Here is a 140,667-nt window from a genome sequence, read left to right on the forward strand (position 1 = left end):
CACTGATTTTGGACGCATTTGAACAGGGATGGATGACTGGACTGAGAGACCTATTAATTGGACGCAAGCAGAAAAAACTATGCATCCACTTTGAGAAGAAGACAAAAAATTAGGGGAGTGTGTTGTTATTTGCCATTTGAGTTGATTCTGTGTCACAAGCGGGTCCCACGACGGCAGTGGACGGTGCGGATGCAAACAAAATTGAGACGCAAGGATAAAGGGAGCACAGGGGAACATTTACCGAACAAAGGAAAATAAACACTGCAGCAAGAAAAAATACAGTTATTGGAGACACAGAACAGAAGAGAGAAAAGTCAGTGGTGACACACGCACCAGACCAGCACCACCAACAGGACCAACACCAACTGATCAATTGATTCTTGTCTTCCTCGCTACTATACTAATCTCAGTCCCTTCCTCTTTTATTTTATTTTATTTTATTTTATTTATATTATAAATCCAACACCACCGACGATTTGAGAGCAAACAAAAATTGAGCGACCGAGAGAGATCTAGAGAGCAAGTGTGAGCGGATAAATTAGAAAAGAGAAAAAAAAAAGAATAGAAATGAGGGAACCGACGGTGGTTGGGACGGAGAGCAACGGTGGGTCGGTGGGGTCAATAGCACAGTCCCCGCCACCTCAGGCCTTGCTAGAGAGGCTCAAGGATTACGGCCAAGAAGACGCCTTTGCCCTCTGGGATGAGCTCTCCCCCGACGAACGCGACCACCTCGTCAAGGACATCGAGGTTGCTCTCTTTTTTTATTGAAAGCTTCCGTTTTACGATCTATTTTCTGAAATGTTATTTTATTTTATCTTTGGTTTCTGACAGAGCTTAGATCTTCCGAGAGTCGATCGGATCATTCGATGTTCACTTCGATCTCAAGGTTACTTATTCATCTCTTTCTTAATTGCTTTGTTATAATGTACGCAAGTGGAAAAAATTATGAGCTTGATGTGAAATGATGCAAAATTTGTTGATATTGCAGGGCTTCCGGTGGCCGCAATTGAGCCGGTGCCGGAGAGAAGTGTGTCAACGGTAGAGGAGAGAACCATGGACGAAAGGGAAAGATGGTGGAAGATGGGTTTGAAGGCCATCTCTGATGGCAAATTGGCTGTTTTGCTTTTATCTGGTGGCCAGGTTATTTCCTTTTTCATTTTATTTATTTATTCTCGTACAATTGATTATCATCATTTTCTCTAAAAGTGTATGTCGAAGCATGTGGGTTATTTTGGTTTTGATTGCTTTTTGCTTTTGCTTTTTTTTGGAGGGAGTAAGAGTTGTATACATTTAATGTGCTTTCAAAAGAATTAATTATTTATTCTTGTTGTGTGAATGGGGTGTTTCTTGAAGAATCTGTATCTCTCTTCCTCTCTAACCATAATGGTGCCTTTTGAGATGGGATGAATATTTGATGCTCACTTAAGACAATTTGGAAAATGGGTATGTTTACTTAATAATGCAAAAGGCAGAGATGTAAAGTGTTATCATGTGTTCTCACTATTTGCTTTACTAAACTGCTTCGACTTCGGGCTTCGGGTGGGTAGTTACATCACACATCTCTCTCTCTCTTTCTCTCTCTGGTTGGTGTGCTCCTGCTTCTTTTGGATCTCCACTAATGACAATTTGCTACTGGATTGTTCACCTAAATGTGAAAAGTAGGGTAAGGGGCCCTAAGATATATATATATATAATTTTTTTTTTATTAGCAATTATTGTATTGAAAGGAAGCTTTATAGGATTCCATGCTCCTTTTTTTCAGAATCAATTGTAAATCGTTATTAGTAATCAAACTTATCTTCTGATGGACCTCATATTCTGTAATACTGGCAATATATATTATTGCATATATGAGTATCCTCATTATTTGTGTTTGTCTGCTCATGCATGTGGAAAGTGTTATCAGTTCAAGCAAGGAATATCCTCATTTTTCTCAGCAGTAAACCGAATTTGGGAATGTATGTTTAGACCAGTATCAATACTCATCCAATAACCATTTATTTGCATTTTCCTAGTGATGATTACTGATCTTTGGATGCAATACACTTTGGCCTCCAACAACATCAGCTGTCAAGTTAGCTATTACAGTCTGTTGATTTGATTTCTTTAAATGATAAGATACATTTGTTACTTAATGTGTGGCTCGACATTCTCATGTTTTGGTAATTTTTTTTAATTTTTTATTTTTAATCAAAACACCCAATAACCATTTATTTGCATTTTCCTAGTGATGATTACTGATCTTTGGATGAAATGCACTTTGGCCTCCAACAACATCAGCTGTCAAGTTAGCTAATTACAGTCAGTTGATTTGATTTCTTTAAATGATAAGATACATTTGTTACATAATGTGAGGCCTGACATTCTCATGTTTTGGGATTTTTTCTTTATTTTTTATTTTTTAATCAAAACACCCCTGCTCATCCCTCCCGATATACAAACACAAATTAAATTAAATATCTTCCCCCTCAAGGTTGGTGGGAGAGGAATTTGATCTTTAGACCTCTTGTTTCTTTGCAAGTGATTAAACAGTTATGCTACTAACCCCTTGGAGAGTTGGATGAGGCAAACATCGGAAGTTTCTCCTGTTACTCTTTATTTTCAAACCATCCATAGATGATAACACCACTAGGTTGAGGTTTATTTCTGGTACATATATGTATGTATTTAGAATATCAGTATCATGAGAAGTGATGTGTTTAATTTTCATATTAGGGTGCATATGGGTAAATCGTTATTCTGCTCCACATATTTTGGTTGCTTGAGACTTTTGTCTATTATTCTGTATTCTACGTTCCATGAAGTTGTTTTAGTCACTGTGTTTGTAAGTGCAACTTTATCTGACTCTTGCATATGTTTTCTTGTCATGGGACTTTGATACAGGGAACTCGACTCGGAAGTTCAGATCCAAAGGGATGTGTTAGTGAGTAATTGTTCCATCACTTGATTTAAAGCCATTCATTAAATTGTGTACTTTTGAGGTTGTTGAATTGAAAATGCACGAGGAGTGGAATTTCTGATTCTTTTACTGATTTTCTTTTACTGTTTTTAGTAAAACTATTAGGAAGTGTGGTATAATTCATCACTACAAATTGAATGGTTGACACTAGTTCTTTATACAAGCTGTTATTTCACCTATTGTTTTGTCTAATTATCGGCCCTAGTGTTGTTTCTTTCTTTTGCTTACATATTTCCTTGAAGTATGGACACTTTCACTTTGCTTATGTTGTGTTGACGAGAAAATTATGATGGTTACTTCTTTTGTTTATTTTTTAATCTTAATAACTTATCTGAATCTAAAATAAGGAAAAAAAATGCTTAAATTCCTCTTTTCATCTAATAATTTATTTTCATTGAGAAACTTACAATGGTTACTTCTTTTATTTGTTTCAAATCTGAATAACTTATCTGAATCTAAAATAAAGAAAAAAAAAGCTTAAATCCCTCTATTCGTGGAATTATTTATTTTCTTATATTCAAAAGAAAAAATAAAATAAAAGAAAAGTTGAATCCTAGTCTGCTCTAAATGATTTCTTGCATTTTGACTGTAGCATTAGAAGTCATGTTTCATTGAAGTAATTTTTTCTTTTCTATATATTTGAATCTCAGTAAATCAGTGATTTGAAAATAAATTTTGTTTTGTACTTTTGTTACCTTTGATGGGATTTTATTTCAGATATTGGACTTCCTTCTGGGAAGTCTCTTTTTCAACTACAAGCTGAGAGAATCTTGTGTGTCCAACGACTTGCTGCTCAAGTTACGAGTGAGGGTAAGGTTTATTTTGCTCGATTGTGTGTGTTTATAATTCATTTGAATTTACTATGTTAATTCTTCTTTATCTGCAGGTGGAGGTTCTGGTTCAGCAGCGATACATTGGTATATAATGACCAGCCCATTTACTGATGATGCCACACGCAAATATTTTGAGGGCCACAAGTACTTTGGTCTTGAATCGGATCAAGTGAGATCCCGTCAATATTTTTCATTTTTGGATATTTGGTAAAATCATTTTTTTTTGTTCTTACTTTGAATGACACTTCTTTGATGTAGGTCACCTTCTTCCAGCAGGGCACCATACCTTGTGTTTCTAAGGATGGTAGATTTATTATGGAGACTCCATACAAAGTATGGCCTTCCCCTCCTTTTTTTTCCCTAAAACATTTAAATAATCTATTTGGAGTCCTGAAAATGTCCAAAGCTACTTAGACTTTCATTTAGTTGAGGCTTTGATATTTCATATACAAATTTGAATAAAGACGTGAAAATTTTTATTTGAGAAAGGTTTTTTCTTTTTTCCCCCCTTCATTTTTCTGTTTGAACCTTTGCAAAATTTTAAAGTTTCATATCCCTTACATAATATGATAGTTATATGAGTTTAATTGTTTAAAGCCAGGTTGCTAAGGCTCCAGATGGAAATGGAGGAGTCTATTCAGGTATCATTTTGATTCAGCGATGTTTCAAGTATCACAATATCATATGGATACTTACTTTTTTAGATGGACTCATGTTGATCAGCTCTGAAATCATCAAAATTATTAGAAGACATGGCTACGAGAGGGATTAAATACATAGATTGCTATGGAGTTGACAATGCGCTGGTAAGTTTTTGTTCTTTCGATTATTTCTTTATTAAAAATTCTAGGTATTTTCCTATTTAAGAATTAGTGATTAGGGTCTTGCAAGCAGGTTCGCGTGGCTGATCCTACTTTCTTGGGATATTTTATTGATAAAGGTGTCTCTGCTGGTGCAAAAGTTGTCCGCAAGGTAACTAAATATTCTGCATCTGGAGTTGTCTGGGACTTCAATTTTATGAATTGATTAATGTCTAAATGGAAACTTGAATTTGAGAAGGCATTCCAGATAATTGCAGTTTGCTTCCATTGCTATCATTATTCTGGTTAACTCACCGTATAAAATTCTCTATGATGGATATAGACACCACGACCCCTCATGTCAAAGGGTGTTTTCTCCCTGTATCTAGGTTATCTTGGAATTTGGTTTTGCTTAGCATCTGCTTCTCAATTTAAATGGAAAAATCATGCTTGGATACTGAATAAATCTGGACATGAATCAGGTTTATTCTAGTTTAGCTCTGTCACTATCAGCAGTAGTAATTGATGGTTAATAAGCATAAGTGCATTGTTCACTGTATAAACTTAGGCAATTTGATATTGTTTACAATGAAAAGAACTTTGTTGTTTAAAAAATATATTCTAAACAATTTATTCCTTTTCCTCTGAGTTTGGTTACAGGCATACCCCCAAGAAAAAGTTGGTGTTTTTGTAAGACGAGGTAAAGGTGGACCTCTTACTGTTGTTGAGTACAGTGAATTAGATCCATCACTGGCTTCTGCAATCAATCAGGAGACTGGACGTCTTCGTTTTTGTTGGAGTAATGTATGTACTTTTGCCTCAACTTCTTAATGATTTTTTACTAAGCTGTAGTGCTCCTGTAGATTTTGATTTTGCTTGTTGGAGTATGCGGCCCAAGTGCTTGTAGGTAATAAATTGCCGGCTGAAAGGAGTTTGGCTGAAAAATTATGCATGAGGTTACTATTGTGATTAAAGAAGTTTTCTTTTCATTTCTTTAAACATTTTCTTATTCTTTTATACTCTAAAAATTGCATTTTAGAATGTTATAATGAATTTTGGTCCCATAAAACCTGATTTCCCTGTTCATTAAAGTCTTGTACGATTTAAAGTTTGCTTGTTTTCAGGGGCAGTGAATGTTTTTGATTGGTGGTTTAATGCCTTCGTGAAACCTTTATGAGAGAACTTCAATTACTATCCTAATGAATGTGTCATGAACTATGTAAACCGATGATTTGAAGGTGCAAATAATAATTTTCATTCCATTCAGGATTCTTTCGAGTTCTCTGTTGTCGTTGTTAATGTATGCACTGTGACTTCTTGCATTCACTAAAAGTTTAAAATAATAAAAAATGTCTTGCATTCTAATAGAATTTGTTTTCCTGACTGTTCTACACCTTCTTCGGTTTCAGGTTTGCTTACACATGTTTACTTTGGATTTCCTAAACCAAGTGGCTAATGGCCTCGAAAAAGACAGTGTGTTAGTAATGCTATCTTTCTCATACATGCAATGTTGAAACTAATTTTTATCATTCCCATAATCAACATGTCCTTTATTGCTATATATGTCCTGATTGATCTTTAATGTCATTTTGCCTGGACACTGCTTTATCAGTCTGGATTATATTGAACCATGGTAGTGGACTCCAAGTAGCTCATTCTAAAAATCAGTTCTAGCAGAATGGAGTCATATCAGTCTCTAGTCTCCACCATATCTTTCTAACCTGTCAATGTTATCAAGAGTGTGAACTAGTAATAACATTCATGTTCTCTGTGGGATCCTTGAGGAAAAATTATCAACATTAATCTTTTATAGGGTTCCAACTTCCAAAAGAATAGAGGGATCAAACACCATCAAGAAATGTAAGAATTAACCAACCTAGTCATTTCAGTCTTCAATGTTTTGCAACATCCATTGTATATCTATTTGGTATTCCTAGAAATGAGATGGGTCAAAGTAAACGTCAAGACGACTCCAGAAATTAGTACATGATGAATAACAGTGCTCTTCAGACACTTCATTGTATTTTTTGTATGCACTTTTTACTGGCTTGGTATGTTAATACACATGCATTATGAGTGCAGTTACCATCTTGCTGAGAAAAAGATACCTTCTATCCACGGCCAAACTGTGGGATTCAAGCTAGAGCAGTTCATATTTGATGCATTTCCTTATGCTCCTTCAACTGCACTTTTTGAGGTGACATTCCTTCCATTTTCCTTAATCCAAGTCCTGCAGTTTCCTTTCTTGTCTTTGTGCTGAGTGTTACTTTTGTCTCGGAAAATATGTTGTACAAAATTTCAGGTGTTGCGTGAGGAAGAGTTTGCACCAGTAAAAAATGCCAATGGTTCAAACTTTGACACCCCAGACAGTGCCCGACTGCTTGTTCTCCGACTCCATACACGATGGGTGATTGCTGCTGGTGGCTTTTTGACTCATTCAGTGCCGCTATATGCAACTGGTAATTTCATTATTTCTTTTATGTGCATTCACATGTGAAGTTTCATTATACAAGAGTACTTTAGTAAGATTTGAAATGGAAAAGGAGGAAGAGAGGATGCTTAAACTCAGATAGGCAGCAGGACGGAATAGAAAGTCTGAAATTTCTGTTACTTTATGTGATACTATATTGGTAACTGAGATGAGGAGGGCTTAGGTTAAGTTGAATTGCCTTTGGATGATATGAGTTAGTCCAGGTCATCTAGGATATTAAACTTTGCAACTTAGACGTAGGTTTGGCTCGCCATCATCTTTCTCACAATTTGCTTTTAATATGTAAAATTAAAAAGGAAAACAAAATAATGACTCTTATTCAACTCCCTCCTACCCCTCTCTCTCTCTATTCAATTGAAGTAGCTACTCAAGGATTTTAGATTGTTCTCAATACTCGGTATGCTTGCTCTTGAACCCAGGTGTGGAGGTATCACCACTCTGTTCTTATGCTGGAGAAAACCTAGAAGCTATATGCCGTGGAAGGACATTTCATGCCCCTTGTGAGATTGGATTCTAGTTGAGCTTTCTCTATCTATTCTTGATTTCTGCGGCTTCATTTTAGTTAAAGTGGGATCAGTGAGGTTCATCTTTCCCATGCTTTTATTGAGATAGATAGCAGGCGGTATGCTTATGTATGAATTATAATTTTGTGATATGTTGTGCAATATGAGATTGGTTCATTTTTATTCATTGGCAGTGATGCCCTTTGATAGTCTTGTTGAGGTAATGCTTGTGTTTTTTCTTTTTTTCTTAAAATTCTTTTGGGTCTAAATCAATTGACTACCAAGTCTTCTAAGATGGCATGACAAATATCACTTATACAAAAAGTAGTCAATCAGCCTAATAATTAATGTAGTTTTCCTTGAGAACAACAATTACACGCCGTTTTAACGTACACCAATAGTGTACATTGTTTCATGAGATGGTGAACTGTGATATTTGGGGTTGGAGATCAAAATTCCCCGGCAGCTTATATTGAATAATGAATATTAAACTGGTTCAATAACATTCATTAAATAGTTAAATTCACCCGTACAATTCTTGTGTGAATAATGAATCTTTAGCTAAGATTCCTAGTCTTTGGACATTGCTAATGAAGCTCTGACAACTTGATCTAATCATTTCTATGCATCATATAAAGGGGAATACAAGAGATTAAGCCAAAACTGAGCACGCAACTATTTCAAGTTAACACAGTAATGAAAATTTGATCAGAGGCAACATAAGTAATAACGTCATAGTAGATCAACAAGGGGGGGAATTAATACAGAAATTTTGTATTGTAGTTTAAAAAGTGTTACATTGATCAATTTCATTGCTATATACATATTGAAAATCACACCGCAAGTGTGAAGAAATTTTGGTTTTGCTGATTAATTACTTCACCAGAGAGCTGAATTGCAACTTTATAATAGGCTTCTGAGTGGCCACAAATGCAGTCTTGAAGCATGGTGCAGTAAGTTCAGGAGGCTCAAGCTCTTCTAAACTCTCATTCTGGCAAAAACTAGATATAGTGCCGGTTGCTAAAGCTGCTGCAACTGTCGCACCGACTTGATTAAAATTTTGGGCTTGACTCACGGATGTGGCATTGTCATCTTCAGTTTCGATTGATACTGCCGGCCTCTGTGGACGAGAAGAGGCAGACGTGCTGCTACTGACAGAAGAAGTTGAAGGCTCCACTGATGGACTACTTTTGAGACCGTGAGAACCATCAAGTGCCACACCACTCTCTGTCTGTGAGGATTTCTGACCAGAAGAATGTCCTGCAGTTGAAGATTCAGATTTCTTCAATTTTGTGCTTTCAATGACTTCAATTCTTTTCCTCTTCTTTTCGTTGAGTGACTTAGGAGGTCGAACTCCTCCAGGAAAGACAAAATCAGGGATGTCTTGGCATCTTAAGTGGGATACATGTATTTGCATTCCTTGTTTCCATGAGCTGTACATCCATACTACATGGCTCTTAAATTCCTCCACAGTTAATCTCATATCAAACTTTTCACCATCCTGAGGACTAACGCCTTGCTTGCGGCCCAATCCCATGAAGTAGTGACATTGGCTGCTTGATTTTACTGAATTCTCTGAAAAATCGCCTGGGTATAAACGACACTGAAGCACACCGCCCATATCCCTCTCAATCATATGAATAAGCTGACGTAGCCTTGATTCAACCCAGCCTTTCCACTGTCTAAAATCTCCAGCATTTTTAGCAGCTATGTGTATTTGCAAGTAGTTCTTGAATGATCCAAAGAAATGGTAAGGCTCGAAAAGAGTGATCCAGGTCCTTTTGCCAGCCTCAATTTCCTCACACAGTTCTTTTGCCCTCTGAAATTCTTCTTGCATAATGCGGAGTGTAGTGGATGACACATTGTAGCTAGAATTCGTACAAGGATAGGAAGGGGTTATTATAGGCATCAGATGTTTCCTGTCCCTCTGATTACTTCTGGGATCCCAAACATGATGGGGCATAGCCTGATACTGAATTGGACATAACATGACTGGATTAGGCCACTTCCAATGTGCAAAAATCTTGAAGAATCGAGAAACCAGCACATTAGGCAGGGCATTCGGGTACAGCTGACACACACGAGCAACGAGCAATGCCCAGTTAATACCGCCAAGAAACCCCATCGCATTGGAATAAATCCCACGCCGCTTTGCCCAAAACCGAAGGCATCTCAAAGTGGACCGAAAATTCCGAATATTAGGAACCAAACTGAGAATCCTGTCAGTGACCCTGCATCCATTGAGACTCAAGACCGTCTGCTCATCAAGATTGTGCAACAAGGAATCTTGTAAGCTATCCAAGTCCTCAGGAATCACCGAAAATTGCAATTGTGCGTAAAGAAGATCAACAGACACCCCATTAAACTTAAACTTGATAACCGGCACACGGGCATCCGGCACAGGGGTTAAATCCTCAACTAGAGGAGTTTCTTGGAGCATACGGAAAAGCTTACCAAAGAAGTCGTCATGTCTAGTAGCATAGCAAGGTCCAACACATAAAGCATCAATATCAGTAGAAGGGCCGGCAACACCCAAACGATAAGACCCGAATGTAAATAATTTGGCATTAGCTTCTTGAATCTGTTCCTCATCGGATATACCCTTATCCATTGTGACCCTTTTAATCCAATCTTTAACAATCCCGTCTAACCTTCCCAATACCTCCACCCTTCCTAAAGATTCTTCCTCACTCGCAAATAATTTTTCATCAACTAAAATTTTCTCTAACTCTTTAGTACTGATCACATCCAACACTGTCGGAGCCGACGTTGAAATAATCTCCATTATTTAGAAACTCAGACGAACAAGAAATTTACAACTGCCTCAACCGAAAGGGAAGCATTAGCGATGATAAAATCCCATATAAATACATTTATTTGCCAATTCCCGTATTAGCTAGGATAACTCATTCCTTATTGTACCATGTTTTCCTAATTGTACCTGGAAAACTCCTTTTTGTATTTTTTTTAAATACATATATAATTTCTTAAAGGCTAAGTTTTAGTTGGTGGTTTAATGAAATTCGGTAATTTTTTGTTCCACATTTTAAATATTATATATTATTACCTTGTTTTAGTTAGATGTTTACCTCCACAGCTCCACTCAATTAATAAAAAGAGTAAAAAGACTCTCTATAATTTGACAAAGTGTTTATGTGGTCTTTATGTTTTAAAAATATGGAAAATTATCTCAACACTACCTCTTTTTTGTCGTATATATATTTAATTACCACAAAATTTTGACATGTACTTTGCACCATATTTGTTTTAAAATTTGTATCAATCAATCAATTACTTTGACATTCAAAATAATAGTTTTACCCCTAAATGAATTAAAAGACTATTTTATTATACAAAATTTTAAAAAATATAAAAATCAAAATTCTAATACCCCTAAATTCAATCAATGAAATAAATAAACCTCAAAATGTAAGATGATAATTTTTAAATGAAATTATAATTATAGAAAATAAAATTTGTAATGATAATTTTTTTGTAATTATAATTTCATTTAATTTTTGTAATTAAATTAAGTATATGGAAGTTTACAAAAATTAACATGAAGAGAAAAACTCCCTGTGATTATTGTAGACTTCCCTATACAAATTAAATGAAACTATATTTATAAAAAAATTTAACATATTAGATTCAAGATTCATTTATTTTACTAAATTCAGTGGTATTCTTATAATTATAATTTTTTTATTTTTTAAAATTTTGGAGAATAAAATGGTATTTCAATTCATTTAGGAATAAAATAATTATTTTTTAATGTCAAAGTGGTTGATCAATATAAACTTAAAAATAAAAGTAGTGCAAAGTATATGTCAAAATTTTGTGGTGGTTAGATGTACATATGACAAAAGAAATATGGTGCAGAGATAATTCCCTTAAAAATACCATAATTCTCTTAAAAATATTTTAGAATACCCTAGCCATTATCTTTGTTTATCGTTACTTCCATTAAAGTTAAAAGTTACTTTTCGAGATTTAAAAAAAAAAAAATTCTCTTGAACTAAAATAATTTAAAATTAAAAAATTACTACAATAGAAAAAATGGCATTAACAATTAAAAATAAATAAATTCAAGCTGAACTAAAAAACAAAAAGAAAGTGCAACAAAAAGTCTACCCATTCTCTTCTCCAACTGCCCATCAAATCATAAATCAAACACAATAACTTATCACGAATCTAGTTCATAATTTTCAAATTTACAAATCACTATTGAAATATCCAAAGTTGTTATTGAGACATAGAAAGGAAAATTTTTACAATACATTTGATGTTCCATGTCATTGGATGATGTGAAATTACTAGCTAATAATTTTTTGACATGTGTCAATAAATTTTAAACCTAAAAATTAGTTTATTAAAAGTCAAACAATTCCTTCCTTTTTCTTTCTCTTTTTTCTGATTTTAAAAATTCCTCCCCTTCTTCTAAATTTTGAGAACAAAAAAACCAAGAAAATTGATTTATTAGAAATTATAAAAATAATAAATTGAATAAAGGAGTATCTGGATTGCATGGGTGTGAGGATGGAAGAAATTTCTAAGAATGATGAGGTTTATATATATAAAGTAAATGAACAAGCACAACAAAGAGCATTTATTATTGATTATAATTCGGCGCCACTGTGGATATTCATGCTCATATAAGTTATTTGAGTTGGTGGGGATATTGTGTAATCATGCTCTAAAAGTTTTTTATTTACATAATTTCACGAACTTACCGGAGCATTATTTATTAAAGAGGTGGACTAAGAATCAACAAAGTGTTGACTCCACTGGCAATGGAGTCTCCTTAAGTGGCTTGACTGGGTTTGCTCCCTAGTTCGAGTCGCAGGGAAGTCGCCTTTGTTGGGAGAACCTGTGCCTCCCGGTTCGAGCGGAGACTTATAGTCTGGGTTGTGGTACGGGCTTAAAGGTACCTCCCACAGTTGGGACTCTCCCCAGAATACCTCGTGATTAATATAAAAAAAAAGAAGAGGTGGACTAAGAAGCAAAGAAGGGACTTGTGCTAGGAAATGGTACTTCTGACTTATCAAGTAACAACACCAAGTTTGGGCAATTATTATAGCCTCAGTGAACTGAAGATTGGAAGAAGGAAGAGAGACCTTTGAAACTAGAGGTAAGAGAGAGAGAAAGCGAGGGCATTGTTTGACTTTTAATAAATTAATTTTTAGGTTTAAAAATTATTGACTAATGTCAATAATTTATTAGTTAGTGATTTCACATCATCTATTTAATGCTATGAAACATCTAATATATTATAGAATTTCTCAGAAGGTATCATTTTGTTTAGTTTAAATTAAAAAAAAAAATAACGTAATTTTTTTTATTGAGAAAAGTCCGAACAAATGCTTCTTCTACCCCTCAAGGAAATTAAACATTCACAGCCTCCATTCCATGCCGCTCCTCTTCATGCCATCACTATCTCAAAGCTTTCATTATGTTGCCACTAATCGCGCTCCCACGCAACACCATGGTAGACTAAGATGAAGTTGAAGCAGAGAAAAGAGTGGTGATGAAAGGAATTATGTGTGCGTGATTGAAGGCATGTCGGTAATTGAATGAAACTTTTTCTTTCATTGAATTTTATTGGTGGAGTTGAAATTACTTACTTGAAAATTATATTTTAAAATTTATTTTTGTTTGATTCCGCCAAATATCAATGAAATTGATTTTTTTTTTATTTTTTGTGCACATATAATAAAAATTATTTCATTGCTAAGATGATTTTGTTTTATTTTTAATTTATTTATTTACATTAGATATTTATTTTTTTAATAATTAATCATTTTAAAGTATTTAAGTCACCATCAGTGGATTCTTTTGTTACATTAGTCAATATTTAAAGGTTAAAAAATTAACAATAATATAAAAATAGCTTTTAAATCCAATGAAGATAATAGAAAGAAATATTTTTTTAAAAAAATACAATATTTAAACGAACTCTTTGAATTAAACTATGAGGACACTTTCACCTTTAAGAAAAAAGTTTAAATTAAAAAAACAAAAAAAATTGTATTTTAAAATTTAAAACAGAAACTTAATAATCGGTCCACGTGGGATGGTGTGGTGTCCGCGGTGGAGCGCGAGAAACAAAACGCGAGTATCGTAAATCGAGTAACGCGAGTACGGTATCCGTTTTTCTTGCCCTAACTATCAAATTCACAAAGTCGGAAACATCTCTACTCGCCCTCTCGTTCAATCTTGCTGCTGATCAAAGTGTGACTCAAGTTCATGTAAAGTCTCTCTCTTTCTCATAAATTTTTTCTTAATTTATTTTTTGTAATTTTTAATTACTTTGTTGTTCGGTCATTGCTGTATGTATTTTATTATAGCTACAAGATATCTGAATTTTTAACTGTTTCTTAGCTACTTTCCAGTTCGTTTTGCTTCTTGTGTGTTAAATTTTAAGCCTTTACTCTCTTTATTTTTGCTATTATTAATCGATTTTGTGAAGTGGGTTGTTTGACATTTTAACTTTCTGCCTGTTCTAACTTCATTAGTTGGTGCTCTGCAACTCTTTTGACAAGTTAGTGATAATCTCTCATGGTTAATGAAGAAATTTAGTGAAGTGGATACATGCCATTTCAAATTTTAATGATGATTTTTGTGTTTTATTCTCTGTGGTGATACTCGTATGAATGATGTATTCACCTGTATGTTGGTTTTTGTTCTGAAATATTCTTTATTGTCTTTGTTAGGTTAGGTATTCAATTTTGTAAACTATATCTTGGCATTTTCATTCCCTTCGCCTATTTCGCTTTGTGATTTCTGGTTTGAATTAGTAGTAGTTTTATTTTTGCTTGGTCTAGTCACTGGTAAGTGGCATTTTGTATGAGTTTTTGTTTAATTTGATTCCTGTGGTTTCAAAACGAGGAGAACGGCAGAAAAACTAACAAACTGCAAAAAGAAAATGCTGCAAAATTTTTAATCTGTGTTGCTTAAAGATTGCTTACCATGATGAGTAATTTTAATGCAATATACAGAATGCTCTTGAAAGATGAAATTGAAACCAATTATTATCCTATCTTTGCTGAAATTATGCCCTCACAGAGAGCTGAACCATACCTGACTGTAGTACTGTAATCTGTTAATTCTCTGCTTGAATTGGTGAAGGTTGTTACTAACAGAAGTATTTCCACCTTGTATTCTGAGTCAGATATTTTATCCACATCACTGCATTGGTCAGCTGCACAGTCATTCTGCTTACATCAGGTTTAGATCTTCTTCTTTTGCTAACACACATGTAATTAGACTTCATCCCATTCTAAAACTTCTGATTTTTTTGGTTACTCTGTTGTTGGCATCAAATGTGTGCATGTTCTCTTGTTTAATTTTTCAGGTACAGTTGTAGGATGCTTGCTTTAGCAGTTCCTCATGGGGATAGATCTTGAACAACCTTCAAGAGAATATTATATGGAAGACAGTAGGTCCAATGTGAATGTTGATGTGGTTAATGCCAATGATGAAGGGAGTAATAGAGGTGGAGTCACTGTGAATTGTTTAAATGTCTCTGATAATAATAAGGAAAATACTAGACCTAAGATTAGTAGAACAGTGGTAGATGGTAGACAGAAAGCTTATGCTGGAGATGAAATTAACCTGAATTCCATTAAAACTATAGAGCCTCTAGAGGGAATGGAATTTGAATCGAAGGAAGAAGCATTTTCTTTTTATAAAGAGTATGCTAAGTCAGTGGGTTTTGCCACCATTATAAAAGCTAGCCGTCGATCAAGAATATCTGGAAAATTTATTGATGCCAAATTTGTATGTACTAGGTACGGAAATAAGCGAGAATCAAGTACGATAGAATCTACAGAAGTCATCAATATGGATAGTATGACAGGCATTCCCATTAAGAAGAAACGGGGTAGAATTAATCGGTCTTGGTCAAAAACTGATTGCAAGGCTTGCATGCATGTGAAGAGAAGGCAAGAAGATGGAAGATGGATTATTTGCAGTTTCATAAAGGAGCATAACCATGAAATATTCCCAGACCAGGCATATTACTTTCGGGGTCATAGGAATTTAGATCTAGGTAATAGTAATCCTGATGGCTTGCATGCAATCCGGGAGAGAACAAAAAGAATGTTTGTCACAATGTCTAGAAAATCCGGCGGGTATAAGAAACTAGAACATCAGAAAGGAAGTGTTGTAAATCAATTAGTAAGTGCTCAACATTTAGCTTTAGAGGAAGGAGATGCTCAAGTTATGCTTGATCATTTTATGCATATGCAAGATGAGAATCCTAACTTCTTTTATGCTATAGATCTGAATGAAGAGCAGCGTTTGAGAAATGTCTTATGGGTTGATGCCAAAAGTAGACTTGATTGTAGCAATTTTGGTGATGTTGTCTTTTTTGATACCACATATATCAAAAATGAATATAAACTGCCATTTGCTCCCTTTATTGGTGTGAACCATCACTTCCAATTTCTTTTACTTGGGTGTGTGTTAGTTGCAGATGAGACTAAATCAACGTATATATGGCTTATGCGGGCCTGGCTGAGGGCAATGGGCGGACATGCTCCAAGTGTGATACTCACTGACCAAGACAATGCCTTGAAAGAAGCTATTGCAGAAGTTTTCCCTGATTCTCGTCATTGTTTTTGTTTGTGGCATATATTTAGCAAGATTCCTGAGAAGCTCAGTTATGTGATCAAGCAACATGGAAACTTTATGACCAAATTTAACAAGTGCATTTTTAAATCATTTACAAATGAACAATTTGAAAAGAGGTGGTGGAAAATTGTTGATAGGTTCAATTTAAGAAATGATATGTGGATTCAATTGTTATATGAAGATCGTGAACGATGGATGCCAACATTCATGAAAGATATATGTTTGGCTGGGATGTCTACAATCCAACGAGCAGAAAGCATAAACTCTTTCTTTGACAAATACATGCAGAGGAAAACTACGTTGAAAGAATTTCTTGATCAATACAAAGCTATTCTGCAAGAGAAGTGCGAAGAGGAAGCAAAAGCTGATTTTGAAACTCGGCATAAACAACCTGGATTGAAATCTCCCTCACCTTTTGGGAAACAGATGGTGAAAATGTATACACATGCAATATTTAAGAAATTTCAGGTTGAGGTTTTGGGAGTAGTTGCTTGCCATCCAAGAAAAGAAAGTGAAGATGGACCAACCAAAACGTTTAAGGTTCAAGATTTTGAAGAAAATCAAGATTTCATTGTTGTGTGGAATGAAACAACATCAGACATTTCTTGTTTGTGTCGTTCATTTGAGTTCAACGGTTTTCTTTGTAGACATGTGTTGATTGTTCTGCAAATGTTTGGTTTACACAGCATACCCTCGCAATATATATTAACACGTTGGACAAAGGATGCAAAAAGTGGGCAAACGAGGAGAGAAAAGTCTGATGTGATCAAGTCTAGGGTTCAACGCTACAATGACCTATGTTGGCAGGCATTTAAACTGGGTGATGAAGGGTCTCTATCTCAAGAGAGTTACAATATTGTATTCAGTGCACTAGAAGAAGCTTTGAGAAAGTGTGAGACTGTGAATAACTCAATCCAGACTGTAACAGGGTCGGCGTTGCCGAGTCATGGACCTCATGACTATGAAGAAGTTAACCAAGGTAATGCCACATCCAAGACAAACAAAAAGAATAATATACCCAATAGACGACAGGTTAGTTGAGTTCTAGCTGATAATTATGCTTTTATATTCTACTCTGTGGTTGAATTCTTTTAGATGCTTATCTAATTTAGTTGAACTTTTGCACATTCTTCAGTTACATCCAGAAACAGATAACATAACCATTGGGATTCATGACTGTTGGCAACAAATGGTTAGTTATATTGCGTTCTTGTTACAACATTTTTTTAATCTCTGTACTGAAATCTGAGATATGATATTTCTATATAGCAACTTTTTAGTGTTGGTTTGATACTTGTTGTAGGGACACTCAAATTTTCATGCACCAGCCCTTGAATGTTCGTATGGCACAGTGGAGAGAATGCAAGGGATGGTAGGATTTTTGAGTAGTAACTCTAATGTGTTGAATAGGAAATTTTGGTCATTTTAAACTTTTCTAGTTGTCATTTTTTTGATGAATGCTGCTGAAATTTTAGAGTTATGGGTAAATGTTCATTGTAGGAACAATTAAACTCTCGAGCTCCAACCGTTGACGGCTATTTTGGCACTCCACAAATTTTCCAGGGAATGGTATGCCATTTTTTTTCCCTCATTATGCTGGTAAAATTATGGATTCATTAATCATTGATTCATGGCTGTGTATATGATACTGTGACATTAGTCTTATTTCAAAGCATATGTTAATCTAACTTTGCCTTTCTATTTTATCTTTTAGCGACAGTTAAACTCAATGGCTCCAAGCCGTGATGATTATTACAGCAATCAACAGAATATGCAAGGGCTGGTAATACATATTATAAAGTTAGGCAGTTTGTGTGAATATCATTTTTTTTTCCCCTCCTTTTTGGGTCTTTATGAGACATCTAAATTCTGTTATTATTTGTGTTTTAGGGACAACTGAACTCTATTGCACCAGTCAACGATGCTCATTACATCACTCAACAAAGGATGCATGGGATGGTATGGATATTCTGTGGAGAAATTTTTATTTTTAATAGGATGATGATAAATTGATAACTTTCCAGGAAGGTTTCTAGAATCTATTATGTACAATGAAAAGTGAAATTCATGCTTTTTTTGGGGCCATCACTGTCTTACATACACACCCAAAATGACCAAAGAGGTCTGAAAATATTTTCCTGTTTTCTTGAGGTTTTAGTTAATATTTCCTTTTTCTATCAACAACTAACCACAAAAATAATAATAATATTTCCTTTTACACTCTAGCAGGGGCAGTTGCATTTCAGACCACAGAGTACTCCAACTTGCTTTGATATTCAAGATGGTTTACAAGATATGGTATTTAAATAATGTCATGAGATTATCTGGCCTTTGTTTCACCTATTCCTTATATTGAGTTTTGACTCTTATTCCAGAACCAGTCTAATGTTGTAGTTGGACCCTCTCAGTTGCATGGCACAACATCAAAGCATTTGCAAAGGAAACACCTCTCTCGTTAGCCACTGTAGAACTTGTCTAGAAAAGGTTTTGATATTTACAGTCCATTACATCCTTGTTATGTTGAGTAGTCCCTATACGATGGCTAGTCATAAGTGAGATATCGTTTTGCCTGGAGTCTGTCTGATAATAATTTTATTTATTTTTGCATCGGCATATGAAATCAAATCAATAAGTTGCTGCTGATTCTCAGAAGATATGGTTCTCTTGCAGGTGCCAACTAGCTAAATTCAATAGAACAATTGAGAAGAATGAGATCTGAGATATTGTTGGTCTTACAACAAGATCTATTTGCTTTTTGGATATTGAAATTGACAATCACATGGTATCCATCCGCAGCCTGATTTGAAAAGTGAAAGAAGTTTGAAAGATGCCGATGCATTTGTTCCAAGAAGATTTTGTTCGTTGCTCTTTTTCCCAGTTTAGGAAGAGCCGTTTGTAAATGTTGTTGTGCAGTTCTTATGCCATCATTTTTTTTTTTTTTTGTATAAAATTTTCAGATTCAAAATTTCCTCTATTTATTAAAGTTCAAGACTCTAGAATTCCTCCACTATATATATATATTAATTTAAAAAAAAATATTGTTGGTTGCATCATGAAATATAATTGACATATAATATTGAGATTTAACTGATAGGATTTGTAATATTATTGTTTTTATTATCATTTCATACTATAACAGTAATCGAGTATCGTTGATGGTAATAATAATGAAAATGCTATTTGAAAATTATCACCAAATAACAACAATAATTTGATGGCGTTTGTTACCTTATTAAGTAACAAACATAACAAAATAAGACGCATTAGATTTGAAATTCAAATCTAAGGGCTGGAAATGAAAGGTAATATAATAAGGTAATATAGTTGTGGAGAAGCGGGACAAGTTAAGGTTTGAAGTTTTTTTTTTTTTTTTAAATTTAATTTATTTACCCAAATAATCTAATGCTTGCATGGCCATGAAATTAGTCATGGTCCTAATGTAAATCTCAACAAATTTACGTAAAGATGACATGTTAATTAAATATGTATAATAATAATAATAATAATAATAATAATAATAATACCAACAACAACAATAATAATAATAATAATAGTAATAAAATACTACTAAAAATGAAAATAATAACAATAAAGACAATAATAAATAATAATAATTAAAATAATAAAATAAATAAATTTTATAATAACAATAATACGACAACAACAACAATAATAATAAAGTAATAATTTATTAATTTTACTATTATTCATTAATATTTAAAATATTATTCTAATGATAATGATAATGATAATTTATTAAAATATTGTTATAATTATAATTTATTAATTTTATTATTATTGCTATTTTATTCTTTATTTTTTTAATTATTTTTTAAATTAAGGATAAACTGAAAATTAAAAAATTTAGTTGGGGGTAAAAAAGTCATTACTGTGAATGAAGTTCTAATTTCCCACCCTCTAAGAATAAGAACTATGGTAATGATTCCCGAATTTGTGGGTCTCACACTATTCCCATTATGATTCCAAGCTTTCATTCTACAAATAAACAACTTATTAATTCTAATTCCTCCATTCCAATTCCCATTGTTGTTTAGTGAACACAACATTAGGCTTATTGGTGGTAAGAATATAATGGGCAAAGGAAGGCACCAAGACTTTTCTCATTCTTCTTATTAACCCAAACCATTATGGATGTGTTTTACTTTGATGGTTTGTGATTGTCTAGTAATTGAGAATGAATGTGAGTGAGATACACAAAAGGGATTAAGATTTCACTTTTAAAATTTATAAAACTAAAGGTGTGTGTTACCTAATGATTTGACCATTTTTTCAATCTTCTTCAAGCGTTAAACTTATATTTGTAGCACTTACACGTGCGACATCTTGATGGTACGCTTGTCAAATGTCTTATGTTTGTTACCTCATTATATAGGGCATGTTAAATTCGGGAATCATTATCAGAGTTATAATTCCCCATGGGATTGGGAATCAAAACTTCATTCTCAAAAATAACTTTTTTTTTACCCCCAACTAAATTTCTTAATGTCCATTTTATCCTTAATTTAAATAATAATTAAAAATAATAAAAATAATAAATTATAATAAAATTTTAAATAAAAATAATAATAAATTAATAATAACAATAATTGTTGTTGTTATTATTTATTAATGTCATTATTATTATTATTATTATTATTATTATTATTATTATTATTATTATTATTATTATTATTATTATTATTATTATTATTATTATTATTATTATTATTATTATTATTATTAACCTGACATCTTTTATGTAAATTTGCTAAGATTTACATTAGGATCGTGACTAATTTCATGGTGATGCAAGCATTGGATTATTTGGGTAAATAAATTAAATTAAAAAAAGAGAAAAAAAAACTGCAAATCTTAACTTGTGCTGCTTCCCCACAACTCCCCTATTATATTAGCTTTCATTTCTAGCTCTTAAATTTGAAGTTTCAAATTTAACACTTTTTATTTTGTTATGTTTGTTACCTTATCATATAAGGTAACAAACACTTAATTTGATTAGGAAATCAATTACCATATAAAAGATACCTTAGGGGATGATGCGGCCCGGCTGCAAGGTGTAATGATTACACCTCTAGTTGAGCTTTGGCAACTCAGTAACTTTTTTTTCTATAAGTTGTATATTAATTATTAGTAATATTAATCAACTTTGACAAACACCATCAATTTTTACTCTACAATTTTTACTTCACAGCAATTGTAGTTTAAAGTGACATCATCTCACTATCAAATACACTCCTAAGTATGCATAAATTAAATAAGCGACAGAATTTTAAGGAATCTAGGAAAGGAACTTGAATGGAATCAAGGGTAATTTTTGGCTATTAAAATTCGTTCATTTTTAAAATCTGAGGAATTAAAAAGCTAATGAAATTGCATATAAACTTTATTAAAAATAAATATTAAAAAATTGAAATGGTGGTACTACGAAGTATTAGACATACATATTATATTGTAACGCACGTCATGGTGCGTGACAAATTGACAATACGGGTGATGGATTCTCGCGGGAAGAGTTTTACTGTGGAACTAATGCCCGCGATAAAAGCTGATCGCATCCCTAAATGTAACTGTCCATGTCGGAAAAGTAACATCAATAAGTAGTCCGAGTTCCACATAAGATAAAAGACCGAACTAGACAAGTACCGCCGCTGGAGTCAAGTGAACTTATTATATACTTGAGCATTATATTTTTGCAATCGGCAAATAGAGAGACTGAGAGATGATTAGGCTGTCCGCCGCCGCCCCCGCCAGCATAGCTGCTCAACCGCCGTACTCTAACATCCTCTACACTCTTCTCAACAACAAGCGAATTCCAATCTTCTGCGTTCGCGTCCACACTACCTCTCTGCGCTCCAGTTACTCTCCTATCAGAGCCATGGCCCACTCTCACACCGTTTCTGTTCCAACCAATCAACCCCAGTCCTCCTCCTCCTCTCAAGGTACCGTCGTTCTTATTTTCTTTTTGAATAAATTTTTGTTCACAATTAATTTCTTTAGTAAAATTTATAAATATTTTGTAATTATTTTGTAACAGCGAATAAGCAGGCATTGATTTCTTTGTCGGATAAAAAGGATTTGGCATCTCTTGGAATTGGGTTACAAGAACTGGGGTAAATTCTTTAAACCATGCTTCCACGTTTCATTAATTTTTTTTTTTTAATAATAATTTTAGAAATATTACTCTCATCTTAAAAGCTATTGTATCAAGTATAAAGCCGTTGAAAATATATCCTTTAAATTATGCAGCTAATTTGTTTTTGTTGTTTATGGTGATACTTTTCTGTGGCCTCTTTTGAAATCTGTAGGTACACAATTGTTTCCACTGGAGGAACAGCTACTTCTCTAGAAAATGCTGGGGTGTCTGTGACTAAAGTGGAGCAGCTCACCTGTTTCCCGGAAATGGTAAAATTGTTTGCTTTATATAAGTTTGCACTAATATTGGATTTTTTATTATATTTATAAGTATTTGATATCTATATGTTAAATGATGGAGGGTCTGATTCAAGGAGTGAATACTCTTTTCTTCTCCTTAAATCCTTTCATTCTATTTTGTTATACTCATGTTGTGGTTCTGTGGAATGTGATAGGTCTGAGGAATATAACTTGAACTGAAAGAAGTTCTCACTGCATAAAAAAAAATTCTTAAAAAATGGGGAATCATCTAACAACTATAAAATTGGGTTCTCCAGTTCAAGAGTGCTGGTTTGTCTTCTTGGATCTGTGATATTTTGTCAAAATTTAAAATTTTGAAGTTTAGTACTGTGCCCATGTCACTTCTCTTAGACCCCACTAAAAGGGACTTGTATCAAGAGAGTTATTTAGTACAAAAACTTTTTTTTTAAAGGGTTTTCACGAGGTTTTCTAACCTCCGAAACCTAACAATAGATTTCCCCTTTTAGTTATAGTATTAATGTTGGCTCTCTATTTCAGCTGGATGGCCGTGTAAAAACTTTGCACCCCAACATTCACGGAGGTATTCTTGCCAGAAGAGACCAAAAGCATCATATGGATGCTCTCAGTGAGCATGGAATTGGTGGGTGACATTTGACCTCTTTTATAATGTCTGCATAATTGTCAGTGTTGCCTTAAATACGCTTTTGTCTGCATAATTGTCAGTGTTGCCTTAAATATGTTTTTCTCTTCCTTTTCCACATTTTGAACATTTGGTACATGCTTGCTTATTGCTGATACAGTATCTGTACAGGTACATTTGATTTAGTAGTAGTGAACTTGTACCCCTTCTATGATAAAGTTACTTCTGCTGGAGGGATTGATTTTGAGGATGGAATCGAGAACATTGATATTGGGGGCCCTGCCATGATTAGAGCTGCTGCAAAGGTAATTTAGTAAATGACATTGTTGACTTGTTAACTTCTATTGGAAAGACATTTATGTTGGGTTTCTCTCTAATCTGCAACTCAAATTATGAATAATTCCATCCCTTTAAACATCTGCTAACTTCAGTACTCCATTCATTCATTGTTAGGGACACTGAAATTATTCAACAGTTTTATCCTGATGTACAAAATTATTGTTAGACAAAATCAGAGTCAACTAAATTGTAGGGCACAAATCTGAAATGAAGGGCTGTGTCAATTGGATGTTACAAACCCAACATATTTTACAACTGCATTTAACTTAGCGTATGAAAATCTTTTTTTTTTTTTTTTTTTTTTTTTTGAGTTGAAAAAACATGGAAGAAATTCAACATGATTTCAAAAGCAGATGAGCAAAGCTAATCTTGTGTGGGGGCTATGCAAATCTTCTCTGTATCGTTCCATTTTTATCGAATGTCTCTGAACAGATAAATCTCTGAACATTTTATTCATGGGTCTTTTAGCGCTGTTCCCAAGTGGGTTGGTTAAAAATTGGTCCTTTCAAATTAATTTGTACATTTGCAATCTTCATGGGTTACAAATTTACAAGAGCTTCTCCCTTCATTTCACCTCAAGTATTTTTTCAATCTTAGAGCTCCTTGAATAATAAAATAGCAGCATAGCTAACTCAAAGCCATTTAACTAGATGTTCATTGCAATATTCATGTAATAATTTAACACATGATGCTGAATACTGATTTTCTTTTGTTTTTTGATATTCAATCATTTCTGTAACATACCTTTCATACAGAACCACAAGGATGTACTGGTTGTAGTTGGCTCGGAAGATTATCCTGCCCTCCTAGAATTTCTTAAAGGAAACCAGGATGATCAACAGTTTCGTAGAAAACTTGCTTGGAAAGCGTTTCAACATGTTGCTTCATATGATTCTGCAGTGTCAGAGTGGCTATGGAAACAGATTGCTGAAGGTACTATTTTGTTCTTAAGAGTGCCATTCTGAAACCATTACCAGTTTAGCAATGGAAAACAATGTATGAGCCACATCTTATTCTTAAGACACAAAATTGTTAAATGGAATAGGTCAATCACTATAATTCATGAGATGATTTTGAAGGTGGTTTGGAAATGACATTTCAATGTTTCCTTTGAAAATAGATTTTAAGGATTTGTTTAATTGTCTTTTTTGGGTGCCAAGTGCATTTTTTGATTTTTTTTTTGTTTAATCTTTTTTAGAAGATAAATTCCCTCCTAGCTTCACAGTGCCTCTTGAACTCAAAAGTTCTCTTCGTTATGGTGAAAATCCTCACCAGAAGGCTGCATTTTATGTTGATAAGAGTCTTGCCGAGGTTAATGCTGGTGGTATTGCTACAGCTATTCAGCACCATGGGAAGGTAAGATGCATAAAAGCTACCTGCTACACTTTTGATATGAGAATTTGTCACCATCACAAGTGATTTAAATGCCATATATATTTTTTGATCTAGTTGGTAGATCGTATTCTAAATTTCGTTTGTAGTAAGGCATCATCATATATTTATGTAGTGACCAAAGGATTTATCAGAAGAAATGGTTAGCACAAAGCTCTGTTGGGTTGAAATATCTTTTTAATTTTTGGTTGGTCCACTTCTTACATATTATTGAACTGGCATTTAAGGGAAAAGGTATATCAAGGTTTGTCTTTTAGGAATATTATGAACTTGGAAGCAACATAAACTGGATACCTTGAGGTGTTATTAAATGTAGATGTGTGAATTAATGGTAGCATAAAGTTAAAAAATGGAACTGGATTCTATAGTGATATAAACACTTGGTGTGAACTAAATAAATTTTGTTTCTTTTTTCCCTCATTTTCTCTGTATGTTCATTGTACTGTGTTCTTAGGATTCTGTTGGACATATTGATTGGAGAAATATGTAAATGCATCATGGTTGAATTTCTTGGCAATTCTACTTTTTCCTTCCTGATGCAGGAGATGTCATATAACAACTATTTAGATGCTGATGCAGCTTGGAATTGCGTATCAGAGTTTAAAAACCCTACTTGTGTAATTGTAAAGCATACAAATCCCTGTGGGGTAGCTTCACGTGATGATATCCTTGAAGCATATAAGCTGGCCGTGAAAGCAGATCCAGTTAGTGCATTTGGTGGTATTGTGGCCTTCAATGTGGAAGTTGACGAGGTAATTGTTATTTATAGCTTCAAGCTCTAGCATTGAATTCATTTGTGGGATAAACTCCAGTAGATGTGTGCTCCTTGTGAGTGTCTAGTAAGCTCTTATATTGAATTTCATCAACTATGGAGCATTCCGCTATAACTTAAATCAGAATTATTAAAATCATATTAATATTAACTGAAAATTTTGAATAACTCTGCCATGCATTACAGTGTGACAAAGTGGATTGCTGATCTAATTAACTTGAGAAGCTAGCATTAGACTTTTACCGCTTTTTGTTTCTGATTAAATGCATTTCTTATCATCTAGGCTCTTGCTAAAGAACTCCGAGAGTATAGGAGTCCAACAGATGGTGAAACTCGGATGTTTTACGAGATCGTAGTTGCTCCCAGCTATACAGAGCAGGGGCTTGAGATTCTTCGAGGTAAATCAAAGAATCTTAGGATCCTTGAGACAAAAAAGAACAAAAAGGGAAAGCTCTCCCTCAGACAAGTTGGCGGTGGCTGGTTAGCTCAGGATTCAGATGATTTAACTCCTGAAGATATCCAATTCAAAGTGGTTTCTGAGAAAAAGCCGCAAGAAAGTGAGCTTCATGATGCTGAATTTGCATGGCTGTGTGTGAAACATGTCAAGAGCAATGCCATTGTAATAGCCAAGGTTGGGCTTCTATTCTGATGAAACTTTTGTAATGTGCTGCTAAAAAGTGATATGTTTGGTTGAGATTTAAGAATCTGATTGTTGTTTGGACAGAATAACTGCATGCTGGGTATGGGAAGTGGGCAGCCAAATCGTCGGGAGAGTTTGAGAATAGCTATGAAAAAGGCAGGAGATGAAGTTAAAGGAGCTGCTTTGGCCAGTGATGCATTCTTTCCATTTGGTAATCACTACTCTTACCTGGATTGCCAAGATGTAACTTAAGCTGTAAGTTATTTTCCTTTATGTCTATGTAATAATCTTGACGCTATTGGTTTCATAACAGCCTGGAAAGATGCCGTGGAAGAGGCATGTGAAAGTGGGATTGGAGTAATTGCAGAGCCTGGTGGGAGCATTAGAGATGGAGATGCCATAGACTGCTGTAACAAGTACGGGGTTGCTCTGCTCCTTACTAGTGTCAGGCATTTCAGGCATTGACGAAGATGACTTGCGGGAGTTTTTCTTATTGTGTTTTCCAGTTTAGTCCTGTGCTGCAATCATAGCACCATTGCCATTGAGTTATGGTATTTCATACTTTCATAGGATGTTTAGATCTCTTGCATGCATAGAAGCCTTTTGGGTTGCGTGGAAGATTGCATAAACATATCATCATGCTGTGCCATACACATTTATATATTTTGGAGAACCAGATATTTTTTCTTATTTTTCAAATTTTGTTCGCCTGATCGTCTCAAATTTTGGGTTTGATGATTTTCTCGATAATTTTTTTTAAATAAAAAATTGGAGAACTAATTATATTTGTCCAGATTAAAATTTTCAGAACTTTAAAATCAGGCAAGATGGTACACTAACAACTACAAATGATAATTTAGGGCGTTAAATATTTACTGACGAGAAATCTGATTCAAGCATTTTGTCAAACAAAATTTGTCGCTTCATTGGATGGGCAATAAATACCCGTTAACACAGACTTCGTTGGATGAATCATGCTCAAATTTCAGGCAAACATAATTACATCAGTAATTAAACAATACATCATTGTAAGGCAAAAGAAAACCTTTGATAAAATTTTGATGCGCCAATCTCAGCCAAAAAAAATGAGAATGTATATAGACGATGATCCTAAGATAGAATTTCTAACAGTACCACCTGTAATTTTTCTAGCAAAACATAACTTAATATCATAACAAATGACAAATACCCTTCCATTGGCGAATGCTTGACATGCAATATATTTTCAGGAATGTGCTACAGTTGCTTGACATGCAATCTATTTTCAGGGATGTGCTGAAGTACATGAAAGAATTCCTAAAAGAATCTAAAATAGGAGCTATCCTCCTTATCATTAACTACAAAATGCAGTTTACTTGAGCTAAGCTAAACTGCTGGTGTCTGCCATCAAAATATACTATTGGTTTCCAATGGATTATCACAGCAAAGGAAATGTAGCGAATGGCTAATAACAGAAGTGAAATTTGTCACATGTATATAGGCATAACTGAGAAACAGAGAAAGAAGAAAGAAAAAGAAAGTCAATCACATAAACAAATGCACGTTACTTAACTCTACGACAACGGTTTGTCCTATCACCGGAGGTGAAAGCTGTTATCCTACACAGTAATGACGGTAAAAATGGCCCTCTTTTAGTTTTATCTAAGATCTGTACCTCTATGCAATGAACTCGATTTTCCATCATGCTTTCACCGAAACATCCATATTAATTTGTCCTTGTGTTACATTAAATAATGTACCATTTTATTCAGAAACTAAATCTGGCAGTAGCAAGGCTGAACTTAAGGCCTCAACTATCTTTTCCCTGCTTTCCAACTTTACACTCTATGTTTAATTGCTAGACATTGTGATTGGATCAGAGTGTTTATTTTTTGACTCAACATAAATTCCAAGCAACAATTGAGATGGTTAATCGAAATTAATTGTAGGGATAGATTCATGACCATGCAACAAAAGCAATTCCATTGGTAAGCCACAGCAGGTATCAGTCAGGCAATAGAGGCGAGCGCAGCACAACATCATTTTCATGGTTATATATTTTTAATTCAATTAATTTAATTAACAAAATAATGTATATAAAGCAAAAGATCATCATAAAAAATAAACTTGCTTCCGGAGAGGTAGGCATGGCAGAGAAAAAATTATCAAAATTAATAAACATAGTGAAATGGCAGCCTCACCTTGAATGTGGTGAAGATTTAAGAAGTTACTAAGAAAATAATAACTAGATTCATTCCATAATGACTTTCCCCCCAACAGCTTTCATCTTCTCAATTATTTTCTCAGCTTCTTCCTTCAGAACTCCTTTCTTCAACACTGCAGGTGTCTTCTCTACTAAATCCTTTGCTTCCTTGAGACCCAAATCAGTAAAAGTTCTCAGCTCCTTAATTATTTTAACCTTTGCATTTGCGTCGTAAGATTCCAATTTCAAGTCAAAAGCAGTCTTCTCGGGTTTCAACTCTTCCTTGGCAGCTGCACCCCCTGTCTTCATAGCCATTCCAGTGAAACCAGCAGCACCAGGCTTCAAAACTCCCACAACTGGAGGTTCTGTCATTCCTTGTTTTTTCATCATAATCAAACCCAGTTCTGCACTTTCAGACAGTGTGAGTCCAGATACTTCATCTACAAGCCTGAATACTCGTGCAGTCGGAGGACTCGGATGCTCTGTGTAATCAAAAGTAGCCGGATTATAATTTGCCGGGAGTCTCCTTTGATCTATCTCTACCTCCTCCTCCTCCTCTTCCTCCTTCTTTACAGTTTGACCAAAGCTCCGAGATGCTACCCCATTGAAGCTCAAAGATCTCAATGCTAATATGGGATAAACAGAGGGATTTCTGGAAAGCCTATTTGGTAAATGATGTCTTAGCTTTGATATTAAGCTCATTTCCAGCAAAATATTTTTCAATTATCTATCACAAATAAACCTTTGAATACTTGATATAAGATATTGCATGAGAAAACCAATGTCCTGCAATGAAAAAAAAATATTAGATAAAGAAATTTACTTCTCCTTTTGAATTCACTCCCAAGAGATAACAAAGTTAAAAGAGGATACTTTTTCAACCCAATTTTTTTTTTTAAATTTTATTTTCAGGGCAAGCAATAAAGAAGACATCTCCATTAATAAACTTCAAAAATGAAAAGAATATTTGACCAAGCAAGCAAACAAAACCAGGTAATATTATCACGTACAGACAGCAACGTAACCAAGCACACATAAACCTTTCAGACTCGCAATGAAAGATCATATTGCTTAGAGAGAGAGAGAGAGAGAGAGAGAGCGAGCTTACCTTGACTGATTAGATTGACAGGGAAGAGTAAAACCCTAAAGCTGGAGCGGCTGAAGGTTTTCGGTTTCACGTGAACCTCACGCCCCTTCCATTTTACTCAAATGGGATAATAACATTTGGATCCTCCATTTTCTAATTACTCAAATAAGGTCATGGTATGTTTGCTTTTTGCATCAGATAAGTCTAACCGTTACGGAAATGACTTGATGAGTTCCCTTTAAAGCTCCCGTTCCCGCACTTTGGTAAAGCCGTAAAACGGTAAAAGGATTATTGAAGGACCTATTTGATTCACATAAGCGAGAAAAATGCCTTATTTGAGAAATTGTAAATCATTTGGAGGTTTTATGTTATTATGTTTTATTTGGGCCCAACTTGCTGATCAGGCCCAATCTACGATTAACTGTCGAAATAAGTAGAGCATTGACCGGCAATGGCTGCACACAGACACAGAGAGAGAGAGAGAGAGATGGAATCAAAAATAGAAGCAGCAACAGGAAAGTTGGTGGTGAAGAAAGTAGGGGGGAAATCAACAGTGACCAGATGTTTTTCTAAATATCCTCTCAAATTCATCATTCCCAATAAGGTTCCTCTTATTCTTGTTTCTCTATATTAACCTACGTACAATGTTAATTATACGACATACATTTTGAGCGATGAATCCTCAGGTGGGTTCCTCAGAAACTGATGCTGTTTGGGTTTACACTCTTACTTATGGTGGTGGGATTGTATCTGTATGTCCCTTGTAACAACCCTTTGCTTTCTGAATTCCACTGCTTCATTTTTAATATATATTTTTTTAAAAATGTGTTATTGTAGGGAGATTCAATTTCATGTGAAATTACCGTAGCAGATGCTTGCACTGCAGTTCTAACCACCCAAGCTTCCACTAAGGTCTTCTCTCATCTTTATTTGATTATTTATTTAATTTTGTTTCATTTCATAAACATGCTTTTATCAGTTTATTATTCCACTATAGGTCTACAAGTCCCTGGGGTCCAAGTCTTCTGAGCAAATCTTGGAGGTAACAGTCTTCTGTGTACCAAAAGATTTTATCATTATTTTAAATTCTGTTATGACACTGCTTAGTGCTCAAATTTGGTTATATCTTGTTTTTAAGTTTGTGTTAGGAAATTGAGTTTCCTCCCAAGATCACTTCAAACAATTTGTCAAATAATAAATCAATAAAAAAATTAAATAAAGAATACATCAACCTCACAACACAAGATTTACGTAGAAAATTTCATATCTGGAGAAAAGCTACGGCCGTTGTCAAGAGGACAACTAGAGAAAAATATTCATTATGTGAAAAATTATTACAACCACACTTTCAAAAATAATTTTCTCTCACTCAAACCCTAAATACACCCAAAACTCTCAATTTAAGAGTAATTATTTTTAACTCTTAAATTTTCTCTAAATGCAAGAAGAAATGAATATTTGGGATGATTGAAATGAGAGAATGAACCTCTCTATTTATAGCCATCGAGTGGCTATTATTTATCTTACGGCTTTCTTTTTTTTTTTCTTTTCCTTTCGTTGATCCAAAAAGAAGGTAATGCCTCCTTCTTCAACAATGGCGGGCGCCGCCGTCTAGAAGAACTAGAAGCCACTGGAGTTAAAATTGAAAATGAGGATAAGGCATTTAGATTTTTGTGGTCACTTCCAACTTCTTACAACTACCTGTTACCTACTTTGATTTATGGGAAAGCGACAGTAGATCTCGAAGAAGTTATTAGTATTTTACTCTCAGAAGAAAAAAGTCTGAGTGGTGAAATTATTGAAACTACAGATGTCTCGGCTTTGGTAGTTGTGGGGAATTGGAAGAAAAATAATTTTAAGAAAAAGGTAGTCTATTGGGGGTGTGGACAATCAAGGCACCTAAAAAGAGATTGTTATAGGAGAAATAGAGCAGGATCGACAAATGGCTCTGGATTGGATACTGATAGCATTGCTAGTGGTAAGTCTCTCATCATTGTGGGAGACGATGGTCCCTTGTAAAATGGGTGATGATGACATCCTCATGGTATCCCGCTAGTACCATGAAAGAGGATGTGATACTACTAGGGGTCCACAAGATTTGCATACAAGGCATGGTTGGCATTGATGCAAGGTGTGTGGTGGAATTTATGTCGATGATTGACGAACTTCCAGGAAGCCAACATGGAAGTTGCACCATAAATTTCAGTAGGATATTTCGACATGTGCCGATGTAAAATTCTTAGAATTGACAATTAATTCCAAGATCACTCCATGCAAGGTGTGTGGTGGAATTTTCTATGTTGATGATTATGACTAAAGTGAAAAATAGTAAAGATAATGTGGAGATTGATTGGTTCTCAATCAAATCTCCAAGTGGGCAAATGTGAAAAGTGGCAAGCTGACACTGTTCTTCTAGATGGCAGTGCCCGCCATTGTTGAAGAAGGAGGTGTTGCCTCTTTCTTGAACCAACAAAAGGAAAAGAAAAAAAAAAGGAAGAAAGCCGCAAGATGAATAGTAGTCACTCGGTGGCTATAAATAGAGGGGTTCATTCCCTCATTTCAATCATCCCAAATATTCATTTCTTCTTGCGTTTAAAGGGAATTTAAGAGTTAAAAATAATTACTCTTAAAGTGAGAGTTTTGGGTGTATTTGGGGTTTGAGTGAGAGAAAATTATTTCTGAGAGTGTGGTTGTGATATTTTTCTCTGGTTGTCCTTTTGACAATAGCCGTGATTTTTCTCCAGATTTAGAGTTTTCCACGTAAATCTTGTGTTGTGAGATTGGTGTATTCTTCATTAAATTTTTCTATTGATTTGTTGCTTGGAGTGATCTTGGGAGGAAACTCAATTTCCTAACAGTTTGATGACTTGATCTCTAAGAAAGATGTAAAACTTGTGACAAGGCAGAGTCTTCAAACTTTCACAGATGTAATCATCAGTTTCACATTTGAATTGTTTGTGAATGGTTTCAAATGACATTTGGGAAATTATTGCATGCAGTAGGCTAAAATTGGGAGTGATGCCCTTTTAGCTGTGATTCCAGATCCAGTGACCTGTTTTTCCACTGCAAGGTATTCTCAGAAACAAATCTTCAGAGTGGTTTTGGACTCAAGTTTGGTAATAGTTGATTGGATTACCAGTGGGCGCCATGAAAGTGGAGAGAAATGGGATTTTGAACTTTATAGGAGCACCAACCACATCTTCTTAGAAGGCGATCAGCCCTTGTTTCTTGATTCGGTAATGTTTTTGTCAATTTTGGAGTTTCTAAACTGACTTTCAGTTTTTGGGAATGCTATCTCACTGTAGGAGGGAGTTAAATTAGAAGAATTTCTTAATTTCCTGATCATATATGTCATTTTCACTCTAATCAACGATCGAGCATGTCTTTGGTTGATGTGAACAACTTGCTTGTATATTTAACTGGGAAATTGGTTCCTTTTCTTAATCAATGAAAATAACTTATCATTCTTAACTTTTGTAACAAAATCTCTGTTCCACAATTGTTATTTGAAGAAGCAGTCTTTATTTAATGTGACAGGCATCATGTGGTCAGAACCTGAATTTTTCTGAAAGATAACCTTACTTGTCATATTGAATAAGGCTTTCTGCTTTAAATTTCATCAACATTCTAACCTCATGTATTGAAGGTCATAACTTCCTCGTCATAAAAGGCTTTAGTGTTGTGTCATAGGTGTTGCTGGAACAAGGGAGCATTACCAACATTGCAGAACGTATGCAGGACTACCAAGTTATTGCGATGGTCATACTCTTGGGGTAGATTCTTTATCATGTATCAAAACTTCATGCTACCTTGACAATTATGTATTTTCCAGTCATTTCTTAGCTTAATTATGCTGAAAAGTGGAGAAAGGAATTTGGAGAAACCAATCAATTTAATACTTTTTTAGTGATTGCTTTTGTTTAGGCCAAAGCTAAAGCAAATTCAAATACAAGTGCAAGAAAATGTGAGGAGGATGATGTCTGAGCAGTTATACCTTCCTTCCACAGGCTTGCGTCCCCATGGGAAAACGCAGTCTGATCATTTTTTGGCCAAACCATCCTTTGTTGTTTCTTGTAGTGCCTTTGGTCCTAAGGTATGTTTGTCATGGATCAGATATCATTGTCACAAGGATGCTGCAGTCGTTTTACCTTTATCCATCATTTCTATGATCTTTGTGTTACTGAATTTAAGGAGTTTCCTTATTTGACCTAACTCTTATGGATTACAATATTTGAAAATCTAGTCCTGATTTTGAATCTAGTCAAACCTACTGGTATTGTATAGAATACTACTTTTTTTGTCTTAAAGCAACTCAAGTGCTTGCTGATGAGTTGGCATGATGATGGCTTTTAAAATGAGAATAATAAGAAAAATAAACAAAATGCTAATCTGTAGGGTAACTATTTTATTTTTGGTAAATCACTATGCGGATTTTCCTTTTAACTCACTCTCTGTCTGCATATCTTACGAATTTACCATGTCAAGCATAAATGTAACTTTCTTTTCTTTATTTTTTTTATTTTTTTATTGTTTGAAAGTGAAAACAATATACTCCTCTGCATCTTTTTTATTTTGAAGTAAAATATTATTCTGAACATTATTGTTTGGACATCATGACAAGCTGCAAAATTCCATGGTTACGTTTCGAGGTAGTCTGACGAATGGTTCTTTGTCTGCAGGGGATAGGTATTGTTGTTCGAATAGCTGCCATGACAACCGAATCAGTATACAGATTCCTCCAGCATCAATTGACTGGCATGGAGACACTGCTTGGAGTATCACCTTATTCTTGAATGCGGAATAGCAACTGTTTTTCCCTTTGAAACTGTGGTATGTACGAGATGATGTATTCGTTTACTTATTATCTCGACTTATTATTGTTATACTTTAGATGTTATATCAAGTAGTTTTATTTAATCAACCCATTTATGGTGCTCTACTGCCTTTGACGTTTCAAATTATAAGAGCATAGTAATCCTCCAAATTATGGATTTGGAGAAAATTTAGAGGGACGGAAATTTCTTTCTTGCTTGTTCAACCGAGTATGGTACCTATTTCAAATTTTGTTCCCATATTATTTCTCTTTTTAAATATGAATCAATCTCAAATTGATACAAGGGAATGTGGCACATCGTGCTCAACATTTGGAACAAAAAGAATTTTAAGCTTTATTTAATTTCCTCCAACAGTTTAACATTATTCATAAATAATTTTTTTGTTAAACTTTGAACTAAAGTAAATTTCAAGATAATATAAAGCAAAGGAAAAAAGAAAGAATGTTACAAAGGTAATTAAAAACAAAAATGCTTGAAATAAAAAGGATTTTATTAAATACATTATAAATGTTAAAGGCATTGTAAGTGACTTATTTCTAAGAAATTTTATGCTTCAATATTTTAAATCGCCAGAATCAATTTATGAACTTTTGATGCGATCCCTTCATATCAGTTGAAATACAATACCAATGAATTATAATGAACTAGTTGCAAAATTTTTATTACATTTCCCAAGTAGATAGGGAATGGGTAACATCTAAATTAATTTTTATTTGAATATAATTCTATTTTACTCTCTTTAATCTACTGATTTATTGAAACATCAACACAATCCCTTATTTTTTGTTAGATTTACTTGTTGACCTTCAAAAGTACTCTAATGCTCCTAATCAATAATAAAAAAACAAAATAGTAAAAAAAATAAAATTCAAGAGAATAAAAACAATAACCAAACTTCATTAAACCTCCAACTAGAGCCAGCCTTTAAAAATTTATATATATAGAGACACAGAAAGAAAGAGGGGGGGGGGGGGGGGGGGGGAGAGGGAAGAATCAACAAATAGAAGTATTTATATGGGATTTATCTTTCAGTTAATGCATTATTTTGTAAATTTAACTTATTTTTTAAATATGGAGATTATTTCAATATCAGCTCCAACAATGTTGGATGTGAGCAGTACTAAAGATTAATAGAAAAATGAAGGTCATGAAAAATCATTTTATGAGCGAGGAAGAAGCTTTAGTAAGGGTGGTGTTTGGGTGGGATTTTCCTGATACCATGGATAAGAATAGTTGAGCCGGAGCTCACATATGTCACATCCATTAAGGCAACTAAAATCAACATGAGCCTGAGTTTTAACCTAAATTGAGATGAGCAGATTACATTAGGCTGACAGTGAATTGAGATGAGAAAACTATATTATCATTACCTAAATTGAGATTAGACAACATTAGTCGAGTTATGACAACTTGAATTAAGATGAGCAGACTACAATATAACGACCTAAATTGAGATTAATAGACTTCATTATGCCGACCTAAAAATTATTAGATCAGGTCTTTGAATCAAACTTGCCCCTTTTTTAAGGGTGGAAGCCACCAAGATTCTTAAAACCACCCACCAGTAGAAACAGCTCATAGCTTGGTGGAGAAATGGGCTAGAGTTAAGGGAATAACTGTCCAAAAACAAAAGCCCATTTAAGCCAAGTTAAGAATCATAAAATGAATGGACAAAATCAACCAAAAACCAACTACATATAAATCAACCGTTCTACTTTAGTAAAAGATCATAATCACACAATAGATTCTTATTTGAAAACTTGGGTGGAAACTCTCAATTTACTTCCCATTTTCTCATAAATCCAATAACTAACCATTGGAGGATTCTCACCGAAAACCCTACCGGCAATTTCTGACTATTTTTGGTGACTGGCAAGAGAAGGAAAGGGAAAGGATTGAAGTCAATGAAGTAGAAAGTTAAAGAAATGTGCATTTTCAGTTGCAAGATATTTTTCTGATCAAAATTCTTTGCGGACAGAAGCTTCAAGAGTAGGATCTGTTTAGTTTTGAGGTGCGTAACTTTTAATAATATGTAAAGTTGTTACTATAAAATATAAATTAATTATATAAAAAATATGGGATCAACTCAATTTAGTTGATCCAAAATTTATGATATAAACAAATTAAATTATGATATTTGTGAGAATTTTTTAACAACAACCAACAATAATGTACTTTATTTGCCATGTACTTTTTTGAGTTGGAAGATACAGTCTCGTATTTGTATTAAGGGCAATGTTAAGGACAACAATTTAAGTGGGACGGTCCTAATCAACCAACGGATCCCATTTGTGTAGCTTTTTCTTCTATCTAGACTCGTCATGTGACTATTAAATTTCAAAATTCTAAGTGTATTTACCAAAATTCATGTGATCATTTAAATACTCTATATATGGCTAGGATGGACCGTCGCCGCACAGTACAAAATACCAGAAAATAAGGCTCGGCCAACATAGAACATGTTCTCTCATTTTTGCCTTTCCATATGGGAACTCAAAAACAAATAATTTTTTTTGTTTGGTTTGAACAGTTGTGTGGCACATGAAATGCGAGTCAAAATGTTGACTTGATCTCCCTATGATTGATTATAATTAGAAATATAAACCCGTGATTTCAGTTGCATTAAACAATGTCAGATGAATAAAATAACACAAATTAATGAAGTCGCTGATTAAATAAAATGTTGATCACCCAAGCTTTCAAACGTTCATGTTACCCGAAATCGAGATCCATCTCACTCCTTTATATGCAGCCAAAATCAAAATTAATAGCCTTAATTAATTCGTGTGTATTATAAAATTAATACTTGGTCAGTTGTTCAATCTTCTCTCATGCTTTTTTTTTTTTTTTTTACTTTTCCTCCTTTTCTCTATAAAAGGAATTGTTTAATTGTGAGACATAAGGTTGAACATGTGATATCAATTTTGAAAAGAATTCAATTTAGGACCATTTTAGTAATGTTGTAATTTTTAAAATAATTATTGTCAGTTGTTCTGTAAAAATAATTAGCTATGTATAGAATCAGTTAAACATTTAGTAAATTTTATTTATATATTTATAAATAAGTATCTAAAATATTTTTTTATTGCGTATATATAATAATTGATAACTAAAATAAATATTTTATATTATTAATTTTATTTTTTATTTTATTATCTCAGTATAATTATAAATAAAAAAAATATCTTTAAAGTTATTGATTTTATATCCGAATTAATAAGGGAAATTTTGAATTTTTATAATATATATGAGGATATCTATGAAATTGTACCAAATATAAAACTGATTTTCAAAATTAAATTTTAAAAAGCTACTATTTCCATACTTTTTCAATATTCACTGTAGGATGAGGTGACTTTACAAAAGTAATATTCCAGAAAAAGAATTACCAAATATCAAAATTAACTTTTAACTTATCACATATTTAATCTAATACAATTGCATAATACTAGCATATAACAGGATAAGCTAGTTACAAAACCAATTATATATATATATATATATATATATATATATATATATAAAAGTGTCAATTCTCGCAAAATGAGCCACATCACGATTGGCACGCACCTACTCTAATCTAATGCCTAAAGCAAATTAAACAGAAGACGAGTGTCTTTGCTCTTGCACTGCATGTTCTTCATACCTTGGTAGCCAAAAGCCAAAAGCGCCGCCCATTGAAATAAACAAACACAAGCACAAGCTTTCCCGTTTGAAACCGCGTGGACACCGACAAACAATACTACTAGCTGCTTAATTAATTAATTAATTAATAGAATAAAACTAAACTAGTCAAGAATCATGGTTATCTTAAGATAAAATATAAATTATAACCACACACATAAAATAATAAAAAGTAAAAGAATTATAATTTTAATCATATAATTATAAAAAAATACTTTACCTTCCTTTTATAAGTGTCTTTATAGATATATATGGTTAACGGGATGTTCGTGGAATGGTAAAGGTAAATCTAACTCAGGATCTAATGAATCTAGTTCAACTTTTTCTTCTTCTATGACTATAGAGCCCACGCCCATCACTTTTGAGTTTTGACTACTTTTTAGAATATCCTCCTTGGAAGCAAGCACTTGATTCTTTTTCCCGTCTTCTTTTATCCATTTATAATTCTTGGCACTTTTTAATTTTATACTATAATGCATCTAGACCCCTATTCAATTATTAATTGATATTCTAGGAAACTGTGTTTTTGAATACTGATTAATCATCATAGTACTGCATTACACAGATATTTACAACTGTTATTATAACAGATATATTACACTGATATTTACAATCAGAAATACATGATTGAGACTTATATTATTACATTGAATTCTGTGAAGTACATGCCCAGACAAATAATCCCTTACAGAAGAGGGATGTCCATACTCCACTCGTATTGCACGAGGGAGAGGAAATTTTTGAAATATTAAACAAATAAGCACGTTAGCCCCCACAAATGCTTTTGTGGGGGCTTGAACCGCCTAGGAAACTGTGTTTGTTGTGCATAAAAGCGAATCGTTATCCTAACTAAAATGCGAGACTCCAATTTAGTCAAATCCAATGTGTGTGTGTGTATATATATATATATTTAACTAATTAAGTATTAGATTATATTTATAAATGATAATATATTATTACACTGATATTTATAACCACTTATTTTTATTTTTATAAAGTATATACTCAGTCAAATACCCCTCATAAGGAATGATGTTTCTATTCCACTCACATTTTACAATAGAGAAAGACGTTATAAATAATCTCCACACAATTATAAGTAATTGAGGGAGTTTGAGTCCGTGGGAACTTGAACCATTACCCTCATAATCATACTTAACTTTAAGGATAATGATTTACCACTGGATTATAAGTCCAAGTGACTGTGTGTGTATATATATATGCACTTTAAAGTCTATACATAATAAGGTTAATCATATGTAGATTCTTTTTTAAATCCAATGGCTCTAATTGAAATCTATACTTTAACTGAAGTGTGAGATCTCTTAGTAAATTATAGGCTGCCAATTATACCTATATTATATAAATTTGTCATTTGGGCTGTGCGTTCAAAGCATTTTTGTCTTCTACACTTAACATTATTATATTTCAATTATGTTTAAATATGTAACCTATGTAGATTATAGTTAACTCTTGAGATTCTCTTCTCACTTACTATTTTTTTAAATAATTCTGAAATAAAATACTTTTAGAGAGAGAGAGAGAGAGAGAGAGAGAGAGAAATGATAATACAACAACACCCCGATCTGAAAAAGATAAAGATGGATAGGACACTGATTTATTAGATGGCAGAATAGATCACAGAGAAAGCAGTAGCCTTTATTTAGGCTTAATATTATTTATGAATGTCAGAGACTTTTTTTTTTCCAGAGATTTGCAGAATGGAAAGAACAATTGTTTGAAGATTTGATTTTTTTCTGTCTATAAACGAATGTCTTCTTCCCGCCGGACCACTGACTAGTCCATTGGGCCATTTTAATTCAACCATAACCCCCCCATTCCCATGTGCTTTCTCTCTCACCACCATGTGAATGAATGCTTCAGTCTCACTCCCCTCAAAGTGCACCGCTCACTCCATTGACTTGTTTCAGTGTTCTCTTCTCTCCAGACATTGCACTTCCAAAATAATAATAATAATAATAATAATAAAATAAGAATCCAGTCCGAGCAGTTGTGGAATCAAAATTTTGGTTAAAAAAAACTATAATGTAAAAATTCTGGTTCCATTTTATACACATGATCGATACACGTGGCATGTTTAGTAGCCCCATGATTGATTTCTTATTTATAAATTTTTTTTGACAATTTTGTGAAAAGATCAAGTGCATGATCTTATTGGAACCCACGTGATATATATATGAACCAATCAGTCCAGTTCGAATTGAAGTCAGCTTTAGTCAGATTATTAACAAACAAGTGGTCTGACGCTAGCCGCCGTACGGCTGAAAATGTAATCTCACCAGTGGCTTGAATATTTTTTTTCTACATAATGACGATCATGTCCTTGCGTTCACTCTAAAACAATCAAAACTCATTAGTCCCTAATCACATGAGCCCCATTATAATATATATATATATTTTTTTGGGTACAAGAGACCATTGGTATTCGAATATCACATTAAGTTCTAATTAATTCAGATTCGAATTGAGTAGGACTGCTACAACGGTAAAACTCTCTCAATAAATATTTAACGCAGCTGCATTTTTAAATCTCAAATCAAAAATTTTAGTTAAATTAGAACAATCCCATATCAACTTATATGTGCGCTTATTGGTAACACCATTGTAAATTAATTATGCACTGCTATTAATTTTAGTTAAACTAAAAGGTGTCATATGGATATTGTTACTGTCTTGGTCACGTGGTGGATGATGAGATAAAGTGGAAAGACCCAAATTAACATTTGGCCTTGCATGTATTAATCATTTTAAAACACAAATCACAATAAACCCTATAACTAAATATCCAAAAATATAATAAACCCTTAGCTTATTTGCTTCCTCTATAAATATTCACAATTCCCTTCGTCATTTTCACTCTCAACATTCGCATTCACTCAAAATTTTGAGAGAGAAGAAGAAGAAGAAGAACATCAAGATGGTGCAAATGTGGCTTCTATGGTTGCCAAAGAACCCCAAGGTCGCCGCCGCCTCAAGAAGTAGTGGTGGCGGTTCTGTGCCACGAAATGAGGCTTCTTCAGCTTGTTTCAGCTGCAAACGTTTTTCAAAACTGCTGATGAGAAAGCTGAAGAAACGAGGGGTTCCAAGCCGGCAAAGCTCACTGCAATGCCGGTATGATCCGATGAGTTACTCTCTCAACTTTGATACGAGTGGCTGTGGGAGTACGGTTGATGATCACGAAGATTATTACTACAAATTTTATGCTTTCTCTTCAAGATTTGTTGCTAATCCAACAACAACAACAACAACGACAACTTCTTCTTCTTCTCCAAGCAGACTTGTTGCCACTGCTTCTCATCAGATTTAGCTAATTATTATACACTATAATAAAATCAGCTTTAGCTTACGCCTTTTTCTTTTTCTTTTTTTGTATGTAAGGTGGTTGTAAACTAGGTTAAGTTATTATTTTTAATGGTTGTTGTTTTAAAGATTTATTTATGTATACATTTTTGAGCAAGCTGACATGGGTCGTCGTCTTTCAGGTTATAATTTGACTGAGAACAAAGTGAGAATTGTTTTTGTGATGGGGGCGATGAGCTTTATTGTACTTTTGAATTCATGTTTTGGCTATTATAGCTAGAACTATGTATGATACTTTTGACATAGACAAGGGGGCTTCTTGCCTTCTTTCACTTCCTTATTTCCCGGGAAATGTTGAATTAATTTATTTAAAGAAGATGAATTTCATTAGTATTTGGGAATAAATAAATAAAAATAAAAAGAAAAAGAGGGTTGTCAAATTGCCATCATACAAGTGGGAGATTGGTAGAAGCAAATTTCTTTTGGAACATGCAATTATCTAAAATCTGTAACCATAAACGCTATATTATTTATAACCTTTACTGCTATTACAGATTTTCAGAATTAGATTTCAAATATTATGTTCTAAATTACAAGTTTTCGGATCCATGCGATAAAAGTGTAACTCTTCATATGATATGAGTAGTGTTATACGTCCCAAAATTGTATTCTAAATAACGTAGCGTTTATTAATTGGGTTGTGAGATAATGTAATTAATTAACTTAAAAATTATAAAAATTATCATTCATTATGTATATCACTTGCGACATCATTTAAAATATAATTAAGAAAAAATTTGAGATGTTGATCTATCTTTATTCTTTACTATTTTTAGAGTATCGGTTTTTTTTTTTTTTTATTCTTATCTTGTGTGCCTGTTATAATCGTAAAAAAAATAAATGCATGAACTCATAGCTAATTCTTAGGATTGGAAACATATAATCAGCAAATGATCAAAATTTTTCCAAATCAAGCAACGGTTTGTCAATTCTAGCAATGGCTAATACACACTTCATGCAGAGAATCACACTTCAATCATGCTTTATTAACAACACATTTTTTTTTTTTTTACCAACAAAGTGTTGGCTCCACTGGCAATGGAGTCCCCTTAAATGGCTTGACTGGGTTTGCTCCCCAGTTCGAGTCGCAGGGAAGTCGCCTTTGTTGGGAGAACATGTGCCTCTCGGTTCGAGCGGAAACTTCTAGTCTGGATTGTGGTACGGGCTTAAAGGTGCCTCCCATAGTTGGGGCCCTCCCTAAAATACCTCGTGGTCAAAACCAAAAAAAAAAAAAAACAACACTTTTTTTTTTTTAATCTAAAGTCTAGTATATAATAAAGTCTTGTAACCTCTTTGTAAATATACAGAGTGTGAATACAACACTTTGCAAATATCAGACCTTTGGTTTCTATTTTCTACATTGGAGAAACTTAAGGGGGATTATTCCACTTACAAATAAAAAAACACTAAAGCTAGAACACTGGTATTTGACTCTCAATTGTTGTAGCAGCATGCACCACATAATTAGATTAATTATTAATATTTAACATGATGTAATAGTTAGAGATGAACTGCTGTGTTGGTGTGAAATTAAATGTTAGAATCTTAATAAATATTATACTAAGGCCATCTATAATAAGTGTGTCTTACATTTAATAAATGTGATTAAAGTGTATCAAGCCGAATAACTGTGTTTAATCATCACATATTTTTAATTATTTGAGAACTGACTTATATTTCTGTTGAGTGAAATGAATGTACTCTGTCTGTTCATTGAACATGGGCATGCAAGGATCCAAACGTATGTTTTTTCGGAAATGGTGGCATCCATGTGCTGTGATTGTGATGAGCTACCTTTTCCCAGCAACTATATTTCTATAATTAATATTTGTCGCAGACAAGTTTCCGGAGCAAATGGTGGGCATATATTTCGAGAATATGAAAACTATATCATTGGTTTTTAAATTCCGTGTGTGTAATAAATATAATTTATTATAAACGGTTTAAGGTTTTGTGATCACATAATTGCCATAGTTCACTTAGAATTTGGCCTCATTCCTCAGCTTTCTTATTCAGTCAAATGTCAATGAGACCATTATTTTACGAAGTGTGGATCAATCTTCATCTTTAGCTATTTCTAATCATATTAATTACTTAAATCCCATCTCATGTAATCTCTAATCACCTCGCACCACCAATACAAATGGTCGATTTTTTGTCAAGCTTTCTCGAGTCTTTCGGAATTTCTATTACTCGACAGTCAGTAATAGTCCATATCTAGGCTTATTTATTTTAGAAAAATATATATATTTTTTTTTTATAACAACCAATCACAATTTTTTTTTATAAAAAAAATACAGACTTATTATTTCAATGACGAATGACTGACATCATCTCTCATCCACTCAAGATAACACACACATTTATCATTTTCTTTTTCTTTTTTCTTTTCAAGATGTTTATTTCTTAATTTAAGCTCTCTTGAATTCGTAAAATCTTTACCAACCGAACGTTAGTAAGATATTAAATTATGCTCAATCTATTTCTTTTACATTCTCTCTCTCTCTCTCTCTTTTTTTTTTTAATTTCCATTACTAGTAACCAGCTTAAATTATGCTCAGATAAAACTTATATGTATCAGATGCAAAACTTGCCTCTCAATAAAGACGGACACCATATTAATAACAAAAAATCCGAATATAGCACTGATTTACACTCCCATAAACACATCTACATGTCACAATGTAATTGCTTTTGGCACCAAGAATTGGCTTCTCTATCAAGCCACATGGGATAAGTGAAATATCATGTAATAAGTTGGCCTGCAAATATCATCATCTCACAATCCTGTACTCACATTTAATGATATGAACCTGTGCGGTCAATCTAATTTTTGCATTTGAAGCAGGATAAAAGTCTCAAGTTGGAGGCGACGAGTTGACAGAAGCAATTATCAGCCAGGCAGACACTATATTTCATTTTCTGTTACAGAAACTTTACACAAGATGTCCTAAATAATCCTATTTATGCTAATTCATCACTCACTGCATCATGCCTACAAAAATTTGAGCACATCATCGGAAGGCCTGCCAACTCCAGTAACAAAAGAATTGCTTAAGTTAAAATTTTCACTCTGTACCATGGCTAAGGTTCATTGTCACTCACAGGATGATCCGACAGAGTTCCCTCAGAGGACATTTCCTCTACATCAGGCTGTTCAGTTGGAGATGGATCGGATTGAGTTTTGCTGGAATCGCCACTATCTGGCTGTGCCTGTTGCTCTTTCAGAAGCTGTTCATCATTACGATGTGAGCTACGTTCAGCTTCCAATTTACATGTAGAACCTTGGGTGTCAGTAACTTCAACTTGGTCCAAAGATTTTGGCAATGGGAGCTTGCTCTCAAGGAAGCTTGAACCCTTCATGCCTGAAGTTGATGACAAATGTGGGCCTGGAGCAACACAAGATGCTACCAATTGAAGCACTTCAGGAGAGGGGGACAATCCTCCACTTGTTATATTTGGAGGAACTAGGTATGCTGATGAAGATGAAGATGGAGGGTTCATCATATTTAAATTCAGAGGACGCAAGTTCAGGTCGGATTCAATGGACGGCAGCCCTGAAGTTCCACTACCTGCTTGCGGAAGCATTTGAAATGGTGGGGCCAAAGGAATAGGACTTGAAGCAGCAATGTTACCAGGGAGGTCACTTTGAAAATTCTGGCTGCTTCCAGCAATGTTGGATGGCATCCACTGAGGCATATGTGACTTCCGTTTCTTCTTCTTCTTTAGACTGCGTCTTGGATCCTTAGGTTGGGGAGGAGGAGGTGCTGGTATCTCAAATGGAGGAATACTTGGCTTGTCCTCACCATATAGTAAGCGAACTGATTGAGCAATTGCTGAAACTGTAGGTGGCAATTCAGGATCGGGCGGCTTAGCAGGAGCATCTACAGCTTCACGAAGCCAATGGGGTAGTTTGTTCTTTGAAGAACCACTCCCAACAACTTCTTTCCCCTTTGAATGCGAAAGATTATACCCTTTAAATGGTTCGGGCAGGACCCCTGAACTGGTGGATTCACCACTTCTGACATTATTGTAGGACTCGCGCAACATATGCAGTGATCTATCCAGAAGACTAGGCAACTTTCCATATTTAATAGCATTTTCTTCATCCTCCCTTCTTTGTAAATCAAAACTATTAGAACTGAGACCCAGTGAACCCAAATTACTTGCTCCTAAAGAATTGAGCAGAAATGGCTTCTCCGTGGGTACAGTTGAAGAAGTCCCAGACCTACCCGAGGGTCCAGCACCTGAATCTCCAGCAAAACTTGCCCGAAACTTTTCGGGATTCCAAGTTGGAATAGGTGGAAATTGTTCTTTCTGCAAACCAAATTGATCTGGTGGTTCAAAATTTGGCAGGCCAGAAGTGAGATCCGGAAAACCTAATTTAATGTCGGTTAAGTGGCTTTGAAATTTTGGGGGCGCAACAAATTTACTTCCTTGCAGTGCCCGTGTCATCATTCCATCAGGAATACTTGGAAACAAGGGAGATTTATTAGATTTTGTTGGCTTGGATGATTTGGGCATTGGATAAACTGAACCTTCCAAGATCTTAAGCTGTTCCTCCTCCCACCTAACTGCCAAATCTTCTGAGGTTTTGTACTTAGAGAATTTCAACCTGGGGTCTCTAAGCATGGCACCCCAATTCCCCCTTCCATGTCTGCGAACACCAATCCACAGAGAATCCAGTTCATCTTCAGACCAGCCATCTGCTTTAAATTTCTTTTTATACAAGTTGTTAGATCCAGGCCCAGTTCTCATCATTATATTTTCAAGCACCCTCCGATGATTTTCAGGAAATGAAGAAAATGGGGATGGCATCTGACCCAAACCCAATGTGGGAGGAATTTCCCTCTCTAGCTGATTATATCTGGGTGCATCTTGTTGGGGGAATTTTAAATTTGGCAGCAGAGGCATTGCTGGAAGGTCTTTCATAGAGTCATTATTTACAGCTTCAAGCCTGCTCCCCAGAGAAAAGCTATGCAATAAATCACGATGTGGAATAGCCGTGCTCATAGCAGGAAGGGGGAATCTGGGCAGTAACTTATCATCAAAAGGTAAATTGGGCAGCATCAACTTTTCCTGAAAATCGTTGAAAGCAGCAGCAGAAGTTTCTAAATGGTCAGAAACTTTTCCTTGTGAGGCAGATAGAGGATACTGCAAAAGATAAACAATGCAACCATTGAGACAAAAGCACGGTAAGAATTGAGGATATTTACGTGAATATCATGGGAGTAGGGGTCAAGAGAGAGTACTGGATTAAATGGGAGCCGATTATCTGGCATGTCACTTCTAAGGCAATGTTGAGAAAATTCAGCTGACGCATCTTGCAACTTTTGTTTGTCTCGGTCACTCTCCTGACCTTTTAAATCTGCCTCAACTGAAGTTCCAGCACAAGGAGCCAGACTGAATGGAAACTCTGGTCTAGCTGCTGACCTGCTTTGTCTGCTATTTGATTTTGAAAGGTTTTTCTGTGAAGACTCTAATTGCTTGGCATTGGGAGCGCATAGTCCCAGAACTGGTAACAAATTGTTGGCAGGCAGGGAACTTGTATGGCTTGTGCCCTGGTAATGGTGACTTGGAAAGAGAACATCAGAAGAGGAGTGGCCAAGAGGATTGATGGCAAGATCTGAATGACTGCTCATTTTATGCTTTGAGGGCCTGCCCAACCTTAAAGCTGAGTCACCCTTGCTCTTTGGTGGATCTGATGGCTGAGTAACCTTGTTATCCTCCAAGTCAATCACTGGAGACTTGTCTCTGACATCTTGAACTACTTCAGTAACTTGATCCCCACCTTTGTCATTACCAGGACACTGAGGGTGAGACTCGGGCTCAGGTATTACCTCACCAGGACGAGATTCTTCAACTGCATTCCTCCTAGCAAGCCGTTCTTTTTGTCTAGCACGGAGCTTGGCACTGTTGAATAACAATTTCAAATTAAATAACAGTGCTTTTGGTGTTGAATCATTAGTCTCCAAACTATTTTCTCTCTAGTCCAGTAGTGCCCCAATTTCTTCTTGTATATAACTAAAATATAAGGAGAGTGGATGGATATCCAAAAATTTTAACATCGGCAATTTCTCACTACTGTTAGACTTCCCAAACTACTCTTAACAGTCAGATATGAGACCACGAGTTTCAATTCTTTTGCTAACAAGCAATAGTGTAGTCTCAAAGGACATTCAAGAATCTTATCATTCTATGTATTTAATTTCTGTAATTTAATATCACATCAGAAGTAATGTGAGAAGTAAGCAATCAAAGAATCTTGGAATCACTTGGCATTCTAATCTCAGTAAAATACTTGAACTTACAACTTTGCCTTTAAAGCCCTTCCAGCTGCTGTATACTCCCGTTCTGGCTCTGGTTCCCGCTCTCGTTCCTCTTCACCACCACTCTGCTTAAACATATTAATAATATGAATAAGCAGTAGAAGTTTGTATTAATTAACATAACAGGCGGTATAGCTAATACGAGCATATATTTCAGAAAATTAGAAAGGAAAATATAAAACAGAAAACCATTCAAAAGTTCCAGGTTACATGGTAAAGTAAAAGGTAGTCATGCTTATGTGAGGCAGACATAATTTTTTACCAATTCATAAGAGAGGTTTCAGTTTTGCTGAAGGCATCAACAGAGAACAGAAACCAAAAATAAGAGAATAGAAATCAAATGTGAAGTGGGGAAGAAATGGGAGAAAGTGTGAATAATCTGGCACATCAGAATTTTAACTGAACTAAGCATGTTTATGGGTTTAAAAAAAAAAAAAGGCAGAGCGCCATCTATGTAAACTGCCCAAACAAGAGACTCTCAGGACTCAGGAGGATTTCTGCTTGAAAATATATATAAATTGTGTCATTAGCCGATTCTTTAGACGCCTATTGATAGCTTTAATTACACAAGCTCACTCAAATTGGAGGAACAAATCATTGAAGGTTGACCTTTTCCAATTGATCTATCATTTGCATTATGTGTTCATGTAGTGTGAATAGAGAAAAGAATTAGCCAACCTGAAACAACTAACAGAGGAGAAAAAACAGAAAAAATACGTCTGGTTTCTTATATTTATCCCAGTAATGGTAGTTCATCCCACCAGAAAGTAACAAGATAAGATAAATCAGCTGAAAATCAAGTTAGCATTAATATTCTTTAAAGTTGAAAACAATAAGAAAAAGACCAATCTGCAGAACTTTGAAAACAACCATTCTATTCACATAGTGATCGGCTATATAAAATACATTTATTAACTTTGGAAACAACAAAACAATTATCCTGTGTAATAACAATACCTCACTCAATGTCTCACTAGGGTGCGGAGTATATGCTTCCCTGTAAGAAACAGCTTTTCTCAAGCGCTTCCCACGGCCAAGTGCTGCTTCCTCCTCGCTCTGATATTTCTCCCACCTAGGATACCCAGAGAAGCATATAAGACTTTTTAGGAAAAAGCACCCCAAAACTCAATTCACGTCTGGCTAGTTTCAGTTTTCCAAGGCTAGTGAAGAAATGTTTGAATTAATATTTGAACCATAAAAAGAAAATCTTTTATGAATTGAAATTTTTATTCTCATGCCAAAAATGGCACCCATCTTTCATCCTATTTACTTTTATAAAATTTTCATTCATAATGTGAATTATAATCATTTACCACCTTCCTAATGCTACATGACATTGACATCGAACATCTTTGTTGCCAACAACTACTATTCAATTTTTGAGTAATTACTTTTAACACCCTGTCAATTTAACGATATGTTAAGAGCGCGTATACTAATCTAGTGGCATAGCAAGATTTAATCCATTCCGCTCAATATAGACTTACACGTAAAATTCTATCCTTTTTCTTTGTTTTATTCTAATTTATATCATTAGTGCAATTCAATTCTTTCTATTTACCTCCTTCCGCGAAAGAGGAATTCAAAGTCGAATTCGTACACAAAACTCAGTATAGACAACACAACATCACAAAGTCCAAGTATATTATGTTTGGCTGTTTTACGGGATTGGCAGGGTGTGTTTGGTTGTTTTACGGGATTGATAGGTTGCAATAAAAACGTCAAGTGTCTTTACGCAACTGAATCTTAGGCAAAGGTAAGAAAATATTAATTTGAAGTTCCCTTGGATGTGGCAAGGGTACCTTCTCTATCAAATGTATTTTTCATTAGTCTATTAAACAACTTAGAAAAATTGAAAGGCAATATCATCACATCTCAGCCAACAGTAACAGTACACATAAAATGCAGAGATATTATGATAGGAGCAAGCACAAGAAGAGCTCCTAACCTCACACGTAAAAGTCTGTCCCACTCATTTTCTTCAATACCAGTTACAGCATTTTCCTCCTTCCTTTCGGAATTTTCTGCACTAGCATCATCAACAGCAGCCACAGGTGATTCAGCTTGATCCTCCGTTGTTTCTTCATTCCATTCTGTTGCCTGCTTATGGAAAAATAGTGAAACTTCAATTATAAATGTCTATTCTAAAACATTTTGTACAAATTTTTCAACCAATAACATATCCAAACAGCCTGGCCAGTGGCCACAATCAACAAATTAAAACAAAGAGGGTCAAGAAAATTGACTAAATCCAAGGACCATTAACAAGTACCATGACCATGGAGACCAATAAACTACGCAGTCTTGGAGCCAACTAAAGACATTAAACATGAGATAGAATCAATTGAAGCAAGCTTGCAGCGATCGGTTATAAATTAGGTGAAGGAAGTTTGAGTGACTAGCGCTGATTCGATATACAGAACTATAATAACTTAAAGAGCTATCATTTTCAATATAGGAGTCCTCATATGCGATGGTGTAAGGAGTGGCCAATGGTTTAGCAGATGTTTTTGCCACTTTTTGTGGTCAGGAAAAAGGATTACTGACTTGCATCAGAAATTTGATAAGAAAGTAGTGAGGTGGACATAAAAGGGTGAGACTGAACCTCATTCCAGAAGAGCTCCAGAAGAAGTTCTGGTAGAGCCTAACTCCAAAGGTAAAATAAGACACATCTATGAACACTAGAAATTATCGTTCCCACTCGAACAACAATCTCTCCAAGTCGAATTAGAGTGATGAAAAAAGCATGTGCTCAAGTAGCTTGGTCAAAGCCCATTCTATAAATGTACCATGCTCATGTTCCGTGATCACTGGATTCTCCCATTGTGCCCCTTAAATTTCTAGGCTTATTTGCTTTCCAATTTTTCTGGTAGTGGATAGAGAGAAAGATTCAGATTGAGTAACTCTGTTCACAAATGTATGAAAAACAAGTCATTGAGTAGTCCCGTGATCCGCAGTTCAGAGTTTTACACTAAAGAGTTCCTGGCAGAAGCAATCTTTTATTTCCATATTTGATATATCCAATACACAAGCGGCATTGCTACCTTCTATCATGGTGTAATAACTGCGCAACATATTGGGGGCTGATTAATTTCTCTTTCTTTCTAATGGAAAAGGAAAAACCAAAACATTTAACCAATCTTAAATAGTTGAGCTGCATAGTTTTAGATTTCCTATTCTACAATATAGCATCCACGATTTCACATAGTAGTCGGATCGCATTAGTATTAATGATGGTATTTAAAGTATTGAAAAATATAAGGAAAAATTACAAATATTATTACTATGGCTGCAGAAATGACTAAAAGTACATTAATGTTTTATTATCCTCTTTTCTGTTAAGCTTATCTTGTTGTTAATCACACCAACATTTTCTCGTTTTAGGACAAGAATGGATCTTGATCTTGGATTTCTCCCAAGAGTTACTACGTCCCTTTTTTTTTTCAAGTTTTGGATGCATAATGATTTGACTAAGTATTTGAGGGCTAAAGTGAGGAGATTGAAACATAATCTTTTGGTCTGGGGCAGTACTGAAGGAAAAATGATGGTTTAGAGGTAGACAAGAAAAAATGCATAGATAGCGAAGATATGAGAGGAACAGTGGTGAAGCCAATAGGCATACTCTTAACAAATATTTCATTTCTCCCCTCACCGCCCACATGATTAGAAGCTTGTGCACCTGACTAATATGGTTGTTAAAATAGACTCCCAAATAAAAGTTTCAGCTACCCTAGAAAAAGGATAATAAAAGAGAAAAGATATACCACACTAATTCTATTTTCAATTGAACATCCCCTGTTATCTGCAAAATGATTTCCATATGAGTATCCATCATATGGTAATCCTAACACATGTCCACAAGATGCATTATTCCATGTAAAGATGTCGTTGTTAAGTACACATATCATTTTATCCACTATGATATAGAAACCGACAAGCAGTTGACATAAAAGCAGTCTTCTAACATCTACCGGTGGGCTTACTTCTCAAATCATGATAAGCACAACCTTTACTTATGTAGCTTAAGCTTTAAAGGTTCCTCTAATGTAGATGCTTCTAGTGCAGGTTGTGATGCAATGATCTAACAGCTATAATAAAGTCTCCTAATGCATCACATCACAGGTTTTGCAATCTCTGCATACTTGCAACAGTAAGATACATTTACAATTCAAATGCAGCAGTGATGAAGATTTACTATATAAAGAGACTATTTTTCTAATAGAAAATAAGAAAATTGTATTATAAATGAAAAATAAAAGTAAATACAACTGTGGACCACGTGTCCACAAAGAAACAGAAAACTAGGAAGGAACACACAAAGTGTACCATCAAGTGACTGAATGTTAATCGAAGCATAATACCTCACCTTAACTGAGCCAAGCATATCATTCTCCAAATCCCCTTCAGCAAGATCAGTTGAACCAGACTGAAGGTTTGAGCGGTCAAGCAATCTTGCAATTGCATTTTCATCCCACACAATCTTGGTGCTGCCTTCTGTACATTTATCCTGGTACACGTCCCCCAGACCACCACCCCGCTTCCTGTGTTTTTGTTCCAGATCTCTTACAGCCTCCTCTATGCTGGTATTGTTTTCACCCATATCCTTACCATTAATACCAGGAGAATCATTGAAAAGCTCTTCTGTTCCCCATCGTAGAATATCTTCCACTTCCTTTTGAGATCCAGATTTATTGACAAAAAGCTGATCGAGCATTAATTTCTTTTTTGCAAGCTGCAAGATGCGCTCCTCAACACTGGCACGGACAACAAGCCTATATACTAAAAGTCTTTTTGATTGTCCAATTCGATGTGCCCGATTCATGGCTTGAATATCAGCATGCGGATTAAAATCAGAATCATAAATAATGACTGTGTCAGCTGTTGCCAAGTTGATCCCCAGGCCACAAGATCGTGTTGATAACAAGAAGACAAACCGACTTTTATCTTGGTTAAAACGAGTTATTGCCGCCTGACGATCACCCACTGAAACAGAGCCGTCCACTCTTTCATAGGTTTTAGGTCCAAATTCAATATTCAAATAATCCTCAAGAATATCAAGAAGCTTGGTCATCTGTGAAAAAATAAGAACTCTATGACCTTCCTTATATAACACCTTGAGCATAGAATGCAACAAAGTCAACTTGGCTGAAGCTTTTATCCGCATTTCATGAAGAAATTCTACCGACCCAGAATCAGGCTCAGTACCTGGAATGAGATAAGGATGATTGCAAACCTTTCTTAACTGCATCACAATGTTAAGCATTGACTGCTGTGCCACCCCTTTTCCAATATTACGTAATATCTGATAGTTCTTAGTCAGCATTGCCCGGTAGTATTCAGCTTGGATGGATGACAACTCAACAGGAACCATCCGTTCAGTCTTAGGGGGAATATTTTGCATGGCATCCTTTTTAAGCCTTCGAAGCATGTGCGGGGCAACAAGTTTCTTCAATTCTTCCACTTTCTGCGTAGTTGTGAGATCATTAAATTTCTCCTCAAATGAAGATAACGAAGGAAATGAAGCTGGCTGCAAGAAATTAAGCAAGTTATACATCTCGCCAATATTGTTCTGAAGAGGGGTTCCGGTCAGGAGAACACGGTGTTGGAAAGAGAATGAATTGAGCAAGCTGAACAGCTTACTTCCTGAATTCTTCAAACGATGACCCTCATCAACCACAAGAACTTCCCAGGGAACTCCACGCAGATGGGAGGAATCAGCAAGAATCATTTCATAAGTAGTTAACAGAACATTAAATTTATAGGAAGAAGTTTTTTTATTCAGATTATCAGGATCACTAGCATGCCATTCATATTGGCGAATTATGGCTCTTGCTTTTGCACATCCATGATATTCTACAACATTTAAGTTGGGAGCCCATAATGCAAACTCAGCAAGCCAGTTAGGCATCGTAGAAAGTGGAACCAAGACTAAACAAGGGAGTTTAGCTTTGAATTCACAATATAATGAAGAAATAAAAGCACAAGCAGACACAGTCTTTCCAAGACCCATCTCATCAGCAAGGATCACGTTTTTGGATTTGTGCCAGCATTTACGCAACCAATTCAGAGCTTCAAGCTGATGGGGAAACAATGCACCTCCTTTCAGTTCCTCAGGCTGCTCTGTGAGAGCAACAATCTCACTTTGCTGACAATCACCCTTCCCCCTTGGTAACTCATCTTCAGAAGCATCTTTTTTCAATGTTTGGCGTTCAAACTGAACAAACAAATCAGTCAGATGGGAGTATTTTTCAAGAGCAGGTTCATCTAATTTTTCCCAAGTGCATTCATCATAAGGAAGACCAGTCCATTTTACAAAAGCTTCACGTGTTCCATCTTTGGATGAGCGGAGAGAAATTACCCGCTGTGGCTGCTTCCATCTTTCATCACAGATATTAATCACAGTTGTTCCATACTTTGCCTTGTAATTTTCAAGTTTCCTCTTAGCCAAAACTTTAAGTTGGGATTCTGGAATCCAACTATTGTGAATATTAGACTTCCCCACCCACTTAACTAAAAATTCATAAGACACTGCTTTCCCTTTTACCTGTGCAGATTCAGTCACTGCAGGCTCCTGGACTCTCTTCGCAACACTGCCACTTGTTTTCTTTCCTACATCCACATCTTTGTCTGTGGATTCACAAGTGATGTGTATTTCAGACACTGTAAGACCTTCATTATCTCTCAAACTAACATCAGCATCTTCAACCACCATCTTATCATTTCTTTCCCCTAAATCTTCTGTACTTACTGCAGATTCATCTTGAACTTTACCATTTACAGCTGCAGGATCTGAATCTTTGTCGTCTTCTCTCAGTAAATCGATTGCATTTTCTCCTTTGCATTCTTTAGTCACTTTGCATTCTTTAGTCACAGATCTTCTGTACACTTGTATTCTGTCCACTCCGATGTCATTCTTCATGCATTCCTCATCAGAACTTCTGATGACATTAGGCGAAAGCTCAGCAAGATTTTCGGTTACTTCAGCATCTAAATCAGTATCACAGGCCAAATTTTCCTCCAAAATTTTGTTATGATTCTCTGACACTAAGAAATCATCAGAATGCCGGTCATCTGTAGCCGTCGCAGATATGTGGCAAGAAGAGCTTGTATCATCACCTTTAACTCGACAGCCTAGAACCCGATCTACCTGTTATTTAAATTTATATGTAAAACAAAATTCTCAAACTATGATTGATAGTTCTAGTTAAAATGAAAATGGAAAGGGTATGTCTTGACTATTGAAAAGCCAAAGGAAAATAAAGGGACAAGGCAGCCAACTTTTCATGATGAATACGTAGAAGGAATCAGTATTAGGCTAGCCAATGTGAAAGACAGTAAAATAAACAGGTTCTTAATATTCCAGTATTAATATACTTGCTTTTGTGTTTACCAAAAAAATATATATTTGGCTAGCCAATGTGGAAGAAAGTAAAATAAACAGGTTCCTAATTTTCCAGCATTAATATATTTGCTTTTGTAGTTATCACAAAATATTCCACCATTATACCATATCGATGTCAGATAAAACTAAAGGAAATTTTCAACACTTTATATTTATATTAATGACCAAAAATTACTTTTTAAGCAATTGTCCTTTCCATTTATATTCCACCACCTTTAACCAGAAAGCTAATGAGATTTTAAGAGATTACTTTCTCCTTTTCCTTTCTTTCCATTAGTGTAAATCATAAAAACATAGGGATTGTACTAAAAGCCTCTTATATTTTTAAATTCCTAAAAATAACAATGTCATTCCAATAACTCAAGAAATTAGTGAATTGTCAACTTCCATAAGAGTGGCATAAGCAGTTTTAAATTACCTGCTGAAGTTCAAAGGGAACTATATCTTTGCACAATGGTATTTCATTCACATGAACTCCTGCTTTATCTGACTTGTCTAACGGATCAGTCGTTTCTTCAGCGAGCTTATGATTAAAAAAAAAATTGTGATAATAATAAAATCATCATGCAAAAACAACAAAAACTTGCACTATAATAGCATTCATAACAACTACAAGGATTATACCAAAACAGCAGAAAATTAATGCTAATGTGAAGATTATAATGGCAATGTATAAAAATTCAGGCACAGATATATACATCCATTGAGCTAAACTGACTAATCATCATAAGTTTTCCCTATAGGCCATGATCAAATGACCAAGATAAAAACAACACTTGATATGTAAGCAAAATAAAAAATCGGAACAAAGAACAGAACAAGCAAATTAAACTAATCCATAAAACATTTACTGATACAAAAGTTCAATAAAGTTGACTCTGTTAGTGTCAAATTTCACATGAAACAAGACTTCTCTCGCATTATAAACAAGAAACTTCCAGGGACATCATCCAATGTAAGACATCATTCTAATTAAATTTGATCATTTTGCATTAATAACTTTTAAAAAATTTCTAATTTTGCACGATCATATGAAATAATCTAAAGGAAACTAGATTAAAGGGGTAAAGGCTGCAGAAAGCATGAAAAATATGAAGTGCAACATAATTTAATGACCCAAAGATAAAAGCTTGATTTTCTCCAATGTCGCATTCAAATATTCAATCCCATACAATAACGAAAAAAGTTAATGCGATGTAATAACAGAACTGTCAAAAAGTGATAACATGGTGAAGCATAACAGCATTACCAGGCACCACACTAACCACAATTTTTTTATCTAAACTGTTTCAGTCTTTTAAGAGAAATGTTCTAGATAACCAAACTGAAAATCATAACAATCCAAATTTAGATAGATACCTCGTCTTTTCTTTGGGCATCTAAACCCTTTGTCCCAACATCCACCTCACACAAAGATGCAGAAACTTCATCATTATTGGTTCTCTGTTTCTCGTGCAGCTTGCTAGTTCCTGGACTTAGAGTACCAATTTTAGACCTACGTTTTTTAGAAGCACTAGCAGATCGTTTTCTCTTATCAACCCTAAGTTTCTTTTGGCTATCCTCATCCTTGACCTCAGGTTTTCTTTTTCTATCTCTCTCAGAGGCTCCAATTGCAAGAACAAATTTAATTCCTGAAGATCCATTTGTAGAAGACTTTTCATGCTTCTCCACAGGAACTTCATCATTTTGCTCTGACTTTGTGACCTGAGAATGAGGGAGAACTTCCTCAGCAGGATGGAACTTTGTGTCTGCAAGTGAGTCTGTTGGAGAAGCATTGAGTTGCTTCTCGTCATCATCATTCGGACAAGATGAACTACCCTCTACAGGAACACCAGCGGACGTATTCTCAGGCTTGGTGCTACAAGATACATCTACTTGAGAGGAATCCAAACTCTTCTCAAGGGATTTCACTCCGAGAGCCAAAACAGATTTTCCCTTATTGGACCTTTTTCTGGCAAGAATGGAGTTTCCGAAGATCTGGGATACTTTATCAGCACCAGATGACTTCACCCCACTTTGAGATTTTATGGTGATTATTTTTGATCTTGCTCGCTTTGAGATGGAATCCAGATTGCTGATGGGCTTGAGCTGGTCATTTTTCTGTGTGCACTTCGGGCATTGCCATTTTCCATTCGGAATTCGCTTCAAAAAATATATAACACCAAAAAGAAATTAAAGCGAGAACGACAAGCTTTATTGCTAGTTGACATATCTAAAAAAAGTATTTATGATTGCTGCCAAGCATATGGTAGATAACTAAGCATACCTTAAGAGGTGGATCAAGGCACTGAAGATGATAGGTTCTGGGACAGCTATCGCAACATAACAGGTTACCGCCAAGATCACAGATCACACATTCATAGTAATACTGGAAGATAGAAAATTTTCATAGACTAAATGTCAGAGTAGTTAATCAATATCAACTGTCAATATTTGAGTAGACTCATAAATGGGAAATAGCATATGCAGAGAGAGAACTATATTTATATTTTTCCTAACTGCTAGACCAACCTTTTCCTCAATGTTACAGGTAAGTTTATACAAAGAAGATAGCAAAACACCCAGTTCATGTAAATATGGATTCTGGAATCTGCAAATTAAGCTTTACAACAAAATTTATTGCTTGAAATGCATTATTCACAGGAAACTAAAGAGGTTTTAACCCAACTTATCCATTTATATTGAGTCAATACTAAGAGCTTGCTACTAAACATGATCTTAATAACATGTTTTCATATACTTTAGCATATCTTCAATATTTCAAAAATAAGTTACTAAGACCATATGTTATTATGGTCAAGTAGCTAAGCTTAACATGGTTCTCTGTTTACAGAAGCCGATACAACCACTCAAATACTTGTCATACTTTAAATCCTTAAACTAATCCAAACACCTATTACCATTGTCTACTGACTATCGAGCACAACAAAAGATTAGCAATACATTTTGCCATCCCACACTACAACTTAATTGTCTTAGGTAGATATATGTTTATTAATCAATCTACTTCATTCTTCAAAGTTGGTAAAAGTAATTTATGACTTGGTAGACTAGTTGTCATTTCTTAGATGACTGCAAAAGAGAGCTAACAAGAATGATTTTGTAACGAAAATCTGCAATGAGGTGTTGTAAATGTATGTACGAAATCTGAAGAACCACAAATTCACAAGTCAAACTTTATTACTAGTGCAAAGCGCAATATATGAGCGACTAAATTAAAACTAACTCCAGGATCAAATAATTCAGTATCTTGTGCACAATTGCTTAGACACTGTCCTGTTGGGAAATTTTATTAAAATAGAAAAAATTTGCGTGATAACAGGGGAAAAAAAGGGATAACAGCAAAAATAAAATCAATTGCAAAAGATAACGAAAGATTACTGACCCCATCATTTCCTTTCTTCTTGGTTGAAGATCGATCAGCATTTATTTCATTCTTTAGCCTGCGTTTAGCTGAAGGTGTATTCCTTGGAGATTCTGAGGTCACTAAGTTCTCTTCTTTACCATTGGATAGACCAGGTCCACAAGGCAACTTTCTTCTTTTTCGCTTCAAGACCCAGTTTCTATTAATCATTGTACTAGTTGATGAACTGTTATCCTTCATCTTTCAGTGCTGAGTCTTACATTGTCACTACCAGTGGCAGTAAGCCCATGTCACGAGTCAATGAAGAAGCAGAGATATCAGAGCTTGATAGCAATCTCAACTCTGAAATTTCTGAAGAAGCAATTCCTACAATTCGATAGTAAAGACATTAGATAGGAAAGCAAACATCCAGACTGGAAATGAAACAGGAGTTATCACTGTGGTGAGCCTGCTGTCATACCACCTATAATTGAACCGTTGAGGGCAAAAAGCAACTGATTGGCAACATACAGATATAGTATCAAATTCAAAATTGTCAACCAAAGAGAATGCAGAAGTCATTACACACATTTGGCAAATGAGAACAATTGACAGATTAGAAGACATCTGAATTCAAATTTATATGCAAGTACAACAAACAGTCTTATTCAAATTGATGCCACAAAAGATCATATTAAAAAAAAATAAAATAAAATAATAAAGATCATCAAGGTGAACAACAGAAAGATAGTCAATAAACGGAAATCAATTACTCGTTCATGCAAAAACCATGAGAAGGATTAAAACTTCAATATTAGATTACACTTAAAACTTCAAGAAGCATCTTGCCCATTAATTAGAATCTCCATCAATACTCTTCTTCACGTTCCAAATAGAATGACTATAAATGTGAAATTGAAAAAAAAAATCAACAAATAGAAAATCCACCACATTATTCCATTTTAGTGACGCATCACAGTAGCAAAGACTATGGTATAAAATCCCAAAAATTGAAAATGCTACAAATTTGTATTATTATGAATGAAACATACAAAAGAAAAACAGATTCTAAGCCAGATAAAAAATTTGGAACTACCCGGCAAACATTACTTAAAACATCTCTATGTACCCAACTCAAATCATCATCATAGAATAACAATACAAATACATTTTACACACAGACCAAAAGCCAATGAGTGGACTAACAGATACACTGCTCAGATTAAGTGTCCTCAAACTATGTTGTTAAATCAAGTTGCTGATTATCAAATGTCCAAGGGTATACCACAAAACCTCCAAATTGCACAATCAAGCACCAAATACTGAACCAAACATACACATTTGAAACTCAAACTGAACCTAGAGCTCCATTAGACTACCCACTTAAACATGCAAAACCCCAATCAAACAAATTCTCTAAACACACCAAGACTTAACAGTAATCAGGACCTAGACCACAACAATTTCAATAATCAAACAGCAAACAACATTTCAATACCACCAAAGCACAACAAAATCAGCTCAAAATTGAACATACCCATATAAGAACCCACCACAACAATGAGCATTAAACAAAATAAATAAACACTACCCAGAAAAATTAAGAAGCTCACCAATCTTCCCTTCTGCCTGTGGATCAAAACACCCAAGGGCAACAATAAAATCTAGGATTGACAAAGCGGAGTGAAGAGAGAGAGATAGGGGATTAGGGCATGGAAGGCAGCTAAGGAGAAATGACAGATACGAGAAAGCGAGAGACGGACAGAGAGAGAGAAAATAAACAAATAATAAAAAATAACACAAAAAATAATGAATATAAGAGACAGAAATTGACAACATATATAAGTGCGTTATTTATAGAGAGAGAAAGTGTTGATTTGTAGAGCGAGATAGAGAGAGAGCATACGATACGGATTCGCCGGGGTCATAGGACGCTCTGACATGGCAGTTCCCCTCTTCAACATCTACCTAACCATTGAGATCTTGCCACGTGGCTCTTCCACCCCTCCGGGTTTCCTCTATAATTATTTTTAAGCTCTTGTTGTTCTTGAACTGCTCCAACATTGAGAGCAATGCATGAACGGAAGATACTTCCTTTTCTTATTGCTTTGCTTTCTTTGCTCTTCAACATCATTTTGCTTTCTGCGTTTTTTGCAGCCTTTGATTTTCACTTTTCCTTTTTCCTCCTGTCGGTTTAGTTCAAAGCGTTGGATTATAATATATAATTAGTATTTTAATTATCAAAGTCACTGCTGCTAAAAACTAGTTACTGTGGCGAAAATGAACTCCTTCATTCAGCTTTTGGATTTGTCACCATCAAGAACACGAATTGATTTCTTCTTTTCACACGAACTGATAAAAAATTGCTAGATTTCTTTAATAATTGAAAACGTGGACGGTAGATTTAGCTTTCTATAATTAGCGGTGAGAATCTACCTTGAAGACTAGTGTGTTCTTTATTATAACAAATTCCATTCCTGCACATGCACTGTGTTTGTTTTTAAAAGAGGATACGCTTAAAAAATTTGAATCACGGCACTAATTAATGAATGTCATCTTATGTGTTAAGAAATTGTTAACATTTTTATCTATACGCTTGTATTAGTGAACTAACGTGTCGTAATTATCACAATGACTGTCACAATTGACTCTATGTTATGTTTTTCTTAAAATTTGATCGACGAAGATGAACCCTATAATGCGAGAGTTTAAAATTTTAGATTAACTATGCATTTGGATTCTTTTAATGTTCAATTGACGAAGATAACTCCAACAGCGTGTAGATAAAAAAAATTATAGTTTGATTCATAAAAAATGAATTGCATATCACAATTGCCACTATAGTCTCCTTTTTTTTTTTCTTTCTGCTTTGGTTTGATTTAGACATTATCGTATTGATATATAATTTATATTATCGTTTCTATTCTAGAAGTTTATGGAAAATATAGGAGGTTAAAAATAATAGTTAAATCATAAAATTAGCTCACTTATCATTTCCTCTTGTTTCATTAGCCAAAGATGAGAATTTCAAACATTAATGACCCTAAGTTATTTCCCTTACTACACAAAGTGATCAACGAGTGAATTGACCAAGTAATGAGAAATCAACAAGTGTTTGACGTTCAATCCATTGAGTAATCGAGAAGTAATTAGCATGTTGACCGCAATCACCCAAGGGTATTTGTTTTGCATTGTATAATAAGAAAAACAGGTAAAGATATATGTTACTTTTCCCTAATCTTGGCTTTTTTTTTGCAAAATTTCATATTCATTAGCTTATTAGGGTTTGATAGATAGAAGCCACATCTTAAATTCTCATCGCCAATGAATGCCGATTCTATAAATGGATTGATATTTGACTTGTACAATTCAAAACCTATGTGCATACAATTTTGCCTGAAGTTGACATCACTTGTTTTAAATATGGGTAGAACAGACCTGTGTACGTGAAAGAAAGTAACATGATTTGTCACTTTATGTGGGAATGGGATGAAGAAAAATACAAAAAGAATACATTGAAACTTCCTTTGTTTCCAACCAACCAATTAAAGTGGCTGCTATCCATTCATAAACAGAAAACGTAAAAACAAGATGGTTAAAATATCAATTTAATTCGTAAGTGGTTAAAATCTGTTAAACTACTCGTAAGTGGTTTCCATCGTGCAACTATTTTCGAAAGGGACAATTTTCATACAAGGGTGTTAATATTATTTATCCTCGATTTGCTCTTATTATAAAAAAAAATAAAAAATAAATTGTTCTTATATTTTAATCTCTTTCAATTAGATTCACCTCTCATATCCCTCGTTCTGTTTTTTAATTGATTCAAAATTTGAATAAATATTAATTGTTTATCAAATCCCGATTGAAATGAACAAATGAAAATATTAGATTATCACACACAAAGTAAAATCAATACCATCAATAATAATAAATCCATCACTTGTTTGTAAAATTTAATATTAAAGCTCATCATATGCTAGAGGGGTGATGGATTGATGGTGGTGGTGGTGGTGGTGAACTTATTATTGATGAGTATAAGTGGTGTGAGTAATGGTTCTACTAGAAAAAGAGGGGATGGGGGGAGAGAGATTAAAATAAAATAAAAATAATTTTTATTTTTAATTTAGATAATTTTAGAAAATAATAAGACAAATAAAAAAATAGGGATTGATGAGGTAATTTGAGGAGGCCAAATATATACACACGCATACGTACAAGTATATTTATAAGGTCAATATAAATAAATTATAATTAAAATGTAAAGTTTTAACATACAAAACGAAAGCCAAAAATATGATGATAAGCTTCATAGAATTAAGGTTGTTTTAATAACAGTAAAGTAATAAAATTTCATAACGTGGGGAGCTTCAGTATTTTATTCACCAACCATTGCAAAATCATGATTTTTTTTCCCTTTTTAATAGTCGTATTATTATAAAATTTAAACTAAATTCTAAGAAAATTACATAAATACAGCTCAATTTTTATTGTAATAATTAATGAGTGTAACGGCGTTAGGCTTGTGTGTTAAAGTGACAAATAATTCTGACCTAACCGCATTTAAGTAAACCATGAATGACTTGGGTGCGCTTACCAAACGACCAAAGCGAATGCACTTCACGTGCGCGAAAAGCGCGTCTTGATGATAATTACCAACATACCCACTTTCACAGATAAACCCAACAAAAGATCATGATTAGCGCGTACAACAAAGTCGTAAATTTTAGCTGACCGATAGATCTGGAGAGAGAGAAAAAGACTTCAAGAAGAAGATTAAAGATTAAAAAAACATCTAAAGTAGAAACTTATACGTGGGTTTGGTTCTGATTCTGAACAAAGCAGACAGTTTCTGTTTTAAATAAGCGGCTTAGTCACTGGTGCTTTCCTTCAGGTATCCTTAAGTTGCTCGATCTTTCAACTTTTGAGCTAATCTCTCGGTTGCTGATCGTTATTTTATATGTGGGTTTCGTTCTGATTTTGATCTGGACTTTGTATTTGGAGTTTTTAATGAGAATTTAAAGTGTTTTGGACCCTTAATTAGTTTTTTTTTTTCTTTTAGGAGTTGATATTGAGCTTTTGAGTCATGTAAAATTTTGCAGTCTCTTACCTATTGATATTTAATTCTTGTGGCTTTTAGAAAGTTTTTTTTTTTGACCGAGTTTAATTTAACTTATCTTAAAGATTTGCATGAGTGTGAAGTACATAACTCGAAGTTAATCGATTGATATGATGGCGTTGTTTTGAATTAATTGATCATGCAGCTTCATCCTGATTTTGACTAAGGTCTTGTGATTTTTTTTTTTTAATTTCTTTGAAAGATGACTGTGTGAGATTTATCTACTTTTTGCATGAGTTGCTTGATGCTATCGTTTTTGTTGGCGAAATTTGTTAACTAAGTGGTGCGGATTATTTCTCTTCAGGTTCTTGATTGAGGACTGAAATCTTCCTTGCCAAAAGAAGTTCTCCTTCGTTTTTATTCTGTTCTGAGCAAGGGAACTTCTAAGTTGGATATGGGAGAATGCCAGTGGTGAGATGATGTTGGTGTGATTTTCATGGCATCTTGCGTGGGTTTGTTTGACCCGGGTAAATTTCATCAAAAATGGAAAGAAACCTGGGAAAGGGTATGATGGATCAGCAGAAAAACTATGAACAGGTCCGGTACAGTAATGTGGAAACTAGGAATGAGGGACCTGGTTCGGCAAATCAAAGGTTTTTCCATGATCCCTCAAGTAATATCAACACCAATATCCGACCTCCAGATTACTCTATGTCTGGAGGAGTGAGACCTGTGCTGAATTACTCCATTCAGACCGGCGAGGAGTTTGCTCTCGAATTTATGCGGGAAAGAGTGATTCCCAGACAGCACTTTGTTCCAAATGCTTATGGTGATCCTAACAATTCACCTGTATATATGGATCTGAAGGGTGTGCTGGGAATTTCTCACACTGGTTCAGAGAGTGGGTCTGATATTACCATGCTTAATGCGGCAGAGACTGGCCGGGCACAGGAGCTTGAGAGAAAGGGCCCTTCTGGACATGAAGACAGAAGTTATTATGACTCCATGCGATCAGTACCACGAACATCATCAAGAAATGACATGGGTCGAGGGACTCAAGGTTATGCCTCTTCAGGAGCTTCTGATTCATCAAGGAAGGTGAAGTTCCTTTGCAGCTTTGGTGGCAAAATTTTGCCCCGTCCCAGTGATGGGAAGCTTAGGTATGTGGGAGGTGAAACACGTATTATCCGGATAAGCAGGGATATTTCTTGGCAGGAGCTTACACAGAAAGCTTTGGCGATTTACAATCAAACACATACGATAAAGTATCAGCTTCCTGGAGAGGATCTCGATGCATTGGTTTCCGTATCCTGTGATGAGGATCTGCAGAACATGATGGAGGAATGTAATGTATTAGAAGACAGGGGAACACAGAAACCTCGGATGTTCCTGTTTTCTAGTGCTGATCTAGAGGATACTCAATTGAGCCTGGAAAGCATGGAAGGTGATTCTGAAATTCAATATGTAGTTGCTGTGAATTGTATGGACCTTGGATCAAGAAAAAACTCTATTGCGTTGGCAAGTGCTTCGGAAAACAACTTGGATGAGTTACTTGGTCTACGTGTTGAAAGGGAGGCTGGTCATATTGCAGCTGAATTAGCTGGTTCTGGTGCTACAAACTTGGCATATAATGCATCATCGTCGACTATCCAATCTTCTCAGCCAGTACTGGTAAGTTCTGGTAGTGGTTATGAATCTAATTTGCAGCCTTATCAGGGACAGAGAATGCAACATATATCATCCACTTTGTACCCTGCTGATGGCTTACCCCCATTAGATGTGAAGAGCACCACTCCCTTGTCTACTCCATTGCAACATGATTATGGTTCTCATCCATCTAACTTTGCAACATGTGGAGAAAATGTAATTCCCATTCCCATTCCCATCCATGGGCAGCTGAATCAACAGGGAGGTTTGGCTGAGGAGAAGATGTACAGCGGCTTTCATGCTGATGATTCCGAAGCATGTGCTCAGGAGGTTAAACAGAAAATTGACAGTTTAGCTGATAAAATAAAAGAATCTGAGAAAATACGGTCTCTGGATAAAGAAGCATCGACGAAGGAACAGAAAATTAAAAGAGATCACTCTTTGCCAAAGATTAATGAGATTGACAATATTCGAAGGTCAGAAAATGACCATGTCGTTTCCTCACATTCATATGTTAGTTCAGTTTCAAATTACATTCCCAGGGAAGAAGTATCAGTGGTTAGTTCATCACCAGGCATAGTTCCGTCTTTGTTGCCCTCAAAAAGTAATAAAATGGCTCAGGAACCTATACAAAATTCAATGCCTCTTGAGGCTGTAAATGAAGGGCGAAAAAACAATGATGATGATGTCCGTTTCCAAGCATCTGGTGGAGCTTTTACATCAGGACACGGTGACTCTGAAGCTGAGCCTACAAACTTTAGCTATAATGGACCATCTGCAATTCCTCAAAGGTATCACTCTGAGCAAATTCCCAGGGAGCAGACAGAAAAGAACCGTTTGTCAAAATCTGATGATTCCTTTGGCTCTCAGTTTCTGATTTCTCAAGCACTTTCTGATGGTTCTAAACCAATCAGAGAATCAGTTGATAAATTGCACTCTGGAAATATGGCTTCTGAGACTGAGCAATCCGTAGCACCTGCAAAACAGCAATATACAAATCCGCAGAAGGTTGAAGATGGACATGCTCAATTGAGGAAGCATAAAGAGTTTGCTGATAAAATCAACAAAATAAATTCCAATGGTTCTGAGGATGGGCTTCAGTCAAGTTTAGGGAAATCTGAATTAACACAGGTGGTTCCAAAATCTGCTGATGATTGCGAAGTGACCAAGATCAGAGAGACCGTTAAAGATCTCTCTATCAATGATGAAGAAGCAGCTGGTTTGTATCATCCTACAGCAAATCATGGAACTTCCGGCAAGAACCCGGAAGATTCCTCCCTGAAGCAATCAGAATACGAATGGAATGAAATTGCTGCCATCAAGAACAATGGGAATGACAACAAGGGGCAGGCACAATCTTTGGCACAGAAAGAGAACTCAGTTAGAGCTGTTTCTCCAGGGGATTCCAGTATTGCTGTTGTCAGTCCTGAAGGGGACATACTTATTGATATCAATGACAGATTTCCTCGTGATTTTCTGTCTGATATATTTACAAAAGCAAGGATTTCTGAAAACATTGCTGGTGTAAGTCCAATGCATGGAGATGGGGCAGTTTTGAGTTGGAATGTGGAGAATCATGATCCTCGGCGGTGGTCTTACTTCCGGAATCTGGCTCAAGATGAGTTTTCTAGAAAAGATGTGTCACTTATGGACCAGGATCATTTGGGTTTCTCATCTCCTCTAACAAATATTGAGGAGGGGGCTACTGTAGATTATAGCTATCCACCACTAAAGCCTGATGGATCTGTGATGCCTCAGAGTGGGTCACGTATTAATTTTGATGAGGGCAGTCAGAGAGAGTCATCTAGCATTGTTGGACCCAGCACCATGGAAACACATCCAGATTATAGCCGTTCTGAGCTCAAGGGTAATGAGAGCTTGCAGTCAGAGGTTGTGAACCATAGAATACAGGAATCAGATTATGAGGTACTTCTAGCTGTTGCTTATGCTTCAGTAACCCTTTTGCTGGTCTGCGGTTAACTTACTCTAATTTTTTTCTCTCTTTAGGAAGGGAGATTGGATCTTCCAACTGCTGGTATACCTCTCGTTGATCTTGCACTGGGAAATTTTGATATCAGTACGCTGCAGGTATGCTGGTGCTTATTGTCCCTTGCTTTTTCTTTGCATATTTTTACTGTTGTAATGAATGATTCTATTGCTTAGAGTTTAAAGTGCATGTGCATTTCATAAAATGGACTTCAAAATTTGTTGCTAGTGCAGATTATATTGTTTGAGTAACCTGTCCTTGTATGGTAGAGGCGGTTTCACGATTCAAACCGTGAAAGGTCTGGTGGCAGTCAAGGATTAGGCTCCTCAGATAGATTATTGCCCTAGTGAACAGGAGTGAATTTCCATTTTCACCCAACAGAAGATACAATTGAGCTTTTAATGGTGACTCCATAGCACCATTGACCCTATGAGTCTACTGTGGATCTCCCCCCCGGGGGGGGGGGGGGGGGGGGGGAGTGTGGTCGTTCTTGGTGATGTTTTACTTAAGAATGCTGATCTTTGAAGGCCAGTTTAGCATTCTAATCAACATGATATGAAAATTTTCCTTCCAATGACAATTTGTAAAGTCCAGTAAACAGTGTTTCAGATGCTTATGGTATAGACTGCATCCCTGTTCCTGCGATTGTGTGTTCAGAAACACCCCCAGCCCCAACCTCCTGGTCAAAATGAATACTCTCGCTTAATCTTAAACTATGATCAACTGAAGCAGTCTGGCTGAAGTATTGCTGATGATGAATAGTACTGATGATGCTCAGATCATGCAGTTTTATGGACTGTTTTTGTGCATCTATGAAATTTGTATGGAGATTTTTGATGGCCAAAGGAGTTTTTCTGTCAACTTTTTAATTCTGTTTTTTTATCTGGTGACAGATTATAAAAAATGAAGATTTGGAAGAGCTGAAAGAACTGGGTTCTGGCACATTTGGGACTGTTTACCATGGAAAATGGAGGGGAACAGATGTTGCTATAAAGCGAATAAAAAAGAGTTGTTTCACTGGTCGTTCATCAGAGCAAGAAAGATTGGTAAGCTTTCTTCCATCTAGATGATTATATTTTACCATTTAAGATTTGCTTCTTCTTCAAGATTTAACCTGTGCCGTTAATAAGCAATATTCTGAAAGGTTTGAGCACCTTTTGGTTAACCCAGTAGTTTATTTTGCTGTTCTTCCAGCTGCTATTTGCTTCAATCCAAAAAATGAGAAGTTACCTTTTAGTACTTTCTAGTGGAGAGCATTTCTCATCAGTAGGCATTTGAGATAAAAATGCACTTACTTTTGCTGTTTAAATATTTTATGCCAGATTGGTATTTGTTATTTGTTATGTTTCTCTTAGTGGATAGCAATTATCAGTGTTCATGTTTGTATTTATATTATTCAGCTTTCAATTTTTTGTTTTCCCGTCTAGACTCTGGAGTTCTGGCGTGAAGCTGAAATTCTTTCTAAGCTCCACCATCCGAATGTGGTGGCCTTTTATGGTGTAGTACAAGATGGACCGGGAGGAACGCTGGCTACCGTCACAGAATTCATGGTGAATGGCTCTCTTAGACATGTTTTACTTAGCAAAGAGAGGTAATATTTTTATGTATAATCACCTGTTGACCTTGTTTTTAAAGGAGCTGTTTCTAGATGCACAAAAGCCAAGTTGCATTAAATGTTTTGCTTATTGATCTTGGCTCCAACCCAAAAACAAAAATAAATTAAAAAAAAAAAAGTCCTCGTGCTCAGATGCTCAATCAAGCTTCAACACTTGGTCTCTGAACTTGAGCTTGTATGTGAACTCAAAGTCAAGCCTAAACAAATAGATTAATGAATGTTACGTAAAATGTATTTTTTTTCCTCTTTTTGTTTTTTGGGGATAAGGAGTATGGATTTTTAATGTACAGTGCAATGTATAATAGATATTTAGAAATATAAAAGCATGTTATGTCAATCCATATTTTTTAATAAAGCTAGGTAAATAAATGAGCCTCAAATCTAGCTCGTATTCTATTCAGTAATGAACGAATGAATATATTTAATCTTGTGTAATTAGATAAAGATGAGTTCATTTGCATCTGTAACAAGAGCTCTGCTATTTGATGTCCTTCCTCTGTTTCTCATTTTTTTTTAAAGTCAATGTCCAGGCATCTTGATCGTCGTAAGAGGCTTATTATTGCAATGGATGCGGCCTTTGGAATGGAATATTTGCATTCAAAGAATATTGTGCATTTTGATTTGAAGTGTGACAATTTGCTTGTCAACTTGAAGGATCCTATACGACCCATTTGCAAGGTAATATTTTTGCTATTCCATGAATAATAAGCTACTTATTATGCATGTTGCTTATGTAAGGCATAATATCTTGGTTCATGGAGAGCAGCTGTTTTGTTCCAGGTATGAAGTAACCTGTTTTAATATTCTATGCTATTCATTGTATAGGTAGGTGATTTTGGTTTGTCAAAAATTAAAAGAAATACCTTGGTCACTGGTGGTGTGAGGGGAACACTTCCATGGATGGCTCCAGAGCTTTTGAATGGTAGCAGCAGTAAGGTGTCAGAAAAGGTATGCTTTTGACATTTGATTTTGACTTGCATAGGAAAAACAAAAGTTGGACCTTGGCTTAAAGTGTGAAGATTGTGGTGTCATTTGGGCAGGCCTTAGTCCGAATATTGATAAGCCATATTAAATAAACAATGAGAAAATGGAAAGGAAAGAAGAGATAGAAACCATCCAATTAGAGAGAGGGCTGATATCTTTGAGCCACAATGCCTTCTGTAAAAGCAGGGGGCTATCTCTCCTCTATCTACTACATTGTATATTGGTGTCAGATGATGCTTTTATTCCAATACAGTGAGATTGGTTCTGAACAATAGAATATCCATATATCTGACTTCCCTTTTATGGTTTTTAACATCATTTTCTCTCAAATTTGCATAGTTCTACTTACCCGCTTTCTGGGTATTGGCAGGTTGATGTGTTCTCTTTTGGTATTGTCCTATGGGAGATTCTCACTGGTGAGGAGCCTTATGCCAATATGCATTATGGAGCAATCATAGGTGCCGCTCTTTCTCCCTCCCTCCCTCTCTCTCCTCGTACCCCAAAAGGCCCCATGAAAACTCAGTGAATTTGCTTGTCTGTAATTGCTTTTAGGATGTTAATTGCATGTTTGCTTTGAAGTTATCATGCAAGTTATTCTCTGCTTGTATTGGTGTCATAGGGCTGTGCTGCTCTTCCTTCTTATGGGAACTTATACTTTATTTCACTTGGAAAAATATCGAAAATGCATTTGATGGTATCCTGGAAGTGATTGTAGGATCCTTGGTTGGAGTAGATGGTTTTCAAGTTTTCTGCTCTAAGTTGTTGGAGTCAGACTTTGTGAGATTGGGACTTTTTGTGGAAGTGTGCGTGATTGAAAATATAATTTTGAAGATAAAGTAGCAAGTTTAACTGGATATTGATCGAAAGAAACACTTGTTTGAAAATAAATTTTGCTCTTATGTATTCCACCACCCACCAATTTCAGGATTTTTGCCTTTGCTTATGAAAACTGGGAGAATCTAGTACTTTCAAGCAGAACCAATTAAAATATTCAATAGTTTTGTTTTGGTTAAATAGCTATATATTTAGTATTTCCTGGATTACAATCATATTGTTGTGTACAGGAGGTATTGTCAACAACACATTGAGGCCACCTGTGCCGGGCTTCTGTGACTCAGAATGGAGATTGCTAATGGAACAGTGTTGGGCCCCTGATCCAGTGGTCCGCCCATCATTTACAGAGATTGCCAGACGCTTGCGTGTGATGTCTGCAGCATGCCAAACTAAATCACACGGTCATCAGGTGCAAAACCAGGTGCCCAAGTGATGGCCAACTCCATGACTCCCTAATGATGCTTCTTTTGACCTTTATGAGATGCGATGATTAGAGTTGTTTGCTTCTATATATTTCATGAAAGTGTGTATGTTATAGAGAGTGGTGAGAAGTTGCCCACCGTTGAGAGGGTAATATATGATTGTGTTTTGTGCAAATACTGAAAGTAATTGGTTCATGTGTAAAGCTATTATTTGTGTCAATAGTAAATACAAGCATTGCTCGAGTTTTGTGTTCATGGCTAATGAATTGAAAAGGTGATGAAGAAGACCATGGCAGAAATGGACTCTTCAGGTATTGAAAAAGTACAAAAACAAGCGATGAGATGAAAGGTTGTCTTTAATAACTGAAACTCATCATTGTGTTTAATAACTGAAAATCTTAAAAAGAGGGAAAATGAGATCAAATGTCTTCTTGGAGATGTTTCCCTTATAATCCATTAGTGGTGGTTTTCAAATTAAATTTGACATTTTAGCTTAAATTTCTGTTGGAGCTTTAATTATGTGCCAAAATAGATCTAAAAATAAACAGTTTAAGAGAAATGTTAGAACCTAAGAGGAGTTCAACAAGAAGAGAAAAAAAAAATTGGCAGTTGATTTCCAAATAAATAAAAATTGGCAGTTTGCTTCTAAGGCCCTAGCTAAACACTCTATAGAAGCCTACCCCCAAAAATCTAATGCCAATTCTATCGTTCCAATCACAGACTCTTTCCTAATAAATCATATTCGATCCTCTGATTCCCTCTCTTGCAAATAAAATGTGCCAAATGCTGCATAGCTTGGTTGATCACAGCCCCACAAAACATAAAAGCTTATACAATAATAACTTGTCCAACATTCAACAGACATTCACGAGGACAATAAAAGATTGCATTATTCTCCCTGCATATCTTCCTTAGAAAAGTATATATGTAATCAATCAGTATTTTCTTGTAAAACTCTGAATCCCGTCTTGCCATCATTACTGTCTTTCCAAGTATGTGCACAACTCCAGTATCTCTACTGTTAGTCAAAAACTCTAACTCATCAATCTCATCTTGGCTTATCATTTGACTGGATGACATGGTTCTGACCGTATACTCAGGGGAAACCACTGACACAATTGAGTTTGGGGAAAAAGTAGTCGTGACCTTATGGGGGTCGGGTAGATTGGCATCATCTTTTGAATCTCCCTGGTCACATGGACTATACACTTCTGAAGCCATACAGCTGTCCATCAAGGATTCAAGCCGCATAAACCTGAAGAGGTTTTCAAAGAGATTTTTCTCAAATTCATCATCTCTCTTATGGAGGTCTTTATAGCCATATCTAGCAGCACAATGGAACATATGGAAGCTCTTGGGTCCAACTCGTGTTACAAGGAATCTCTCTCCTTCAGGGACGGTGTATACAGGAATGTACTTCACACAGACAAAAATTACAACAGAATGGATGGCAGGGAGGTTGGTAATGAAATGAGCAAAGATGTGAGGCACGCCGTTAGCTAGCTCACTGTAAACTAGACCAACTCCAGGGACGCGAACCAGTCCTAAACTAGGGCCAAGACCTAGAATCCATTCAATTGGAACCTTGCTCTGCAGCTCAAACTGATGCCGTTTCATGGTACCATAATGCCAAACAGACATGGAGATGAAGAAGGCAGCTGCGATCACAAGAGGAACCCACCCACCTCGATGAATCTTGAAGATCATGGCAGAAAAGTAGGTTCCTTCTACAAGTAGTGATAAGACAGTGAAGATGAGGACAAGAATCCAATGGCAACGCCATACTAACAGCATAATTAGGATCATAATCAATGTTGTTACCAACATTACTATCACGACGGCAAAACCTGTAGTGACATAAAAAGAAAGAAAAAAACTGTATTGATGCAAACTTATTTTTGAAAAAAACACTCGTCAAATGAACTTCATACCTAAAATGTAAGGATTCGAATATCTGCGCAAGTCTGGTGAGAAAGAATATCAATTTATTTACGAAAAGGTGAACAAATTGTTGTCCCACAGTTATTTGACATTATTAACCATATACTCCCCACGAAAAGTTTTTCCATCAAAGCTTAGGTGAGACTTATATATGTATGTATATTGCATCAAAAAGTGATTTGTATGAATGCTTCCCTTTTCAAGTTTGTACAATGAATAGTGCATGCTTGATGCCAGAGCAGCGGAAGTTAAGGGGATAAAGGACGATATAGTATTTGTAGATTATCAATCAATTGGAAGAGCATAAGAAAACAGATGCTGTAGTATTTGCCAAATATTTGATAATTATATCAGATTCAAAAAGAAATTAAAGTAAACAAGTACAAACTTCAATTAACATGCTTATCACTGGTATTTTTTTTACCTTGACAAAATTAATGAAGAAAACAACAAAGATGGAGCAAAACTTATTTCTTACCAGATCCATAATTTAGCATCTGAAAGAATATTGATCAAATAAACTTCAGTCACAGAACATAGGATAAACATACCACAAGCATTTCCAATTTGGTGTTGATTTTTGAACCCAGCTGTTACAGCAACACAGAGAATCATAAGAATCCAATTGATTTCTGGAATATATATGTGGCTAGAGTACTTCTTCGATGTATGCATAACTTTCACTCTAGGAAAGCAGCCAAGTGCAACAGCTTGCTTGATTAATGAAAATGTTGCAGATATTGTGGCCTGACTCGCAACAACGGCAGCTGCAGTAGCAACAACAAATACTGGCCAATATATGATATCTGCAAAATAATGAAAAATTAGCAGTTGTGCTACTTCAAAAATAGAACGAGGCATTCACTTGCCATATTTGAAAAACTTGGCAGGTAGCTGGACTAAATGTGATTTTCTGCTTTTATGGGAACTGCACCTATTTAGACTAAAGATCCGAACAAACCTGGAATGGAACGATAAAACACATCATGTACGTGATCTGGGTTCTTCATAAGATATGCAGCTTGCCCAGTGTATGCCAACAGAAGGCAGGGATACACAACTGTTGCGAAAGCAATCTGTATAGATAGAACTGGAAACTGGCATACATCAGCAAAAAGGGCCTCTGTTCCTGTAATAATTGATAACAAGTAAACAGAATTTGAATTCCTTTAGAAATTATATAATTTTGATAAACCTTTAGAAATTATATAATTTTGATAAACCTCAAATAGGTTAGTAGAGAACAGAAAAAAAAAGAAATGATAAAAAAAAAATGTGAAAAATTTACCTGTTATACATAGTATTATACTTCCAAGGGAGGGCCAAGTGTGTCCCTTTCTAAAGAACCAATACACATGCACAGGTGAAAAAGCTTTCAGCACACTGCTGTCATATTTCCAGATGTTGATTATGCCAATACCTCCGATTAAGAGAAACCAAACGAAGACAATTGGGGCAAAAAGCCAACCAACTTTATCTACACCAAAATGTTGCACACTAAACAAAACGACTAATATTGCAACAGCTACGAGCACAACTGCCTCTGTAGTGCATAAAACAATACGTTCAGTGGCTTAAGTAGAATGCTTAAAGAAGACACGGAGAAGAAAATATTCAGTTTCAGAGTAGGGATATACTCTCATTCAAAATGCTCTTGTTATCCACCTTGGGATAGTCTAACTTGACGCCACCACCAGCAGATAGAACTGCCAAAATAAAATGATTAAGCATCTTTGCAATGAGATTGATAAACTATATGTATATACATCAATTTAACAGCATTGATGTGGACATTGCCGGTTCAATGGAAAAGTTGAAGTTACATTCTGCAGTAGAAATTATCCCATTATGTCTCTTGTCCTTGTTTCAACATACATTAACACATTACTTTATAAGCAGACGTGTAGGCAGGGAGGCAACAAAGGAAGATAGACTAAGCTCTAAGGATTTGTGTATGAGAGACGAAAATGCCTGATATTGCAGGGGTGAGAATCCCATCTCCGATCACCATGGAAGAGCCAACAAGAACAAGAACAAGAAGTACAATCTTGCTAGATGAATGCTTCTCCAACCATCTCTTGGTTTTTGCAGCATGTGAACGTTCATGAAATGTGGAGCGACTGTAAGTTGTTAACTCTTCATCAGACCGGTCTTGGTTAGGAATAGTTCTTAGTTTTGCATGTCGACAGAGTAAAGAATAAAGAGAAAATGTTCCACCTGCACTTCAACGAAAATAAGTTGGAAACTGGTAATGCCTCATCGAGGGATGATTAAAAAAAAAAAAAAAAAGAACAGTTCCAAGCTATGCTGGTATTGGCGTGCAAGTAAGAATTGTTGTTGGACACATTTTGAAGGATACCCTAATTTTGCCAGGCTAGTGTGGTTTCTACAATTAGATTTCTCAGCACTCTGTTGGTGAGGAAAGGCGAAAATATTACACAAAATAATAACAGTGAAATCAATTTAGTTTTTATGGAATTTAAAAGAGGAATAAATAATACATGGCATACAGCAGTATAACTGTTAAAACACTTAATATTGAATTGGATGAAATGTATTTCTTTTTCCAACCTCAGTACTAAAGACACTAATTTTTTATTTATACTCTTCAATAAATTCAATTCACTATTGCTTTCATTCCTTTAGCTACGAACATAACTGAAACACAATAAACAACTAGAGAATTCTGTTGCTTTTGAGGTTGCTGTTCGATGAAAGCTACTATTTACATTTTACAATTTCATCAGTGTCGAATGTGTAAGTTGATGCATGTTGTACAGGTTGATGTTTATTTATGTAATTAATCTCTTTATGAGATGGAGGTACTTGGAAGAAATCAGCTACAGGCATTCTCAAATAAAAGAAGATTAATAATTCAAAGAATCAAGCTTTTCCAACCACAACCCTAATAAAAGAGGGAAAAAATTCTAGTTATTTTTTTTCCTTATTCCTTTTGTTTGTGAATGGTACAAGTAGTAAGAATAAAACCTCAATATTATGTATGTTTTGAAACATTTTGTGCGGTACAGCATATGTTTCTAGAAGGCAGAAATGAAGAGGAAGAACTAGCTCAAAACCATGATAAGCTGCACTCATTGCTTCCACTATTCCCCATCCTCGGTTGACATATATTTACTATACCCCTCCTAACTCTGAAGCCCCAAAAACTTGAATTCTAGCTCTACACTTTATCCAAAAGTATCATGAGAGATGTTTGCATGATATAGAATATACATTAAGTCTCTAGCTTGAGCTCAATTTACCTTGGCCATTGTCATTTGCACGACAAACGATGAGAACATATTTGATGAGTGGAATAATAGTAAGTGTGTATATAATCAATGATAGAGCATCTATGACATCTTCTGTATCTTTAATTCCGTCTGGAAATGTATTGTAGAGCACATACATCGGAGATGTGCCCAAATCTCCATAAACCACTCCAAGGCTCTTGAATGCAAACCGCATAAGCAATAATGCTGACAATCTCTGAAGGAAACAAAACTGAATAAGCAAAGAGAACAAATTGGATCATCAGATAATTGCACTGCCCTCAGAATCCTGTTGTTAAAATTACCACGAACATCTCATATGGGCTAAAAGTACTTCGATATTCCACAAATTTGCATGATTGAAATTACAGTAAAGAAGATTTGCTTCCAACTAAATCCATTGCTTTCTACAATTTTGTTTAAGTTATAGATTAGCAAACCATAAACAACAGAATCAATCAGATTTAACATGCTAAAAAATTTTCATAGTATTTTTGTTCTAAAATACCATGTAAACTCATGAAATGGTTTTGAAAGCAGATATTCTAGCAAAGGCACAATCATTGACAATGACACATGACTGCAGTCTACTTCCATAAATTTTAACTGAATCACATTTTGTTTGAGAAGAAAGAGAGAGGGAGGCGGAGAGAAAGAGAGAGAATCTCACACAGGGAAATCAACACACATTTTTAACGTTTGCATCACTGTGCCTCTCAGCCTCTTCATCAACTAGATGATCAAACTTGTGATTTACAAACCATACTTGGCCTTTATTATCGGTGTCTTCATCACTCTTCACTTCCGAACCCATTTGACCCCTACCGCAAATGATTCTGCCACTTTGACCAATTAATCTCCCCAATTTCCCTCCTCTGGACTGTGACTTACCCTCTTATCTTTATGTGTGTAGCAGAACCCAAAGCCTCATAAAAGTTTCCTAAACACATACAATGTCTAAATTCTCAGATTAATGAACTCCAGAAGTAATGGAAAATTAGAAAAAGCCTCCTGACTCTTTCGTCTAATCTTCACTGGTAACCAGTGGAGAAAGCAATACCAGAGACTGATTAAAGGTCTTATCTATTGTGATAAGTGAAAAAAAAAAAAAGGTGCCCTAATACCTTGAGAATGGTTGCCAAAATTTATGCCCATGCTAATAGTTTCGAAGCACAAATGTTGAAAGTCCATGATTCCGAAACATGATGCTGAATTGTTGACTACTGATGCTCATGCTAATACGTTTGATACACAAATGCTGCGAGTCCATGATTTCGAAATACGATGCCGAATTCTTGATATTCATAAACTTCACTGCTGACGTAGAATTTTTAATCCTTAAATTCTGAAAATTCTTCCCAAATTCCATTCAGATTATCCAGAAATCATGATGCTTCTCTTGATTCAGATAAAGCCTATAGAATTCAGAGAAAGGAAATATTTTCTTCAAACCCCACAAACAGAAAATTCAATTGTCATGAGCTAGAGAAAAATGAATATAGTTCATAAATCAACAAACTATAAGAATGGAAAAACAAATCCTAACCAAAAGGTGTAACAGATTATATGGGTTATAGAGACAAACAATCGAGGCTGCTACAAAATCAAGAAATCAATCATTGTGAAGAAGGGAGATCACAGAAATTACTTAACCCCAAATCAAAAACAAAAAAAATTCAATTACATTAATGTCCCATAATGTTGCAAATTTCCACAAAAATAAAATAAAAGCAAACGAAAAAAAATAGGAGCGACGATAAAAAGAGGGAAAAATGCGACATACCCTGAAGGATTCAAGAGAGAGAAATGGGAGATGCAATAGGAACAGCAAATGTGAGCTCGCTGTATGACTGCCAACATGCCGCAACAACGGCAATGTCCTAATCCCGTGTTCCTTATATGGTTTCAATTGTTTTATTAATTATTCCTCATACAGCAACCAAATGAATATACCATCTGCCGTAGCCGCTCATTTTCAGTTATTACAACAATAATTATTTTTTCAACAAAGTACAACTATTATGGCCGGTGTAACCTAATTATGATAACTTGTTTACCGTTAAGTTTCAAATGTTGCTATATAAATTTACATGTGGATCCCCAATTTTTATAATTTCTTAGGTAAGGCACAATTTTACCAACTATAGCAAATAGGCCCCTAATGACTTCGTAACCTGTAATCCCGAGAAAGGCCAGTTTTTGCTCTCTGAATACCCTTCTCTTCAGAAGATTGAAATACTCTTCATGTTGGTATCAACCAGAGCTGCTTTTCCAACCAACACAATTTACTATTATTGATCTTAGTAACAAATATAAAAAAGAAAAAAAAAATTTACACATAAAATATCTGTCCAACATTCAGGAGACTCTCATGAGGAACATTGAAGATTACACTATTCTCTCTGCAAATCTTCCTAAGAAATGCATATATATAATCAATAGCTATCTTTTTGTAGAACTTTGAACCCCTACTTGCTCTAACCACAGTATTCCCCAATATGTGCACCACACCAGCATCTCTACAACTATTCAAAAATTCTAACTCATCAGTCTCAGTATGGCTGCTCATTTGACTGGATGACATGACTGTACTATTTACATGCAACGGCGATTTCACAGGCACAATCGAGTCGACGGATGACATTGTTAGGTCTTGATTTGAGGAAGTTGAGTTTCCATTATTATTTAGCAGGCCATCTGTTGACTGTAGAGTTTGCTGGCCATACAAACTATATTCATCTGAATCAGAACAACCCTCCATCATGGCTTCAAGCCGGACAAACAAGAAGAGACTATCAAACAGCTTTTTCTCAAAATTCTCATCTTTCTTATGGAGGTCCTTATAGCCATACCTTGCTACGCAACGGAACATATGGAAATTCTTGGGTCCTATCCGCTTTACAAGGAACCTTTCTTCTTCGGGGACTGTGTAAACAGGTAGGTACTTAACACAAACAAATACGACGACAGAATGGATGGCAGGTAGATTTGTGATGAAGTGAGAAAAGATGTGGGGCACTCCACTTGCTAGCTCTGTGTACACAAGTCCTATCCCGGGGACCCGGACCAGTCCAAGGCTGGGGCCAAGTCCAAGAATCCATGCCATTGAAACTTTGCTGTGCATCTCAAACTCGTAACGTTTTACAGTACCATAATGCCAAACATACATGATCAAAAGAAAAGCTGCTGCAATTACAAGGGGAACCCAGCCACCTTGATCAACCTTGAAGAGTACAGCAGAAAAATATGTGCACTCCACAACCAACGATAATGCAGTGAAGATTAGCACAAGAATCCAATGACAACGCCACACCAGTATCATGATTAGAGTCATTAGCAATGTGGTTGCTAACATGACTATGACGACTGCCGTCCCTGTTATAACACAATAATTTGTGCAATCAAACAAAAAAATGAAATACTATTCTGAGGTAAAATGCATAAGCCCAAAAGAAGTTGAAAACTGATTAAAATGTAAATCAACTAGTTTTTCCATGTGAATTAACACTTCAAACCTTTTCATAGTAATCGTTATTTACCATTCTAGCTTTGAGTGTGTATGGATGTGGTTGTATAAAAAATTAATTATTATTGTGTATGTCGAATCCATTATCAGCCTTTAGTACTCGAAGGCCATAGAAGTTAACTTTCATATGGAAAATACCATCAGTTATAATGAAGCTTTCCTCAAATTGTTTCAACTCATTGAACAGATTAGAACCACTCCTTTAAAACCAAAGACTTAAGCCAAGCCCACCCCATTTCAGTAGCCACTGTCTTTGGCACCAAATGCAAGGGAAATCTTTAAGTCGTTATATTATATGATGTTGTAACACATTGATCTCTCACTCAATATATACAGCTGGAGAAATAAAAGGGTTATAATCTGAAGGAAGATGATCTAGTGAGTATCAGTGCCCACCATATGGTTAGCACCTGGAACGTGGCGGAATCATGTGATTCCCTGTAAATAGTGTTCAAGCTAGAATTAACCAGCAAAAGCCACGTGGCACAATCACTCATCATTAAATGAGCACCGTCGCGCACTAGATCGTTACTCATAGTCCAGATATCTAGCTATTTAGTCTTAAATTTGTAAAAACTATGTAAATCACGACATCAGTAGCAAGCAGACAGGAATATGCAAACATGCTTCACCACCAAAATGGGACGCTGGATGGAAACTCTCCAGAAATTTATTCACACAAGATTGAAAGAAGCACCTTAACAAGTAGATATTAAGAGGTTGAATAAAGCAATTGACTTACTACATGGTAATTTGTAGACATGCTTTTTCGTCTACATTTGCATGTAAACGTGAGGAGAAATTCTTTGAAATCTAAACATGCACAACCAAACGTTTCACCAGATTGAAAGATAAAAAGAAAAGACTAAATGGAGGACAAACTTACCATAAGCATTTCCAATTTGGCTCTGATTTTTGAAACCAGCTGTTACAGCAATACAGAGAATCATAAGGATCCAATTGATATCAGGAATATATATCTGACCAAGGAATTTCTTCGATGTATGTACAACTTTAACTCTTGGGAAACAGCCAAGAGCAAGAGCCTGCTTGATTATTGAAAATGTTGCAGATATGGTAGCCTGACTCGCAACGATAGCAGCTGCAGTTGCAACAATAAAAACTGGCCAATATATGCTGTCTGCATGGTAAGAAATCAAAATTACTAGCCTCTCAAACCAATAGTTACCATCCTACTCAAGTAAGATTTGCGTTAGTATGGTGAAATCTTCTGCCATTAATTCCATATCCTGAGAATTATGTATTGTCAAACACATTTGATATTCTCTTTAAAATCCAAGAGCTAAAAACTGATATCTCATAATACTGAATGAATTTTGAAGCTAAATCATCAAAAAATTTGGTAAGATTTGGGTTTAAACCAACCTAGGATTCATCCTCATCCTTTTTCCTTTCTCTCAAACATAGAAAAGTCGGTTTGCAATATATCAGCCAACAATTAAAAACTTGATATCATTCATTTTGACATCCTCCTTAATAACTTGACAAAAATTGAAAGTACAGTGTAAAAAAATAATATCATATGCATTAATTTCCTTTTCACATTAGTTTTACATCAACATTGCAGTCATAACTGAGATTTTACAATCCCAGTAATAACAAAATACTCACTATACAGGGAACCTATTGGCCCCTTTTAAATAAAGCAAGATCACCAGTGTGTGTGTTATGCTGTGGGGGTGGGTGGGGGGGGGGGGGGGGGGGGAGGGGGGAATTACCCAGACTCCTGCACCAACTAGGACCATGGGTCCGGCCCGGCCAGTCTCTAAACGAGGGGTCAGTCACGGCCCAACCCCATGACCCATGAGACAACAAAGGGTGGAAGTTTAAGCTCACCAGAAGGATCAGACCTGAGACCTCGATACGGCCAAGCACCAGATCCCAAGCCCTCAACCAACTGGGCTGCTCCTTTGGGGGCAAGATCACCAGTATTCACAGGATGAATTTTTAATAATGAGGATGCTTTTTTCATCATTTTCCTAAAAAATATCTCAAGCATCAGTAAGGAATGATGGTTACTAAATAAGATTAGAACAAACCTGGAATAGAACGATAGAAGGCATCAACCACATGATCCTGGTGATTCATAAGGTAGGCAGCTTGTCCAGAATAGGCTAAAAGAAGGCAAGGAAACACAACCACTGTGAATGCAATCTGTATCGCTGAAACTGGAAAATGAGCTAGATCGGCAAAAAGTGCTTCAGTCCCTGTAATAATTGTAAACAAGTCATCAACTCCACGAAAGAATTTCACATAATTAAAGAGTAAAAATTTTAAAATAAACTAAATTATAAAAACAATAATTTTACCTGTTATACTTAGCATGATACCTCCAAGGGAGGTCCAACCATCTCTCCCTCCCCTTCTAAAATAACGGTATATATACACAGGAGAAAAAGCTTTCAAAACACTGCTATCATATTTCCAGATGTTAAGCATGCCAATACCTCCAATTAAGAGAAACCAAAGAAGCACAATTGGGGCAAAGAGCCAGCCAACCCTATCTGTACCATAGTGTTGCAAGCTAAACAAACCTACTAAAATTACAACAGCGACAAGCACAACCACACCTGATTCAAATAAATGATGTTAAGAGTTAAATACTTGAATATTTCAAGACAGAAAAAATTTGAAGTTCAGAAAGCAGAAAGTGTTGCAGACTCATGGAGAGAACGAATAAAAAGTTTTATACTGAAAAGAGTAGGGAGATACCATTACTCATATGAGGGTGGTCCACCTTGATTCCACCAGAAGCTGAAAGAACTGCCAGAGATAGTTCAATTACACATTGTCATTAGAAATCAGACTGACAAGTTTAATATGCAATATTAAAACTTAAAATTACAATCACAGATGATCACTGGATGGATAAAGCAAGTAGATGACACATGCCAAACAAGAAACACTGAAGAAAAAAACAATAATAAAGAGATTAGCACGTTAAACTGAGTTGATGTAAAATAAATTATTCTAAGGCACCATAAAAGATGCTGTCCAAAAGCATTTGAGAAATAGCAGCATACTGATATTTTTGTATGTACAAAATAACATTGCATGTCTTGGAAACAAATGAAAAAATTGTCAGATATAAAGCATCAAAATATCCCCATTTATTCTTTCATCTCACTAACTAATATCAGGAAGTAAGAATGGTCCACTTCATCATAAGCTTATATTTAGGATCGATTGTTTCACACATAGATACTTGAAAGGCTCTGGAAGTTCAAGCATGATGGAAGGTATACCTGATATAGCTGGAGTAAGAATACCATCACCAATCACCATGCAAGTGCCAACAAGGACAAGCATAAGAAGAGCATTTTTCCTGAATGTCTGGTGCTCCAACCATCTCTTAGTCTTTGCAGCGAATGATTTTTCATGAAAGGTAGAACGGCTGTATGTCGTAAGCTCCTCGTCAGTGCGATGTTGGTTAGGAATAGTTATCACTTTTGCATGTCGACAAAGCAATGAATACAGAGCAAATGTTCCTCCTGAACCATGAAGAGTATAAATCAAAAGCATCAAAAGGAGAAACTACTCCCCATCAGCATCTTAAGGGAAATGCAATTATGTTGTCCTATGCTACAAAATGGAAGTGTGAAGGTAAAATCCGGGGGGGGGGAGAGAGGGGGATATGAGAAAGGAAGTTTAATGAACAAAATGTATCTTAATAAAAATTAAAATGATGAAGAAATTTTTCCCATGATCCCAGTATATGCGGTACAAAGCACATCCTTTTATGTATTAAAATATTTATGACATCAGAATAAACTTCATTGCTATCAAATTACCTTGACCACTGTCATTCGCTCTGCACACAATAAAAACATACTTGAGGAGCGGGATAAGAGTAAGAGAGGGGGGAGGGGGATATGAGAAAGGAAGTTTAATGAACAAAATGTATCTTAATAAAAATTAAAATGATGAAGAAATTTTTCCCATGATCCCAGTATATGCGGTACAAAGCACATCCTTTTATGTATTAAAATATTTATGACATCAGAATAAACTTCATTGCTATCAAATTACCTTGACCACTGTCATTCGCTCTGCACACAATAAAAACATACTTGAGGAGCGGGATAAGAGTAAGAGAGTATATGATCAGTGAAAGAGCTCCAATTATATCCTCTGGATCGTCGATTCCATGAGGAAATGTATTGTAGAAGACATACAAGGGGGAAGTTCCCAAGTCTCCATACACAACTCCAAGACTCTGGAAAGCAAACCGCAGAAGTAACAGAGAGGAGAACTTCTGCAGGATTCAAAGTCATATAAGCAAAAGAACAAATCTGAAGGTTGCACAATGATGCATACATCTCATCTCATACAATGGCTAAAGCAATTTAGCACCCCACTCATACAGTCTGCAATACTACAAGTCAAATCCAACAATCTTAAACCAATCCGACGAAATCCCACAAACCATCATACAATGTCCTCACATACAACCAATGAAATTGATGGAGCATATGATGCAAAACAAATCCAAAGGATTTATGAATAGGCCATTGAATCTCATCCAATAAAATAACTAGCCTTCAAAATGAAATAGTGAAGTTTTACTTTGAAGAAGAGAAAAACTGCTTCTGTTAACTAGAGAGTCAAAAGAATACCTTTTCTCTGTACATATTTCTAAGCCTGCCAGCTTCTTCATCCATGGGCTGATCAAGCTTCTGATCCAAGACCCACATACTGCCCTTGTTAGTCTCATTGTCTTCATCAATCTCCACTCTAGCAGCCATTCTCGATCTCGAACTCGGCTTCAGACGACTGTTTATAGATTAAACCCACAAAGGTTTTTTAGATTACCCCCACTTCTAAAATTCTAGAAATAAAGCAACTTGAAATAGGAAGAAATAACTTATATCTCAATTTTTAAATTTGATCTTTATTTGACATCCATACTCCAAATAAGAAATGAAAGCCCAGAAAATAACCAAATTGAAAATTAAGACAAAACTATCATCAATTTCTAAGACAAACCAGAGAGCAAAATCCAAATAATAAGAAGTTTAAAAAAAAAATACAATTTGACTTACAGCCAGACTGAGTAAGGAATTGACGACACTCACCAAAAAATTGAAAAGTAGAGGAAAGATTACTAAAACAAGCTGGAAAGCAAAGAGCAGATGAAAATGGACTAAAACAGAAACTGGACGCTTTAATTCAATAAACAAAAACAATAAAACTTAAAAAAAAAAAAAAGCTAGCCAAATCAAAGAAGGCAAATTCCCAGATATATATATTTATATATAAATATATAAAAACACAGCAACCCAGTTGAGAAGGATAGACGAGAACAAAAAACGCTTATGAATGAATAAAACAGACAAATATTTTTACAATAAATACACCAAATTTTTCAAGTGGGGTCAGCTTAATATCCACCACAAGATCAAAAACACACACAAAAAAAAAAAGAAAAAAAATTACAGAATATGATAAACCCACCACGCAAAACCCAAGTCGGTTTTCCTTTTGTTTTTGTTATTAATGAATAATGATATATAATAAAAACAAAACACTTGTGCTGTGTCAGTCTGTTTTGGCTCTTTCTGCCTTCACGAAGTGAATGAATCAATAGCAAGCAACAGAGAAAGCAGAAAGCCTTCTGTCTTTCGTCAGTCAGCTGCCAAAAGCCTCTCTGACAATTTTCAGGGAGAGAAAGCAAGGGACAGCCTCAGAGTAGAGCGTTTGTTAGATATTTTCCCTCTCTTATTTCGGGTTATTTCAACTGAGAGCACGTTTGTTAGCAGAACTCGCCCAGTAAATTGAAAGTTACTCTCATTTAAGAATTAAGAGCAATAACATCAGCATCCCTATTGTTTAATATTTTCTAAAATAAGGAGACAATTCGTCTTTTTGTTTTGGCCAAGTCCCTAACCATATTATTATCCCACTAAGAAACCCCTTTTGCAACGGTCAACAGCATCCAATTTATTGGTGTAGTTATCTTCCCTTTGACTATTGAAATTGATTCACTTAATATGTTATTACATGTTATGCGAGCTATTATTTAAAAGGAGTGTGGCACTTGAAAAGAATTATATTGGGTGATTAGGGTATTCTTCAAAATATAGTATCATAATAATATTTTAGAATATATATTGTGAGTTTCGAGTTTAAAAATTTGTGCAACATATTTTCAACTAAAATAACTTTGAATTTTAATGATTTTGTTGTATGGGTGGATGATTACCCTATGGAACTTTGTAAATTTTTGTAGTTCTGCTTCACGAATGAAAGTTCTTCTCAAACAGTAGGAAAAAAGACAAATCAATTTATGAGGTTAATTTGGTCATTCCGTTGGAATAAATGAATCATGGACCTATCTAATGCAAATAGATAACGTATGTCTTCTAACGGAGAAAACGTAACAAATTAGGGACCACAATATTATTAACCCGAACAGAAAATTCTTAGCTTATCTGGTGAAGGGTTTATTTAAACCAATGATTTGTTAATTAGTGACTGGTAATAAAACCATTCTTTGCAGTTACACGTGGGTCCCTGGTTGTCAGATCTTTTTTTTTCCTTTCTTTCTGGTAATAAAATCATTAATTAATGACTGGTAATTAATGTCAGATCTTCTTTCTTTCTCTCTTTTTACATAAAAATTGAGGAAGAATTAGAAAAACAATATGCATACTTTGAAATTATCTAAAGTTTTATCAGCACAGAAACTCTATAGAAAGATAATTTGTATTATTGAAAGTTGTACATTTATTTTTTAGTGTAGCAATATTACTAGTATATAACTATATAGAGGTAACTTTAAAAAAAAAAATTTGATAGATATCCCAAATGCATTTATATATCGAAAGCACATAAGAGGTTAGAGGAGCAGGACAATAATTTGTTTGAATATTACTGCCTTCTCAAGCTTTCTCCCATTAAAAATTTGGCATATTTTATGGAATGAGTGCTCTATTTAAACCTTTAAAAAGATTCAAAATGATTTTATTTTTATTTTTTTGAATTAATTGTTTGGTGAATAAACGAAATGCAAAAAAGATTCACCTATGTACAAGAATGAAAGAGCGTCCTTAATGGCTTAATCCATGTGTGATTATGGTTGAATTTGGTACCTGCATTTTATATTAGTAGACAAATAATTATAATGTATATTTATGATCTCTAGGGATTATATGATGGCAACCTTAGTTAAGGTAGAGATTCCTAAGATGAGTCATCTACGCCAATACTAGGATTCAGGTATATTTATTATTATTTGGAGCTTTTATTTTATTTTTATTATAAAAGTTTCAATCGAACTTAAATAATATGATTATGAGATGTTTATTTCCTAGACAAATGATTTAAGATATGTAAGTATTTGTGTTTTTGTGTTTGTTTGTTGTTAACTTTTATTAACGATTATTTAAAGATGTCTTCTATGACCAACGAGGTGTTGGTTTAGCTGGCGCCGGCTGAATCTCTTAGGTGGTTTAACTGGACTTTCCCCCCAGTTCGAGTATCCTAGTAGTCGCCCTCGTTGGGAGGGCTTTATTGGCACCCGGCCCGAATCCAGAGTAGTTGGGGCCCAATGTGGTCGCCAGATACCAGATGGTTAAAACAAAAAAAAAAAAAGATGTCTTCTATGTTAAATTAATAAAAGATCAAATTTGTTAAGTGTATTAAAATTTTAGAATCATTTGTTTCTCAATCGGTTTATTAAGATTATTTATAAATAAAAGGATTATGACTAGAGATTTGAGTTGAGGAATATTCCACAGACAAATTCTGTATGAATAAGACAACACTTAGAATGCAAAATTAACATGTTAAATGTGCGCCACCAAACAACTTGGTGGTAAGCAAAACTCAACTTGTTTTCTCTTCCTTTCAGGTACTTGCATCATTCGGTGATAGCCCCGTTAACTTATACGGCAACGACGGACTGAATTTTGGACGTCTTTTATATCCATCTTCGAGATTTTGATACTTAATGGAAAAAGGACAAATACACCCCAAACGTTTAGATAAAGAGACAAAAGTTATTTTAACGTTTCAAAAAAGATATTTATATCTTCATTCATTAACATAAACAGTAATTTTTAATAGAAATTACCATTATACCCTTCTAGCATATAAAAAAATTTGCTGATTATCAAATTTGTCCATATATTATTAATAAAATTATAAATATACCCTCATTACCCAATTCCTCTATTTAAATTTTTATCAAATTCCCTCTTCAAGCAAAATAAATTTAATTCTTTACTAAAGAATAAAATTAAATAAAATTGGTTATTAATGTTAGCTTGTATTTCAATTAATACCATAATAAATAACATAAAAAATTAGTTATAAATATACAAGTTTAAATGATAACATGTGGAGAATTGTTAAATATACAAGTTTAAAATTTAAATAAAATTTTATGGTATTAATACCACAAGTTAAACTTGTATATTTTTTTTATATGCTAGAAGAGTATAACGGTAATTTCTATTAAAAATTATTGTTTCCGTTAGTGAATGGAGGTGTAAATATCTTTTTTGAAATATTAGGGGGTTTTTTGTCCATTTATTTAAACGTTGGGGGTGTGTTTATCATTTTTTCATAATTAATTAAACGTTATGATTACTTTAGAACTGCTCTACGGTAGAATACGAATCACAACTACACGTAAAATAATAAATAATTTATTATAACTTTAATTATATAATTATGAAAAAACATTATATTTTATAACGGTTCCAATATATTCATACCCTTAGTTAAATAGCCAGCCAACCTTTTATAGAAAAAAAAATCTGTCGATTGATTAATTTTGTTTTTCTTTTCTTTTTTTTTTCCTTCATTTTCATTGATGGTTTTAACATTTAAAAAAAAAAAAAATTGTTTTGGCATTATCGCATGTCAACTTCAGGTACTGAGACGAATTAAATTTGTTTAGCCTTCGATAAGCAACATTGGGCTTATCCCCTTAATGATAGAGAGAAGTAACTTATTTACAAAATGCATCCCCATATTCGATTTATTAATGTTTTTGGTCATAAAAAGAATAAAAGAACCTAGTAATTAATAAAAAGTGATATTTCATACGCAGATTAAGCAACATTTCAATACAACTTTCAAAGATTTTTCATTATCGTTAGATCTCATGTTTGAGATCTTATTTCAGCTGTTTGTTTATGTGAATGGTTGAACCTAGTCAAACTCGATTTTATTATTTTTATTCTTTGAGGAGCTTGATAAGTACTCACTAGCTAGATGAAATTTTTTTTTTTTTTATGTAAAATATTTTGAAGTTCCCTTAATGAGGAGAGATTATTATTTTTTCCTGAATATTTGGAAGCAGATTTTTTCTGTTCAAGCTCTCTCTGATGCATGTCGTCGGGCCAAATATTTGTAAGCAAATTTGGCAATTCTTGGCCCCCCAGTTGTGCATAACATATAGCTAAACAAGTACCCGAGTACTTTTTTTTTTATGGTAAAATAGTATCTCCTAATGTAATATTTCAATAAAAGTAGCTATCAATTATTGTTACTCTTATAACATAACGGCCATGACCAATTAATATAAATTCTATCATAATCTTTTACTCAATATATTCGTATGTATACTTTGTTTTCTTCTTTCATGGAATCAGCATCTAATTTATTGGTTGATTTTTAATCGATAATTCAATGATAATATATTATATATGTTTGGTAATGAAGAAAATGGTAGGGAATATTGAATGTAAAAAAGAAAACAAAGTATGGGCATATCAACTCTGAAACAATAATTAACACATTAGTTGTTTAATTAAATACGATACCTATGACTTAACAATTAATATCTAGAAGATAATCTTTATACTCGTATGTGAAATCATGCAATAAATTCATTAATATTTTATTGATCGTTATTAAATTGAAAGCACATTGGAATAAATATCCGTGAAAATCTAGGAGCTAGTCGAACTTAGCTGCTCCCTCTTAATTAATGTTTATCGTCAACGAATCTTGTAATCAACTTGCATATCATTATTTACTATTTGATGTAATCAAGAGACAAATTATTAAGTGACATATCACATGCATGCACCAATGATTTGTGATCACGTGTCTGAAAGCGAACCTTATATGATGTAATCAAGAGATGGAAAGGGGTTGTGTTTTTATTCTTAAAAGTCAAATGCACAGGAATAAAGCCAATTAAAAGTTTAGTAAAAAGTATTAATCAATTAAGGAGATTTATATATTGTATAAACAAGCATATGATTTCGTTGAAATATATTCTTTAGCAAGTGATTATTGATTTCGATTTGTATTTTAATGATGTTCATTGCGCTGAGACTGGGGCCTTAGGCCTTGATTTATGATATGATAGAGAGGTTCATGTATCTCTAATTTCTCTATTAATAATTGACTCGAACTCTTTACGTGTCGTTCAACTTGTTTTAGGTCAACAAAATATTTGTACTGAGTTTTTTGTTTCCAAAGTTTAATGTTTACTAATTAAATCTAATGGCTGAAATCAACTGTGGTATCATACTACAGTTGCAGCAATATAGCTGGACTTTTTAGAATTTTCGAATTCATCATATCTCTGGGGATTGCATCCAAATCGTGGATGCTTTAACTTTTTTTTTTTTTTTCATTATTTAGGTCCTTAGGGGTGGAAAATTTTTCTCACCATTTATCCTGCCACCTTTTCGATTTTTAGTCAGAAGTGAAATCTGCACATTATTTTTTTAAAAAATAGTACAATCTAAATAAGAAAAATGATTTTCTGATTGAATTTATTATAAAAACTAGTAATTCAAGTACTTTCTATCAAATCCACCAAGATCATGAAATTAATTAAAATATATCGATTATTAATTTAAATCTACCCATGTATGCATACAATCTGATATTACTACAGAATTCATTGAATTTACAGATAAGAAAAATCACTTCATGTTTATTGAATAATCAAGTAATTTATCATTACTTGAATACTTAAAAAATAAATGGCTTAATTATATTAAAAATTCAACTTCTTCCTTTTAGTTAAACTTCAACAGTCAAAACTATAAAATCATTTAATTACTACATTGTCAGAATTAGGGATTTAAATCAAGTTGTAAATATTATTCGGGACAAATATTTTTCAAACAATGTTATATATATATACACACACACATGCCTTGCAGTTGACACATGAATTGTCACTATCGCACTTTGGCACCACATGTAGGGATGGCAATGGGGAGGGGAGGGGAGGGGACCAATCTCCCCGTACTCATCCCCGATATTTTGCGTATTTACCCGTCCCTTCCCCGTCCGCGTCAGAATTACTTGAGAGAATCTTCATCCTCTCTCTGAATAATAACAGGGGATCCCCGAAGGTCTCCGGTCCCCGAATAACTAATACATTTTTTTATTTTCGATTTTGAGTTAATCATATTAAAATAAAAAATTCAAATAAAAATAAAGTTCGAAATATATCTTACATTAATATTCATTTCACATATATTAAATTAGTAAGTAACGCAGCATGTAAGGGATACAAACTTCTTTTACAAACTATCATGAACAAATTAATAGTCTAATACAAAATTGTTACAAATAAAATCGAATTTAGATTCAAAATTAACTTTTTCAATGGTGGCGTGGGCACTTTATTAATGTGGACTATTCCCTTTACAACACAATAGTTAAATCGGAGCAAATCAAGAGTAAATATTAGATTAGATTAGATTATATATTAAAATTGTGATTCGCTGTGGACAATTATAACATCTAAAAATAAATAAAAAATATATTTAAGTTTAAAATATTTAAAGAATATTAAAATTAAAAAAAATTGGGCTAATAGAATCTACTCGGTCTTTTTAATGTCATAAATAAAAATTTAGGACTTTAATTAGTTAATTAGGCCTAAAAGTTTAATAATATAAATATTTTGATATTTTTTTATTTTTACCAATATTTATAATTTTATAATTTAAATTTTATTATTTATTTACTAGTAATTTTAAAAAATTAAAATAAAATTAAAAATTAAAATGGAGAAATGGGTAGGGGATGGGGATTCCACCTCATCTCCGTCTCCTCCCCGAATAAGAAATTGGGTAAAAAAATTTCCTTGTCCCTTCCCCGAATAAGAAATTGGATATGAAATTATCCTCGCACCCTTCATGAATGAGAAAAATCCTCAGAGGTACCCGTCCATGTGGAGATTTTTACCATCCCTAACCACATGATCAAATTTTTTCGACGCTGTTAAAAAAAAGGAAGTGTAAATTATTGTTGTCAAATGTTGATCACAAATTGAATGCATGTAAGCGTAAACAAGACACGAATATACCAAGGCATTTCGAAAAGAAGACACGCATGCATGTTGGCCAATGTCTCTGCTATTAATTGTTGGTTTTCGCAAAAAAAATAAAATTAAAAAGAATGTTGAATTATTGTTAGGTTGCTCTTTGATCGGACAGCAACAACCCAATCAGCTGATGTGGTGAATTATTTTGCCTCTTCTTTTCTCAGCCCAAACCCCTTTGCTGACACTCAGAGAGCTAATTAGCTATTTATGTAGTTTATTGTGGTCCTCGACGTCTCGATCATGCAATATCCTTTGATCATGAGACTTTTGATATCTGATACTTGAACCTACCTCCCATTTTAATTTCGGCCACATTTTATATTCCTTTCCTCTGACGTAGGATGGTTATGTATTACAAGTGGAAAAGATGTCCGTTTTCGACTTATGATACACTGTTTTAAAGCTTGCAACGAAATGAACCAAACCCATAATAATTTATATTATTCTATCATGTGATCGAATTGAAAATTTCATTTCTTTCCTGGTCGTTTTTTAATTTTAAAATATTTTCTTAATTTTTCCTATTTCTTTTAAGATTTTTATCTTTTTTTTATAAAATTCAGATTTGCACACCGTTTATTTTCTTTTTCTAATTTAGATTAGGAGAATTTTATTATAAAAAAATACTTTAAATTGCCTATCTAAGTAAATTCGCAATATTTAGGACTATTATATGAGGGGGTCAAAATTCTAACTTTTGTCAATTCATAATCATTCAATAAAATTTTATTATTTTGAAACTTTATTTCAGGTATCTTTAACCTTTTCTTTATGTTTCCGTTTCGTCATCTTCTATCTCTTTCTAAACCCACCATCAATATTCTTGATGAGCAAATTCTTCTCTACCAACTTCTCCAATGAGGGAGATAATTAATTTGGCCACTATGGGTAAAGAGCTAGAATATGCTTGGCGCATTTCCATATTAAACTCAAAAGAAGAATTTTGATTGGTGAAGAAACTGTTGAGTATCTTAACAGGACTATTGGATCTGAATTCAGAGTTATATATGGAGAAAATTAGGTTAATGTATTATCAATGAGTTGGTGGATGTTATTTGGTCATTTGGGAGGACAGCATTGTGGGTTACATCAATGATCAACGCATTGAAAGAGTTTGATTCATGATTACATTTTTCACTTTTTAGTTTATGTAAAAACACATATGGATTTGGAACTCATTGAGTTATCAAATAAAATATTAAGAAGATTGTCACTTTATTAATTGATGCTGTCGGAGGCTTGATATAAATTTTTTAAATATTCAACTCAAAAGACTAATCTATTGGGTGGAGTGACCCTATTTTAGTTACAAACTTAAGTAACTCATTTTTACTAATTAACGAAGGACACAACTCAACATACGCCATTTTAACTTTGTGTCACAGTGAAAGCATGTAAAAACCCTTGGTAGATGCAAATAATCCTCGTATGGTAAGATTAATCTCATGCTTATATCACAAGATTTTCTTATACATACAATAAACTAACATGATAAAGCAGGGAGTTTTGTCTTAATCATATAAACAAAAACATATCAAGTGAAAGGATCACAATTTTTCTTTTTGTGGTGACACATAGAGAAGATAAGTGTGTGCCAAGTGTACTTTAATTTGGTTAGATATATAAATAAAGAAAAAAAATTAGAAAGTTAGGTGGCAGAGGAGGCTCCATTGAAATTATTGTTGATTTGTGGTCTACATTTATCAATAATTAAGATGTTGGGTTGTCATGAGATAACGACTAGTACTCCATGGAAGGTTCAGCTTCAGTCTTCAAGCTGAGGTCTGATATTGATCTGTATATTTGTAACAATATTTAACACACAAAAATGTGTACTATGGAAGCCCAAAAGACTTGGGTTAGAGATTTTAAATTTTTTGTTTGAAATCATGTAAATCATGTATCCGTGACAAATATTAATTGTTCTCAGAATAAACTGTTTTTGACAATTTATAAAAAGAAAATTTTTGTTTTGATAAAATAATGAAAACCAAGTAGTGTCTTTGTTATTTTCTGTAGTTTCTTTTAAAACACCACGTCGAAGATTTGGTATTTGTAAAGAAAATTTAGGGGTGAGTCAGTAATATTTCAAAAGTGTGTGTCTAAGAACGTAATTCTAGAAGTAGTTTTAATAGATTCTTTAAATTAGGATCAACCCCCTCAGGAGGGACGAATTTCAATTTTTTTTTCTTTTTTGTTTCCCCTTGTAAAGCGTCAGAAGGTTACCACGTTAACTTGTCGGTGTAATGCAAAATGTTCGGTTTGAAGTTTGAGATTTCTTCTTCTAAGATATCAGGAAACTACCATATTTCTTATTTTATTACAAAATATCCCTCTGCTTTTATCCACACACAAAAAGTATTATACTTCGTGTTGATACTACATTTGTGTACGTATCGCAATCATTCTTTATAGAGGTGTTCGCGGATTGAATTTTACAGATTGAACATCAATCCACGGATTGGTGAAATTCAATTCAAATCTAATTCAAATATATGTGGATCGAATATAAATTTGAGTCAATCCACCATTTTGTAGATTGATTAGCAGACTAAAATTTTTTAATTATGTCATATCCACAAACTAACTAATTAAAAAAATAATATAAAAATAATTTTACTACTGATCACATTCGAAATTAAAATAAGATTTACATAAATTAATTGTTTAAATAAAGATAGAATATACATTCAGAGTTTCAAAATGTAACACATCAAAAAGAAAAAAATCTCATTTGTTTAGATCAGTACATGAAAATTAACTGCTTAGGAAGTTATATTTGTTTATTTAATTATTTTTTATTTTATTATTATTATCATATAAGATATAATATGGTGTTAATATAACTATATTTTAACTTATTCGTTTATTATTAAGCACTAATCTCATATTTACAAGTTCAATTTTTTAATTAAATAAATATTTTTTTAATTTTTGATGGATTCACGGATTTTCAGAAGTAAATTCATATTCAATTAATTAATTACGAATTTCTAAATTTTCAATACAATCTAATCCATCAATTCACAAATCAAATTTTTATAAATTAAATTTTTACGGATCAAACGAATTAAGCGAATCGAATTAGAATATGAACACCCTGATTATTATTGAGAGAAAAATGGAAAATGTTATTGTAATGGGCCAAGTGCTTTCTCTTCTTTTTTTTTTCAGGTAGTATAGCTGAAACTGTCGGAGATTGCCAAATCATAGGTTTAGATTAAACCTACTAAAAGGCTAGCTGATAATTACTAAAATCTTACTTGTTTTGAAACAATCCAACCAAGAGTTCAACCTTCTTATGACTTTTTGGCCTTTTCGGTCCCCGTACGATGTTAATTCTTGAAGCCATCTGATTGCACGGTCTCATTAACACTTTATCTTGACAAACCCCCAAATTCATATATATATATATATCTCTCTCTCTCCCTCTTTTATACTAAAACTCAACCTATTGGTAATAATAGTTTTCATGCAACACTTATTTATAGCCACATTTTCACATGGTGTCTTATTATTATTTTTTATTTCCACACTTACCACGCATGCTACCCCCTGAAGTGATACATATATAAGGTGGGCAGCATCTGTTGCCACTAGTAATTCTCTCATCATATGTCGTAATGAGACTTAATTAAATGCTTTGCGCATATTTGTATACAAAAAAATGTCTTTAAAATATGCTCAATTTACCATCATTGATATCAATACTTTGTTTGGAAATAAAAAAAATTCGAAGCACTTTGTTATATAAACTTATCTTCGCCTTCTTATCTTCTAGAGTGTTATCCAGACATTGTGATAATGCTTGCGTGCCGGAGTCGTATCACTTTTGTTTTGTGTGCTATACTCAGCTAGGTGACAATTACGCTATCGTTTTCCATTGTGACCCAAAAGTAGAAGGCAGTAGAGGGAGCATATCTTTATCAGTTTATCTATCTATATTTGGAACCTTGTCTTATATATATATATTCATGAGAGGGATATAATTAAGGCATTGGAGGACAAGATATATAGACACATCTCATACCTAAAAACACCAATTTCGTCTCCTTTGATGACATTATTATGCGGGAGACATCGAGCATTACGTGCACTTACTCTCTCTAATCTCTTTATAATCATCATTGCCATATTAATATTAGTTTGAAAGTACACGACGGCGCGCGGTGTTTGTTATAATTTAATAAACGATCATGATTCAATTCAATTCGTATCTTAAAAGATTTTACATATGCATTTAAAATACAAGCATCTACATTTGAGAAAATTTTTGGTCGCTATATATTTCTTAGTCTCAACCATTATCATAAATAAATTAATTATGTCGGTATATCTTTATTTTTTTTTTAATTTTTTTATATTATGCTTCTCAACAACATTTGAAGTCAAATCTTGAGGCTGCACCACCAACCCATTCTCGAATATGCTACATGCTTATGAGCATATGCTCATGAATTAGTCTTCATTATTTCTTTATCTTTTTCTTAATTAATTTATTTTTCTTTCCCATCAGCATTTTAATTATTTACTTTTGTTTTTACATATTTAATTTGTTTGGTTTATCAATTGTTGACTTGGGCTCTTGGATTGCATATGCTAACTGCTAGTGTGCGCTATGATCAGAAACATCATGGGTCTGCCGTACAAAACATATTATTGTATATAGTCAGAAAAATAAACTGATGTAATCACCCAATAAAAAAAAAATTAGAAGAAAATGGAACAGAAGAAATGATAAATGTGCTTAAGAGGAGAATAATTAGAATCAATTCTGATCATGACCAAACCTTTAAAAGTCAAATAAGATTTTTAGATCTTAGATTAGATCAGCTATGACTTTATTTGTTTATTATCTAAATTAAAAGCATTGACTTGTGTGATCCCAAATCTAAGCTGATCTGCTTACAGTCACCATTGTACATTTTTTTTTTTTTTTTACATATATGCTATATGCCTACGTACGTTTTAGATTAACTTTTAACAAACTGACCAAAAAAAAAAAAAAAAACAAATGAAGACTCATTTTTTTATTTGTTTTTTTATGAGACAGTTTGGTAATTTGAATTGTGAGCATTTTCGCTCTGATTTTTGGTTTCTTTTTAATTAGTATTCTTCGATTTCATAATGGGTATCAGGTCGAAACCATTAAATTAAATATTACGCATTACTAAAAAATTAAAATTAAAAATTTGAAAAAAATAAAAAAGTAAAAATATGAGCACATGGTGTTGCTCTTGCTCCAACCCGATTGATATTCCGAGTTAAAGGGTGATTTTCGAACGAGATGCATGACAAAATATAATGAAAATATACATAATAATACCAAAATTCCATTGTTTTATTCGATCTTATTTAATTCTTTTAGCACTGAATTAGTACATAGGTTGATCTAGAAATTCATCATAGATGAACTTTTGTTTTCAATTCTTTTTTGGTTGGTTTTTTTTCAAAAACATTAACCAACACACAAGAAGTTTCAATTCTTCACCAACGCATTCGTCAATTATTACACAACCAAAAGTGGGTCTACTTTAGGCCCATAAATTGGAAGGATCCACAATCAGCCCTCATTGAGCCAACAAAATCAGCCCAGCCCTCATGTGTCTCATAAATTTTAGATATAAATAATCATATAGCAAAATCAATTAAATCCGATGATTTTCAAGTCAAATCTTTGAACGATTATTTTTATTCACAGGTTGCTTCAGGCAGGCCATTATTTGGGAGTAGAAATTAAGATATGAGTTCGTAGGTATCAAGTTATTTCGACCAAATCTAAGTCATAATCTCGTAGGCAAAAATTATTGAGCTTCTCACAGCTCCATTCTTAGTGGAAATTTCTAAAATTAATTTGGGTTTTATTTGCTGTGAGATGTATCCGAGACATCAACGCATTGGCTTCTTGCTAGAGTTGGGAAATACGGAGGAGTTTTCTTAGTTCAATGTGGAGCAGCTAGCCTCTCATACGGAGTCAATCTTTTGAAGTATGCCATTTGTCCGGTTGAATTGGCAAAATCAATCGTGTCTTTGCAAAGAGACAAAACCGAGCTGTCTCAGTCCTTCGTCACCTCATAAAAATCGAGAGGAGATTGACAAATCGATATAAACTACTTGGCATACGACAATATTGATCAATTATTGGAGAGCAAAAGTAAAATCAAGAGTACTGCTGCGGTGCATTGGCTGCTGCACCATGCATTCGCATCCAAATAATTATTTAAGCACGTTAAAGAAAACTGTCAATTCAAAATACTTGTTTTCTTCCAAGGAAAAATTTGTAAAACTGAATTATTTAGACATATAATTATTTAATAACTATTTAACAACAATACATCCGAAAGTGACTCTTGGCGTAGAAAGCTACGACAAAAGCACGGCAACTCAGCAAGTAGTGGTAATAAAGTAACAGAAATAAACGAACCGAATCAACAGAACATAACTTTTTATAAAAAGAAAACGCTAGTTACCCCGAGTTAAGTCCGGATCAAACTCTGAAAGCAATAAACGACGCCGTTTGATTTTTTTTTTTTTTTCCTTTCATTCTTCCTAAAACGACGTCGTTTTAACTTGGTAAATACTTGTGGACAACAGCTCTAAATTGTTCTCTTTTTGTTCGTCTCACAGCCTCTTTCTCCTTCTATTTCTCTGTTTCTCTTCTCCGTTCTTTCACAACCACCATCACGCATACTCAACCATTGGCACCCACCACCACTGACAGCCATCAGCCTGGCAGCCACCATCATGATAGTCTTCTATTCACTGCACAAATCACACATATACGCTTTTTCAATGTTAAATATTTTCAAGCAGCAGATTGCATCTTCCATTTATTAAACAAATTTTTTAATTGTCGTGTATTGCAAGCAAAACGAAATTTTCTCATCAGTATGGTTCTGTAGCAGGAGGTTATGCGTGGAGAACAAACCAAAACGAAAGTAGCAAAGGCAATTGTGTAGTTATTAACTGGTAGGAGATGAAAGAATGAAAATGTAGGCAACTAAGAGCTTGTATGTTGTATTCTTAAGAGACTGGATCTCTCTCTCTTTTTTTTTTTTTTTTTTTTTTCTAGTGACTGCACTCATATCTGAATAAAATTTATTTAACGTACATATGTAGCTTCATTTTGAAAAAAGAACAATGTTTTAAGCTGAATTTCATTTTTGTTTACCCTTATTAATTAATGTTGCAAATGATTTCTTGGTGACAAATATGATGCTTTTGCAGCCTTGACCGAGCTAAAACGACGTCGTTTTAGCTTGAAACGGCGTCGTTTATTGCTTTCGGCGTTTGACCCGGGGCAAACGTCAAGCTGGCTAATGAAATTGTGAAACCTCAATTCAATTACTCAGTATATTATACCCGCTTCCTTAAAGCTTGATTCATAAATATAATCATATCAACTTTAATAATTGCTCATCATATACATAATCTTCTCTACGGTAATGGAGTCGCCATTCAAGGGAGATATACTTAAAGGAAAGGTGGCCCTGTTGACAGGAGGCGGTTCCGGTATTGGATTTGAAATATCTCTTCAGCTCGGCAAACATGGAGCCGCCATTGCCATCATGGGCCGTCGCAAAACTGTCCTTCGTTCTGCCGTTGCCGCTCTTCACTCCCTTGGGATTCCTGTATATAATATGTTAATTGTTATATAACTTCCCAATTTTCATTTTTTTTTCAAGTTATTTGGTCAACTCATCTGGGTGTATCTGTTTTGATTGTTCTTGGTTTGCATTGCTTCTTCGGGATTATAATATATTTAAGCAGCAGCTTAATTAGTTTAATTCCCTATTAAATAGCGAGTTATTTTGCATTTTTATTGCTTAGATGAAAAATGTTTAAGGTTTTCTGTATCTGGGTTGAATTTGGATTGGAAGGAAGTCAAAATTTAATTTGCTTGTTTATAATATATATAACTGCAGGCTATTGGACTTGAAGGAGATGTTCGCAAAAGAGAAGATGCGGTCAGAGTTGTGGAATCGACTATTAACCATTTTGGCAAGCTTGATATTCTTGTGAATGCTGCCGCCGGCAATTTCCTTGTGCCAGCTGAGGATTTATCCCCAAATGGTTTTCGAACAGGTTCTGTTTTCGTAATGTGATCTTCTACATGCATATATTACACTTTTGAGTGAAAAATATTAGGCTTCAATTGAATTTGAATTTTGAATTGACTGTTTTCTTCTGTTCACTATTGATTTATGCAGTGATAGAAATAGATTCTGTTGGCACTTTTATAATGTGCCATGAAGCATTGAAGTATCTTAAGAAAGGAGGACGAGGGCAGGCCTCGTCATCTAGTGGAGGAATAATCATTAACATAAGCGCAACTTTGCATTATACTGCCACTTGGTATCAAATCCATGTATCTGCTGCCAAGGTTTGGTGAATTTGTCCTCTATTGTTGGAAATACTTTGTTTTCTGGATCGTGTCAAATTGTTACACAATATTGCCCCTTTATCAGGCAGCTGTTGACAGCATCACAAGAAGCCTGGCATTGGAGTGGGGTACAGATTATGCCATTAGAGTCAATGGAATTGCGCCTGGACCTATCAAAGACACAGCTGGAGTTAGTAAACTTGCACCTGAGGAGATTAGGAGCAAGGCAACAGATTATATGGCTGCTTATAAATTTGGGGAGAAATGGGATATTGCCATGGCTGCTCTCTATCTTGCATCTGATGCAGGTCAGTAGCTTATTTATCTGATGCTTTGCATTTTCTTTCTGAAGCTGTTTGATGATTATTGCCGGTTCATGCTAATTAGGTGCCCTTTAATTGAATGCTTTGCAATTTCATTTTGTGAAGATAGAAAATTCTTTTAATTTGGTTCTGAATTTTTGGTGGAAAGGATGAGTAGACATTGTCAAATAAGATTCAATAGTTCGGGCAAAAAATAAATTTATGTGGATGAAATACTTGGGCCAAATTTGTCATCTGAGTAGATGGCGGTTATGTTTTATTGTGTCCATTACAGTGCTTATTCATTATTATTACTTTTTTTGTGTTATTTTAGAGTATGCATAAAATGCCTCACTCAGTTGACCGAAACCAACTTTTAAGATTATAGAAGCTATCCGGTCTTGTCCAAGTTACTAGTTCATTTTCTTGAACCGTTGAACAATTGTTGGTATGATCTGTAGAGGTGGCATAAAAGCCTTAACACGCTGAGGAGATTTCTATTTATTTTTTTTCCAATAGAAACATTGAAATTGCTGGAAAAGTGGTATAGAGAATAAGCTTCCTTGCTTGATTTCAGTTCAGTGAGTACTAAATCAAGGATAGCTTCTCCTTTTCTCTCTCCTTAAAGCTGTGCACCGAGATTTAATCCATCTTCTTGATGATTAAAGGAAAATATGTCAACGGAAACACATTGATTGTTGATGGAGGAAATTGGCTTAGCAATCCCCGGGATCTGCCAAAAGAGGCAGTGAATCAACTGTCAAGAGCAGTGGAAAGGAAGTCAAGAGACTCACCAGTTGGGATTCCGAAGAGCAGGTTATAGTAATCCAGCTGATGAGTGATGACAATAGTGAATAATTTGACTTTAAAGGTGTCTGATTCACATAACATAATCTTGCCACGAAGCACTAGCATGCATATACTCGAAGTTTTATTTGCCTTTTGCTTTCAATGACATTAGTGAAGAGCAGCTTTTGATATTTGTGGTAGTCATCTTTGATTGCACCTTCTTTTATGAATCTTATTAACAATGACTTAAAGAACCAGAAATATCAGGATTCCATGGCCAAGAAAAGCACGAACTTTGATATATTGCATTATAGACGAAGTTACAAGTACTGTATTTCAAAGGGAAGTGACATCGTTTTATAGAAATTTCAAATTGATAAACATTCGTGATACTATAGAAAATAGAAACGAACAGCTCACGAGGTGCACCGGACCATAAAAAACAATTGGATAAAACAGCACCGGGAGTTGTGTGGATGTATCAAGTAATCATTTCATATTTAAGATAGAATCCAAGCAACTCGGCCTTTGCTGCTCATTCTTTTGAGAAATTTGCAAAGACCACTGATGTGTCGACCATGACAAAATTCTATTTTGCATACAGCCAAATAGACAATATAACTCCCGGAATCACGTTTTCTATAGTTGCCAAACACCAATCAGATTACTCTCTCTATCAAAACATACATTCTAAAAATGTGGAAAAGCCTACCCAGAATAAATAGAGAAGAAAGAGCAAGATCATGAGAAAGTCATCACAAGCACAAACTCCTCATGGTTCATTTTGTCATTATTGAAAAAAATTGAAGTATCAAAAAGTACAATTTGCTTAACAACACCCGATCGAACCTTGGTAAGTTACATTATTATGTAACTTACATCAAACACTAAGTTGCAACTAGTGACCCAAAAGTAGAATCAACCAAACTACTCTTTGGGTCACTAGTTACAACTTTCAGTTGATGTAAGTTACATCATAATGCAAATGGAAACAAAACTACACCTTGCTTTAGGAGTCAGCAAAAAACTACAATTTGCTTAAAAAACCTAAGTTTCAAAAACTACAGAAGGTAGCCAGTAGCTTGATTTGTCAAATCCAAATGGCTTATCAACCATGGGTAATTTTTCATTTGTGCACCCCATTTCATGAAAAAGATCAAATTATGTGAAGAAAATGAAAGTAGCTTTGGTATGAATGAGCAAATAACTTCTAAACAAAAAGAAAAAAACAAGAAAGGAGGCAACATAAAGAATTGACTAACAAGGTGTAATAAATTAATAATCAAAACTTTGAAGTTGAGGCAGCTGCTTTCACAGCCAACAGGCTGAACCTAGCATGAAACTGAACTACTCTATTCTAGGTAAACCAGTCTCCTATTTACATAAAAGCCCAAAGAACTCATATGAACTAGCTCCATGACCTTAGTTGACAGTGTAAGCTTTGTAAAATATGAAAAAAAAAAAAAAAGGGTAAGAAAATTTTACATACACATCTGAAGCTTATTCTCTAAATAAACTTCAAGGGAAATGCTTAGTGCTTACACAAATTTCCATATCTTAGTTCAACACATATGAACATGAACATCAAACAAGTCCATCTGACGCTGGTATCATGAGAGATATTACTGAGATGCCTAACAAGATCCGAATTGATAACAATCCTTTTGATTCACTGATAGTAGAACAGATTAAAAATTAACCAACTCCACAAAATTCATAATCACCAGCATACGAGCAAAAAACCAATTAAACATGGCATTTAAGTCCCAGAGCTTCCCCAAGAAGTGAAGCGTGTATTCATAATCACTCTATAGTTTTAACTACTGAACCTGTAAAAGATTTCTAATTTGGTCATAATAGATCTAACTAAGTGGTTTATTGAGAGTCAACCATCCCCTAGGGAGAGAAAAGACCACAGATCATATTGGGTCAACAATTTGCACAGCAATCCTACTTCCAAGATTCATCGCATGAAGAGAAATGCGAAGTTTGTCTTGACTCAAAAAACTAAGCAACTAAAAGGCACTATTTCCACATAGCCTAGCATGGGTTTAACTGGTCACTAAAGTAGTCTTTACAAAGACAAAACAAAAACAAACACTTTACACCTTCATATCCAAACTCGCATATATTGCCAAGCCAAAGAGCACATCTATTAAGAATTTTACATCTTTGCTTTTCAAATAACCAAATAAGGTTACTAGGAGATAGCATTATTTTCCTTTTTGCTATTAAAAACTTCAGGATGTTCAACTCTACCTTGATATTCATATACACAATCATCATCTAACATAAAGAACTAACTTTTCAGAGTAAGCAAAATACAACTAAAAACAATGCCTTGCTAATATTTTATTTGCAGAATAAACAAAAGTAAGCAGTATCCAATACAATGAAAATCCTACAAACCCATTACAAAGTTTTGTCCTTCTTTTTTGCCTTAAATATAATCAAATGTCAAAGACTACATACACAACAACTTACACATAATCACATGATTCTCACTCAGACATCCATATTCTCCATTTGAATGCTGCTCTTCAAAGGCACATACTCACCAAGATACCCACCAAGATGATCGTGCAACGCGATCTTGTCAATCTCCTGATGATGATAACTCTTGCACACATAGTAAAACACGCTCTGCACCAACAATCCCACAAGATTAACAATCACCAATACCCCCACCAAGAACCCACCAACCACAATCCTCGTAAAAACTCCATATCTGTCTCCACCATGAACCACAACAACACCAAATACACTCCCGATAGCTGCACAAATAGCTAAATAACCAAAAACAAGAACCCCCGCCATCCGGGTCTTCCCTTTTAACAACTCATAGCTCTTCTTCATCGCTGCAAACCCGTAAAGCGGTTCAAGAACCGAAACCACACTAGCTAAATGCCACAAAGCCGTAATATACACATGAACCACCAAGAAAAGCAAGAAAATAACAAGCATACAGAAAAGCACCAAAAGGGCACTCTGGGTATCAATGGCAATGATCAACAGAATCAGGAAACTCAAAAAGACTGCATTGTAAATAATCATCAGCAACGAAACCCACAAGAAAGTGATAAACAATCGCTTCAAAACCTTAGGAATCGCGGACATGGTCGAGGAAAAAGACACGGGCTTCGAGGTGTAAAGAGAGGCGACGGTGAAGACAACGGCGGCCGTTGATAGAAGAGAGAAGGCGAAGAGGAAGATGAGGTAGCAGAATTGGAAGACCAAGAGGCGAGTCCATTGATGGCGGGTTTCGGTCGGATCGTAAGTTGGGTGGTCTTCGAGTTGGCGTAAGATCGGGTGGGTAAAGAGGGAATGAGCTAAGATGGCGAAAGAGAGAGGGAAGATGAGGATTAGAGTGATGAAATAGAACGTCCTGGCAGCTCGCCGCGGGATTGAGATTGATTCCCGTAAAATGTCAGGTATGCTCAAGAATTGGAGCTCTCCTGGGGACAGATCCATGACTAGGGTTTATATAAACTAAGTAGAAAATGAAAGGATTAGAATTTGATGCGAGGAGTTTTTAGAGATTTGACCTTAGCCTTGAATCTTGATTTTGTAGAGAGAGAAGCAAAGCGAAGGTAGAAGAAGATGGGCGATAATGGTGGAAATATTTGTATTATGTGTGGCATTTACCATATTTGTTTGAGGCTACAAGATTATTATTTAGTCAATGCTCGTTACTATTTATTTTAGGGATAAATAAAATTTTGGCATTAATTAAATTTGGATTTATTATACTGTGGAGGTAGTAAATTTAAAAGTGCATAAAAAAAATTCTCATAATTTTACTCTTAAAGTATTTATTTACTAATTTATATAATAAATATAAATATAAAAAATAAATCATCTCTTAAAAAATATTTAAATAGTTACAAATTTATGTTATTTTGGTAAAATATTTGTTTTTACCAAATTTATTATCTTTTAATCTTTAAATAATTTAGTTATAGTATTTCTTTTTTTTATTAATAATAATAATATAAAAATAATACAGTGTTATTTAAAAAGAAAAAAAAGATATCCTTTAATATTTTTTTTTAAAAAAATTATTGCTCATAATATTTACACCATACAGATTACCGAGACCCGTTGATATCTTTTAAATAAACAAAATGACAATTTTACTTGAAGGGTTTGTTGAAATCTTTTTGAGTGATCTCTTTCATTTGTTTTTTTTAGTGATGCTATCACTAGTTTGGATGTTTTTCAGATAATTTTATTTTATTAAATTCATAAATTTATTATTTTAATTATAAGGGTTAAACGATTAATTTAGATTTTGCCCTAACTAAATATGGAATTTGGCGTGCTTAAATGATTGGAATGTTTCACTTCCCACATGGTTAATCATCTTTGTGTTTTTATTTGAAAAGTGAGATTTTATTCTTTGCCGACAGTTAAAAGGAAAAAAAAAAAGAAGAATTTTCAATGAGTCATGTCTCGAAACACAAAAACTACCGACTTAAAAATAAGAAGGATCGATTTCAAATAACTTCCTTCATTATTTTAATATATGAATTCAGTCCACATTTTGTTGCAAGTCATCACGCGCCGCCCCTACATTTTTAGGCTTTTGACGTTGAAGTAATGAAGTTATGGGTTAAACTCTTATTTGCATGGCAGATCAAACTTTCTTTTCATAAAATGCAGAGAGATAAAAAAAATATAAAATGGAGAGAGGTGATGAAGTTTAAGTTAAATAAAACTACCTTAAATTATTGGTTTGTTTGAAATTGATATAGTGTATTTTTTAAGTTAAAGACGTTGTAGAAAAAAAAGTTGTGACTACGATATAAAAATTAAAATTATGTAATAAATATAATATTTATATAATAATTTTAATAAAATTAATAAAAATATAATAAATTTTTTATCATACATATATAATATCAAATTAATTTAAATTTTAAATTATAATAATTAATATTTATTAAATAATTTAATATTAAAAAAGGATAAATACATCCCCAACATTTAGGTAAATGGACAAAATTCCCCCTAACGTTTCAAAAAAGATATTTACACATCAATTTATTATAATTTTACTATTATACTCTTCTGGCATATGAAAAAAATTATTAGATTATCCAATTTTTTTTTATATATTGTTAATAAAATTATAAATAGACAAATTGGATATTATAAAAAAAATTATAAATATACCCTCAATGCCCAATTCCTCTATTTAAATTTTTATCAATAACCAATTTTAAAAAAAGACATCTATACACCTAAAAAATTTGTAAATAAATTATAATTCTAAAAATAAAATTGGTTATTAATAACCAATTTTATTTAAACTTTAAACTTGTATATTTAACAATTCTCCACATGTCAATCATTTAAACTTGTACATTTATAACCAATTTTCTATGTTATTTATTCTGGTATTAATAACAAATTTTATTTTTAAAATTACAATTTATTTACAATTTTTTTTAAGTGTGTAGATGTCTTTTTCAAAAATTAGTTATTGATAAAAATTTAAATAGAGAAATGAAGTAATGAGGATATATTTATAATTTTATTAATAATATATAGACAAATTGAATAATCTAATAATTTTATTTTATATGTTAGAAGGATATAATAATAAAATTATAATAAATTGAGGTGTAAATATCTTTTTTAAATCGTTAAAATTTTTTTTATCCATTTACCTAAACATTGAAGTTGAATTTATCTTTTTCCCTTTAATATTATGTTTTTAAATTATAACTAACCAACTGCAATACCAACAACCAACACGCAGGCAAAAAAAAAAATTTGGGAAGCCGCTACACGACAAATCAAACTTCACTTGCATGAACCCGTGAATTATATATTATTTGTCCGTCACAGCAATCAAACCAATTAATTCACTCGCGCCGCTTTGAGGGCTATCGATCTTATGAAATACATTAATTTATTTTTAAATTTTCGTGATGATTTTGTCATTTAAACTGAAAATAAAAAATGAGATTGATTTTTAATTTGGTCAATTACGATTAAATTAAGGTTACATTTTTTTTTTATTTTTTGCCACAGCCTATATAAAAAGTGTATAATAGGCACATAAGAATTTGTGTGAAAGATCGGAAGCAACGCAATGTAAAAGCCTATTCTGGCGCAACAAGAAAAGTATTATTGTTTAAAAGAAAATACCATTTTAATAAGTGACAAACTTCAAACAATTTAACGACTTGAAAAGTTTTCTATTATTTAAGTAATTAATTTTCACTTGGCTTGATCTTGAATGGAGATCGAAGCAAACGGATGCTTATATCTTCAAAGAATATGAATAAAATGAATTTGTGTCACTCTACTATGCATTAATTAATACTAACATATCAACAAGTGCGTAAATCAACTAGCATGTGACTATTTTACCTTAATCAATGTCCTCAGTTCGAATCTTGAGAATACAGTTGATTTAAATACTAAATTAATCAGGATCTAATTTAATTTTCGAATGCTAGATAATTTAATATAATGGGAAAAAAATTCATACTAACATTATAGCACCATAATATAAATACCAATGACATTGTTCAAAACATATATTAAAATCAGATTAGTCATTAATTTGAATGGTGAATATAACGATATTGTAACATTATAATCCGTCCATATCATAGTAATATTGATGCGTTTACTTCGCAAAATCGAAATATTGAATTGAAATCAAAATGAGAAATGAAAATTATAAAAAATTATTTACTTAAACTATAATAATCAAAATTAAAATTGGCCAATTTAGGGAATGTAAATCCCATTCCCAGCCCTCTATACATCGGGATGGAATTCCGGTTCCCCATTCCTAATTTTAATGAGTCCTACACCATTAATTTCAATTCCTAAACTTTAATTTTAGAAGTAAACACAGGAATTCCCTGATCTGTAAAGTAACACATCCTTAATATGAAGCAATTACCCAAACAACATTTTTGGATCTCTCTCTTAAAAGCAAGCATTTTGTATGATGCATGTCTGTCCGCAAAGCCATGTGAAACTGAAGTGGACGTAAAACTGGTTCTGGTCAGAGGGCTCAACAACTCTTCCTTATTTTTGCTTCTAATTAATCAATTAAGGTTCTGATTCCATAATCATGGTACATGACTTCATCCCACTGCATGCAGTGTCTTAATGCTTAAACTGTATGATATAAAAACTTCTTTAAGAAATTTCCTTTATGTGATATTGAATTCATGATATAATAATAATATAATTGGCCAATTTAAAGGCAAGGTTCAATTTGTTTCACTCATACAAATCACAGCAATTAAATTAAAACAATGGCTGATCTGCAAAAGCAGAACATTTTACATACAATTAAAGCATCAGCCATCCCTTTAATATCCGAAAGGGGTGCGAGTAAATCTGAATATCATATCATATATCATGTATCTTATTGTATCAGTATTTATAGAAAATTTTTCATTAATCTACAATATTCTATTTAATTCGTGGCCTTACGTGCCCGTCCCTTCCGTTTTCTTTTTATCGATCTGATCTTATCGTCTTGTTTTCAAACCTTACTTCGTTTGAACAGATTGATAGTGTGAACATGCATTAATTGTATTATGCTGTAAAGACTATGTGGAATTTCAGTACATGAATTTGCAAGGAACATGAAGTTTAACTGCTACGAATACTAATTTTAGCAACCCGCACTTCATTAGCCTTTTCTATAAGATGATAATTCTGACTGTATAATCATGGCTCCTCCTCATGGGTCGTCATTTGTCAACTTGATGTCTATCAGTCAGCCTCTCTTTTTCTTTTCTATCGGATCATGGACAGATTCTAGTTACAGGCTTGTTTAGGGCTTTAATGAGATGAAAATGACACATAATTTCCGCATTATTGTTCAGTCGATTGACTGCAAGTTCAACTTTATTGTTCTCCCAGGCTAGAGATAAACCCAGATGTGTGTGTGTGTGTGTTTTTTTTTTAATGTTTTGACCACTGACCAGCCTAGGTTTCCACTATTGTTTCAATTGATGAGGGTTAAACTAGCTAGGGTTTGTTCAATATCTTAATTTTTTTTTTTTTTAAATTATGATGCTAATTAGTATCACGCATACATGCATACTCGGGCATTAAAATGGCATGAGGCTGTAGTGCTTGATGACTAAGCCCTATATATAAAGTTACAGAAACTTGACACACAACCACTCATATGCATACACTGTCTTTAAGAATTTCGACTTTGCATTCTATTAATTCTGGCTCATTTGTGGGCAATTTCTTCTGATAATTATCAGCCCTCCCTAATTTTGGCAAGTTTCAAAAAGCTAGCTGGAAGATCAAAGCTGGGTGGTTAGATGTCACTGCAACATGACATCATCTCTTCTTTTTTCTCACTCTTATTTTCATTCACAAGACAGCGAAAGCTAACGATGAATTATTATATGGACGCTCGCTATGATAAAATTAGGGATTTTGATACATACATACATATGTATATAAATATATATTATTTAACATGCATGCATGCAAGCAATCTTACTTATTAAACTTGCAATTCAAACTGTTTATATACTAATTAATTAATATTTGTAATTATCCTGGCACCTTAAAACAATGAAACCATAATTTCTTTTCTTGCTTTATTGAACATTTAGGCTGTGTTTAGAAGATTGTTGCAAAGCAGAAGCTTATGATAAAACGAGAAAATAATAATAAAGTGCACTTTCGTTGTGCTTATTACAATCAACAGCCACCGAACGGAATCAATTTGCATGAACTATCATTACTCTAAACAACATGTGAACTGCATCCATTTGAACACATTAAGCACATGCGTACTTCGCTCGTGCGAACACTGGACACATTAGAAAGACAAGCCTCACTGTATGTTTGATCATGTATATACATGTGTGTGCAAGGAAGACAGGCATTTTGGTAAATTCATTAAAAGAGATGGAACATTAAGGAAGTTAATTACATGCCATAGCTAGCTGAGTCTATATATATTCATACCTCATTCAAGCAAATTTCCAATACAAGAAGCAAAGAAAGAAGAGGTAAACCACTCAAACTCTTAAACACTTTATAGTTTCTTTCATTCAATTTCTCTCAAAGTTTATTTTCTTTTCTATCTCCAGTACAATGTTGCAGTCTTAAAGCACATCCTGATATGTCATTCATTAATAGGGTTTCCACTTCTGATTACAGTCCTTCATTTAATTTTCTTCTTCTAAAAACCACATATATTTTTCTTAAAAACCGGCCAAGAAACATTTCTTAATTTGTCAAAATTATAATTACCTATATTTTTGTGCCTTTAATTTTGCTGCAGTGCAGCAGTTTATAGAATTAATTGTTGGTATAAATAATGGGACGGGGAAAGATAGAGATTGCGAGGATCGAGAGCAGAACAAACAGGCAAGTGACTTTTTCGAAACGCCGAGGAGGGCTTTTGAAGAAGGCTCGTGAGCTCTCTGTGCTGTGTGATGCTGAAATAGGCCTCATCATCTTCTCATGCACTGGAAAACTGACCGAATTCTGCAGTGAATCAACCAGGTCCTTCCAAGATTATCATTACATATCCCTTTTCTTAATTATTAATTTCCCTATAATGCATTTCTTTGTTTATTTTCTTTTTATATTATAATATTACTTTTGGATGTATTTGAGTTTTTTTTTTCTCATTCATGGCTTCTTTCTGGCGGCTAGAACGCTGATCAGTATTTAAATTGTTATATATTTCTGCTTAAATGAGTTAAATTGACGTTCTAATTTCTGTTTTTTTTTCACTACGTAAAAACTTGTTTTTCTTTTGAAGAAATCATAAAAAATTCAAAGAAATTAAGACCAACTTGAGTTATTTCTTATTCTACTTCCTCCTTTTTTTTGTTTCTTTTTTCTCTTTGACATCCTCCTACCCAATTAGGGTTTCCGTATATTAATCCTTGCGTATTTCTTTGTTGATCCGCTAAAGGTCTCCAGACTCCGGCTTCCTATGATTATATATATATATATATATATATTTTTTTTTTTTTTTGTTGACTTAATGACATGAAGGTCAGGCCTTCGTCAATGTGATTTTCTACGAAAAGCTTTTTTAATCAATTATCACAGAAGTACTAGGAAATATCACATAAAAAAAATGACCAAATTGATATCTCCTTTTTTACCCTCTTCAATCAATACCAGTAATAAATTCTTGCAGAGTTTTCTTTCAGTTTGTATAGATTTTCTTCAATTTAAATTATAGATCTTGCAGCATTGAAGAAATCATAAGAAGGTACCAGGCTGCTAAAGGGGTGAGAATTCCAGCCGGCGTTAACAATCAGGATTCGGTACAATTAATTTTTAGTTATTCAAATTATTAATTTCCCTTGCAAATATCCGATATATGTAACAAGTTAACTATGACTGATAATTTTAATTGATTTTTTCTTTTTCGCTCATGAAAATTTCAGGAAGCAATTTACAATGAGTTAGGAAGAATGAGGAAAGAAACTCACAATCTTGAATTGAGTCTCCGACGCTACACGGGTGATATTGACTTGAACTCTGTGAAACTTGAGGAGTTGACTCAACTTGAACATCAACTGGAGTGTTCAGTCAAGAAGGTTCGAGTTAGGAAGGTATGCGTATACAATTTTCACTTCTTTTTACATAATTTTAAAATTCATTCTAATAATCCCATCCTTGTAAAAGTTTTCAACAATATATGGCAAAATATAATCGGTGGATCAAACAAATTAACGTTGAGTTGTGGGCATGCAGATGGAGATCTTACGGCAGCAGACAGACAATCTTCTTAGGAAGGTGATGGGCTGATGGCCACCTAATTATATTACATGGTTTAAATTTTTAATTAAATCACGACCAGATTTTTTAATTAATAGTCTATTCTCTTGATTTTGTTCTAATATAGGAGAAAATGTTGGAGGAGGAGAATGAGCAAATATTCAGCCTGGTTAGTAACATAACTTTTAAATTAACCAGGTTATATAAAATATATATATCAAACTAACTGCTGTTCCTGTAGAATCAATTTATAAACTATTGAAATTTTAATGAGTCCATTATAAATTTATAATAAGCTGTGTTACAAGTTTAACACATTAGACATATACAAATCAATGCTATAGACTATATTTGAGTAATTAGTAATCTAATGTTCATGTTGATTTTTAGCTTAAGGATAATAACAATCAGATGGCATGGGAGCAGCAGCAGCAGCAGCAGGCAGCAATGGTATCAAAGTTTGAAGAACATGGACAAGTGCTGGATCAGTTTCCATTTTCTGGAGAGGCACAACCCAGCAGTGTTCTTGAGCTTGCAATTCCTCATTATCAGCCCTTCCGACTGCAGCCTACTCAGCCTAATCTTCAAGATTTCGGTCTTCATTTCCCCACCTTTGGTATTTTATACATTTTATTTTAAGGGATACTGCTGCAAGTTGATTTAACCTCATATATATACATATATATTTTGAACTGATATGTTTTTTTTTTTTTTTTTCGATGCTGCAGGGTGATTAGGTCTGTGGAAAGTGCTTCTGGGATCAGGAAGAAGAAACAATAGTGCCACGACAAAATATATAAAGGGACTCTTACATATAGCTTATAAATATATATACATATGCTATTGTGTTTGTTTGTTCGAACTCTAAACTTGTTAGTTTAAGTATGCTTATTGAAATGGGTGTTCTTTGTAACTGCACGTTTGCGAAACGAAGTTTTAATTAAACTCCTTTTAGAAACTCAGTGTGAGTCGATTTATTATAAATCAAGAATTTATAATTGCTTACTGATTTCTCACGCAATATTTTTATTGTATGTCTCCATGGACCTCTAAGCTAGATTAGCGAAGATGACTTGACTAATTGAAGGCGTTTAGGGTAAATGATGATTTGTATTGATGAATTCAAAGATAAGATGTAATATGATAATTGTCTCAAAATTTTATGACATGTACAATTTCAAGTTAAAAAATAATTCAAAAACAATGTCAATTAAAGGCATTTGATCATTCAGTGAGCGTTCGCACGATGAATTAATGAAGCTCGAATATCTCATTCGATAAATTTCAAAACTAGTAGTACACCGATGAACCTAAATAGATCTAGTTAAAAAAATAATACTAATAATAATAAAAGAAGAAGAAGGAATAGATATAAAAGAGCCATTTGGATCAACATGTATGATAACTAGTAATAATAATTAATAACTATTATTTTTGAAACAGCGAAACACATATATTCCATTTCTTCAAAATAGTACAATAATCATCATCAACATCGATTTTCTGCAATCATACTGAAGAATAGAAAGAAATTCAATTTACACAAGAGATATCCCTGAACAAAAAATATTAATTGCCCGTAATAAATTAGAGCTCTTCGTAGGAGTTGGGATATATATCCTTAAGCTAGCTAGCTCTTTCATTTTACCATCCACCATCTGGAAGAACCACAACCCTTACAGATCTAAATTCGAATAATAAAAAAATATCCTTTACAAATTCAGATCTAAAGGGGAGTGTTAAGTAGTTATTAGATCTGGGAATGTAAACTAACCAAGAATATAATATTAGAGTACGTAATACCAATAAAAAGTTTTTTTAGTCATTTTTTTGTTCTTAAAAGTTAAAAAAAGCTACTCACAATTAATTAGAAAGTTGATTAATTTCCGTTGATGTGCACAATTCCATTAGTTTAGTAGACTTCAATTCAGAATTCCATGAACATTTTTCTTGAACTTAATTGTTCACGTATCAAAAACAGATTGGTTGAAGGATATTTCACCACACCCCAGAATAATTCATCTTCTAATAACTCTAATTTTATTAATAGTAGTGATATGTACACAACAATTAGTATGACATCTAGTACACCATCACTACATGAAAAAAAAACAAATATTATAAGACAAATGAAAATTTTACTACAAGACTTTTTTTTTTTTTTCAGTTTGTCTCTTATTAATGTTGTACTAATTGTTACAACAATATTATTATTTTATTAGACTAAAAAAAATTAATGTGAACAAAACAAGTAGATATAGGCCTGTTTGGAATCGTTTTGGAAGGTTTAAGAGTGATTTTAAAAAGATAAAAGCTAATTTTGGTATTTGGTAAATATTTTTAAAAACTACTTTTAACAAAATCACCATATTTTACAACATATTTTAAACAGTAGGAAATGAATAACTTTTCAAAATCTGATTTTGAGAATCACTTATATATTTAATACCATTCCATATATATCCTCAAACATATTATAAATTTGTAAATAATTATTATATATACACAATTAAAAATATTTTGTATATGTTTTTATAAATTTGTAAATAAATTTTATTCAACATTATATCCAATCCAATTATTTATATTTTTACAACAATTTAATAATAAGATTTACAAAAAACATATGATTGCTTTTAAATTTTACAGCACTTTTAAAAATCAATTTTACCAAATATTTAACTAATTCTCTTCACAATTAATTAACAACAATTGTTTTAAAAACTATAACACTATCAAACTAACCTATAATACAATTGATGACAACATGAAATCGACATGCTTCCAAACATTTTCCTATAGTGTCACGAAACAAGTTTCTAAATAAAATAATAAACATAAAACTGCATTTAAAATCTATTTTTCAAGTTTTCAATTGATTAGAAAAAAATTATATTTATTTTTTAATATTTTGCTGGCGACTCTTTGTACCTAAGTTTAAACACGTGGCATTGAGTTTGCATTTTATTGGATGGATGACTCTTTGCTAAGTTTAAAAATTATATTTATTTTTTAATATTTTGCTAGCGACTCTTTGTAATTGTACCTAAGTTTAAACACGTGACTCATCAGTCGTCACTGACAGCGGCTTTTAACGATTAACACCCTCTAAATCCTTATAACGCCCTTTTCGAATTTTATTTCCTAAAATACCCAAAGCTTAATTGATAAAATATAAGGTTATAGATTAAATTAACTATCTTCTCCTAGAATTTTATCTTTTTTTTTTTACAAATTAAAAATATTAAATTTATCTCAACATTTTTCTTATTATATGATTTTTATTTTCATAATTTTAAATTCTTATAATTTTAACAAAAATATTTTATAATTAAAATTAAAAATATAAACATAAATCATGAATGGTGCGGTGTTAAAAATTTTTATTTAAAGAATAATTTATTTAAGTGTTTAATTGAATTTTTATTCAAAATAAAAAATAAATTAATTTGTGTTAGGTTATTTAAATAACTTTAATGAAAAAGAGATTTTAGGAGGGATTTCGAGGGTGCCGAACGGCCTACCCGTAAAAGGCTAAGCAATGAAATATTTATTGGGCCCTGGTCCAAATCAGAGCGGATTCTTTACAAACCCAAATAAAAGTCGAATTCATTTCTCATTTGATACTCTTCGAGCTTACAGGTTCTCTTTTGCAAATTCTGTTGCTTCTGAAGAAGACTAAGACGCACGCAGAGAAGGACACCGATCCAGGTTAGTAGCGTTATGATCTCTGTCTCCTATTTTTCTCTCCACTACAACCTCAGCCGTTGATTCACAAATCTCCAAAATTCTAAATTCTCATTCTTCAGTACTGTTTTGGATTTGCAATTAGATCTCAGATCCAATAATATAAATTTCGTATGTTTCTTACATTTTCCTGCATTTTCTCGCCAACTAAACGGGACAAATAATTTAAGTTTCTCTTACGTGGATCAATTAGATCCTATGTAACTAGAATTGGATCTGATCTCGAGTCTAAGCAATTGAAATATACTATTACTAGATTTGTTGCTCCTTGAGTAAAAGGATATTGTCCGCTACTTTACTACTTTTGGTCATTTCGTTGCTTCACTATGTTGTATTTGATATTTTTAATCTTATTTTTCAGGTTCTGTTGGTGGTAGTTTCTTCTTCTTAATTCAAGATGGTAATATTTTTCTTCCTTTGCTGTCAAATTACTCAATGCTTGTGCATTTTTGTGAATTCAATTGCATTATATTAAGCCATATGCGGTTTATAGATATTTTGAGTTGATAAGATCATGCTATTAATGCAAGTTTACTGTAGGCTTGATGCAACCTTTTTTTTGCTAAAGTATAGTGGAATGAAAGAAATCTTTCATGCTTAAAAACACATTTGATGACTTGATGATACTTCAATTGTTATCGCTTAGTTTTTGTTTTTTTAGCACTTTTCTTTTTTTATTTATTTTCTTGAATGTATGAGTAGAATGATCTGTCGGTTTATTCATTTGTTTATTTTGTGTGGAAATTTGTATCTTATTTATCTTTTTATTTGTGATATAGGTTGTTCTTGCTGCTTCTATCGTGTCCAAATCTGGCAAAAGTGAGTTATTTGTTTGTTCTGTGTTCTTTTGCTAAAAATCATTTTGTATAAGTAGTTTCCTGCTATTTTTTGTGAAATGGAAATGTGGTCAATGAGAATAATATAGAGGCTTTGAGAAAAAGGAAACGAACATACTTTTAAGATTATTAACATACTAGCCTTGCTAAATTAGAATACAGACTTTGCTAATTGATCTCCTTGGTACTTGTGGACTTTACATAAGAATTGGACACTTAAATGAAATTGTCAGAAAAGGTGGTAAGTGCCTGATCATAAATCTGGTAGGTAATTTTGTTTGAGATTAATTAATTTAATCTCTTCTCTTCCCACCACCCGCACCCCTGCTCAACAAACCCCCCCCCCCAACCTTTCTACCCAACTGCCATATACACACTCTCTGTCTATTCTTTTATCTTTTATTAATATTTCCTGCATACGTGGTAAATATCTATATTGTAAGCTTTCTTGTTTTCTTGTTTTGTTTGCTTTTCTATCACTGTTGTTGACATTTTTCTTAAATAATTGCAGTTCTTGTCTCTAGGCAGTTTGTGGATATGTCTCGAATCAGGATTGAAGGTCTTCTTGCTGCTTTTCCTAAGTTGGTTGGCACTGGAAAACAGCATACATATGTTGAGACTGAAAATGTGCGCTATGTTTACCAGCCAATAGAAGCTTTGTATCTGCTGCTTGTGACAAACAAACAGAGCAACATCCTTGAAGATTTGGAAACTCTGAGGCTTCTCTCCAAGCTTGTATCCTTCTGCTGGTCTTAGATAATGTCTATTGATTGCTTGTTTAACCTTTCTTGGATGGCTTATAGGTAGATTATTTGTTGTGTTATTGTGTTATTGTGATGGTTTTACTGGTGTGGATTGGGAACTTCCTTTTTTCATGCGTTCACATGTCTAACTGAATACAGTGTATTGTTTGCATGCTGCATGCTATTTTGTTTTATTTTTTATTGTTATATTTTAAAAAAATAAAATGTAACAGTTGCGTATGTCATCCTGGGATTTTATTGCAATTTATGCAGATCAGAGCTATGTGGTTGATTCCTTAAATTGGTATAGGTACCTGAATATTCATACTCTCTAGATGAGGAGGGTATCTGCAAGACAGCTTTTGAGCTGCTTTTTGCATTCGACGAAGTAATATCCCTTGGGCACAAGGAAAATGTGACTGTTGCACAGGTTAAGCAATACTGTGAGATGGAGAGTCATGAAGAGAAGTTGCACAAGCTTGTGGTGCAGAGCAAGATCAATGAAACCAAGGATGTCATGAAGCGCAAAGCTAGTGAAATTGACAAAAGCAAGGTATTTGTTTTAAGGTTCTGAAGTAGTTCCTTAGGAACTTGTATCTTCTATCGCTCTGTTGTGTCATATAATTTCCTTTTGAAATTGTCATACTTTCTGCAGATTGAAAAGAATAGAGGCGACAAAGGAGGGTTTATGTCCTTACAGTCAATGGGATCAGGAAGAATTGAAAGTAGCTTTAGCGATATGAGTATTTCTAGTGGTGGAGGTGGTTTTGGCAGTGGTTCTGGGTTTGGTTTGGCGACTACTGATGTTGAGACCTTTTCTAGCAAGTCTAAAGGTACGTGTCCTTTTAGTGGAATGAATACTATGCAAGTGCTTTTAAGTATTTGATGTTATAAATTGCTAATTTGTTGTTGATTTCCATAATCTTTTCTGAATCCCTTTGGCAAATAGGTTATACTTCCTCTGTCTTTAAGAAATATGTTTGTTAACTCTTTCTGAACAGCAGTCTTTTACATCTCTTTATGATTTTAATTGTATTATTGTTTATGAATTAAGAAGCTCTCTTTTCTTTGTATATTCTTGTATCAGCAGGCCGACCACCTTCATCTGCCAATGCTCCTCCTAAAGGTCTTGGTATGCAACTTGGTAAATCACAAAGGACAAACCAATTCTTGGAATCCCTCAAAGCAGAGGGTGAAGTGATTCTTGAGGATGTGAAGCCTATAGCAGGCCAATCCAGAGCAGCTGCTGCTGCGCCGCCACTGACTGATCCCATCACTTTGACCGTTGAGGAGAAAATCAATGTGAGCCTGAAACGAGATGGTGGAATGAGTAACTTTGATGTCCAAGGAACTTTGTCACTTCAAATTCTTAACCAAGAAGATGGGCTAATCCAAGTTCAGGTACTCTTTTTCCTTCCTGTCTCACTAGCAATTTATTTTTCTTAATTTCCACTGCTTATTCTAAATGGTTTTGTTATTTTTCTTAATTTCCACTGCTTATTCTAAATGGTTTTGTTGGTTGACTTGCTTATAAGCTATTTCATCTGTTTTGGTTCTTCCTGCATGGTGATTGTTCTTTATCAAAAGTACTGTTTGGCAATTGCTTGCTGTGGTTCTGTTCTGTTCGAGGGTGCATAATGGGGTAGAGTGTTTTTAGTTTGTACAGTGTTGATGTTCCATTGGAGCATTAACTCGTTAGTTTTGTGGGCCCTTTTGACTGTAAGTATGCCATTAGCCTGTTGGGTTTATAGTTCTTTACAAGACTTAGACACAGCATGCTGCATGTTTATGCCATGTTGTGTGCGAGAATTGCAAGGCAGAATGATCGGTCATTAACTTCTCATGCAGATTTTCATCATTTTTTTGTTCCTCGCATTCAATTTTCATGGGTGGTGAAATTTGCTGTTAAGTTGTCTCAAACTTAATCCTCTGCTCTTCATTGCATCTTGCAAAACTATGTGCATTCATTATCAGTTCTGCTCTGCACTTTTCCCAGCCCTATCCTATCTGTTGACCACACTGGAAATTTAGAAAAGGATGAAAATTTATGTCCATACATGTTTTGATAATTGCTTTCGTTGATCTGGTCTGTATCTCTTGCCAATTCAAAAAGGCTTCCGATTTTCTTGTTAAATCTTAAGTTTTGAATATTCAACTTTTCAATGAATGCTGAGAACTATGCCATTAGTTGATTACAAAATTTAACAATTTTAAGCCATTGTGAAAGTTAATTGGATAGCTCCACACAGTTCTTTCTTGATAGACTGTCTATGTGCTTTGTGATCATCAACGAAAAGAAGATGCTTAACATGGTGTATTAATTATCATCAAATGCTTGTTTCTCTTTGTTGATACTTGTGCCGAAAATAAGTAATCATCCATTCCAGATATTAAGTTTTTTGATTGTTGTCAAATTGTTATTATTTGCCTAGCTGAGTTTAATATAAAAAGTGGTGCCTTATTTCAGATTGAAACTGGAGGCAACCCGGGCATCCTTTTCAAAACACACCCTAATATGAACAAGGAACTCTTCACCCATGAAAATATACTAGGCTTGAAGGATCCTAACAGGCCTTTCCCCACAGGCCAAGCTGGTGATGCAGCTGGTGTTGGTCTTTTGAAGTGGAGGATGCAAAGTGCAGATGAGTCTATGGTGCCATTGACAAGTGGGTTAAATTCTTAGACAGCTTATCCTTTTCATATGTCATTTCTGTTTTTATGCTAAAATCATCTTTATGATTGTGTGTACTACAGTCAACTGCTGGCCCTCTGTTTCTGGAAATGAAACTTATGTGAGCATCGAATATGAAGCTTCAACAATGTTTGATCTGCGAAATGTAGTGATCTCAGTTCCTCTTCCAGCTCTCCGAGAGGCACCAAGTGTTAGGCAGATTGATGGGGAGTGGAGGTAATTTAATTGAGTTTCTTCTGTTTATGTTATGGGTATTAGATTGAAGTTTAATTGGCTTCAGTCTTTCATGATAGGTTTTTAGTTTTAAGATGTTCATATTTTCAAGTTTTGATTTCTGTAACGATTACAATTCTGTGTCCATTTTTTTTTCTTTGAATATTTCCTATTACTCAGTTAGAAATGATGAATATGACTGTAGTTTACATTGCTAATATTTAGAATATGGTGTACTAGCCTTAAAGGATATGATACACGTTTTTATCCCTGGAATAGGGTATTGATTGAGTATACATCTATGAATTGTTATGCTGCAGTGCTTTAAAGTGGGATTATTTTCGCTAGTTTGATTATAAGTATATTTCTTTTTTACTTGTTTGGAAAAAATTCGCAATTTGAAATTCTATGTTATTATTGTTTAATTGTTATGTCTATGCGATGAGGTTGTCAAAGTGAGATTATACTGGCAATTTTTGTTACCCTTTCCAGTTCTTGTAATTTAAAATGTTGAGTTATTCTAGCATTCTTTAAAATGTTATGTCTATGTAATGAGGTTCTCAAAGTGAGATTGTACTGGCCATATTTTTGTACCCTTTCCATTTCTTGTAATTTAAAATGTTGACTTAAACTAGCATTCATTTTTATTTCCAGGTATGACTCAAGAAATTCTGTCCTGGAATGGACCATACTTCTTATTGATAACTCTAACCGCAGGTTAGTCAATGTTGTTGGCTTTTACTTTCATCTTATTGTGCTGCATGTTCTTCTTATTCTAGTGGCAATCAATGAATTGATTGTTTGTGCTAATGAATTGCAGTGGCTCAATGGAATTTGTTGTGCCTCCTGCTGATTCATCATCTTTCTTCCCTATTTCTGTGCGATTTTCAGCTACAAGTACTTACAGTGATCTAAAGGTTTGCTTTGCTGCCTTGCAACTATCTGAATGATCCAATCCCTGTTTGTGGTTGTTTAGTGATATAATCTGGTGGTTTAGCTAATGGAATGGTACCGTGCAATCAGTTTAATTTTGTGGTCATTCCTTGATTATTATTTTTTTTAAACTTTTCCATTTTAAGTTGTTTGCATGTCAGGAATTGGTCTCTAACACCAATTAATCTAAAATATTGCTAATGAATGGCACTAAAAGCACTTATTCCCACTCCTCGTGCATAATGCAGTTAATTGTGAGGAGTAGCCATCCCTGTGGTATGTACCCCATAGCCAAACTCGTATTCAATGGGCCCTTGCTTGGTGAATATACATATAAACTTATTGTAATTATACATTTTCAACAGAGTCTTTTGGTGACTGCTCTTAATCATAGTATAAGCAAAATTGAGATTGTGGGGTTTGATAAGATTTATCATCCAAGCACATGTTAATTTAATAATCTATTCTATTTTATTTGACATCCAAGCACATGTTAATTAATTATCTGTTTCCTTTTTTAGTGAAATTTGTAATTCTACTGTTGCATTATTTGCTTCTGAACGTCTTGTCTCTTTGATTTCCCTTTTAACTCTGCATTATAATTACAGGTTGTAAATATCATCCCTTTAAGAGGTGGAGCTCCTCCCAAATTTTCTCAGAGGACAGTTTTGATCACAGAAAATTACCAAGTTGTGTAGCTGATGGAAAAGACGCATCAGATAACAAGTTTCTATTGGCATTCTTAGATGATGTTTTCAGTTGTATGGGGAGTTTGACTATTAGCGAAATCTTTTTTTTCCTCATTTTCATTTCTTATCCTAAAAGTTTTGAGATTTTGATTTTATTGACCTAATTTTCTTCTATTATAAATAGTGCCTTATACATTGTCAATGATTGTACGAACATGTTGTTTCTACTTTCTAGAATATACCGTCTTTGTGCCATCAGAAAGAATGTGTTTGTGCAGTCTTCTTGTTACGCTATTCTGATGATTTCATCTACACCTTGTAACAGAAGCTTATGTTCGGGGAATAATAAGTTATAGAGAGTCCTGAAGTTTATTTGGAATCCTTTTAGATAATTCTAAACTTTTTGAGTAAAACATTTGTGATTAAGAAAAAATAAATAAATAAATATATTGGGGTTTGCTTACATTTGTTTGTAAGCTGAAGTTGAACAAAACGCTGAGGGAGGAAAGTTGATAAATGTATATCGATGGGTTTCATGTAAAAAAGAGCCTTATATTTTAGTATATTATCAAAAATATCTTTTTGGGTTCATGTTTTTTATTACACCCCATCCATTTCTTGTAAGCAAGGAGGTCACTGCCCCATCAAAGCTCCGTTTAATACAGTTTTTTAAATAAAATTTATCTCATAGAGTTTTGTTAGTAGAGCATTTGTCAATAGACTTACAACTAAAAAGACTTAGTTGTTTTGTTGTCAATGAAATTTTTTATTGAAAATTATAAAAATTATTTTCATAGTTAAATTTTTTAAAATTATGTTACGAAAGAAATAAAATAAGATTATTAAATTAATAAATGATATTTTAAAATTAAAAAAAAATCAATCTCTACTTTCAAAGTTTCAAATTTGAGCTTTTGTTTTTAAAGGTAAAAATAGATTATTTAATATTCAAAAACTCTACTAAAAAAATAACCAAAAAAACAAAAAATATTAAAAAAAAAAGTTTACAAGATTTAGTGAACACTTACTACCACTGATAGCGATACCAAATGGAGGAAGGGTGTTTGCCCCTTTTTGTTTTTTCATTTTTGATAGAGGAAGGGTGTTTATTTACCACCATCACCATGCCGATAAAGCCTCTAATTCTACGGACATGTTTGAACGAATTTTGTTTCGTGCCACTGCTCAGTCAAATGGACACAAAAAACAATCATGAAAAGGCAATACATGCAATCGTTGACCAATAATCGAATGCAGTCGTTGACATTTCAATGAGCTACACGATACAGACACAGTGTTGGGTGACTAAAACTCTTAATTAATTTTGATCTATTTCTCATTTCCCTGGCGTCCGAAGTCTTTCATTTTGTCAGGTCGGGAGCTATTCAGAAAGCTACCGTCCCCTGAAGAGGAGCTCCAAGTCTGCTCCTCAGGAAAAAAAGGACTTTCGAAGATTCTTGATTACGGCCTACGCTAATCCAATGTAGAGATTATTAATGTACTCACATTTGACTCATTACTTTCCCTCTTGATTGAAGAATATGATCAAATGTTTTTCATTAATTAATCTCTTTGCCATATCTTTTCTCATTGTCATGTCTTATCCTAAGTCATATCCTCCAAAATATATTCGAAATTAATTATTTCGTTTTAGAAAAAGAATAAATAAATACTTGTTACAACCTTTTTTTTTTAATTTAAGTAAATAATTTTTGGTTCAATGCTAGAGTGACAAACTATTTATTTCTCCAAACTGAAGTGACCTAGTGGTATTGTGTTTATAAGTGGTGTTTTCATTCAACTTTGTACTGACATATACATCAATGTATAGAATTTTGGAAGTAAGAATTGAACCTAATTTCTTTTAACCCACTGCATATTATCAACATTTATGCCTCCAATTAAACGTTTGTGCTACATGTGCACTGAATTTCCCAATGTGCATTGAATATCTTGGTGTTATTTTGGCGTTCGCTTGTTTCCCCTTCTTTGCGGAAAAGGCTAGTTTTGCCTATCTGGAAGAGAGAACCTGACACATACGTCGATCGAAGAACATCATAAAAGAGTCGGAAATGTTGCCAGATAAACAAGATGACGGGCGTGGAAGAAATTACGGAAACAAGGATAGCAATCCATAACGTTTCCTGGGCCAACAGAATGAAAAATGTTGTAGAAAACACAACCATCATTGCTGCTACAGATATGAAAAGTGTTGCAAGTCCAAGCAGCAACTTTCTTGGCAACAACCGGAGGAAATCTTCTTCTGCATACCGCGGGGTGAGAATGGATAAGAAGTTCACTACTGAGGCAGAGGAGGATACTAGCGATATCGCATCTGATATGGCAAAAATCTTGAAGGAAAAATTTTCGGAAAATTTTTCTAGGAAAAACGGAAATCCTGTGTCCTCTCTATTGCTACGTGGCACAGTGAAAGCTGCCACAAAAACCACGGTGGCAATGAGTGTTGCCACAAACATGCATGATGTTGCAGTGTCCTTCATCCATTTCTCCCCTGTTTCCCTCAAGTCTTTATGTTCCTTCGTAAATAAAGCTCTTGGAGTAAGACCTTCTCTGTTTTTGGCTTCGGCAAACCCTCGTTGAACAACTTTTTCTACCTCCTATGATGATTAGTCACGAACGAAATTAAGCTTAAGATTAAAAGTTTCTGTAAAAGATAGGGTTAGATTAATCGAACAATTAATTCACCTTAAACCACAAAATTCTCGCTGCATTTGGAGAGCTGCTCCTGAAACAATGTTGAGTCGATCTTGCGGTGGCAACATTGCAGCTAAATGCAAAATATTGTTACCTTTTTTTTATATTTTTTTTGGTCTTTGTACACAACTATCAAATCCTTAGCTGAACCTATCTGATATACGAGTTTGAAGATGTGCTCCTGACGATTCAAAACGGCGATATGAAATATGCTATAATCGTCTTACATCAACTTTGTTCCATACCAGGTTAGGATACTCGCGAGTAAGTATCAATAGAAACCCGACGTTTCCTTGTTTTGCAGCATCAAATATTAGTGCTCCAGGTTTTGAAATTAGTCTTGATATTTCCGAGTCACTCAACAATGCAACTTTTCCGCAAAGGCGTTCCACTAATTTTAGTGCTTGTAGCCTTTGAACTTCTACATCTTCGGCACCTGAAAAAAAGACTTTCGAATATTGTAAAAGACCCAAGACAGAAAAATAAATTGGGAGGAAAAAAAGTTAAGATGGTCCTGAGGATTAACCAAGATTGAAGCATCTCCTAAAAATTCCTCGCTGATTTTGATTGATGAAATTAGAAGACGTCAGATTCTTTCGAGCCAAGGCATGCAGCGGTGTCTCACAGTCTCCAGCGCGAAGAGTGGCTAACTGTGGGCGATCCCTAAACAACTGCAATGCAACATCTGGGAGCAACATGTTCATACTTACCATACAAATCGGCTTCCATGAGGGTGACAAGTAATTCGATGCAGTCCTCATCACTCAACGAATCTCTAGTTTGTTGATAAAGGTACTCTACCATATCTTTATGGCCTAATGATGCGGCCACGTCGATTGGTAACGTCTGATTATGATCTCGGACCATTGCTATGGATCTATTATGCTTCATCATCACTCTCCCTTCCAGATGCAGCAGCATAGAAAAGAGCTGTTCCTCCATGCTTATTCGGCTTAGCCAAATCCTCTGCCTCCATAATTTTCACAAGTTCCTTCAGAAATTCAATGTACTTTCCAGCAGCTGCAATGCGAAGAGCAGTGTCTCCTCTTTTCGCGATTGCAATTCCAATTTCACCCTCATATACGTCGTAAATACTTTTAGCCACTGCCCAGTCGCCGTTGAGTGCAGCTCGGTACGTTTGCAATCGTCTACTTCTCGTTAGTTCTGCCAATTCGTAATACCGAAAGTAAAGTTAGTTACTGTATCGCTACTAATAAAATAAAAGCACAATTAACGATAATCAAGTGTAATGGCGTAGCATACCGGGCAATTTTTCATCAGCTGGAGCAGGTGTATCATCGCAAGAGCTGGTCACTGCATCTTTTTTGGTAGTAGCATGGCCGCCATGGACAATTTGTTCGACTAGAGTGATTAATATGTCTTGTTGTTCAATGAGTCCTGACATCACGCGAATTTGGAGCTGGGACTGGGAGGGATCAACCTCTTCAGATGTGTTTATATCAACTAACAACAATTTGAAGTACCTAAAAAGATTGATTTGGTGTCAGCGTCACCACTGATCACCATATATTAAATTATTGTTATTATTAATCATATACGTGGCAAACGCACATGCAAGTAAGAGAAATAAAGAGGCCAAAATAGAAATGTAAACTCCTGTTTAGTTCAATGAGTTTACTTACCGCTTTATGTACGTGGGAGGTCGCTATCCTCAGCTGAGCTCCAAATTAAGAGAAAAGTCTGAACCTCAAGTAGAAGCAAATAATTAAGCAAAAGATGGAGCTCATGCGGCCGAAAAGCCCTAAATTACACTTTTAACACACTAGATTTTGCTTTGGCTTTTCAAGGTTTAGTTTTTCCAATATGATGGAGAAAAATAACTTGCTTCTTCTTAATTTCCTCCACAAGCGAGTCTATGCTAGGGGACATGAAAGCTTATTCTTAAACAAATGAGAGCCAGACTGCTGGAAACAAATTCAAATTATTTCGTTCATTCAAGAGTCAACAAATCATAATTTCAAGATTCAACAAAATTGGCCTAGGAATTGATTAGATGTTTAACTAGGCAGATATCATGCCTTACGCAAGCCGGTGTATTTATTTAGTTTTAGGATTTTATCACTTAGCCACTGAAAGTTTGTCATAAAATTAAGAAAAATGATATTTATTAATAATGATTACAGAATAGTCACAAAAATAACTATAGACTGGTATAGTGTTTACGTGTTTTTTCATTATTTTTATTATTAATTGTAACACCATATGATGTTATTATGACACTTGTATTTAGTGGTCATCTTAGAAAATTTTTTTAGATGAATATCTGTACATTAAAATTAACGGACTGCAAGAATTATATATAGACATGTCATTTTATAGTAAATTAATGGTGCGTTTACTAAATTGAAATCGGAATGAATCAGAATCCGAATGGATAATAATGGAAATAGGCTGGAATGGGAACGATGAATGAGAATCATAATAAGTTATTTACTTAAACTGTAGAAATTGAAATCAGAATGAGCTGGATTACAGTGAATGTATTTACTTCGTCTTAAAATTAGAATCAGAATGGGTTAGATTGTAATAAATTACTGAAAAGTATTTAATGAAATATTGTCATAATTATTATTATATATTTTAATTATAGTGATTATTTATTCAAAAATTATTGTTATTAATAATTATTGTTAATAATATATTAATTAGTTGCAAATTTTTTAGTTTAATTAATTTTTAGTAATGTATTAATATTATTAATTAATAACAATAATAATTATATTAATTTTAATTAACTATAATATATTAATTATTGTGATTATTTATTCAAAATTAATAATAATAATTATTGTTAATAATACATTAATTAATTGTAATAATTACATTAATAATTATAATAATAATTAATTAATTATTATTGTTAATAATGTATTAATTAATTATTATTGTTAATAATATATTAATTAATTATTATTGAGGACAAAATGGGTATTTTAAATTTTACGGGGAGGCAAAATAGTCATCTTGGGAATGAAAGACCCATTCCCTACTCCCTAGCCCCCTTTAGAAATCAATCTCCCATTCCATGTTTCCAATTTGTGGTGGGTCCCACGATTATGATTTCCAACTCCTAACTCCATTTTGCGAAGTAAACGTTATCAATGATTCTAATTCTGATTTTGATTCCCTAATCGGGAAGTAAACGCGCCATAAATGCTTCATAAATGTTACAAGGAACTAAAATTTTGCTACCTTCATTACTTTTAATTAACAACAACGCTGGGTAAAAATAATCTTTTTTCCTAAAATGGTAATTGTAGACCCAAATAATGGTAATTATTTTATAACATTTCACATATAATTAGTTTTAGGCCACTGCTATCTTGGAACTACTTTAAGGTAAAACACGGATTATAATCATACACGAAAAATGATAAATAGTAAAAAATTTGTTATAACTTTGATCGTGTGGTTATTAAAGAATGCTCTACCTTAGAGCAGTTCCAACATAATCAGACCCTTAGTTTTAATCTCAGGAGACCCAATGGCTGTTCAGTTAATTTCCAACTAATTTTAGTTCTCTGTTGCCTCTTTTTTTTTTTTTTTTTCATTTTTACTGTCAATTAGTTATTAGGCACAAAAATAAACAGTTTTGGTTATATATGCGTATTAATAACGTTCAATCACATCAAATTATTGACTACTAAGATAAAAATAAACACACGTCACAGTCAGGAATTTCTTCCATGAGACAACATAAGGGTCAAGCTATAGTGCAACTGTGGTACCGTGTCACAGTTGCACCAGCCGTTGGACCCACTCAAATGAGTGGGGTCTACTTGAATAAGTGGGAATCCAACGGTTGGGTGCAACTGTGGTATGGTACCACAGTTGCACCACAGTTTTATCCGACAACATAATCAAGAAAACTAGACAGAAAGAAAATAAAGATATAATTACAAAAATTGAGACTTAAAAAATTTCAATATTTCGTGCTGTCTGGTTTACGAGTAGAAATAAATCCATAACGAAATGTAGAGCAATTTTTAACGTGCTTGTCACACCAGAAAGAAGAGATGAATACAAAATTATCTTTTATTTAATTTTGAGAATCAAGCAGTCCAGGGATTCACCATTATTTTATTTTTGAAAAGCGACCTTTATGTCTGCCAAAGGTAATAAGTTAAATGAGTCAAGAAGAGCTTAATTTATGTTTCCAGTCAATTATTCATCACTTGTATACTAGTGATAAATTTATAAAGTTGGGAGACAAAACTTATATATGTGATACCAATATAAAATTCATAGAGGTGATAATGTTAAATAATCAGTTATCACATGGTTCGTATGAGATAATATCACATCAATTAAGATGTAAAGTTTGCATCTCTGTTTTATTAACCAAATATTTATTAATTGAAGTAATAATACTTAACTTACATAATTGGAATATAATTTATATCTCAACTAATATATCATCAATAATTAATTACCACACGAAAATTATTAACAAACTTTTATTATAGTTGATCATTAATTTATCAATTTTACGATATAATCAATACGTGATATATGTATTCCAACCATGCAATCGTAACATCAATTACTATTTTCTAAAGAGAACTTCAAGTTCATGGATTCAAAGGGTTTATTGAACTTAGAAATTCTGACCCACTCTCCGTTCAAAACTTGAAGTTCTGACCATTCCATAAATTTGAAAATAAATATTTCATATTCTATGCCTGCCTGGATGCTAAGGGTGCGTTTGGAGAGAACACAAAAATCAATTACGTGGTTCAGTTGCACCAAGAAAGGCACAACCTACATCTACGAGAGAAGCTTTCTGAAGAGACTTTATTGAATAACAATGGAGAATTTTTTACAAGGCTTACTCACGAGACTACATGTTAGGAAATTGAGTTTCCTCCCAAGATCACTCCAAGCAATTTGTCAAGCAATAAATTAACAAAAAATTTAAATAGAGAATACAACAATCACACAACACAAGATTTACGTGGAAAACTCCAAATCTGGAGAAAAACCACGGCCGTTGTCGAGAGACAACCAGAGAAAAAAAAAATATTCACTATGTGGAAATTATTACAACCACACTCTTAGAAATAGTTTTCGCTCACCCCAAGCCCCAAATACTTGATTTCTAGAAATATTCCCTAACAAATCACACCCGTAATACCCATATTAAGGAGCCAAATGCTCCTTCAATATAACTACATGCTTAAGAACATTTCTCTCCTCTCAATTTGGATTGCTTCTCTCCATGGCCAACATTTCATGTCCATTTTCTTGAGCAATGCCGAAGCTCATTGCTACTCATTTCTCATCAAATGACATTCCAATTTATAGCCAAACTATCACACCAAAAATCTAACAAGTCGGCAACAACTTTCTTCTTTTTTGACAAATTCATCATGCGGTTCAAAATTGGCATTTTCCAAGTTGCTTGTCAAAGTCCAGCCACCAATTTGAATGCAATCCATGTGTTCCCATTTGACTTTTCCTTTTTTTTTTTAATCAATTTCAACACTACAGAGAATGATTTTCACCCATTCTCTAATCTCTCTCTTTACTTGTTTACACTCAATAATCCTTCAAAACTGTTATACCAGTCAGTTTTATAGCTACCAGAGCAACAACCCGGCAATCCCAGAATGTACAGCACGTTGACACGTAGAGTAACGATTTTAACGAACTGCCTTAAGCTGGCTCACATGGTCATCACGTGCACAACTTAAAGCTTTGTTTAAACGACACAGAGACATTGCCGTTTCGAGCTTATAAGAATAAGTAGTCACACACGTGCTGTCCCCGTGACTTTTAATGCTCTTATTTCTCCAAAAACGCTGCCGTTTTACGACTAATGAGTTTGATTCACCAGCAGGCATCACACCATAAAAATTAAAATCTTCATTCCAGGATTCCTTTTTGAAAATCCACATATTTTTTTTTATTTTCTTTTAATCCTATAAAATTACAAATTTGACTTTTATGATTTGGTCACAAATGCAAAAGAAAAAGTGACTGAAAAACACTCATAGATTTGGATTGATTGTGATACTACATCATAACCCATCTAAAATTTAAACGTATGGATATAATTTATCATAAAATATGATATTTTAGGATTGCTGCTATTCCCCAAGAATGTGGAGCTTACGTCGGTCAGATAGTTGTTTGGCAAAGCGGACAAGAGCTTCTTCATTGTTGCCCTCTCCCTCACTTTTCCGAAACCTGCCAGTGTCCAAGTCAACCCTAGACACTGCCTCCTTTAACAGCTTCATTCCTATTTCTTCAAGTCTTTTCATATTCTCCTCCGTTGAATTATCGACTTTTGCAGCATCAATACTCAACGTATCATCCTGTGCAAATGAGTCACCACGTACCAGTACAATAAATTAATTAATGTTGATCTAATTAAGAATTGATCAATTAATTAATTAATGTGTGGTTCTATAATTTCTTGGTGGCACCGGTACCTGAATTCGAAGGTAATTGGCCTTGCACTTGGAGGATTGAAAGAATGCCGAGACATGGAAGTCAACCATATCAGAGCTTGCATCAAGGAAGACGTCCAACATTGGTGCTCTGCCTCCATTATATGCCCATTTAAGCCTGCCCCATTTGGAGGCATTGCGTGCACAATAATACATTGCTCTTTTGGCCTCTCCAGTACCTAGTGACAGAACCAGCATCTGTCTGCTGTCTATTGGTTTTATGTCATCAAACTCAGCGTTGTGCTTCAAAATCTCATTCAAGATGTGGCTTATTGCCACCAGAGTCTACACATTAATTTAAACGCACTCAGATTAATTTGTTACTACTTAATCTATTGTATATGTTTAATTAATTCCTCGTCTATCAAATAGTGGTAATAGAGTGTGAATTTAATTAATTAATTACCGGGTCATTTGCCGCAACACCGCCATCAATGAGATCAAAACTGCAGGTGTCGCCGGTTGTTGAATCTTTTGTCACAAAATGGTGAGCCGGCAAGTAGGTGGGAGCTGCAGAGGTGCCAACGCATATATCAGCTAGCCGGGCATTCTTCAATGCACCTTTTTTCACCTGTAGGGCCTGTACAATAGGTTAATTTTATCGAGATAATGAATGCATGCGACTTCTCTGCAGCTAAGTTAATTAATTTACAGTTGAATAACGTGTTTATTTAATTACATCGTTGCTTGAGAAGATCACTGGCTGAAGTCGCTTGATGTCAAAAGTTGGAATGATCAAATTTGTTAGGGTGTCTTTGATAGTAATGTCTTCTAGTATCTCCTTTGTAAGACTCCGTATGTACTTCCCATCATACATTGGCCGTACCCACTTACTCAAAGAGCTTATAATTGATCTTAGAAAGTTTCCGCCCCTGATTCGGAGAGAAACTTTGTTAATCAGTCGGTTCTTAAACTCTCAATGGGCCACCATCGTTGCATTTTTAGCAAGAACTTAACTGGAGTCTCAATTATTACCTTGATAATTGAGGGAAAATTTTAGGACAGTGCTCAAAATAGAAGTTGTTGATATCCTTAGCCGCATACATAGGTCTGCCGTCCTTGTTGGGAGCTGTAAGCATGGTGCCTATTAGCCCACCTGTGCTTGTTCCTGCTACTATATCAAAATAGTCTGCTATTCTCGCATTGGGTCCATCCAAATCCTTGCACAAATTACATAAAACCACAATATATATTTATTAATATATAAGTATGTTGATAATGAATGACTAAGGTCACACTTTCTAATGAGGTCGATATGCATCATTGATGTTAACGTTTCGAATGGAATCATTGAAGTCTTACGATGTATAAAGTAATATATGAGAAAAAATTTTGTGAATATCAACTCCAATCCGTATAAAAATATACAAAAAAAAAAAAGTTGTGTTGAGATGGTGCGGCCGAGTAACTAAAACTAAATATCATACAAATCCCACAATAGATTTCTCTAGTAATATATTTATTGAACGTTAATGAAGGAGAAAAGAAGCTAATTATGTTGGGCAAGGTACCTGAAGCCTGGATTCAAGAAAGGCTAAAATGGTGCCAGGAATGATGCCTTTAACACCGCCTCCATCAATGCTTAGCACGGTTATTTTCTTGCCTTTGGCAATGGTTCTAGCGATCATTTTGAGTTTTGATTCAAATTAAAAGCTTCTTGATATTGAGGTATATACGTTATAGCAAATTAGAAATATATAGAATCTTAAGAGGTTTAAGTCAACTAAATTAAGATTAAAGAAAGACCACGAATTTTAAATAAATAAGAAAAAAAAAATAAGTCAACTAAAACGTGTACTCTCTTTCACTGAGTCTACACGTTTTTTTTTTTCAAAATCCCATTTATAGCCTTTACTTGTTCTGCAATTGCCTTGTTCATACTCCCATCAAATCACAATCCAATACCCTCCCAATAATCAGAACCTAAAATGAATGAAATCACGTTCTTGGGCCAGCTTCTCGAAAATATCGTTGATGAAACTGCTTGGGCGTGGCCTTGCTGGAGATATCGATATCGAGATGGACATGCTTCAGGATTGGTCTTCTTCGCCTTCTTCTTCTTCTTCTTTTTCTCGACTGTACCGCCGTCTTTGGTGATAACTATCGGCGATTTGATTCGGCTTTGGCGGTGAGGATGAGGAACACAGCACAGTTCACGGTGATTTGAGGAGGAAATATTTGGCTTTTGGCTTTGGCGGCGCGGCTGTGAAACTGAAACTAGGGCAAGGCTATTTTCTTTTAAATTGTTTCTATTTATATTTTAAAAAAAACTAATATAAAAATAAATACATCCAGGCCCGAGTTTTGGATTTATGGGTTCACCCAAATCTAGAACTGGACCCGGATATGTCTGTGGTTAAAAGATTACATCCGCAGTCCGGTGGGGGTTAAATCCGGCCCGAATTATCCGGGTCTGTGTTAAAATGCCAACCCTATTAAACTTACTCAATTAGGATGCTTAGTTTGTATATTAATTAATGTTTCACCAATGAAATTCACTATTTAAATATAAAATGATAAAACTTAATAATTAACTATCATTTAAAACCAATCACAAGATTAGAGAGGAGATTTAGGTAAATCAAACAAACTGATGGTGCATGGTTGATTGAAAATGATGATGTTGTCATCGATGCTGACAATTCGTGAATATGCAGGTGCCAACCTAATAATCACAAATTCACAATATCATTTGCTTCTCTATACCACCAACAAGTGTTATTATTTATCAACTCCCTGCATTGATCTAACCTAATCTTCAAAGTGTGTGAAATGAAATTTAAAATAAAATTTCGACTGAAATTTAATATTTTTTATTTTTATTTTTATTTTAAAGGAAAAGAACAACCTACACTTAGAAGATAATGCCCAATTAACGAAGAAGAAACCATAAGATGAGCGAATGCTGTGTAATAAATTATAATTAGTACTATTTATTATTTTATCAATTTTTGTAACACCAAATGATGTCACGGATAATTATGTCTTCTTCCTATTACATTATTTTGTTTAAATATCAGTACTCTTCTACTTGATATTGATTAATATTGACTAATACAAGATGAATTATAGAAGATTATTACTAGCGATGATGTACTAATACTGTAATTACAGCCCGTTTAGTGATAATTGCAACTTTCAATGGACTAAGGGCGCCTCTGATCGAGCTTACGTTGGCCATACAGTTGTTTAGCAAAGCGGACAAGAGCTTTATCATTGTTGCCCTCTCCCTCACTTTTTCGAAATCTGCCAGTGTCCAAGTCAACCCTCGACACTGGCTTCTTTAATAGTTTCAATCCTATTTCTTCAAGATTTTGCATATTCTCCTCGGTGAAGTTATCAAATTTTGCAGAATCACTGGTCAATGTGTCATCCTGTGAAAGTCAGTCACCAAGTATCACAAGAAACTAATTAACTTTCATCTATTTAAGCATTCAATTAGAAAAAGAAAATGAAAAATAAAGAAATGCAGAAACAGTTGAGTTGATTCAATTAATTATAATGTGGTTCTTTCTTGGTGGTACCTGAATCCGAAGGTAATTGGCTTTGCAATAGGAGGATTGAAAGAATGCAGAGACATGGAAGTCAACCATATCGGAGCTTGCATCAAGAAAAACATCCAACATTGGCATTCTGCCTCGGTAAAATGCCCATCTTAGCATGCCCCATTCGGAGGTTTTGCGTGCAGTATAGTAATTCGTTGGTTCCTTGGCCGCACCAGTACCTAGTGACAGAACTAGCATCTGCCTGCTGTCTATTGGTTTTATGTCATCGAACTCAGCATTATGCTTCAAAACCTCAAGCAAAATGCGGCTTATGGCCACTAGTGTCTACACATTCATTATCTTTCACTCATTTATTACAAATTCTACTATAATTTAATTGTCAATTCCACAATATGGCACCCCAGTTTCAAAAAATGAAGTTACTTACAGGGTCATTTGCCGCAACACCACCATCGCAGAGGTGCCAATGCATATATCAGCCAGCCGGGCATTCTTCAAAGCATGTATTTTTCCCTGTACAATAAATCAAACCCTCAAAGTCAATGTTCCGGCCCTTTTAATTAATTTGTTGCAGGCATACACATATAAACCCATGCACATCAATTTTATCAAGCTAGTGAATGAATAACATACATCATTGGTTGAGAATATCACTGGCTGAAGCCGCTTGACGTCAAAAGTTGGAATGATCAAATTTGTTAGGGTATCTTTGATGGTAATTTCTCCTAGTATCCTGTTCGTAAGAGTCCGCATGTACTTCCCATCGTACATTGGTCGTACCCACTTACGCAAAGGGCTTGTAACTGATCTTGGAAAATTCTTACAGCTGATCCATCATTAATTTCAGACCGAAAATTTATTTTCATCAGAGAAATCCTTTCTAATTCGGTTCTCGAAACGCTCAACTACCCATCAGCACATTAATTATAACAAGAACATCATTTGAATCTTATACAAAATTTAAGCTAAAAGAAGACAATTAATTAGGATTTTTTAATTACCTATCTTGAGGGAAAATTTCAGGACAGTGCTTAAAATAAAATTTGTTCATATCCTTTGCAGCAAAAATAGGTCTGCGGTCCTTGTCGGGGGCTGTAAGCATGGTGGCTATTAGCCCACCTGTGCTTGTTCCTGAAACTATATCGAAATAATCTGCAATTCTCGCCTTGGGTCCGTCCAGATCCTTGCAGAAAATTACATATAAACAAATCGTTAACAATTTTCTGTATGGTTCGTATATAGTAAACTACACCGAGTAGGGTTTAAGCATTTCACATTAATTTATTAATGGAATGCTAATGAATCAAGGTTTGGTCAGGTACCTGAAGCTGGGATTCAAGAAAGGCCAAAATAGTGCCAGGAATGATGCCCCTAACGCCGCCGCCATCAATGCTCAGCACGGCTATTTTCTTGCCTTTGGCGATGGTATTAGTAATCATGATTTTGTATAAGACCACAAATGGTGCTAGGCATATAAAAGAAAGGCCATGCATATATATGTTAAGAAAGCAATAGTCTAATTTATCGGCTCGAATCATACAGCTAATATTAAGAAAAGTTCACACTATCATGAAGCTTTTTTTGAAAAATCAGTAATTGTCCTTTATGCTTAGTTTAAATGTTCCTTATTCCAAACACTAGTGCGATGATGCGTGTGGTTGAGTTAAAATAACGATGATGTAATTGATGATGACGCAAGCATATGAACTATGATGACTCCATGGAGGCTCATGCCAGCACCTTTTTTATTTTTTATTTTTTATATGTAAGTATTGCGTATTGTCCAGCCAGGTACATTAGAATTAATGGGTAAATTAGAGGGATTGGATGATGGATATTAATTGAATACTAAACCCCGTACTCTATTTTCTTTAATTTAATTTAATTTAATTAAACAAAAACTAATAACGCTAAAACGAACAGCGGACACACGTCTAATTGGAAGCAAAGGTGGAAAGTAGCTCTCGCAAGTTTCCAAGTTCTTCGAAAACCATATGGCCGGCCTGGGTTCCTTTTCTCTTACCATGGATTTGCCAAGAGCCAATGAAGGTGTTTACTCCACGTACTCCACTTTAATTAAGAATCCACTTATTGGAGCCTCTCTTTTTCAACTTTTGCTTCCTCTTTAGTCTTTTAAATGGAATTCAATTCTTTTCTTCATGGATGCTTGATCGAATTTTTATTCCCATTCGGGATGTCGGAATTGGGTTGGAATTTGATGCAAATAATTGAGGTCTCAAAAATGAAGATGGGAAAGGGATTCGGGACTGTAAATGTGTCCTGTCTGGATAATCGAGCTGCTTCCGACTTGTTGCCAAAACTAGTGTTAGCAGAAGCCTTAAGCCTTCCACATACTATTGACCTTTCACGATTGATGAAATATACTGAAATTTGTGCCAACCTAACCGCATGCTCTCTTCCAATATCAACTTGCTGCAAGTAGATTTATAATGACAATTTGTCACTTTTTTCACTATTTTGGTCCCTAACAAATTTTTAATCCTTTATTTCATATTTGATGTTAAATTGTATAGAACCATTGAAGAGTTAAATAAACCTTTTAACAAATTAATTAATGTAGCTCTTACCTTGATGCAAAAAAGGACAAAAATTTTAATAGAGTTAATTGAATCGTAAACGGAGTAGCCGAGTCCAATATGGGCTTAATTTGCAATGTCTTGTCATCTTGGCATTATCTAATGGTCTGTGGCTTGCTATTATTTCAGTTTTGGTCGTCAAGTCAATTAGTCACTATCATGACATCTATATAACATTATAACGTGTGTGTGTGTACATGTCATTTTATTCTAAGGATTTACATTAATTTTGAAATTAAAAACAAAAGTTTGTGATTAAGAAAATTTGAACGATCAATTGTTATTGGCGTTATTGACTATCGATGCCTTAGGACTGTTTAGGATTTTTTTTTTGGGAGGTTTAAAAGTTATTTTGAAAAGTTAAAAATTAATTTTCGTGTTTGGTAATTTTTTTAGAAATTATTTTTGGTAAAATCACCCTATCCAACAGTAAATTTTGAAAAGTAATGAAGGAATAGCTTTTTAAAATCTAAATTTGAGAATCGTTTATACTTAATACAATTCCATATATATTCTCATATATATTATAAAAATCTAAAATTATCCTAATTAATTAAGAAATAAAATCATTAAGATTATTATTATTGTTATTAATTATATTGAGATAACAAAATAAAAAATAAAAAATAAAATTAATAATAATAATATTTATTTTAGCTATCAATTACTATATATTCACATTTAAAAATATTTTATATACATATTTATGAATGTGTAAATAAAAATTTTTCAACATTATGTTCAACTCTGTCATTTATATTTTTACAGTAGTTTAATAGAAATATTTACTAAATATATACGATTGTTTTAAAAACTTACAGTACTTTTAAAAATAAAATTTACCAAAAGTTTAACTAATTATTTTTACAGCACAATTAACAATAATTATTTCAAAAGTTGTAGTATTACCAAACTGGCCTTTAGTCAAATTCCAAGTATTGGACGACAGGGGAAGAATAATTACTTCTCAATTTCTAAAGAGTTCCAAATAATGGGAATAGTTTCTAAAGATTTAGAAATTGATTACTATATCGAGAGCATCTCTTCAGAGTAATAAACAACATTTGAGATTAATTATAGCAAGCCTTGAGATGCTCATATTAAATATGATTAAAAGTATTACACTATCATGACGTTACTTACTTGCTTCCTACCTTTCATGGTAAGAACAAGTTGACATCTAGAAACATTTTTAGTCATGGACAAATGAAATACGACAAACCATGTACTCCATTAATTCAAACGAGTAGGAAAAACCCATAACAAACCAAAATATATGATAAAGATTTTGCACGGCAATGAGTCAGCGAAAGTTTTCTTGCTGAGCTTTGTGACTGGCGATCGCGACCTACCTGTGAGAGTGAGACAAGATTCTAGGATTCACATTATACGTTTTTTGACCGTATCCAACGATCAGCCTGGAGGAACCAAAAAAAAAAGAAAAAAAATTCATTCTTCGCCGTCTGTATGTATGTTGCTGCAATATAATTAGATGTTGATGCTAGCAATAGCTGTTTGTTAACCGTCTTTTAATTTATGTATATCATCATGACGTAGGGCTTATTATTTAGGTTAAATTAATCAAGAATTGTTTAAGCTTATAGATATGAAACAACTAACTTAAATATTTAGGTCCCGTTTGATATTGAGGTTTGGGCAATCGTACTTTAAAAGTTATAGCAATAATGTATTTGGTTTGGTAAACACTATTTGTTGTAGCTTAGAAGTTAAGTTGATTTAATCGACCACTTTTATGATGAAAAACTTATAATTTATTTATTATTTTTGTCAAAATTATTAGTTGAAAGTTATGTTTACTACACATTAATAACTTTTATTTCATAATTATATCAGTTATAACTTAAAAGTTACAGTTCTCATTACTAAACCAGACTTTAATTATAGTGCTCATAGATAGTTTAGAAAATTACATTATTGGCCAACTAGGTGAGATTGTCATCTAATAAATATTTTTTCAAATCTAATAAATTTCGCTATTGCAGTAGTGAGAACACATTAGACAGTCAAAAGTTTGAAAAATCAAAACCAAATACTTATTCTATTTAATAATTTTTATTAACTAATGATAAACGAAAGAATCCGAGGCAGTGCAACTCTTATCCTTGAGGCCCTCAAGTTGAGGGAAAGGAAATGACATCATGCATGGTGTGGGAGACATACGAAATTAAATTATTAGCAGACAGCCAGCTTACCCTGAGATTGATGGATTCAACTGATACATAATTAATCTTTTAAACCTAATAACTAAGAGTTACAAGTAAATGATTCCATGGATTCGTAATATCTAGAATCAACCAGTGATGACGCTATCGGAAATTAACTTATTGGTTTTTCTCCTATATATAAAGAGCAGAGCTGATCATGCAGATCGGTATATTCAAAATTCTACTAACAATAATATTATAGAGAAGCCAAAAAAAAAAAAAAAAAAGTTCCTGGAAAGAGGAGATGTCTACTAGAAATTTGTTCTCAAAGGGGACACCATCATCATCATCATCAAATCCTTCTGCTCAAGCCCGTCAAGCCCCGGAAGAAAAAGCAACTAATGCTCAGAATGTTCTATTTCGTGGAAAAGATAAAAATACTACTACAACCAGTACCAATTCCAGTAGTACTGTTGTAGGAAATTCTTCAACAACAAATTCTAAAGACATCTTTTACAATCGTGAGAAAGATGTTTCGTCAGGAAGATCAGTTAAGGATTGGAGCTCATCAGCAAAAATACATAACATCGAGCGCCCGTCTCCTCAGGATGTGTTTCAAAGAAAATAACAAACCTTCACCTTCAGGTTGATTTTGGCATGCATGATTTTCCTTGTTACTATATATTTTCAATTTGAAAGTAAACCCTATCCATTATTGTTATTCGAATATGCTGTTGATATGGAATTATATCAATGTACAGTAATCAATAAATCAATGTACTTTCATTTGCTGAGAAGTTCAAACTATTAATATTGGTTCGATTGGTTTAATTAGTAGTTGATGAATTTTCCTCGGC

At 34.1% G+C, this 140,667-nt stretch overlaps 15 protein-coding genes and 1 pseudogene across 47 annotated transcripts; 8 read left to right on the forward strand and 8 right to left on the reverse strand.

The window, feature by feature from the left end:
* The first annotated feature begins 226 nt into the window (after positions 1–226).
* LOC102622725 (UDP-N-acetylglucosamine diphosphorylase 1) lies at positions 227–7,795 on the forward strand. The gene is made up of 15 exons (XM_006468472.4): positions 227–747; positions 832–886; positions 989–1,140; positions 2,884–2,923; positions 3,677–3,769; positions 3,846–3,961; positions 4,051–4,125; positions 4,394–4,433; positions 4,516–4,598; positions 4,687–4,764; positions 5,253–5,396; positions 6,002–6,069; positions 6,675–6,789; positions 6,895–7,051; positions 7,503–7,795. The coding sequence occupies exons 1-15, from the start codon at positions 568–570 to the stop codon at positions 7,598–7,600; spliced, it is 1,494 nt and encodes a 497-aa protein (XP_006468535.2). The 5' UTR covers positions 227–567; the 3' UTR covers positions 7,601–7,795.
* A 590-nt stretch (positions 7,796–8,385) lies between these two features.
* LOC102622420 (nuclear poly(A) polymerase 1-like) lies at positions 8,386–10,528 on the reverse strand. Its single transcript, XM_006468471.4, has one exon. The coding sequence runs from the start codon at positions 10,369–10,371 to the stop codon at positions 8,461–8,463; it is 1,911 nt and encodes a 636-aa protein (XP_006468534.2). The 5' UTR covers positions 10,372–10,528; the 3' UTR covers positions 8,386–8,460.
* A 3,133-nt stretch (positions 10,529–13,661) lies between these two features.
* On the forward strand, positions 13,662–19,224 carry LOC102621332 (protein FAR1-RELATED SEQUENCE 1). 9 transcript variants are annotated; one of them, XM_006468467.4, is made up of 11 exons: positions 13,662–13,831; positions 14,755–14,841; positions 14,938–17,249; positions 17,353–17,409; positions 17,521–17,589; positions 17,718–17,786; positions 17,932–18,000; positions 18,108–18,176; positions 18,444–18,515; positions 18,593–18,701; positions 18,888–19,224. In XM_006468467.4, the coding sequence occupies exons 3-10, from the start codon at positions 14,973–14,975 to the stop codon at positions 18,674–18,676; spliced, it is 2,766 nt and encodes a 921-aa protein (XP_006468530.2). In that variant the 5' UTR covers positions 13,662–13,831; positions 14,755–14,841; positions 14,938–14,972; the 3' UTR covers positions 18,677–18,701; positions 18,888–19,224. The 9 variants fall into 9 exon arrangements, with proteins under 9 accessions (XP_006468530.2, XP_015382655.2, XP_024950739.2 ...); XM_015527169.3 differs by having other exon boundaries at positions 14,755–14,810; positions 18,626–18,701; XM_025094970.2 differs by having other exon boundaries at positions 13,663–13,836; positions 14,755–14,810.
* Positions 19,225–21,769: 2,545 nt separating this feature from the next.
* On the forward strand, positions 21,770–27,110 carry LOC102621065 (uncharacterized). The gene is made up of 11 exons (XM_006468465.4): positions 21,770–22,174; positions 22,270–22,345; positions 22,541–22,637; positions 23,166–23,268; positions 23,440–23,573; positions 24,363–24,540; positions 24,806–24,963; positions 25,542–25,751; positions 26,055–26,402; positions 26,496–26,622; positions 26,725–27,110. Exons 1-11 carry the CDS (start codon positions 21,955–21,957, stop codon positions 26,874–26,876), a joined length of 1,803 nt encoding a protein of 600 aa, XP_006468528.2. The 5' UTR covers positions 21,770–21,954; the 3' UTR covers positions 26,877–27,110.
* Positions 23,976–24,041, reverse strand: LOC127900512 (U6 spliceosomal RNA; annotated as a pseudogene).
* A 1,373-nt stretch (positions 27,111–28,483) lies between the features above and the next one.
* LOC102620769 (uncharacterized) lies at positions 28,484–29,858 on the reverse strand. 2 transcript variants are annotated; one of them, XM_006468464.4, is made up of 2 exons: positions 29,702–29,858; positions 28,484–29,379 (listed from the first exon to the last, which is right to left on the reverse strand). In XM_006468464.4, the coding sequence occupies exon 2, from the start codon at positions 29,293–29,295 to the stop codon at positions 28,642–28,644; it is 654 nt and encodes a 217-aa protein (XP_006468527.2). In that variant the 5' UTR covers positions 29,296–29,379; positions 29,702–29,858; the 3' UTR covers positions 28,484–28,641. The 2 variants fall into 2 exon arrangements, with proteins under 2 accessions (XP_006468527.2, XP_015382657.2); XM_015527171.3 differs by lacking the exon at positions 29,702–29,858 and adding an exon at positions 29,604–29,668.
* A 257-nt stretch (positions 29,859–30,115) lies between these two features.
* Positions 30,116–34,614, forward strand: LOC102619555 (urease accessory protein D). 8 transcript variants are annotated; one of them, XM_006468460.4, is made up of 9 exons: positions 30,117–30,284; positions 30,367–30,432; positions 30,518–30,592; positions 30,678–30,722; positions 32,683–32,750; positions 32,820–32,916; positions 33,371–33,453; positions 33,605–33,773; positions 34,360–34,614. In XM_006468460.4, exons 1-9 carry the CDS (start codon positions 30,132–30,134, stop codon positions 34,471–34,473), a joined length of 870 nt encoding a protein of 289 aa, XP_006468523.2. In that variant the 5' UTR covers positions 30,117–30,131; the 3' UTR covers positions 34,474–34,614. The 8 variants fall into 8 exon arrangements, with proteins under 8 accessions (XP_024951386.2, XP_052291131.1, XP_006468523.2 ...); XM_006468458.4 differs by having other exon boundaries at positions 32,683–32,916; XM_006468461.4 differs by lacking the exon at positions 32,683–32,750 and having other exon boundaries at positions 32,761–32,916.
* A 9,764-nt stretch (positions 34,615–44,378) lies between these two features.
* Positions 44,379–60,931, reverse strand: LOC102618865 (protein CHROMATIN REMODELING 4). Of its 2 annotated transcripts, none has more exons than XM_052435580.1 (11): positions 60,561–60,931; positions 58,697–59,041; positions 57,578–57,679; positions 56,671–57,453; positions 55,730–55,834; positions 52,276–55,056; positions 49,858–50,009; positions 48,867–48,981; positions 47,892–47,974; positions 46,833–47,493; positions 44,379–46,734 (listed from the first exon to the last, which is right to left on the reverse strand). In XM_052435580.1, exons 2-11 carry the CDS (start codon positions 58,913–58,915, stop codon positions 44,665–44,667), a joined length of 7,071 nt encoding a protein of 2,356 aa, XP_052291540.1. In that variant the 5' UTR covers positions 58,916–59,041; positions 60,561–60,931; the 3' UTR covers positions 44,379–44,664. The 2 variants fall into 2 exon arrangements, with proteins under 2 accessions (XP_052291540.1, XP_006468520.2); XM_006468457.4 differs by lacking the exon at positions 60,561–60,931 and adding an exon at positions 60,268–60,546.
* Positions 60,932–63,373: 2,442 nt separating this feature from the next.
* Positions 63,374–71,445, forward strand: LOC102618380 (uncharacterized). 2 transcript variants are annotated; one of them, XM_006468454.4, is made up of 9 exons: positions 63,374–63,616; positions 64,078–67,286; positions 67,368–67,448; positions 68,241–68,393; positions 68,775–68,938; positions 69,493–69,640; positions 69,788–69,910; positions 70,317–70,404; positions 71,011–71,445. In XM_006468454.4, the coding sequence occupies exons 2-9, from the start codon at positions 64,257–64,259 to the stop codon at positions 71,211–71,213; spliced, it is 3,990 nt and encodes a 1,329-aa protein (XP_006468517.2). In that variant the 5' UTR covers positions 63,374–63,616; positions 64,078–64,256; the 3' UTR covers positions 71,214–71,445. The 2 variants fall into 2 exon arrangements, with proteins under 2 accessions (XP_006468517.2, XP_006468516.2); XM_006468453.4 differs by having other exon boundaries at positions 63,374–63,548.
* A 352-nt stretch (positions 71,446–71,797) lies between these two features.
* On the reverse strand, positions 71,798–78,538 carry LOC102616065 (potassium transporter 10-like). 5 transcript variants are annotated; one of them, XM_006468443.4, is made up of 10 exons: positions 78,199–78,538; positions 77,540–77,830; positions 77,104–77,355; positions 76,407–76,632; positions 75,115–75,360; positions 74,781–74,849; positions 74,432–74,686; positions 74,105–74,272; positions 73,695–73,949; positions 71,798–73,049 (listed from the first exon to the last, which is right to left on the reverse strand). In XM_006468443.4, exons 3-10 carry the CDS (start codon positions 77,227–77,229, stop codon positions 72,031–72,033), a joined length of 2,364 nt encoding a protein of 787 aa, XP_006468506.2. In that variant the 5' UTR covers positions 77,230–77,355; positions 77,540–77,830; positions 78,199–78,538; the 3' UTR covers positions 71,798–72,030. The 5 variants fall into 5 exon arrangements, with proteins under 5 accessions (XP_006468506.2, XP_006468507.2, XP_006468509.2 ...); XM_006468444.4 differs by having other exon boundaries at positions 74,105–74,233; positions 76,407–76,647; XM_006468446.4 differs by having other exon boundaries at positions 71,798–72,929; positions 76,407–76,647.
* Positions 78,539–78,682: 144 nt separating this feature from the next.
* On the reverse strand, positions 78,683–85,706 carry LOC102617335 (potassium transporter 11). 5 transcript variants are annotated; one of them, XM_006468448.4, is made up of 9 exons: positions 85,417–85,706; positions 84,579–84,735; positions 83,992–84,217; positions 83,208–83,453; positions 82,675–82,725; positions 82,272–82,532; positions 82,002–82,169; positions 80,828–81,082; positions 78,683–79,790 (listed from the first exon to the last, which is right to left on the reverse strand). In XM_006468448.4, exons 2-9 carry the CDS (start codon positions 84,705–84,707, stop codon positions 78,748–78,750), a joined length of 2,379 nt encoding a protein of 792 aa, XP_006468511.2. In that variant the 5' UTR covers positions 84,708–84,735; positions 85,417–85,706; the 3' UTR covers positions 78,683–78,747. The 5 variants fall into 5 exon arrangements, with proteins under 5 accessions (XP_006468511.2, XP_006468513.2, XP_006468514.2 ...); XM_006468450.4 differs by lacking the exon at positions 85,417–85,706 and adding an exon at positions 85,038–85,402; XM_006468451.4 differs by lacking the exon at positions 85,417–85,706 and adding an exon at positions 85,005–85,402.
* A 13,569-nt stretch (positions 85,707–99,275) lies between these two features.
* Positions 99,276–101,937, forward strand: LOC102615558 (peroxisomal 2,4-dienoyl-CoA reductase [(3E)-enoyl-CoA-producing]). Of its 2 annotated transcripts, none has more exons than XM_006468441.4 (5): positions 99,276–99,903; positions 100,198–100,357; positions 100,483–100,655; positions 100,741–100,963; positions 101,535–101,768. In XM_006468441.4, exons 1-5 carry the CDS (start codon positions 99,718–99,720, stop codon positions 101,540–101,542), a joined length of 750 nt encoding a protein of 249 aa, XP_006468504.1. In that variant the 5' UTR covers positions 99,276–99,717; the 3' UTR covers positions 101,543–101,768. The 2 variants fall into 2 exon arrangements, with proteins under 2 accessions (XP_006468504.1, XP_006468503.1); XM_006468440.4 differs by having other exon boundaries at positions 99,284–99,903; positions 101,626–101,937.
* A 2,137-nt stretch (positions 101,938–104,074) lies between these two features.
* LOC102615278 (uncharacterized) lies at positions 104,075–105,392 on the reverse strand. The gene has a single exon (XM_006468439.4). The coding sequence runs from the start codon at positions 105,215–105,217 to the stop codon at positions 104,252–104,254; it is 966 nt and encodes a 321-aa protein (XP_006468502.2). The 5' UTR covers positions 105,218–105,392; the 3' UTR covers positions 104,075–104,251.
* A 5,244-nt stretch (positions 105,393–110,636) lies between these two features.
* LOC102614986 (MADS-box protein defh21-like) lies at positions 110,637–113,570 on the forward strand. 2 transcript variants are annotated; one of them, XM_025094704.2, is made up of 8 exons: positions 110,637–110,766; positions 111,042–111,265; positions 111,960–112,044; positions 112,168–112,335; positions 112,478–112,519; positions 112,629–112,670; positions 112,892–113,117; positions 113,230–113,570. In XM_025094704.2, exons 2-8 carry the CDS (start codon positions 111,078–111,080, stop codon positions 113,232–113,234), a joined length of 756 nt encoding a protein of 251 aa, XP_024950472.2. In that variant the 5' UTR covers positions 110,637–110,766; positions 111,042–111,077; the 3' UTR covers positions 113,235–113,570. The 2 variants fall into 2 exon arrangements, with proteins under 2 accessions (XP_024950472.2, XP_006468501.2); XM_006468438.3 differs by lacking the exon at positions 110,637–110,766 and having other exon boundaries at positions 110,797–111,265; positions 111,969–112,044.
* A 2,491-nt stretch (positions 113,571–116,061) lies between these two features.
* On the forward strand, positions 116,062–122,726 carry LOC102614683 (coatomer subunit delta). 3 transcript variants are annotated; one of them, XM_015527172.3, is made up of 12 exons: positions 116,062–116,212; positions 116,610–116,648; positions 117,028–117,067; positions 117,596–117,819; positions 118,138–118,380; positions 118,483–118,660; positions 118,915–119,228; positions 120,295–120,493; positions 120,582–120,735; positions 121,387–121,449; positions 121,553–121,649; positions 122,274–122,726. In XM_015527172.3, the coding sequence occupies exons 2-12, from the start codon at positions 116,646–116,648 to the stop codon at positions 122,361–122,363; spliced, it is 1,605 nt and encodes a 534-aa protein (XP_015382658.2). In that variant the 5' UTR covers positions 116,062–116,212; positions 116,610–116,645; the 3' UTR covers positions 122,364–122,726. The 3 variants fall into 3 exon arrangements, with proteins under 3 accessions (XP_015382658.2, XP_006468500.2, XP_052291181.1); XM_006468437.4 differs by having other exon boundaries at positions 116,064–116,212; positions 118,918–119,228; XM_052435221.1 differs by lacking the exon at positions 116,062–116,212 and adding an exon at positions 116,338–116,359.
* An 8,340-nt stretch (positions 122,727–131,066) lies between these two features.
* LOC102614396 (patatin-like protein 1) lies at positions 131,067–136,538 on the reverse strand. Of its 3 annotated transcripts, none has more exons than XM_052435353.1 (6): positions 136,371–136,538; positions 136,050–136,231; positions 135,682–135,874; positions 131,949–132,113; positions 131,525–131,827; positions 131,067–131,407 (listed from the first exon to the last, which is right to left on the reverse strand). In XM_052435353.1, the coding sequence occupies exons 1-6, from the start codon at positions 136,485–136,487 to the stop codon at positions 131,180–131,182; spliced, it is 1,188 nt and encodes a 395-aa protein (XP_052291313.1). In that variant the 5' UTR covers positions 136,488–136,538; the 3' UTR covers positions 131,067–131,179. The 3 variants fall into 3 exon arrangements, with proteins under 3 accessions (XP_052291313.1, XP_052291314.1, XP_006468499.1); XM_052435354.1 differs by lacking the exons at positions 135,682–135,874; positions 136,050–136,231; positions 136,371–136,538 and adding exons at positions 132,222–132,414; positions 132,518–132,702; positions 133,054–133,934; XM_006468436.4 differs by lacking the exons at positions 135,682–135,874; positions 136,050–136,231; positions 136,371–136,538 and adding exons at positions 132,222–132,414; positions 132,518–132,702; positions 133,054–133,931 and having other exon boundaries at positions 131,949–132,122.
* Between the last annotated feature and the right edge of the window lie 4,129 nt (positions 136,539–140,667).

Source organism: Citrus sinensis, chromosome 2 (genome assembly GCF_022201045.2).
Source record: "Citrus sinensis cultivar Valencia sweet orange chromosome 2, DVS_A1.0, whole genome shotgun sequence".
In the NCBI taxonomy this organism is placed as follows: domain Eukaryota; kingdom Viridiplantae; phylum Streptophyta; class Magnoliopsida; order Sapindales; family Rutaceae; genus Citrus; species Citrus sinensis.

Bases quoted from the DNA above. Each gene is read 5' to 3' on its own strand.
- LOC102622725 (XM_006468472.4), top strand. From the start codon at position 568: ATGAGGGAACCGACGGTGGTTGGGACGGAGAGCAACGGTGGGTCGGTG. The intron at 5,397-6,001 runs GTATGTACTTTT...CTTCGGTTTCAG, and splicing joins TTCGTTTTTGTTGGAGTAAT to GTTTGCTTACACATGTTTAC. The intron at 7,052-7,502 runs GTAATTTCATTA...TCTTGAACCCAG, and splicing joins AGTGCCGCTATATGCAACTG to GTGTGGAGGTATCACCACTC.
- LOC102622420 (XM_006468471.4), bottom strand. From the start codon at position 10,371: ATGGAGATTATTTCAACGTCGGCTCCGACAGTGTTGGATGTGATCAGT.
- LOC102621332 (XM_006468467.4), top strand. From the start codon at position 14,973: ATGGGGATAGATCTTGAACAACCTTCAAGAGAATATTATATGGAAGAC. The intron at 17,590-17,717 runs GTAGGATTTTTG...TGTTCATTGTAG, and splicing joins TGGAGAGAATGCAAGGGATG to GAACAATTAAACTCTCGAGC. The intron at 18,177-18,443 runs GTATGGATATTC...TTTACACTCTAG, and splicing joins AACAAAGGATGCATGGGATG to CAGGGGCAGTTGCATTTCAG.
- LOC102621065 (XM_006468465.4), top strand. From the start codon at position 21,955: ATGATTAGGCTGTCCGCCGCCGCCCCCGCCAGCATAGCTGCTCAACCG. The intron at 22,175-22,269 runs GTACCGTCGTTC...ATTTTGTAACAG, and splicing joins GTCCTCCTCCTCCTCTCAAG to CGAATAAGCAGGCATTGATT. The intron at 24,964-25,541 runs GTAAGATGCATA...TTCCTGATGCAG, and splicing joins CTATTCAGCACCATGGGAAG to GAGATGTCATATAACAACTA.
- LOC102620769 (XM_006468464.4), bottom strand. From the start codon at position 29,295: ATGAGCTTAATATCAAAGCTAAGACATCATTTACCAAATAGGCTTTCC.
- LOC102619555 (XM_006468458.4), top strand. From the start codon at position 30,132: ATGGCTGCACACAGACACAGAGAGAGAGAGAGAGAGATGGAATCAAAA. The intron at 33,454-33,604 runs GTAGATTCTTTA...GCTTTTGTTTAG, and splicing joins GCGATGGTCATACTCTTGGG to GCCAAAGCTAAAGCAAATTC. The intron at 33,774-34,359 runs GTATGTTTGTCA...CTTTGTCTGCAG, and splicing joins GTAGTGCCTTTGGTCCTAAG to GGGATAGGTATTGTTGTTCG.
- LOC102618865 (XM_052435580.1), bottom strand. From the start codon at position 58,915: ATGAAGGATAACAGTTCATCAACTAGTACAATGATTAATAGAAACTGG. The intron at 57,454-57,577 runs GTATGCTTAGTT...TATTTTTTGAAG, and splicing joins GCCTTGATCCACCTCTTAAG to CGAATTCCGAATGGAAAATG. The intron at 55,835-56,670 runs GTATCTATCTAA...TTTAATCATAAG, and splicing joins ATGCCCAAAGAAAAGACGAG to CTCGCTGAAGAAACGACTGA.
- LOC102618380 (XM_006468454.4), top strand. From the start codon at position 64,257: ATGGAAAGAAACCTGGGAAAGGGTATGATGGATCAGCAGAAAAACTAT. The intron at 68,939-69,492 runs GTAATATTTTTA...GTCAATGTCCAG, and splicing joins GTTTTACTTAGCAAAGAGAG to GCATCTTGATCGTCGTAAGA. The intron at 70,405-71,010 runs GTGCCGCTCTTT...TGTTGTGTACAG, and splicing joins GCATTATGGAGCAATCATAG to GAGGTATTGTCAACAACACA.
- LOC102616065 (XM_006468442.4), bottom strand. From the start codon at position 77,229: ATGGGTTCGGAAGTGAAGAGTGATGAAGACACCGATAATAAAGGCCAA. The intron at 74,273-74,431 runs GTAAATTTTTCA...CAATTATTACAG, and splicing joins TATAATACTATGTATAACAG to GAACAGAGGCCCTTTTTGCT. The intron at 73,050-73,694 runs GTATGTTTATCC...ATGTCACTACAG, and splicing joins CCAAATTGGAAATGCTTGTG to GTTTTGCCGTCGTGATAGTA.
- LOC102617335 (XM_006468448.4), bottom strand. From the start codon at position 84,707: ATGGCTGCTAGAGTGGAGATTGATGAAGACAATGAGACTAACAAGGGC. The intron at 84,218-84,578 runs GTATTCTTTTGA...TGAATCCTGCAG, and splicing joins GAAATATGTACAGAGAAAAG to AAGTTCTCCTCTCTGTTACT. The intron at 79,791-80,827 runs GTAAGTTTGTCC...GTGTTATAACAG, and splicing joins CCAAATTGGAAATGCTTATG to GGACGGCAGTCGTCATAGTC.
- LOC102615558 (XM_006468440.4), top strand. From the start codon at position 99,718: ATGGAGTCGCCATTCAAGGGAGATATACTTAAAGGAAAGGTGGCCCTG. The intron at 99,904-100,197 runs GTATATAATATG...ATATAACTGCAG, and splicing joins TTCACTCCCTTGGGATTCCT to GCTATTGGACTTGAAGGAGA. The intron at 100,964-101,625 runs GTCAGTAGCTTA...TGATGATTAAAG, and splicing joins CTATCTTGCATCTGATGCAG to GAAAATATGTCAACGGAAAC.
- LOC102615278 (XM_006468439.4), bottom strand. From the start codon at position 105,217: ATGGATCTGTCCCCAGGAGAGCTCCAATTCTTGAGCATACCTGACATT.
- LOC102614986 (XM_025094704.2), top strand. From the start codon at position 111,078: ATGGGACGGGGAAAGATAGAGATTGCGAGGATCGAGAGCAGAACAAAC. The intron at 112,336-112,477 runs GTATGCGTATAC...GTGGGCATGCAG, and splicing joins AGAAGGTTCGAGTTAGGAAG to ATGGAGATCTTACGGCAGCA. The intron at 112,520-112,628 runs GTGATGGGCTGA...GTTCTAATATAG, and splicing joins CAGACAATCTTCTTAGGAAG to GAGAAAATGTTGGAGGAGGA.
- LOC102614683 (XM_015527172.3), top strand. The intron at 118,381-118,482 runs GTATTTGTTTTA...TACTTTCTGCAG, and splicing joins GTGAAATTGACAAAAGCAAG to ATTGAAAAGAATAGAGGCGA. The intron at 121,450-121,552 runs GTTAGTCAATGT...AATGAATTGCAG, and splicing joins ATTGATAACTCTAACCGCAG to TGGCTCAATGGAATTTGTTG.
- LOC102614396 (XM_006468436.4), bottom strand. From the start codon at position 133,170: ATGATCGCTAGAACCATTGCCAAAGGCAAGAAAATAACCGTGCTAAGC. The intron at 132,415-132,517 runs GTAATAATTGAG...TCTCCGAATCAG, and splicing joins ATTTTCCCTCAATTATCAAG to GGGCGGAAACTTTCTAAGAT. The intron at 132,123-132,221 runs GTAATTAAATAA...CCTATTGTACAG, and splicing joins TGATCTTCTCAAGCAACGAT to GCCCTACAGGTGAAAAAAGG.